The 133697-nt window shown below is 36.0% G+C and overlaps 10 protein-coding genes, 3 long non-coding RNA genes and 1 other non-coding gene across 17 annotated transcripts; 6 read left to right on the top strand and 8 right to left on the bottom strand.

The window, feature by feature from the left end:
* Nucleotides 1-14945: 14945 nt before the first annotated feature.
* LOC106081253 (sodium-dependent serotonin transporter) lies at nt 14946-58959 on the bottom strand. 3 transcript variants are annotated; one of them, XM_013243093.2, is made up of 9 exons: nt 58648-58959; nt 37712-38608; nt 35186-35462; nt 26268-26478; nt 25592-25865; nt 22534-22712; nt 20244-20538; nt 15253-15453; nt 14946-15192 (listed from the first exon to the last, which is right to left on the bottom strand). In XM_013243093.2, the coding sequence occupies exons 2-9, from the start codon at nt 37937-37939 to the stop codon at nt 14947-14949; spliced, it is 1911 nt and encodes a 636-aa protein (XP_013098547.1). In that variant the 5' UTR covers nt 37940-38608; nt 58648-58959; the 3' UTR covers nt 14946. The 3 variants fall into 3 exon arrangements, with proteins under 3 accessions (XP_013098547.1, XP_059225030.1, XP_013098546.1); XM_059369047.1 differs by having other exon boundaries at nt 58877-58952; XM_013243092.2 differs by lacking the exon at nt 58648-58959 and adding an exon at nt 55031-55117.
* Nucleotides 58960-68416: 9457 nt separating this feature from the next.
* On the top strand, nt 68417-68752 carry LOC106081226 (cytochrome c oxidase assembly factor 4 homolog, mitochondrial). Its single transcript, XM_013243043.2, has one exon. The coding sequence runs from the start codon at nt 68513-68515 to the stop codon at nt 68699-68701; it is 189 nt and encodes a 62-aa protein (XP_013098497.1). The 5' UTR covers nt 68417-68512; the 3' UTR covers nt 68702-68752.
* On the top strand, nt 68744-69214 carry LOC106081225 (peptidyl-tRNA hydrolase 2, mitochondrial). Its single transcript, XM_013243042.2, has one exon. The coding sequence runs from the start codon at nt 68744-68746 to the stop codon at nt 69161-69163; it is 420 nt and encodes a 139-aa protein (XP_013098496.1). The 3' UTR covers nt 69164-69214.
* Nucleotides 69215-69971: 757 nt separating this feature from the next.
* Nucleotides 69972-71466, bottom strand: LOC106081224 (GTPase Era, mitochondrial). Its single transcript, XM_013243041.2, has 4 exons — nt 71138-71466; nt 70525-71079; nt 70277-70454; nt 69972-70213 (listed from the first exon to the last, which is right to left on the bottom strand). Exons 1-4 carry the CDS (start codon nt 71387-71389, stop codon nt 70023-70025), a joined length of 1176 nt encoding a protein of 391 aa, XP_013098495.1. The 5' UTR covers nt 71390-71466; the 3' UTR covers nt 69972-70022.
* Nucleotides 71467-73363: 1897 nt separating this feature from the next.
* On the bottom strand, nt 73364-75624 carry LOC106081223 (tubulin-specific chaperone E). Its single transcript, XM_013243040.2, has 5 exons — nt 75257-75624; nt 74718-75190; nt 74427-74648; nt 73887-74368; nt 73364-73818 (listed from the first exon to the last, which is right to left on the bottom strand). The coding sequence occupies exons 1-5, from the start codon at nt 75353-75355 to the stop codon at nt 73499-73501; spliced, it is 1596 nt and encodes a 531-aa protein (XP_013098494.1). The 5' UTR covers nt 75356-75624; the 3' UTR covers nt 73364-73498.
* Nucleotides 75625-76064: 440 nt separating this feature from the next.
* Nucleotides 76065-81652, top strand: LOC106081241 (E3 ubiquitin-protein ligase SH3RF1). The gene is made up of 8 exons (XM_013243071.2): nt 76065-76145; nt 76339-76645; nt 76715-76823; nt 77274-77725; nt 77790-79501; nt 79566-79748; nt 79824-80177; nt 80241-81652. The coding sequence occupies exons 2-8, from the start codon at nt 76532-76534 to the stop codon at nt 80413-80415; spliced, it is 3099 nt and encodes a 1032-aa protein (XP_013098525.1). The 5' UTR covers nt 76065-76145; nt 76339-76531; the 3' UTR covers nt 80416-81652.
* A 24038-nt stretch (nt 81653-105690) lies between these two features.
* On the bottom strand, nt 105691-107224 carry LOC106081243 (uncharacterized). Its single transcript, XR_009398351.1, has 2 exons — nt 106953-107224; nt 105691-106860 (listed from the first exon to the last, which is right to left on the bottom strand). It is a non-coding gene; the product is annotated as an uncharacterized LOC106081243 (transcript).
* Nucleotides 107225-108295: 1071 nt separating this feature from the next.
* LOC131993980 (uncharacterized) lies at nt 108296-108643 on the bottom strand (the record flags this gene model as incomplete). The annotated part of the gene is made up of 2 exons (XM_013243075.2): nt 108296-108483; nt 108539-108643. Coding segments are annotated over 2 exons (192 nt in total), but the record flags the coding sequence as incomplete, so codon positions are not given.
* A 371-nt stretch (nt 108644-109014) lies between these two features.
* Nucleotides 109015-109547, top strand: LOC106081245 (uncharacterized). The gene is made up of 2 exons (XM_059369049.1): nt 109015-109158; nt 109328-109547. The coding sequence occupies exons 1-2, from the start codon at nt 109112-109114 to the stop codon at nt 109446-109448; spliced, it is 168 nt and encodes a 55-aa protein (XP_059225032.1). The 5' UTR covers nt 109015-109111; the 3' UTR covers nt 109449-109547.
* Nucleotides 109548-111723: 2176 nt separating this feature from the next.
* LOC131997709 (uncharacterized) lies at nt 111724-112455 on the bottom strand. The gene is made up of 2 exons (XR_009398348.1): nt 111918-112455; nt 111724-111854 (listed from the first exon to the last, which is right to left on the bottom strand). It is a non-coding gene; the product is annotated as an uncharacterized LOC131997709 (long non-coding RNA).
* Nucleotides 112456-115485: 3030 nt separating this feature from the next.
* LOC131997710 (uncharacterized) lies at nt 115486-117543 on the bottom strand. 2 transcript variants are annotated; one of them, XR_009398350.1, is made up of 4 exons: nt 116889-117543; nt 116365-116811; nt 115979-116271; nt 115486-115912 (listed from the first exon to the last, which is right to left on the bottom strand). It is a non-coding gene; the product is annotated as an uncharacterized LOC131997710 (long non-coding RNA). The 2 variants fall into 2 exon arrangements; XR_009398349.1 differs by having other exon boundaries at nt 116365-117543.
* Nucleotides 117544-120650: 3107 nt separating this feature from the next.
* On the bottom strand, nt 120651-121381 carry LOC131997708 (uncharacterized). The gene is made up of 2 exons (XR_009398347.1): nt 120845-121381; nt 120651-120781 (listed from the first exon to the last, which is right to left on the bottom strand). It is a non-coding gene; the product is annotated as an uncharacterized LOC131997708 (long non-coding RNA).
* A 2199-nt stretch (nt 121382-123580) lies between these two features.
* LOC106081244 (ras-related protein Rab-4B) lies at nt 123581-125564 on the top strand. The gene is made up of 4 exons (XM_013243076.2): nt 123581-123769; nt 123852-123932; nt 124487-124819; nt 124888-125564. The coding sequence occupies exons 1-4, from the start codon at nt 123754-123756 to the stop codon at nt 125100-125102; spliced, it is 645 nt and encodes a 214-aa protein (XP_013098530.1). The 5' UTR covers nt 123581-123753; the 3' UTR covers nt 125103-125564.
* Nucleotides 125565-127851: 2287 nt separating this feature from the next.
* On the top strand, nt 127852-129163 carry LOC106081242 (enoyl-[acyl-carrier-protein] reductase, mitochondrial). Its single transcript, XM_013243073.2, has 2 exons — nt 127852-128156; nt 128218-129163. Exons 1-2 carry the CDS (start codon nt 127937-127939, stop codon nt 129075-129077), a joined length of 1080 nt encoding a protein of 359 aa, XP_013098527.2. The 5' UTR covers nt 127852-127936; the 3' UTR covers nt 129078-129163.
* Nucleotides 129164-133697: the final 4534 nt, after the last annotated feature.

Here is a 133697-nt window from a genome sequence, read left to right on the forward strand (position 1 = left end):
AGGCTGAATTGAAGTTTTCCTATGGAAAAACTTATTCAGCCAGGCTGAATTGAAGTTTTCCTATGGAAAAACTTATTCAGCCAGGCTGAATTGAAGTTTTCCTATGGAAAAACTTATTCAGCCAGGCTGAATTGAAGTTTTCCCATGGAAAAACTTATTCAGCCAGGCTGAATTGAAGTTTTCCTATGGAAAAACTTATTCAGCCAGGCTGAATTGAAGTTTTCCTATGGAAAAACTTATTCAGCCAGGCTGAATTGAAGTTTTCCTATGGAAAAACTTATTCAGCCAGGCTGAATTGAAGTTTTCCTATGGAAAAACTTATTCAGCCAGGCTGAATTGAAGTTTTCCTATGGAAAAACTTATTCAGCCAGGCTGAATTGAAGTTTTCCTATGGAAAAACTTATTCAGCCAGGCTGAATTGAAGTTTTCCTATGGAAAAACTTATTCAGCCAGGCTGAATTGAAGTTTTCCTATGGAAAAACTTATTCAGCCAGGCTGAATTGAAGTTTTCCCATGGAAAAACTTATTCAGCCAGGCTGAATTGAAGTTTTCCTATGGAAAAACTTATTCAGCCAGGCTGAATTGAAGTTTTCCTATGGAAAAACTTATTCAGCCAGGCTGAATTGAAGTTTTCCTATGGAAAAACTTATTCAGCCAGGCTGAATTGAAGTTTTCCTATGGAAAAACTTATTCAGCCAGGCTGAATTGAAGTTTTCCTATGGAAAAACTTATTCAGCCAGGCTGAATTGAAGTTTTCCTATGGAAAAACTTATTCAGCCAGGCTGAATTGAAGTTTTCCTATGGAAAAACTTATTCAGCCAGGCTGAATTGAAGTTTTCCTATGGAAAAACTTATTCAGCCAGGCTGAATTGAAGTTTTCCTATGGAAAAACTTATTCAGCCAGGCTGAATTGAAGTTTTCCTATGGAAAAACTTATTCAGCCAGGCTGAATTGAAGTTTTCCTATGGAAAAACTTATTCAGCCAGGCTGAATTGAAGTTTTCCTATGGAAAAACTTATTCAGCCAGGCTGAATTGAAGTTTTCCTATGGAAAAACTTATTCAGCCAGGCTGAATTGAAGTTTTCCTATGGAAAAACTTATTCAGCCAGGCTGAATTGAAGTTTTCCTATGAAAAAACTTATTCAGCCAGGCTGAATTGAAGTTTTCCTATGGAAAAACTTATTCAGCCAGGCTGAATTGAAGTTTTCCTATGGAAAAACTTATTCAGCCAGGCTGAATTGAAGTTTTCCTATGGAAAAACTTATTCAGCCAGGCTGAATTGAAGTTTTCCTATGGAAAAACTTATTCAGCCAGGCTGAATTGAAGTTTTCCTATGGAAAAACTTATTCAGCCAGGCTGAATTGAAGTTTTCCTATGGAAAAACTTATTCAGCCAGGCTGAATTGAAGTTTTCCTATGGAAAAACTTATTCAGCCAGGCTGAATTGAAGTTTTCCTATGGAAAAACTTATTCAGCCAGGCTGAATTGAAGTTTTCCTATGGAAAAACTTATTCAGCCAGGCTGAATTGAAGTTTTCCTATGGAAAAACTTATTCAGCCAGGCTGAATTGAAGTTTTCCTATGGAAAAACTTATTCAGCCAGGCTGAATTGAAGTTTTCCTATGGAAAAACTTATTCAGCCAGGCTGAATTGAAGTTTTCCTATGGAAAAACTTATTCAGCCAGGCTGAATTGAAGTTTTCCTATGGAAAAACTTATTCAGCCAGGCTGAATTGAAGTTTTCCTATGGAAAAACTTATTCCCCCAAGTTTTCCCAACCCTAATTCCTGTCATTGGCCTTGGATAGGAAACGAAAGTTCAAGTGCCACATATATGCCATATATAGATGCTGATCGTTTTGTGTAAGAAACGTTGGTTTTGATGCAGACCTAACCTATTTTCTTGTTGCTTCTAAGTTATTTGGGCTCTCCTCAATTTTTCTTAAGTAGGTCATTGTATTTTTTGGGTCATTGTATCCTTAAGAGTATATGTTTGAATACATAAGCCACATGTTCTAAAAACCAAGTAACCTACTTTACTAACCCCCATAAGAGGTGGCAGCATTTATTGTTGCCACCCTAACAAAAAGAAGTAGCAAGAATATACACGCTTCTTTTGGACCATATAACCTAATAAAATCCCGCCGTATTCAACCCACTACTGCAGAGATATTTAAATTACAAAACGAACGATTGTGTCATACCAAACGAATGTCTGCCTTTGTTGCTTCACCAATGGCGGCTGATGTAGTTGCCATAGCCATAGTCATCCATCCAACCAACCAACTAAAGCTCCTATTACACGATCAGACATGTCATATGTAATTTCAAAAATAGCAACTCTGATAGTTGCGAACATCGTGTGATACGTACGAAAAATTTAATATGACAAATGGATTTTGGAGTAAAATGCAACTTTTTCAATTAAATCGAGCTTCTTATTCATCGAGCGTACTCGTAGATGCATGTCTTTAAAAAGAAAGTATAATACATATGAGAATACATGCCGACTAAAGCGCGCTCTCTTGTATTTGACGTACATAAGACAAGTCTTACGAATACAGGAAGCGACAGCTCATATGATATGTCTGATCGTGTAATTGCGGCTTAACCATCCGTTTATCAGCATATCGTTGTTGTAGCGCTGTGTTCGAAAGCATCGTCTAATGCTTTCACTTGGAAGCCCTTATGGCACATATACTAGTCGCACACTCTTAACACACTTTCAAATGATGTCGGTCGGTAAGAATGGCTCGGTGGGATATGCATTCCAGCAGCCAACTGTCTTTGTAACCATTGTCTGCAGATAGACGATATACGATGATGACGATGACTATGTTTGTACAAACTCCAATTAACCAATAACCACCCACCGAAGTATGCAGACATGACTGACATTTGTTCTTGCCTCCATATATTGGCCTTTGCCTCGAGTAGGCTACAAGCACGCCAGCCACTTGTTGGTTTACTGGTGGTGCTCATTGGCTAATTGTTTGACACCACTATTGCCTTGATAAATGACCAGAAGCACAATTGTGTAAAAGGATGTTTTTAACAAGCGAAAGTAAAAGGCTGCGACAAGTGCCCCCGGGAACAGAAGCTGAAAGGTTGGGGTCTTGTGTTTCATGATGCCAACGACCAATTTAATTTGTAAGGTGGGCGATAAAGGTAACAAGTAAAAGCGTGCTAAGTTCGGCCGGGTCGAATCTTAGGAACCCACTACCATTAATTGTGCTAAAATTTGGGAGCTATATCTAGTTATAGACCCAATTGGACCGTACTTGGCGCAGTTGTTGGGAGTCGTAACAGAACACTATATGCAAAATTTCAGCCAAATCGGAAAAAATTGCGGCTTTTAAGGGCTCAAGAAGTCAAATGGGGAGGTCGGTTTATACGGGAGCTATATCATGTTCTTGACTTATATGAACCGTACTTAGCACAGTTGTTGGGAGTCATAACAGAATACCACGTACAAAATTTCAGCACAATCGGAAAAAAACACGACTTGTAAGGTCTCAAGAAGTCAATTCGGGAGATCGGTTTATATGGGATGTATATCAGGTTATACACAGAATTAAACCGTACTTGGCACTGATGCTGGAAGTCAAAATAGAATACTATGCGCAAAATTTTTGACAAATCGGCCAAAAATTGCGGCTTCCAGGGGCTCAGGAAGTCAAATCGGGAGATCGTTTTATATGGGAGCTATATTAGGTTATAAACCGATATAGATCGTACTTGGCTACATTATTGGAAGTCATAATAGAATACTTTGTCCAAAAATTTCAGCCAAATCGGATGATAATTGAGGTTTCCAGAAGTTAACTGGGGAGATCGGTTTAAATGGGGCCAACTCACGTTCTTGACCGATTTGGACCGTACTTGGCTCCGTTATTGGAGGTCATAATAGAATACTTTGTCCAAAACTTCAGCCAAATGGGATGCAAATTAAGGCTTCCCGGGACTCAAGAAGTCAACTGGGGAGATCGGTTTATAAGGGGGGCTATTTCAGGTTCTTAACCTTGGCGCAGTTGTTGTAAGTCATAACAGAACACTATGTGCAAAATTTCACCTAAATCGGACAAAAATTGTGGCTTCCATGGGCTCAAGAAGTCAAATCGGAAGATCGGTTTATATGGGACCTATATCCAAATCTGAACCGATTTGGGCCATTTGCAATCCCCAACGACCTACATACATACGAAGTATCTGTGCAAAATTTTAAGCGTCTAGCTCTACACGTTCGATCGCTATCATGATTTCGACAGACAGACGGACGGAAATATATATTCTTTATGGGATCCTAGATCAATATTTCGAGGTGTTACAAACGGAATGAATATAAGTATACCCCCATCTTATGGTGGCGGGTATAAAAAAGGAGAATTCTTTGGAAACAAAATTTTATGCGTAATGCCTTTGTAACTCTTAATTGAAACCTTGGTATGCTAGTTTTAGTACCATAAGAAAGGGTACCTTAGGTACCCTACCCTTAAGAAAAGATATTTTAACTACCCGTTATCCTTTTCCTTTAAAAAGCGTATTTTTAGTACCCTTTTCCTAAATAGTAGTTTTAGAACTTTTCCTTAATAAAGGGTAGTTTTAGTACCATTTTCTTATATAAAGGGTTGGTTTAGTACCCTTTTCCTAAATCAAGGGTAGTTTGCGTACCCGTTCCCTTAAGAAAGGGTAGTTATAGTACCCTTTTCCGAAATAAAGGGTAGTTTAAGTACCCTTTTCCTTATTAAAGGGTAGATTTAGTACCCTTTTCCTAAACAAAGGGTAGTTTTAGTACCTTTTTCCTAAAAAAAATGTAGTTTTAGTACCGTGTTCCTTAAAAAAGGGTAGTTATAGTACCCTTTTCCTAAATAAAGGGTAGTTTTAGTACTCTTTTCCTAAACAAAGGATATTTTTAGTAACTTTTTCCTAAATAAAGGGTAGTTTTAGTAGCGTAAGCCTCATTTCGCCGAAGAAAGTGTAGGTTTAGTACGATAATTTTCTTTTCCCCAAAGATTTCTCCGAAGAAAGTGTAGGTTTAGTACGATAATTTTCTTTTCCCCAAAGAAAGGGTAGCTTTAGTACTATTAATCGCCTTTAAGTAAAGTTAGCTCAAATACCTTTTCTTCAATGAAGGGTATTTTTAGTAACCTTTTCCTTATGAAATGGCAGATTAAGTATGATTTCCTTATAGAAAGCTAGTTTAAGAACATTTCTCCCTAATGATAATCCTTTTCTAAAGAAAGGTAAGTTTGGGTATATTTTCTTTGGGAGAGGATGGCTTAAAGCCTTTTCTTTGAAAATGTTAGTTTTAGTACCCTTTTCTTTGCCGAAGGGTGGTTTTGCAAGCTTTCCTTGGGAAAAAGGTGCATTTTTGGTTCCTTTACTTTGGATAAGGTTAGTTTTAGTACCTATTCCCTTATAATAACAATGCAATCCTTACCATTTGTATGTAAGGCAAGATCTTCAGTCCAGACAAAACTGTTAGAAATTTGCAGGACTTGAGAGTCATAAGTGATCCCCGGAAATCATTAAGCCAGCATGATACCAATCGTTACTTCCACTGTAGCGTGTCCGCATGAAGTAGTATATTCTTTCAATTTTCTATTAAACTTGTAATTGCTATGAAGAGTTTGATGTTTTTTTTTCAAAAATGTTAATATTCTGGGTTTAAAAAAATTTGTAATTTTTATATCCCAGTTTTAAGAGATTGCATTTTTTATGGATATTTTCATCCCTTTTATGATATGTTGAAATTAGTATCAAAGGCTTTAAAGCTGTGATTTTAAAAGATAAAATAGAAATGTAACGGTTGCAAATGCATTATAAACACCATTTTGCTTTGGGGCAAACTTCTTTCAATCGTATCATACTTTCAGGGTGCAGGATTAAAATGAAACAATGAACCCTTCTCGTTTACAACCTCAAAGTACATAAAATGCATTATTTGGATATTATATGTATGTATGTGTGAGTTACTGCTACTACGAATTTATATTCAAAGGTGTGCAGCGAACCCTCTACGAAGGGACATTGCCTCCCCTGATGGTTGATGCTTCCTGTGCCTTATGAACGAACCGAACTTATCTAAAAATGTACGCAGATTTGTAAGGCAGGGAGTAGAAATGGGCAAACACATATCCTTATTTTACCAACCGAAGGGAGAAATTCATCGACACACGCACACAAACATACCGACAAAATAAAATAACACTTATACAACAGCAATATGCAAGTGTCCTTAGACAAAGTGAAATCTTTAGTATGGGTGTATGGGTAAGGGATGCTTGCTATTGAGTATTTGTGGGGATAAAGGAATGTCATATAGAAAACACTGAAGTCATTATCTTTTAAGGATATGTACCATTAAATGAATTTGGTTTTCCTTAGGCAAAGGACAGTTTTAGCTCCATATCCCTTTTCTTGTCCAAAGGTGGTTTAAGTATCCTTCAGTATGGATAATTTAAGTAACCTTTCTCTCGAGAAAGAGTAGGTTTTGTAAGTTTTTCGCGTGAAAAGTTTGGTTTCAGTACCTTTTCCCTTGAGAAAGGGTAGTTTTAGTCATAATTTTCTTGATAAAGGTTATTTTTAGCACCCTTTTCCTTGAGAGAGGGTAGTTTTAGTATCTTTTTCCCTAAGAAAGGGTAGTTTTAGTACTCTTTACCTGGAGAAAGGGTAGTTTTAGTACCCTTTCCCTTGAGAAAGTGTAGTTTTAGTACCCTTTCCCATGAGAAGGGTACTTTTTACCTTTTTGTCTGAAGAAAGTTTAGTTTAAGTACCCTTTCCCTTGAGAAAGGGTATTTCTAGTACCATTTTTTTTAAGAAAGGGTAGTTTAAGTACCCTTATGAAACTCTTTCCCTTGAGAAAGGGTATTTTTAGTAGCCTTTTCCTTTAAAAAGGTAGTTTTAGTACATTTTCCCATAAGAAAGGGTAGTTTTAGTACCCTTTCCTTTAAGGGAGGATAGTATTAGTACCCGTTCCCTTAAGAAAGGGTAGTTTTAATACCCTTTCCCTTGAGAAAGGGTAGATTTAGTACACTTTCCCTTGAGAAAGGGTAGTTGTAGTACACTTTCCCCTGAGAAAGGGTGGTTGTCGTACACTTTTCCTTGAGAAAGGATAGCTATGCAACCCTTTCCCTTAAGAAAGGGTAGTTTTAGTACCATTTTATTTAAGAAAGGGTAGTTTTAGTACCCTTTTCCTTAAGAAAGGTTAGTTTTAATACTTTTTTCCTTGAGAACGTGTAGGTTGAGTACACCTTCCCCTAAATAAGGGTAGGTTTAGTAGCCTTTACCTTAAGGAAGGGTAGTTTTTGTGTACCCTTCCCCTTAAGAAAGGGTAGTTTTAGTACACTTTCCCTTGAGAAAGCGTAGTTTTAGTACACTTCTCCTTGAGAAAAGGTGGTTTTAGTACATTTTCCCTTATGGAAGGGTAGTTCTACTACCTTTTCTCTTAAGGAAGGGTAGTTTTTGTACCCTCTCCCATTATAAATGGTAGTTTTAGTATGCTTTCCCTTAAGAAAGAGTAGTTTTAGGACCCTTTCCCTTGAGAAAGAGTAGTTTGGAGCGATGTATTGCTTTTACTTTATTTGAGTATAAAAAATATGGTTATATCTGCTACAGAGTAAATTCAGAGACAAGGAATACAAGGAATAATTTATCTATGGTACATTTGTCTAAACGTTATTCACAATTTTTCATTTAATAGTTGGTTTGTGAATTGAATTGCTTAACATTCACAATTTCCGTCGAATAACAATAAGGGTTTTGAGTCAGACTAAAGTAAATTATATTGTGAATGATTATATATTAATGTGATTTAAAAAATCGTTAATTGAGAGTTGCCACTTGAGAATGAAAACCAATCAGATATGCGTTGGTTTATCGAAATCGATAATTCGATTTTTTGTGTAAAAAATCGAAAATACGAAGTCGACTTTTATACTCGCCATAAACATTTGAAGGATGGTGTGTTTTTTTTTTCAAGTTCGCATATTTAAAATGTATACGATGTACAGTGGGATCAATAGTAAGATATAATAAAACATTGGGAAGAAATTAAAAGGCTGTTTGTTTTTGGTCAATTCTTTCTTTTTTGAAATTAGTCGTTTTCGCTCGCTGATTTTATAATTGGAAGTAGTCCGATTTTATAATGGGAAAGAAGATGTTTGAGTGAGTGAATTCATTCATTCGAGTGGTATAAAATTAGAAAACACTCTTTGTAGCTGATAATATAGCTAAAGGCTATAAGTTGTAGGTTGCCGGGGATTGCAAATGGGCCATATCGGTTCAGATTTGGATATAGCTCCCATATAAACCGATCACCCGATTTGACTTCTTGAGCCCCTAGAAGCCTAAATTTTTATTCGATTTGGCTGAAATTTTGAACATGGTGTTCTGTTATGACTCCCAACAACGGAGCCAAGCGCGGACCAAATCGGTCAAGAACATGTTATAGCTCCCTAAATACCGATCTCCCGATTTGACTTCATGAGCCCCTGGAAGCCACAATTTTTGTCCGATTTTGCTGAAATTTTGCACATAGTGCTCTCTATTTTAACTTCCAATAGCTGTGCCATGTATGGTTTAAATCTGTGTTTAACCTGATATAGATTCCATATAAACCGATCTTCTGATTTGACTTCTTGAGCCCCTGGAAGCCGCAATTTTCATCCGATTTGGCTGAAATTTTGTACATGGTTTTCTGTTATGTCTGCTTACAACTGTACAAAGTACGTTTCAGATAGGTCAAGAACATGATGTAGCTCCCATATAAGCCGATTTCCCGATTTTACTTCTTGAGCCCTTCCAAGCCGCGATTTTTATCCGATTTGGCTGAAATTTTGCATATTCGGTCTATAACTAGATATAGCTTGAATATTTTAGCAGAATCCATGGTGGTGGGTTCCCAAGATTCGGCCCGGCCGAACTAAGGACGCTTTTACCTGTTATATACCAAACAGAATATTGTTTTATTTTCCCCCTCATAGTCCCAATGAAACACTTTCTTTATTTTATTTTTTTACAAAATAATGTACAAATTATTGCTTTAATAAAATCCTCTAAAAACGCATACATTGAATTTAAAAATAAACTGGACTTGTATAAATCTTCTGCAAATGGCTGTTTTGCAAAAGATTTAATTCATAATAATAAGATTGTTATAAATGTAGAAAAAATAACAATCTCATCGCAAAGATCAAAATAAACTCCAGTGACGTTTCCAAATGGCAAATATTGCAAAAGGAAAATCTAAAAAAATAGCTTACATATCAGTTTGGCAGGCTTGGCCAATACTGGTACCCTTTGCACGAAAAGATCTTTGTATCTAGAATTCATTATACAAATCTTGTTTGTGTGTGTTGAAAAAGTTTTAGGTTTTGTAAGTCATCTTATAGCAACATGATGGATTCTAAAATCTCTGCCATAGGATTTTTGATTATTGTAGAAATGAGACAACCTTATTATTGTTTCAGGTTTCACACAATTTTTTTAGTTTTCGGCACTACTTGGCAATAAGGACGCCATCTCCTATTTGATGACATTTTCAATCAGCAGATTTGACATAATGATGTTCATGGGGGCTATCAATGTTTTCGCAAGTGACCTAACCTTCTATTAGTGAATCCTGTTATTGTTTCATGGCAAGTCACAATAGAAGCTTAGGGTTCCTTTACACTTTAGCAACAATGTAAGTCCACACAAAATCTATATTATAAATATTTTTGCTTTTTGACAATTAAATTAAAAAAAATGTTGAATTATTTGCTAAATGAATATATACGTTGTCTTTGTTAAAAAAGGGAATATAAGTAAATTTTACATGCATCAAAAAAAAAAAAATAATATTCGAAATTGTTTTGAATATGAATAATGGATCCATAAAGATTTATGAAAGTTTTGTGAAAAGTTGTCCATATACAGAAATATTAACGAATAAGGGGTTTTTTATACGTAAATATGTAATGAAACATACATATTTTTTAAATATAAAACTTATAGCTATTGTACAGGGTATGAAAAAAAGTACAATCGGGTTCCCATAGTCAATTTTTGTGTTAATTGCCTTGTAATTACAAGATGATTCCCAATAAAATGGTTCACAATAAAATGATTCAAAATAAAATTATTCACCATAAAATGATTCACAACAAAATGACTCACATTAAAATAAACGAAAAGTAAATTTTATAAAATATAGTTTTGAGTTAGTTTTTTATATAAATAAACATTTATAATATATAAAGAACTACAATATAGTTTGTAACATTTTGAATAGAAGTAATTATATATGTTAAATGCTTTATAATTTTATTTTAAACAATTTTTGTTTCTTAAAAATAAAATGTTTTCTTGAAACATTTTTTAGAGTATTTTTTGAGTATTTTATACAAAATAACTGCAACAGCATTATACTTAAAACTACAAAAATGTAGGCCTATTTTACTTATAGTACAGGGTAATATAGGTAGTTTCTAAAGTTTATGCTAATTTTTTTTCTTTATTCTGTTATAGAAAAACATTTATAAAAAAACAGTATTTTAGCTTACATTTAATTTGTTTAACAATTATGGCAAAACTTTACATATATTTTTTGCCTATTTTTCCCATTTTTCATTAAAGCTGGATTATGTTATAAATATATATAGCTATTAATAGTTATAAAGCTCAAATTACACGATCAGATATGTCATATGAGTTGTCACTTTCTGTATTCATAAGACTTTTCTTATGTATGTATGTTATATACGAATTAAGCACGCTTTAATCGGCATGTATTATAATATGTATTGTACTTTTTTATAGACATGCGCGATTTAGTACATATTTATTCCAATATTCATTTGTCATATTAAGTTTTTCGTAAGTATTATACGGTAGTACAACTTTCAGAGTTGGCATTCTTGAAATAACATATGGCATATCTGATGGTGAAATGGCAGCTTAATATAAGATTATTCTTTATGGAATTATGGTTATTATTTCTAGTTAAGAATAATCTTTTTCAATGAACTATAAAAATTTATAATAATATTTAAATATTTTTTGTTATTCGATACACAATAAATTTTAATAGGACAGAAAAAGGATCTCATCTGTTTATTATTTTATCAACTGCAAAATAGTACAAAAATTATTTTGGTTTCCTAGAATATAAATTTTTATTTTGTTTTGTAATGTTTCTTTTTTTATATTTACTGTATATAAATATATTTATATTTTTAAATGTGTTAACAATTGAAATGCCTAAACATTTTAACTAATAAACAGCTTAAGAAGTTATAATTATGTGAAAGCGAGTTAAGGTATAATTTCCCTGTTTTTAAAAATAATAATTTATTTTAATAATTAAAAATTTTCCAAATGTGTATAAGATTTTCAAACATTTAAACAAAAAAAACCAACTATGCCAATATACAAAACACTTTTAAGTTTAAAAAATCTTAATTTTATAAATGGCTAGTAGGGATGTAGATGAGGATGGGTCGTAGTAATCTACCATAAATTCTTAAAAGATTTCCCAAGAACGTCAAAATTAAAAATGATAAATTGATCGCACTAAACCTCCTTGGAATTATGTATTATCCCTTTATAATTGCTTGATGAAAGCACTCCTTGTCCCGATGATATAAATTCGCAATGACTTTGTAGAATTTAAACATGGTTTTAAAAAGTAAATTTCGTTTTCTTACTCTACTTGACACGTTTTAGAAATAATCAATAATTTTGGCTAACAATTATTGAATACATTGTTAGTATCGGTAGGAAAAATATCAATCCATATTCAAACAAAAAATAAAATAGTCCAAACGCCTTGCAAGAGTGCGACACTTCTTTGGGGAGAACCTTTAACATGTCATTGTAACTCACAAATGACGTCAGCATTAAAAGGTATTTCGTTTCTAGCCATCCTTTTATCGCCGCAAAATAATAAAAACAATTCTGGCAAATAAATTGTAAGAGAAAAATATTTAACACAATCACAATCCATTTTCGTATTAACATTTCTATCACTTAGGAGAGAATTGTCGATAAATATGGCTGGAAATTATCGAAAATCTTTCCATATATAGAAGACCGAAAAGTTCTAAGAGACATATTGAGCATTTAAGTGGAAAAAAATATAATTTTTTAATGTATATTAAAAAAAATAAATTTTAAATGATATATTATTAAAAACCAAATTCGATCTTGCCTGCACTTGTGATTTTCCGATTATCGTTGTAAATGGATGTTTGAAATAACCAACCCTCTTCATTACTGATTAAAATAGATGTTCAGATATGATTTAAAGATATCCACATGTTTGAAATAATAAATTTTTGGGTTTAGATAAATTCTACAAATTTTGTCTAATAATCATTAAAATTATCTATTTTTATTTTAAGGCCGGTACTATGTACGTTTTTCGATAATAGATTTTGAAGCAAGAAAGTTGATGATTTGATTCAGAAGGATATTCTCTCATTACTTATGAAAAATATGGTAATATAGGTATTATTTTATAGAGATTTTTGTAGTGTTTCAAAAAAGTAATTGCGAAAAACATCTGTCGTCAACTGTGAAAAACGAACGTAGTACCGGTTTTAAAATGTGAATTAATACCAATCTTGTGTGAAAAGTCCCGAGTGTTTAAGCTACCAGAATTATTCCACATTTACTTTAAAAATGGCGTGAACATCAGTCCCCTTCTTTAGGTGTTAGATATTGCAACGCTTGTAACTGATAGTTCTTCAGTCACTTTCACTAGAAGCTTTACTTTGAATTATTGTACAATAATTTATTTTGTAATTTTTTTGTTAATTTCTAATAAATATGAATATAACAAGGAACAAAAAATTCAAAATTTTAAACACAAATAAAAAAAAAACAAAAATCTATTTTAACTCTTTCGATTATTCTTACACTTGTAAAGTTCCCTTTATATTAAAGCTCCAAAGAATTTTAAAAAATTTACTTTTTTGATGTAGATAATTTCAATAATTTTGGCTACTAATTATTAAAAATATCTAATATATCATGTTGTCCTAAAATTCTGAAAGTTTTTAATTTAACTTTGATCAATGGCATTCTACAGGGAAAGAAAAATTGATATGAAAATCATATGATATACATTTGTCATTCGGTGTAGTAAAAAAATCCCAAGTGCATAAGCTACCATCACTTAAACTACAGCATGAACCACGCTTATGATTCAGCTGTTGTTGGTACTAATAAAACACTATTGTGAATTATTGATTGACAACCGCTAGGGAAGTATCTATGTAGGTTTTGCAAATCTTGTGCATCAAATGTTGTATCATTATGACTAGAAGCTTTAACGTAAATTTCCCATTGCAATTTCGTTGAAGAGAAATTAAGTAAGGCCATTTATTTTTGACATACTGACTTTTTTGCTTTTAAATAAATTCAATACTTTTTTTAAATAGCTAATAACATATTTGATGTTATAAATTTGTATTAAAATCGTTAATTAATGTAATTCTAGTGAAGAAATCGCAAGTGTTAAAACAACCATCACTTACACCGCAGCATAAGCCACTATGTATGTTTTAGCGGTGGTTGGCAATATAAATAAAAACTCTACTGTGAATTATTGCTTGTTGACCGTTAGGGTGAAAGGTATTGCAACTGTTATGATTCAGCTGTTGAATCACTTTGCTATAAGCTTTACTGTGAATTATTGCTCTATAAGAGATGTGGTGGTAGTGGTAACTATTAAAGCTGTTTAAACTAATCATCTACCGATCAAAGATTGAATATCATTTTTGGAACAAAATACAATTGTTGTTCATTATTTAAATATTTTAAAGATTTTAAATTATAGGAAAATAATGAATAACATATTCATTTAAACAAAAGAATAAATAATGAATATCAATTTATGCTTGAACATCTCTTTAAAAAGTAAGGGGCAAATGTCTCTCTCACACCAACGAGTGCTGCCAGATTCAAGTTCAGTTTAATAATAAGAAATGTTTGGTAAATGGCAACCCTTAAGAGAACAAATACTCACAAATGTTGTTAGCATGTATCAGGGCGTAAACACCGCCCTGATACATGCTGATCTATTAATTTATAAAAAATTTTCAAAATTGTAATTAACTTTAAATAGCTTTCAATAAAAATGGCTGTCTATTATTGAAAACTCCCTTAAAATTAATAAAAAAAAAAACTTCAAACAAAACTTATTGGCATTTTTCGTTGGAATAAAACAAATTTTAAGAAAATGTATACCTTAAACTAACCACTCACTGGCAAAAGAAAACTTAAGCGGTTTACAACTTCTGCTGAGTATCATTGTGTATTTATTGTCCTCAGCAGTATTACGAATAGGAACTGCAACTGCACTACTCCTCACTATCGATTCGTATGCCGATGCACAGGTGATGTTGTCATCATACAAATGAGGTGTTTGTAATTTACAAAAATGTCTATTGATTAAACGACTACAATTGCTACAATTAACTAAATGCCTATAATTACCGACACCATTGACCCTTGTTAGACTATCGCAGCTGCAATACGAGCCCCGATCTTCATTATCCTCAGCATCAGGGGCAAAGCAACTACTGTTGCCTGACTTATGAACTGCAGTTGCCATGGTCTTGGGGCTAAGTGGCTGGGTGTTATTAAAGCTAATATCATATGCTGGATACTGCAGCTCCTCCTTTTCATTCTTCTTTATTCTAGCCAGAAGTTGTTGATTGTAATGGAGTTGTTGATTATATTCATGGCTATAGTTTAGGTTATTCGCATAGTAAGTATAATAGTAGGAATTTAAATTATTTAGATTACCACTTAATTTGCTACAAAAATTTCCATTAAGTTTTGTTATTGTTGTTGGTGAATATTGCTGTTGTTGTTTTTGGTGCTGTTGTTGGTGACAACCATTGTTGTTGGCCTTAGCAAACTGACACTCACTTTTCTTTGATTTCATTGTCTGACCTCCATGTCACACATTGGTGCCCTGCTGACCAGGTAGGGCAGACGCAGAGTTTGTGGGTGCTTTAAATGATTCCTCATAGCGTTCCCGACAATTGCCCTTGGAGGCAAAGAAGAATTTATATATCATATACATAGGTATACACATGACAGAGGAACAGGTCACCGCCCAACCGACTTTTATGCTCCACTCAGGATATTTATATTCAGTGCCCAACATTTCTTCATAGCCCAAAAATGAGAAAATAAATATGGCCTAAAATAGATAAAGTGGGTTGAAATAAAATTTAACTCAAGAATTTTTGTAAACTTATACCAATAAAAACACCGGACTGATGTAAGTCCAACAGATTCGCCAAAACAATCCTGGTCTTTTGCCCAACATCATTTCCACATCGGCCGAAAAGCGATCAACGCCATAGAACCAAAAGACACCAGCCGCCTCAACAAACACTACAAATAGAATAGCCAAGCCGGGTCCATAGACATTCAGGAAATTCACCAAGAAGACACCACCCTGAAAATTAGAGACAAAATTTTTAAAATCTGAGTTAGGCAGAGTATTCTGTTCAGGTTTCGGAATTGTAGCGCAAAAAGTTTACCAAAATATCATAATTTTTTAAACGTAATTACATGAATTTTTTTGTACTAACTCCATCTTATAGTAGGATTAATTTGAGCGCGTTGCAGAGATGCGTTGAAAAATGCAACTCTGCAAAAAAAATTTCAAAAAGCATTTCGCAAAATATAAACAATTTTTAACTATGACGACCAAAAACACTACTTCACGTGTGGTAACACAGAATGACGGTCGCTTTCAAGCGTAAAAGTTGAAACTTGTTTAACTTTTCCACGTTGTCTTTGGTGGAATTTATGTGTACATAGTTGCATTTTTGCAACGCGACGCTCAAAACCAAAACTTAAGATGTTTGAACCAGTACTGCGGAGTCTAGCCCTCGACTTCGACCCGGGTCGGAGCTGGAGAGCAGTTCGGAGTTGAGTACATTAGCCCCCACTCCGAACCGCTCTTCGGCTCCGTCTTAATACTCCGACTTCGGCCACAAAAATTCGACTCTGCAGCCCTCGTTTGAATATGGCAGGATGCCTCGCAAATGTAGCCAGCATTAGTAAGGGGATAACCACCGCTGACACTTTTTCTGGTGTTCAAGTCTGGATTTGAACCCAGGCGTCCAGTGTCATAGGCGGACATGCTAAGCTCTGCGCCACGATGGCCTCCTTGTAACCACACTACAATATTTAAAAATAGAGATATTGAGCGGAACCTTTGCACAAATTCTGTTTGGTCCATAGGCGGGTTAAGTTCGAAGATGGGACAAGTCGGTCTATGTATTGAAAAAGGTCCAATAAAGACAGATCTACCGATTTAGGTACTTAAAAGCCGCAAGCAATAAGCCTGACTTCGCCCAAATTTGACACAATGAGTTGTGTTTATATCCCTAACATTTGTGCCCAGTATGATCTAGATTGGACCATATCTTATATAGCTCCCATATGACCGATCTCCCGACTTAGGATCTTAGGCCAATTGCCCGATTTCCCTGAAAATTGGCTCAATGAGTTGTGTTAAGATCATCGACATTCTTGTCGCGTATGCACAAATTCTGTTTTGTCCAAAGGCGACAAGTCGCACTATGTATTGAAAAAGGCCCAATATAGATAGATCTACCGACTTAAGGTCTAAGGTACATAAAAGCCGCAGGCTTTTGGCCCATAAATGTCACATTGCCCGATTTTCCTGAAATTTGGCTCAATGAGTTGTGTCAAGATCATCAACATTCTTGTCGCGTATGGTCTAGATAGGTTCATATTTGCAAAGGATATGCAAATGCAAATTTGTGCATGAACATTTCATTAAGGAGCAAGGGCATACTTATCACATATCGCAGTGCGACATCTCTTTCAAGGTCCAGCATTAGGAGTGGATAACCACCGCTTAAAATTATTTTCTGATGTTCTTGCCAGCATTCGAACCCAGGCGTTTAGCGTCATAGGCGGACTTGCTAACCTTTGCGCTACGGTGGCCACCCAATATACTTGGATATAGCTGCCATAAATACCGATCACCCGATTTAAGGTCTTGGGTCCAGGCCTGTTTTTACACGATTTCCAAGAAACTTTACACACCCTTCGACTTCCACGCCGAGTGTTTTTGAAATCGGACTCTCTTTGTGTGTAAACTTAACCGATCTTCCACGTAACCGATATTGTGGTTGAAAGACTTGCATCCATACGGGATTTAGCCATGTCCGACCGCCATTATGTCAGTCGAAAGCATGCTTTCTTTCGAAGGAGTAAAGCTCGGCGTTTGGAATGTTGAATATAAATGAATCGTATTGGTCCACGTATTGATATAGCTGCCTTATAAACCGATCTTGGATCGTGACTTCTTGAGCCTCTAGAGGGCACAGCTCATATCCGCTTTCGTTTTGTTTTGACTTCTAACCACTGTGACAAGTATGGTCCGAAACCTGATATAGCTGCCATATAAACCCATGTTCAGATTTGACATTTTGTGCCTCTAGAAGACGCAATGTCACCCGATTTGAATGAAATTTTGTGCATAAAGTTTTGCAATGGTACATAACCTGATATAGCTGCATTTAAACCGATCACCCGATTTGACTTCTTAAGTTCTAGTTCTGGGCGGAATTATTATCCGATTTGGCTTAAATTTAAAACGTGGTATTTTTTATACCCACCACAACACACCATTCGCACCTCATCGAAATATCCATTTCCGAACCTATAAAGTATATATATTCTCGATCAGCGTAAAAATCTAAGACGATCTAGCCACGTCCATCCGTCTGTCTGTTGAAATCACAGTTTTTAAAAATAGAGGTAATGAGCTGAAACTTTGCACAGATTCTTTTTTTTATCCATAAGCAGGTTCGTCTTTATCGGACTATATCTTGATGTAGTCCCCATATAGACCGATCCGCCGATTTAGGATCGTAGGCCCATAAAAACCACATTTATCATCCGATTTTGCTGAAATTTGAAACAGTGGGTTGTGTTTTGTGCCCTTGGGAAAACCAACGTTGAAAAATTTTTTCTGATGGTCTCAGAACCCAGGTTGAACCCAGGCGATCAGCTTCATAGGCGGACGTGCTAACCTCTGCGCTACGGTGGCCTCCCTTGCGCCCATAAAAGGCGCTTTTAGGCCCTTCGACAGCCCTCTTCAATTTGGCTTAGATCGCTCCAGATTTGGATATAGCTGTCATATAGACCGATCTCTCGATTTAAGGTTTTGGGGCCATAAAAGGCGCATTTATTGTCCGATGTCGCCGAAATTTGGCACAGTGAGTTGTGTTGGGCCCTTCGACATTATTCTTCAATTTGGCTCCGATCGATTCAGATTTGGATATAGCTGCCATATAGACCGATATCTCAATTTAAAGTCTTGGTTGATAAAAGGCGCATTTATAATCTGATTTCATTGACACTTGACACAGTGACTTATGTTAGACTTTTCGACATTCGCGTCGTATATGGTTCAGATCGGTTAATTTTTAGATAAAGCTATAAAAAAGATCAATATTTTGTTATACACAATTGAACAATTACTTGTACTTATTAGTATTTGGTCCATATCGGAACATATTTCGATATAGCTGCTATGGGGCATAAGGTATACATTTTTCACCGGATTTTGGCGAAAGGTGGTTTCCGTATATACCCGAGGTGGTGGGTATTCAAAGTTCGGCCCGGAAGAACTTAACGCCTTTTTACTTGTTTATGACTTCTAAAGTCACGAGAAGTTCAGTCCATTTCGATCCATAGCTTGATGTATCTCTTAAGTATTTGAAAAGTCATTCAAAGAATTAGTCAAACACGATCCATAAAATTCGGCCCGGCCCTGAACTTAGCACCCTTTTACTTGTTTTTATTTTTGTACCTTTATTTTATTGGCACCGCATTGCAATCATATCTCGGCAGGCATAAATAATTCTTAACAGGCTTTTAGCCACAATCAACTCTTAGGCTATCAATGGGATACTTCCACGAATGACCATCGGTTTGCAATGAATGAATTGGCCAACATCAAATTATAATTTCAAATGTAATCAAGTCAAGTGATAACAGGCATTAGTTATCCACAAGTGAATGTGGTGGAATAAGGGATAACGGTAAGATAGATGTATGTTGTGGTGATGAGTCGAGGAGAGAAGAGAAATATGGTAAGCAGTTCGCAAATATTCACATGAGCATGTGAGCACTCCCAAGGTCTGTAAAACTTAAGTGGAGCAATTCAAGGTTGAATGGAATAAATCACTTGTGACAGGTGGTAAAAGGAATTGTAAAACCCAGTGTTAAGTTATCTTGTTTATGGTGGAATGGGGCAAAGAATCGGAAATATAAACGAATTGTTGACCGGCATAATTAAGCTAAATGGCTGTATAATTTACTTAAGAAAATGTAATATGTATCTTAGGAAGCAGAATTCACTAATAGAAGGTTAAGTCACTTACTTAAACAAAAAGTGGATAGGCCCCATGAACATCATTAAGATTGTCAAAATCTGTCTATTGTGAATGTTAACAAATGTCAGTAAAATTTTTTTTCTCTTACAAAATTTAGCATATTGCACATCCGTGCATTATTTTTATGCCTTCCAACATGGGGGTCCATAACCTAATATAGCTGTCATATAAACCGATCTGGGATCTTGACTTCTTGAGCATCTAGAGGTCGCAATTCTTATCCGATTTGGTTGAAATTTTGTACAACGACTTCTCTAATGAACTTCAACATACGTGTCAATTATGGTCTGAATCGGTCCATAGCCTGATACAGCTCCCATATAAACCGATCTCCCTATTTTACTTCTTGAGCAATTTTTATTCGAATTGGCTGAAATTTTACACAACGACTTCTGCTATGGTCTCCAACATTCAGTTTAATTATGGTCCGATCGGACGATAACTTAATACAATAGCTCCAATATCATAGCAATTTTTTCCTTTTATCATATGTTTGCCTAAAAAGAGATACCGGGAAAAGAACTCCACAAATGCGATCCATGGTGGACATATATATAAGACATGGTGACAGTGTCGGTTTTTTGGTGGCCGGATCAATGCCTTTCTTTCTTGTCTGTTGCACATCTACGCAAAACAACTTTGACAAGCTTAATGACAAAAATTCAAAAAATTGTTAATCAGCTGATTGCTTTTCTTAACCTTGTTTAGTGCATCCTGTTACCTGCTATTGCATGCCCTCGAAGTTTGTTTTTTTTTCTCAAAAAAATATATATTGTGCTGTTTCTTTTTCACTTATACTTACGTAAGTCATTGTGGGCAATGCACATAAATATATTCCAGCCAAAAGTAACAATACAAATAATTCTCTCCTCCTGCCTATGGAACGAGGATATTCATCGCAAAGGGCGGTTATCATGGCCTCTAAACCGCCAAATGTTGAATCCAGACCCAAGGTTATTAACATCAAAAAGAAGATGATGGACCAAAAGACAGAACCGCTCATTGTCGCTATGGCTTCGGGATAAACAATGAACACCAAGCCAGGACCTTCAAGACCCACACGGTCTATGGTGGTCTTTTGTACATGAGCCATGTAACTGGAAAAATGGAAAAAAGACATTTTAAAACTAGAAAACTTTTTTTTTGTGGCTTAAAGAATTTGATTTAATTAAACATGCCGATCTGAAAAATTCTTATCTAGATTAACAGTTTTTGTTTAAAATTTATGTACGTGGACTGTAAACACTCATAGCAGGTATGCGGGGTAATGTAAGCCTAATATTTTGATTTTTTTTTTGTCAACCTGTTTTTTGTTTACATTCATTGTTTACTATTGTCTCAGGATTCTCTTATAGAAGATTGCGTCACTTGCAGAAAACCGAAAGTGGAAAGGCCTCATAATCATTAAGGATGTCAAATAAATAAATTGAAAATTGACAACCACATTGACGAGAACTGTCAAAAATTCAAAAAAGAATGTCAATAATTTATCGTTTACGTCTTTTCCATGGCTTAGCAGTTGAAGCGGGACTCACTAGATAAGTTTGCGAAAAGTGATCAGTCGGCATAATTTTTTTTTTGCATTTTTGACAGTACTTGCCATTAAGGATGTCAACTTGTTCTCTTTTGACATTTAATCATTATTTACACCGATTTGTGACATTCTTGATATTCTCAATGTTCATGTTTTTGCCACAAGGCGTAAACTTATATAACACAGACATGGAATAGAAGGCTGCGGCACTTGCAGAAAACCCAAAGTTGATAGTCCTCATGAACATTTATGGCCGAATTCACAAAACTTAATGAAGCTTTAAAAGAGTGTTATTTGACATTTCTATAAAGGAAATCTGTCTAATAAACCAATTTCAAAGCTACATTAAGTTTTGTAAATACCGATGTATTAATGTCAAAATGTGGCGATTAAAAATTTTATAAATAAGAGGAAACGTAAACAAAAAACAATGTAAACAAATGGAAAATTTATGATCTCAATGAAGGGAATTGTCAAAAAATTGGATGTGGGCTATTTATTTTCCGTAAACTTATTTAGTGAGTTCTTAAATTTCTCCTAAAGCAGGGTATTCTTTTTAGCTTTTCAAGCGGAATGCTTTCAAACTACATATAAAAAACGTCGGCGAAGCGTTGGATAAAAATAAGATAACTGTTTATAGTGAGAAAAATGGCAAAAAAATCAAAGTGGAAACACTTTTACACACCACATACGTATGTACATGTTTTTTTTTGGTTTCATTGGTTCGTTTTTCCTTTTTTATTTGCAAAAAAATCAATTTCATAGAGAAAACAATAATTGCACATCAATAACTCGTTTTGGGATGTAAACAAAAACACTTAATTGCTATTAAATTGCGCTCGGGGAACAATGAAAAATTTCCGCGACTATTCTGAAAACAGAATAGAATAAAAACCCTAACCTATTTATGACATTTTCTATCGGCAAACTATGACATGCATAATGTTCATGGGGTCTTTCCACTTTAAGGGACTGAAGTTCTATAAGTAAACCCAAGGCGGATTTAAAAAGGTATTAACAGCCGGCCAGGTTTGACGGTATTAAGACGACAGATTTTTGTCTGCATTCTCTTTTTTTGTTATCTTCTTTCTCGCATATTCTCTGCTCATGTACGCAAATGTATACACACACGCACACAAACTTCTTTGTGAGTTTTGGCAAAACGTCGATCAGCTTAATGACAACATGGCGGATTGCATCATATGATTTATGGTTGTTGAACAAATGAGACCACCTTTAATTGTTTCGCCATGAGTAAACCCTGGAAAAGCCACCAAAACCACTGAAATGTTTGCAGTTGTTTTTTACATTTGTTAAAAAAAAATCAGCTGATATCTATCAATTGGAGAACAAAAGGAGTGGGAATACGTTAGTGGTTTTGAAAATTTGGGCCGTAGCGGAAGCCCAAGAGGGAGAGGAGAACATCAGAAAAAATTTTCAACGTTGGTAATCCCCTCATTATCCCTAGAGGTTTTAATAATATGTTTAAAGAGTAGATTTTCTCTACCTTCTGTTAGTAAATCTCGTTGGTGTATTCTGTTACCTGAGGCTTACTTACCCTAATACTGAGAATATAACAAAACCTGCCAGGAAACTGGTTAAACAATTAATGCTGCTGGTAATCAAAGCATCTCGATAGCAATTATTTCGAAATTTATTATAGCTGGACAATGCTAGCAGAGTACCAAAACCGGGTCCCAGAGAAAAGAAAATTTGTGAGGCTGCATCTATCCAAACCTGTAGAAGAAAAAAAAATTATAGGAACGTACACACTTAAGGATACATTTTTAAAATCAAAGTTGTATTGTTATACCCACCACCATAGGATGGAGGTATACTTATCTAGTCATTCCGTTTGTAACACCTGGAAATATTGAACTGCGACCCCATAAAGAACTAGCTATGTCCGTCCGTCCGTTTGTCGAAATCACGATAGCGGCCGAAAGCGTAAAGCTATCAGCTTGAAATTTTGCACTAATGTTTCTTATTGATATTGGTCGTTGGATATTACAAATCGGCCATATCGGTTCAAATTTGAATATAGTCCCCATATAAAGCGATCCCCCGATTTGACTTCTTGAGCCCCTAGAAGCCTCGATTTTCATCCGATTTGGCTAAAATTTGGAACCAAGACTTGTGTTATGACTTCCAACATCCATGCTCAGTATGCCCCAAATCAGTCTATAAACAGATTTAGGCCCATATAAACCGATCCCCGGATTTGACTTTTTGAGCCTTGAAAGCCTCGGTTTCATCGGATTTGGATGCAATTTGGAACAAAGACTTGAATTATGATTTCAAATGTCCATGCCAAGTATGATCCGAATTGGTCTATAAACAGATATAGCCCCCAAATAAATCGATCTCCGGATTCGACTTCTTCAGCCTTAAGAAGCCTAAATTTTCATCCCACCCCTATGAATGCAGTGCAGTGCATTGCATTGGCGAAAGGAAATTAGGAATTGGAGGGGGGAAAGGATGTAATGTCTATTGACATTTGTCTTAAATCTCTGGATGTGGGTGGGAATAACATTAGCCGGAAGTTGATTTCACATAAGAACGGTTCGGGCGAAATAAGAATTCACTATAATGCATTGTGCCGTCCTCTGGCCAATCAACTACAAACGGGTGTGAGTTCCTGGAATGTCTAGTATCGCTGACAAACATCCTTACATCAGGAATAAGAAGACGAATATCAGACGAACACACACCATGAAAGTACCGATTGAACAGCACCAAACAACCCACATTGCGACGATGTTCAAGGGAGGCAATAGAGTTGCATACCCTACTGTCCGCAATCAACGCCATCGCTCTCCTCTGTACGCGGTCCAGTAGCCCCAGAAATGATTTTGAAGCTCCGGCCCATACATGTGAGCTGTACTCCATCTTCGGCCTTATGACAGTGATGTAGATGTTAAGATCAGACGGAATGAAGTAAGTCTTACACCGTTTAAGGAAGCCTAAACACTTGAAAGCTTCTTTCGACACTTCAAATACATGTTTAGCCCAACGGACATCACTTTGTATTTTCATGCCCAGAACATCAAGGGCTTCTGATTGCTCAACATCTATACCGTTAATAGACAAAGATGATCGCAATGGGCCAGCGAATCGTTTGCGTCTTCCGTGCATTAAAATCTACTCGATTCATTCGACCCCACTCATAAATGGACAGCAAATCCTGGCAGAACGTATCATCCATAACCCGCCTCTTGTCCTCAATCTCTCGAAGACTCGGCCTATGGTCGAATGAGTACGAATGACAGAGATTACTGTCACCCGCAAATAAGAAGATCAGATTCGATGTCTTGATAAAAATTTATTAAAGCCAAACGCTTGCAAATTCAGAATAAATTTATTCTTATTGATGAAGATCGGTTGGTATTGTAAATAGGGCAAATCGGTTCATGTTTAGATACAGCTCCCAAATAAACCGATCTCCCGATAATACTCTTTGAGCTTCTAGGGAGCGCATTTTATATCCGAATTGTCTGAAAATTTTAGGGGTAACTTCTCCTTTGACCTCCAACAGATACAACAAATATGGTCCGAATCGTTCTATAACCTGATATGTATCCCCAAAGACTTACAATATGTAAAGATACAGTATTTCAATTGTGCCTTTGGATGCCAGATGTCGTTAGTAAAAATTGGTTAATTTTTCAGTTTTATATTAGTTACAAGTAGTGGTCAATAGATGTCGGTGGTCAAAATGGACCCAACTTTTTTTAGGGATTTTTCTAAAATTGCATATTTAAGGTATAATTTTGCATCAGTTTGCCCCTAAACAAATGTATTTAGCGATTAAATGAATCATCAGATGCTCTGTGCTAATACATATATATAAAGTATGTTACAGTGGTCCTATGCCAATGAATACAATGCCATCTATGCGTTCAAAATTATCCCTAATAGACTTTTGCAAATGCCGTATCTTATTGCATCCTAGATCTTTGGTATCCCATATCAACCGATCTCTTGATTTTATTCCTTAACCTCCAGAGGGCGCAATTATTATCCGATTTGGCTGAAATTTTGCAAGTGATGTTTTGTTTTTGTTTGGTTGATCAGGGCGCCCTGGTAGCCGAATTGGTTGCGTGCTTGGATTACCAGTGAAGGGGTAGCGAATTCGATTCCCGCCAGAATCCTTGGTCTGCCGCTGCTGTGGTATCACTATGGACTTAAAATTGTCTAAGTGAGTGTGTAAAGGACTGCCACTCTTATCTAACCTAACTTTTGTTGCGACTTTCCACATGCATGTAGGTCTAGCGTGTACATGGGAACACAAATCTCCCGATTTGACTTCTAGAGCCTTCGTAAGATCCAATCATAATCCAATTTGGCTAAAACTTTGCTAAGCATGACTCAAAACAAATCTCCTAATTTGTCTTGATGACTTCTTACAGCCATCACAAACAAGTACAACCAGCTCCTATATAAACCGATCACTTTTTTTTAGAAAGTCAATCAATGAACTTGTCAAATGCGATCCATGATCCATGATCGAGGGTATAAAAGATTCGTCCCCTTTGAACTTAAAAATTCCACCATCTTTTTTTCCATACCCACCCAAAGCTGTTTGTGTATATTAGCCCTATTCTTGCCATACTTACCCTGGAGTTTTTCAATTTATGCCATTCCGGTGTTAAATAGTATTTAATACCCTCATCGGCGCCAGGCAATGAAACGCCACGTATCAGCAAGATGATGAGCACAACATAAGGTGCCAAAGCGGTAACCCAAACCACTTTGCCAGCGGAACGAACACCCTTCCACAAGGAGAAATAAACCAAAACAAATACACCGAAAACGCATAAAGCCAATGTAGGTTTAACTGGCCCCATTAAGTCCAGGCCATCTGATTTGTACTGTTCCAATACTTTGCGCCTATACAGGAACGAAGGAGAGAGAGAATTGGTGATGGGTGAGAATAAATCAAATAACAAATAAACATTTTATTATAAATAACAATGAGCACAAAAAGCAACAAGGACTTCTAAAGGAGCTTCACTTTCCTAGCATAACACCATTTCCCCTCTGATAGAAAACGTATGACCACATCTCAACCATGCAGATAAATACATTTTATATTGAGTGGCTAAGTGGTTACCTCTTCTTTAGTGTTTTTTGGTTTCGTTAGGTTTTTTTTTATATTTTCCAAATGCCACTTTTGTTTAGTCAATCAAATTGCCCCATAGAATATGGACAGACATTTTGATGGGCTACACTAGAATGATGTGTGAGTGGTTGGGGAAAGGAGCATGCCTCAAGTTGTTGCTGAATACTTACTCGAAAAACTCTTTGGCCGGTGTTGTTTGATTGGCGTTGAAGTTGGCATTTGTTACTGGCATACATGCCTCCGTATTCCATGGATTATCACACGACGTCCAAGGCAATTTGGATGTAAACGATGCAAACAGATAGTAAACAGCCCATCCAATAATTGTATTATAGTACATGCCCATATAAATGTCTATTAAGCAGATTGCATAGCCCACACCTGTTGAGGATGTGTTTTTTTTTTTATTTTTATACAATTTTTTGGGAGGAAAAAAAACCAGAAATCACATAAAGTTTTTCAATTAATATTTTGCAATATGAAGAAACTGAAAGAAAGGACAAATTGTATTAAAAGTTTTACGCCCAATAAATGCAATAAGGAAGAGAGGTGATGATAAGAATGATAAGCGAGAGTGGCAATGAAAATTCCAGATGTTCTTGAGTTCTACTTTAAATGGTTTATAAAAAAAATAATAATTTCCAATCAAAATTTCTAAGACCATTTTGCAATGTCCGTCCATCCGTCTGTCGAAAGAACGCTGACTTTCAAAGGAGTAAAGCTAGGTGCTTGAAATTTTGCACTAATACTTCCTATTAGTATAGGTCGGCTGGGATTATAAATAGGCCAAATCGGTCCATATTTGGATTTCTTGATCCTTCGGAGGGCCCAACTCCACATTGTCCAAATTGGTTCATAACCTGATATGCAAATTGCAATTTTGCCCATTAACATTCCACTAAGGAACAGGGGCAAACTTCTCACATATCAATGAGTGCAGTCCGATTCAAATTTAAGCTCAATGGTAAGGGGCCTCCTTCTTATAGCCGAGTCCGAACGGCGTGCCGCAGTGCGACACCTCTTTGGAGAGAAGTTTTATATGGCATAGTACCTCACAAATGTTGCCATCATTAGGAGGGGAAAACCAACGCCGAAAAATTTTTTCTGATGGTTTCGCCAGTATTCGAACTCAGCGTCGTAGCGGACATGCGAACCTCTGCGCTACGGAGGCCTCCTCATAACATGATATTGCTCCCATAACAACCGATCTCTCTATTTGATTTCTTGAGTCGCTAGAGGGCGCAATTCCTGTCCGATGTGGCTGAAATTTTGCATGTGGTGTGTTTTGATCCAAATTGGTTTATAACCTGATATAGCTCCCATATAAACCGATTTCCCGATTTGATTTCTTGAGATTCTAAAGGGTGCAATTCTTACACAATTTGACTAAAATTTTACACAATGATTTTTGCTGTGACCAATTTACATGCCAAGTGTTGACCGAATCGTTCTATTACCTGAAATAGCTTCCATAAAAATCTATGACTCGATTTGACGCCTTGAGTTCGAATCCTAGCAAAACCATCGGACAGAAAATTTTTAGCGGTGGTTTTCCCCTCCTGATGCTGGCAACATTTGTGAGGTACTATGCCATGTTAAACTGCTCTCCCAAGAGGTGTCGCACAGCGGCACGCCCTTCGGACTCGGCTCTAAGAGGAGCCCCCTTATTATTGAGCTTTAACTTGAATCGGACTGCACTCATTGATATGCGAGAAGTTTGCCCCTGTTCCTTAGTGGAATGTTCATTAGCAAAATTTTCAATTTGCATCTCACGAATAAATGCTTCAATGTTGTTTTCCAATGCGTCAATTCAAGCAGGCTTGTCTGTATAGACATGAGCTTGAACAAAGCCCCATAAAAAATAGTCAAAAGGCGTTAAATCCCAAGATCTAGGCGGCCAATTGACCGGTCCCGAACGTGGAATAAAATGTTCATCGAACTCGACTCTCAATAAGTCCATTGCTACGCGTGCTGTGTGGCATGTGGCACCGTCTTGTTGAAACAACATATCATACAATTAAATCTCTTGCATTTTGGAAAAAAAAAGTTGGTTATCATCTGACGGTAGCGCTCACCAAACTGTGACTTTTTCTGGATGCATTGGTAGCTCTTGCAATGTTTCTGGCTGATCTTCACACCAAAATCGAAAAATTCGCTGCTGAACAAGAAGAAGCGCGCGATGAACTTTCTTAGCACAGCACGCATTTTGATAATAAAATTCATTAATTTGCAAGCGTTGTTCATATGTAAGACGATTCATGGTGAAATTATAGACCAAACTCAAAATGTTTGGCAGTGAAACAAAACACGAAACGTGCGTGAGCTGTTTAAAGCAGTGTTGCCAAACAGATAATAGCTAATAAATAACCCTTTATTTGAAAAAGTCATTCAAAGAAAGGTGTTGGATATCTTCGGCCCGGCCTAAGTTAAAGTCTTTTAACTTGTTTTTTGTATATTCTTTCCCTAAAATTTTCGAATCAATTTTGTTTTTTAAAAAATTATAAAATGCTCGCATTTATTTAAATCCACTCAAGTACACTTGCAGTATTGAAGTGATGGTGTGTCGTTTTCTGCATCCTCCATCTTTCGAAGATTCAATAGTAAAAATATTAAAGTCATATAGTAGCATTTATGACTCTTATGCTACCGCTTTATTCTCGTTTTCTTTTTAGTTTTTTTTTTTTTGTATTTCTTGGACAGTAGTCAAGTAAATAACTTCACTTGGTAAATAACACAAGGATATTGAAGATGAGCAAACATATGAAATAAAATGCACTGGTATACTTCTTTGAGAGCTACATATGTGAAGGATATGTTCTGCTCATGCATAAATAATATACTCATCACCATCATCAGAGTCTGACATATTAATATTCGTATGACATCAAGGATGTCTTTAAATACTTAAAAGTAAACATATCCTTCTTGATGCTTGTATGCAAAAGTTAACTTGTTGATTATTGTCCCCCTTTTTCCTGTGTCGTCTTGTTGGTGCTGCCCGTATTGTCATCAATTATTAGATTTGTTTGTTTGCCTTTGTTGTTTATGAGTTTGTTCAATTTGTCATTGCCGTTTATGGAAATCATGTTTCTTATTCATAAAATGATAATTTAATTACTTTGTCCGTCTGTCTGTCTCATATTTGTTTGAATGTGTTTTGTCAAACAGTTCATTCATTCGTTATTCAAGCAAAAGACGACAATGTTGTCGTCGTTGGCAACGATGGCATATAACGGCATTGACAATGATCTTCTGTGCCTCTTTTTGTTTCTCAACTTTTGATTTACATTTCCCCTGTCAACATTGGTTGGTCGACTTGACAGTGAGTACAGGGCTTGTTAACGAAAATAACGGTATTAGAAGAAAAGGTGAGAACAAAATGAAAAATCTTAGAGAATGTAATAATGTGCCAACAATTTAGAAATATGTACAAAACAGGTTGCTAAAAACTAAAGATTTTTCCCATGATCGTGGGATTTTGGTAATTCTTTTCTAAACCACAGTATCTCAAACATAAATATGCAAGCATACACCTACTGTATGCTTAAAGCTCACACAGCTACATACACACCACTTGAAGTCAGGCATGCCCAAAGGCAAGCAACATGCCGGCTTTTCAACAATTATGAAATAACAAGTAAGCAACAAGTTTATCTTCACTTTGCCTAGATTTTTTGTGCAAATCTGATTATTTCATTTTGCAGCAGTAACAAACGACGACAGAACGAACAAATGAATGTATGAATGGTGGCGTATGATGGTAAATGGTCATGTCCTTTGTCAACGAAGAAATATAAAAAAAAAACACCAAGTCGGAGAGCAGTATCACAGCAATCATGCATGCATGCGTTGTGTATGGAAGTGACATATTTGGTGTAATCTTAAATCTATTTATCATTTCCCAACTGCTTGATGTCGAGGGGAAGGGAGCATTTTTCGTTAAATCAAATTTAATAGAAACAAAAAGTTTAATTTCAAGATAATTGAATATATTTGAATAGAATGTCAACTGGGCGCCGGATGAAAGGATGTGGTATTGGGATCCATATCAAGTGGCCTTGTTTTTTTTGCTTATTCAACAAAAATGAAATGCAATTTCTAAAACCTACACAATAGCAATTCTAACTTCTATGCACTATGCTTAGAAGATGTTTTATTGCGTTTACTGAATTTTAGAGTACAAACGTTTCTCAAATGAAAACGCTGTTTTTTTTAAACCTATTATAAAACCAGTAAGGAAAGGGAAAAGTCGGGTGGTGCCCTACACCACTGAGTCAACATTCATACTAGTTTCCATACATGAAACCTATGTTGAAATCTAGTCAGACTTTAATTTCGCATACCTATTGAAAATCTGAATAGAAAATTTTTTCCGATAGGACTTAAATGGTCGCTACCACAGACTTAAAGACCTTATTGGAGATATATCTAAATCTAGCCCTACTTTAATGCAATTTAGTACACGTACTAGGATGTTAAATAAAACATCTGACGCTAAATTTTATAAAAGTCGTACCAAAACTGCAGCCAAAAAGGTCATATCGGATGAAATATATATATGGAAGCTTCATCTAATCTGAACCGAATTTCGAATAAAATTTTTCACATGTATTAAGACGTCCAATAAAACCTTTCATGCAAAATTATGTAAAGATCGGACCAAAATTGTGGCTACTACAGCCTTAAAAGGCCACATCAGCCGAAAGATATATATGAAAGCTATATCTAAATCTGATCCGATTTCAATGGAATTTTGATTACGTATTGGATTGATTTTGTAAGGATCGGACCAAAATTGTGGCTTCTACAGCCTTAACAGCTCAAATCGGATGAAAGATATATATGAGAGCAATATCTAAATCTGATCCGATTCCGATGATATATTACGCACATATTGGGACGTTACAAAAAGCACTATATGCCAAATTTGGTAAATATCGGACCAAAGTTGTGGCTTCTTCAGCCGTAATAGGTCAAATCGGATGAAAGATATATATGGGAGCTATATCTAAATCTGAACCGATTTCTATGAAATTTTGCACACGTATTAGGACGTTACACGAAACATTTCGTGCTAAATTTTGTAAGGATCGGACCAAAATTATGGATACTAAAGCCTTTAAAGATCACATCGGATGAAAGATATATATAGGAGCTGTATCTAAATCTAACCCGATTTTGTTGAAATGTTCACACATATTGGTATCTTAAAAAAAAGCACTTAATGCCAAATTTGGTAAAGATCAGACCAAAATTATGGCTTCTACGGCTTTAAAAGGGCATATCGGATGAAAGATATATATGGGAGCTGTATCTTAATCTGGACCGATTTTTTTCAAAATCTATAGCATTCTTCCTTGGACCACGAAAAGGGAAATATGCAAAATTTCATGACAATCGGACAATAAATGCGATCTGTACCTTGATCACAAAAATACATGGACAGACAGACGGATTAGAATTACTTCCTACATTGAATCAGAAAGTGAATCTGGGTCGATCGGTATTCTTATCGATGGATCTAGCTCTTCTCCTTCTAAGCGTTTGCAAACAAATGCACAAATTTATAAAACCCTCTACTACAGTGGTGGTGTAATATTTTTATACCCACCACCATAGGATGGGGGTATACTACTCTAGTCATTCTGTTTATAACACCTCGAAATATTGATCTGCGACCCCATAAAGTATATATTGGGTTGGCCAAAAAGTAATTGCGGATTTTTCTAAAGCAAGCTAGAAGTAACAGCTGATAACTGACAGAAGAAAGAATGCAATTACAGAGTTACAAGCTGTGAAAAAATTTGTCAACGCCGACTATATGAAAAATCCACAATTACTTTTTGGGCAACCCAATATATTCTGGATCGTCGACATTCATATCCGTCCGCCCGTCTTTCGAAATCACGATAGCCATCGAACGCGTAAAGCTAGCCGCTTGAAATTCGACACAGACACTTCCTCTTGGTGTAGGTCGTTGGGGATTGCAAATGGCCCATATCGGTTCAGATTTGGGTATAGCCCCATATAAGTCAATCCCCGGTTGAACTTCTTGAGCCCCTGTAACCACAATTTTCATCCGATTTGGCTGACATTTAGAACAAAGACTTGTGTCATGACTTTCAACATCCATGCCAAGTATGATCCCAATCGGTCTATAAACAGATATAGACCCCATATAAACAGCTTCCCGGATTTGACTTCTTGAGCCCTTATAAGCCTAAATTTTCATCCGATTTGGTTGAAATTTGGAAGAAAAACTTGTGTTATGACTTCCAACATCCATGACAAGACCGATGCGAATCGGTCTATAAACAGATATAGCCCCCATATAAATCGATTCCCGGATTTGACTTCTTTAGCCCTAAGAAGACTACATTTTCAACTGATTTGAATGAAATTTGACCCAAAAATCTCTCTTATGACTTACAACATCCATGCCATGCCAGTCAAAATCGATCATTATAGTGATATAGGCCCCCCTAAGTCCCTATATGACTTCTTGAGACCAAAATAATTCAAATACAAACTCGGTCAATAAGGGTCAATTTTTTAAGGAATCCATGGCGGTGGGTACCTAAGATTCGGCCTGGCTGAACTTACAACGAGTTCTACCCCGATAGGTTCATAAATAGATATAGGCGCCTTCAAAAAGGATACCCCAATATGACTTCTTGTTTCAAAATAATTCCAATACAAACTGAATTAACAAGGGTTAATTTTTAGCAGAAAACATAGCGGTCGGTTCCTAAGATTCGGCCAGGCCGAACTTAGGACATCTTAGCAGTCTCACTTGTTGTTTTTTGTTATACCCTCCCCCATAGGAAGGGGGCATTCTAACTTCGACACTCCGTTTGTGACACATCGAAATATTGATCTGAGACCCAACAAAGTGTATTCTTGATCGTCCTGAAATTCTAAGTCCATTTAGTCATGTCCGTCCGTCGAAGGAGTGAAGGTATTTGAAGGTATTTGAATACTTTCACAAATACTTTCTACTAGAGAAGGTTGGCCCATGTTTTGATATAGCTTTCATTTAACCCAATCCCCCGATTTGACTTCTCCAGCCTCTAGAGGGCGCATATCTTATCCGACTTGGGTAAACTTTTGCGCGTGGTGTTTTGTAATGACTTCGAAGGACAACGAATGATAGATGGTCACAAAGAGTGGCTGTGAGCATTCCAAAACTATGTGGCCTAATCTAGACTTGAAGGGGTCTACAGCATCCGTCACTATCTAATCGGAAAACATGCTGACAGACTGAAGGTTGCCAGCAACGTCTTTTGTAGAAGCTGTGAGAACATCGAAGAAGAAGAGACTATAGGTTCTCATTTCATTGAGAACCCGTCTGATTTGGCGGATGTGAACATTCGCAAGTTTTTAGGCTTTTTAAAGCGATCTGGATGGTTCAACGGTAGGAACTAGAAGGCATCTTCCTTCTTCTGTTCCTGTGGTATTACAATGGACGAAAACGTCAAAGTGAGTCTGATGGCAGACTGTCACTTAAACCTAACCCAACTTTTGTTATGACTTTCAACAACTGTGCCAGATATGGTCCAAATTGGTACATAACCTGATATAGCTACCATATAAACCGATCTCCCGATTTAACTTCCTAAATCTCTAGAGGGCGCAATTCTTATCTGACTTGGCTGAAATTGTGCACATGACGTTTTGTTACGAGTTCCAACCACTGTGCCAGATATGGTGAAAATTAGTCCATAGCCTGATATAGCTGCCATATAAACCGGTCTCTCGATTTTATAGTGGGCTTAACGGCGAAAAATATCGGAAATTGGTTCCAAGTCCAAAACTTTTTATTTGTTGATGTGAGCGGTGCAAAATAATCTAGACATTTGTTAAAGGCACATAGACTTTCAGGAGAATTGTTGTTGTTGGTCTATATCTTCAACACAGGGTTTCAAAGTTGACTGCTTTGCACTTCTCCAACTATCATGGGGCTATAAATTTTAATCTACTGAACTGATTTGCTTTAAAGGATTTTAACGAGACCTAAAGAAAACATACTTCTAAGCCATCGTTCACAATGCCACTGTGTATGGGGCTTTGGACAAAGTCTGGCTTCTGGATCAATGAAAACATTTTTGTTTTACATTGATATTCACATTTTCACATCCCAACCTCTAAACTTTTGAAAGATTCTGCATCATCAGAGCTGAGTTGAAGTCTTACAAATTGCTTTAAAAGTTTTGCGTTTAAATTATGCGTATTTTTAACAAAATAGCTCTAGTTTGAAAATGCAAAAAAAAACTGTATAAACTACTTTACTACCTAAATTGTTTACCTAGACCACTCGGGCATGCCTAAAACGACAATTCCTTTTTTTTTGCAATTTTAACTTGACTTTCAAATACTACTTCTTAATGTGTGTTTGTATGTATTTGTTTAACTCAAGTGGGTACCAACAAACTAAGGAAAAGAGAAAATTCTTTAACTTTTCTACTTAAATCAAAATAAAGGATAGACAAAGCGTAAGGCCAGAGAGCAAATAGTAACAACTTATACTCTCTCATACACGCACATACATCAAATGCAATGGGAAAAAATGAAACTGCTAGAGTCAACATTTTTTGTGTTTCCCACAAAGTAAGTGGGGAGGGACTGAGGCAAAAGACAAAAGGCCGACAAATGTGCCGCAACATTTAACAAAAGGTAGTAAGCAGAGGTACATAACAACTGAACGTTTGACAAGACAACTTAGGTGCTGGCACCAAGTAAATGCTGCCTCGAGCACTAAGGTATCTTATTAGCATCATAAGCTATAAATCAGGTGGAATGATGGTAGTCAATGAAAGCCAAGCCACCAATCAATGGATAACATAAGGCAGATGAATGTGGAGCAAGAAAAAAAGTCACTAGGCCTTTGATTAAAAATCAATGCCATAAAGGTTAGCAGTTTCTCCTCCTCCTCCATATCAAGGATCTCATGGGCAAATAATAAACAACAGTTGCTTGCTGCTATTATTCATTACTCACATACGCCTCTCTTACCTTAAACAGCTTTCCTTAGCCCATCTCTCGTTTTGAATTTAATTTTAAACTTGTTTTTTCCCACTTGCTTACTTACCTTTTAAAGCTGGGCATATTCTCTTCCAAATGCTTAAGCATCCGCAACGATGAAACTGTCCCAATGCCAATTCCATATAGAAGAGAGGTAATCCACCAAATATCAACATTATGCAATAAGGTATCAGAAAAGCTCCACCACCATTCTGATAACAGATGTAGGGAAATCGCCACACATTGCCCAAATCGACGGCAAAACCAATAACGGCCAATAAAAATTCGGCTTTTTGACCCCATGTTTCGCGTCGTCTTTCTGTTACCGACACAACTAAGACACGCTGTAAAAAGAAAGAAAAAAAAAATTACGGAACAAATGAGATATTAAAGTACATAGTAACATTTTTTTCTTTGTTTAAATTAAATTAAACCGGAAAAGGAAATTGAAAGAAGTTTGTTCTTTACAACTACATAGGAAAAAATCGATGGCAAGAAAAGAAGAAAATTTTCAATATTTTTGATAAGGCAACATCTTTTCTGTTGAAAAAAGTAGAACAAATAGTGTTCGAACATAGCGAAACAAAGATTTAGACCACTTTGTAAGAAGGCCATGAAAAGAAAATGATTGATTAGACTATTTTTGTTTGCCAAGACAACGGAGAGAATTCTGAGGCTCTTGCAGAGAAAGCATTTTTTATAGAGTACAGCGGAGTTCATAGAGAAACTGGAACTTAGGAACAATGAGTTTGAAGGCCACCGTAGCGCAGAGGTTAGCATGTCCGCCTATGACGCTGAACTCCTGGGTTCGAATCCTGGCAAGACCATCAGAAAAAATTTTCTGCGGTGGTTTTCCCCTCCTTATGCTGGCATCATTTGTGAGGTACTATGCCATGTAAAACTTCTCTCCAAAGAGGTGTAGCACTACGGCACGCCATTCGGACTCGGCTGTAGAAAGGAGGCCCCTTATCACTGAGCTTAAAACTTGAATCGGACTGCACTCATTGATATGTGAGAAGTTTGCCCCTGTTCCTTATTGGAATGTTCATGGGCAAAATTTGCAATTTGCAAAGGAAGCCCCAGAGACGGAGTTATCTAACTATGGATTTACGGAACTCTGCACTGAAAAAATGTTTGTCCGTATTGGTCTTTTAACAGTTATAGCTCCCATGTAAACGGATACCCGGATTTGTCTTCTTGAGACCTTAGAAGCCTCAATTTGCATTCGATTTAGCTGAAATTTGGAATAAAGACTTGAGTAATGTCTTCTAACATGCATGCCAAGAATGTTCCGCATCGGTCTATAAACAGATATAGCCTCCATATAAACCGATCATCCGATTTGACTTCTTGAGCTCTTAAAAGCCTCAATTTTCACCCGCTTCGGCTGAAATTTGGAAAAAAGACTTGGGTTATGACTTCCAACACCCATTTCAAGTAAGATCCAAATCGGTCTATAAACAGATATAGCCTCCATATAAACCGATCCCTGGATTTGATTTTTTGAGCCTTTAGAAGCCCGAATTTCCACTTGAATTGGCTGAAATTCGGAACAAAGACTTGAGTTATGACTTCCAACATCCATGCCAAGTAGGGTCCGAATCGGTTTACAAACAGACATAGCCCCCATATAAACGATCCCCCGATTTGACTTCTTGAGCCCCTAGTAGCCTAAATTTTCATCCGCTTTGGCTGAAATTTGGAAGAAAGACTTTAATTATTTAATTATATCCATATATGTTCCGATTTGGACCAAATTCGTCACGAACATTGAGTACAAGACACTGTTCAATTTTGGCTCAATATGGGTCTTTTTGGCAGCTTTATCCAAATATAGACCGATCTGAACCATATAGGACACGAATGTCAAAAAGTCTAACATAAGTCACAATGTCAAATTTCAGCAAAATCAGATAACAAACGCACCTTTTATGGAGCCAAGACCTTAAATCAAGAAATCGGCCTATATGACAGCTATATCCAAATCTGGACAGACCTTAGCCATCTTCAAGAAGGATATCGAGGGGCCAAACTCAACTCACTGTCCTAAATTTCAGCGAAAACGGACAAAAAATGCGCCTTTTATAGGCCTAAGACCTTAAATCGAGAGATCGGACTATATGGCAGCTATATCCAAGTCTGAGCCGATCTGGGCCAAATTGAAGAATGATGTCGATGGGCCTAACAAAACTCACTGTCCCAAATTTCGGCGAACTCGGACAATAAATGCGCCTTTTATAGGCCCAAAACCTTAAATCGAGAGATCCGTCTATATGGCAGCTATATCCAAATCTGAACTGATCTGGGCCAAATTGAAGATGGATGTCGATGGGCCTAACAAAACTCAATGTCCCAAATTTCAGCGAAATCGGACAATAAATGCGCCAGTCTTTAAAAATTTGTGACTAGATCGTCGTTCAAGATTATATATACTTTATAGGGTCGGAAACGGATATTTCAATGTGTTGCAAACGGAATGAGAAAATGAATATACCTTCGGTGATGGGTCTTATTATATTTGTTCTTTTCTTGTTTTTTCATTAAAATAAAACGTTTTAAAAAATTACAATGCTTTTCATTGCTTATGATTTACCTCATTGTTGGTTAATTTTGGCGCCAGGGGATCTGTGACTTTGGCCGGTGTTGCATTATCTGTATCATCTTCATTGGAATCATCTTCGTTTGGAGGTGATTCTTTGTTATTACTCCAAGGAGTTGTTGTGGTGGTATTATTTGTGGCTGTGGTTGTCGTTGATGCATTTGTGGCTAAATTATTTGCGAATTCACAACTGCTGCTGTTGTTCTTCTTTGAACGTTCCATGGTATGTATGTAAGCGAGGTATTATTCCCCTGTGTAGTGCTATGTATTTACTATAGTTGTGGTTATTGTTATTCTAACTGTGGTTCTTGTTGTTATTGCTACAGCCTGTCTGATGAATTATGGTTGGCAATAGTAGTTGTCAACAGGTTAGTTTTTAGCGGATTTACTAGGGCAGTTGTGAATTATTGTTGCGGTTTTTTCGTGTGATTGATTGATTGATAGGTTTGGGCTTTACTTTGGTCGGTTGTTTGAGTGCATGAATGAATGGATGGATGGATGTTTATTGTGTTATTATTTTAATATGGTTTAATACACGTTTAATGTCACTCGCATTAAATTGAAATGTTTTGTCATGCCAAGCCGCTCTCTTTCTATTTCGCTCACTCTCTCTCTCTCTCTCTATCTATCTATCTAGCTGTCTGTCTACCTGCCAGGCTAAAGCTTCTCCCAACAAGTGTTTGTGTGTGTGTGTGGCGTTGTTTGTTGTTATTTCTCTTGAGTGTGTTAAATATCAAATTTTGTCAGTTAAAGTTCAGCATTGTCATTTCATGAAAGCCACAACCGCCGTCACATGTTCAATAGGTTATTGTTTTTAATATTTGAAATTATTACATTTTAAAAATTGGCATTTTCTACCCATTCCGGATATCATGTGACTGACCAAAGCAACTGTAATGAGATAATAAGATAAGAGTGTTTAGGAATTATAGAAATGAATCAGAAATAAAGTGGATTATAAAAATATACAATGTTTCTCTTCACCCATGTTCAAGCATGAATGAATGTCCGTTTTTGTTTTTATGGCCTTCACAACGCTTGCATAATGAATCTTTTTAACAATGTATGCATTTCATAGATTCCCTAAGGAATATTTTCCAAAATTGTAAAATGGAGGCTATTCGACAAGGCCAAAGGTAAACACATGGGTACATGCAACATGCAATAAGCAACGATTACTAATTAAAATATCCATAGCAACATTAGGCCGTAACGGCCTTATTCACAAGACTTAATAAAGCCTTAAAATAGGGTTATTTGACAGTACTATAAAGGAAATCTGTAAAATAAACCAATTTCTAATCTACATTAAGTTTTGAATAACACCGTTATGTTTTTATTTCAAATATCGCTTAAGACCGTACTATCTGCTGCCACGCTTGATGGTGAGATGGAGCTTGATTCGTCAGCAAACCTCATGGCATGAGCCTTCTTGAGTAGTTATGGGAAAACTTTTTTTCGTCGTTTGGGTAAAAGATATTGGTGCGACTATTGGACGCGTATACGAAAGCTTCTCGACCCAGGCAGCCAATTGCTTGTCAATAAAGAGGGAATTTGGGGTTAGGCGTTTTTACTTTGGCGGCCTTCTTGAACATATTAGACACGTATATTAGAGATCTTCTCAATACATTTCGCAAGAATTCGCAAGCAGCTAATATCATGACCGGACGGTTTACGGTGCTATTTACATAGAGGTGAATTGTGGAATAGCCGACTTCACTTTGACAGTTTTTTTGGCCATCCCCGTAAAGTGGGTTAAAGGCAGAGATTTACAGCGAGTATCGTATTTGCGGGGGAAGGGTAGTTTTATTTCCTTTTCCCCAGGAGAAGGATAGTTTTATTACCCTTTCCCTAGGGGAAAAGTAGTTTTATTACCCTTTTCCCAGAGGAAGGGTAGTTTTATTACCGTTTCCCAAGGGGAAGGGTAGTTTTATTACCCTTTCCCCAGGGAAAGGAAACAAGCTTCCGATTACGAAGCAAACGAGCGACGCTTGAGTTAAAATTACCACCGTAAATACAAATGCCCATGAATCTCTTGTATATGCGGTGGTATGATGAGTGTTGCTAAAAACAACGTAAACATCGCTGTTGGATACCCACCACCTCGGGTATATATGTAAATCACTTTTCGCCATAATCCGGTGAAAAATGCATAATTTATGGCCCCATATTGGTCTTTTTGGTAGCTATTTCCGAATATTTACTGATCTGAACCATATACGACACGGATGTCGAAACGCCTAACACAACTCACTATCCCAAAATTTGGCGAAATCGCACAATAAATGCGCCTTTTATGGGTTAAAAACCATACATCGAGTGATCGGTCTATATGGCAGCTATATCCAAATCTGAACTGATCTGGGCCAAATTGCAAAAATGTATCAAAAATCCTAGCAAAGCTCACTGTGCCAAATTTCGAAGAAATCGGACAATAAATGAGGCTTTTATGGTCCCAAAACCTTAAATCGAGAGATCGGTCTATATGGCAGCTTTATCCAAATCTGGACCGATCTGGGCCAAATTGAAGGGGGATATCGTAGGGCCTAACATTGTCCCAAATTTCAGCAAAATCGAATAATAAATGTGGTTCTTGAGGTCCTAAAACCTTAAATCGGCGGATCGGTCTATATGGGGGCTATATCAAGATATAGTCCGATATAGCCCATCTTCGAACTTAACCTGCTTATGGACAAATAAGAATCTGTGCAAAGTTTCAGCTCAATATCTCAATTTTTAAAGACTGTAGCGTGATTTCAACAGACAGACGGACGGAAAGGCTAGATCGTCTTAGATTCTTACGACGATCAAGAATAGGCTCGGAAATGGATATTTCGATGTGTTGCAAAGAGAATGACAAAATGAATATACCCCCATCCTTCGGTGGTTGGTATAAATAGTTTGAAAAAAATTATGAACATTTTTATTCAGGAACGAAATTTGATATTAGGAGTATTAAAATATTTTTTTCTTAAAACCAGTGGACATTCTCATCGTTCAAAAAGCAATACCGCAAATATGATTCGAGTCAAAGTGTTTTGTTGATGCGGTGTTTTTATTCTTGTCTTACTTCACTTCATAACGAAGCCATGGACAAAGACGATGTTGAGAACCGTGGTAGACGAAGCATGAAAAAAAGTACGAGTATTCATACGATTACCACTCATATCAGTGTGCTAAGCATAACACCGCATCAATTGCGGTGGCGATAGATACTAACACCGCATTTTTATGAGTATACCGCAAATCAGAAAATTACCACCGCTTGCAGTTCACTGGTTAATGCGATGCTAAAGACCTGGAACGCTACAAATAAAGCTTTATTAATTTCCCCCAAGAGACCTTGGTCTATCGCTACTGTTGTATTACAAAAGACAAAATCTTTCTGTTCGTACTGCCACTATAACCTAACCTAACTCTATCGATAGTATTCTCTGCCTTTTTCAGAAAACCGATACAATTTTAAGCTCAATGATACGGGACCACCTTTTGATTGCCGAGCCCGGAGGCAATCTCTCTCTCTCTCTAAGTTGTTTTTAAGATTTTCCTATTATTTTTGAAAAATTGATTTTAAAGCCTGCCTAATTTCTTAAAAATGTTATAAACATTCGAATGTGACTGTGTGTGTGAGTTTTTTAATATCGCACTATTAACCTATTGGTAATTGTTTGAACCAGTTTTAATTAATGCCCATGCGTAAAATTACTTTCATGTTATCCTTTTTTTTGAAGGGGGTAGACATTTTGACCATGACCATGGCCCATGGTAGGCAATATTATTGCTGGCTGCAGCAGCAGCCTCTATAGCTATTCGCCTACACCTCCAATGTCTAGGTCATTGAGTAAATAATGGCCAATAGCGGCTTTGCATTTTAAAATAAATATCCACAACACTGAATGTGCAACTGACCTTTAAAAGTCGCCCATACAAATGGGCAATTCATGTACCACATAGGCACAAACACAGTGCTTGGCGGATGTTATCCTGATTAACCCTTAGCCTCAAACATGATGTCGTCATGTAATTAAAATCAAAAACTACGACGTAGATCGTAAAAATTTCTCCCGCTCGGCCAGCTTTATGTTTAAAAACTTAAATATTTTTAATACGCTAACGTTGAACTGTGATAAAATCAATGGAAAAGAAACACACACACACACAGACACAATTTGCAATTTATGTGTTACAAAAAAATTAATAATCCTTTTGTTGTCGAATAAATGGCGACTTGTATTGTTTTGTTAATAAATTTGCCATAAATAATTCAAAACAATTAAAAAAATATTTTACCAATTGCGCGCGTGTTTTTTGGTTTTTGCCGCCAATGCCAAAATTTGCTGCCACTGGCGCCAAATGACAAATTGAAAGCATTAATCTTTTGTATGTATGGTGACAGATTTAAATCACCCATAACCAGTTTCAAGTAAAACTCCTCTATTGTCAGCTTAAGAGGCGATTAGATCTCAAATGGATTTTTAATTGTATTTTCAAGATTTGTGTTTGTTTGTCTGCATTTTGGAGTGGTAGGTAGCAAAAAAACGCTAAAATCTCATTGTGTGTTAGTGTTTTTGAAAATACAAACAGTAGGGTAACATGAGAGGCCTTACAGAAAACAAATATTTTTGTATTAAAAATGTCACGCTGCCAGTGTTGCCACTCAAGAAAATTATTTCCCCCCAAACCTGACCAAAACCTACTAAATGTGCTACAGACTAACAAGTAAAAAGGCGTTAAGTTCGGCCGGACCAAACTTTGCATACCCACCACCTCGGGTATATATGTACACCACGTTTCGCCATAATCCGGTGAAAAATGCTTAATTTATGCCCACATAGCAGCTTTATCGAAATATGGTCCGATTTGGGCCAAATTCGACACGGATATTGACTGCTGTAATAAGTACAAGTCACATTGTTCAATTTTGTAGAGCAAAATATTGATCTTTTTGGTAGCCATATCCAATTATAGACCGATCTGAACCATATACGACACGGATGTTGAAAAGCCTAACAAAAGCGACTGTGTCAAATATGAGCGAAATCAGATTGAAAATATGCATTTTATGGGGCCAAGACTTTAAATTGAGAAATCGATATATATGGCAGCTATATCCAAATCTGAACCGATTTCTGCCAAATTGAAGAGGGCTGTTTAGCGTCGAAGCTCATTTTTGGCTCAATGGGTACGTAAATAAGCAGAATTGTCGATTTTGGAGTGAAGATCAGCCAGAAGCATTGCAAAAGCCACCAATGCATCCAGCAAAATTCACAGTTTGGTGCGGTTTATGGGCTGGCGGCATCATTGGACCGTACATCTTCAAAGACGATGCGAATCGTAACGTAACTGTGAATGGTGAGCGCTATCCGCTATTGCTTCTTACCTTACCCTACAAGGCGCAATTCTTATTCGAATGGACTGAAATATTTCACAATGACTTCTTCAATGTTCAGCATTCAATCGGACTACAACTTGATATAGCTCCTATAGCATATCAGTTCTTATTCATTATTCTTTGTTTGCCTAAAAAGAGATACCGCGCAAAGGACTCTACAAATGCTATCCACGGTGGAGGGTATATAAAATTCGATCGATCTAAGAGCGTGCTATCTCTTAGTTGTTTTACCTAACAAGAACCGCAACACTGCATACTGCTTCTTTTCAAAGACAGAGAGAGACCATTTTGTCTCCCTTCCGATAGAATATCTTTGCTAATGTAAACACTATTAAATCAATCAAATGACAAAAACAATACATTCTCCCATCTCAACAAGGTTATTGCTGTTATGTTATGTTTGGGGAGAGGAGAGACAATTTCTCTGATTAAAAAAGTCATGCCTGATTACAGTTCTGGCCAACGGATTAGGTGGAAACGAAGTCTTTGCTGAACTCGACGTTTTATTTGAAAAATGTTTTCTCAATTTTTACTGACCTCTGGCGTTTAAGTTATGTTATGGGTTTTATGATCTACTGGGGCCTTATTTCTTCAAATAAGGGCCTTATCAGCGGCCAGCTTTCACCCTCGCTGAATATTTGTGATAATTTAAACATGTTCTTCAAAATTAAAATAATTTTTAAGTAATTTCAAGGAGTCTTATAAATAAAAAACAAGTATTTGGCATCAACGTATGCTTAATATGTTTGCAAGTAAGGCAATCCTAGGTGTATGGAATGAGATACAGCAATTCAGCAACCTATTTCGAATTCTGGCTAAGACGTTTTTAATGGCATAAAATTACGGATTCCCTGGGGCAAAAAATATGGTAGCCGCTTTAGATTTCGCAACCTTGACAAGGCCATGTAGCTGGCATAAGATCAATCAATGAGAAACGAAAAACAAATTATATTGACACACAATAGCTGTGTTTTTTTAAGTACTATATAGGGGAGAGCTATGACATTTGTATGAAAATGGCATATATTCGGAAAAGAAGTTCTGGATAAATAGCTAGTGCATGTAGAACATCTGTCGTCAGGACTGCCATGATATGTTCCTTACAAATATTCGTATATAGATCAAGAACGAAAGGTATTGTCAGGATAAAAAAAAAACTTTATATTTAACCACAACATCTGGCAATAATTTATCGCAAAAACATGTACTTTCATTGTAAACAAAGTCCAATGTTTTTCGCAAAAGAAATTTACTTGTCGAAAATTTACTTTATGTGAAACGAATATTTTTTGAGTGTATACAAAATTTCTATTTCTATAGAAAGTTTTGTTCAAATTTTGTCAAAATTTTATTTCTTTGGAATTTTTGTCAAAATTTTATTTCTTTGGAATTTTTGTCTAAATTTTATTTCTATAGAAATTTCGTGAAAAGTTTATTTTTAATTTTATTATTAACGAGCCGAACGGCGCCCGCTCCGCAGCCCTTCTTTAAGTGGTGGTTAACCTCTCCTTATGTTGGCGACATTTCTGAGGTACTATGCCATGCATGGAAGTCATGTAAAAAGGAGGTCCTTTATCATTGAGCTTAAAGTTGAACCGGAAAGGACCCATTGATATGTGATATGTTCTTTAATGAAATATTTATGGTCAATTTTTGGTATATTCCCTTATAACTTTCATTGGACTCCTATGGGTAAAAAATATGTTCGATTTGGGGTGTATTTTGGGAGTAAGGTGTCCACCCAGACACTTGGCCCTTAAAGTTCTTTACTCCCAAAAACCTTTCATTTGAGTCGAATAAAGCAATGATCGGCTAATATGGCCATTTGGGGGTGGGAACATCTCACATTACATGGACTTTTTTTAACATCAGTCAGTTTGGGAGAGTTTTGGGGCTGGGGCGGCCCTCTAGGTACTTAGATTCAATTTTTAATACCATATTCGTATTCTACTCTCCAATACCCTTCATCCCATATTCATACTCATATTGTTCCGATCGGCTCACTTTTTATTTTAGGCGCTGTTTTTGGGGTAAGGGGGGAGGATGCGCCCCTCTTCCGATGTCGAAAAATTATATGGCCTATGTTTCCTTCCAGACCAACCTAGACAATCTGAAAACTTCGGGAAAATCGGTTCTGCTCTTTTTGAGTCTATACGGAACAAACAAACAAATCGTGTCCCATATATGTAGTTGTGATTGGCTAATATGCCCATTGAGGGCTTTTTTTGGAGGGTGGGGTGACCTCCTATACTTCGACCTGATTTTGTGTGCCAGATTCGTAATATACTTCCGAATACCTTTCGTTTGAGCCCTATATTGATAGGAACGTTCAATTTGTCTGCTTGTAGTAATTTTGGGGTTAGGGCGACTTCCAGGGAACTACTTTTGATACCCATATTGTCCTCATTGGTCCACCCGAACGCCTTTCATTTGAGTCCCATATTGTCATGATCTCCAATAAAATTATTTTAGGGGTTTGGGGTTGGGGCAGCCCTTACTTGGACCCAATTTTTATACCCTCCACCATAAGATGGGGGTATACTAATTTCGTCATTCTGTTTGTAACTCCTCGAAATATTCGTCTAAGACCCCATAAGAATATATATTCTTGATCGACATGACATTTTATGGCGATCTAGGCATGTACGTTTGTCTGTTGAAAGCACGCTAACTTTCGAAGGAGTAAGCTAGCCTCTTGAAATTTTGCACAAATACTTCTTATTAGTGTAGGTCGGTTGGGATTGTAAATGGGCTATATCGGTCCATGTTTTGATATAGCTACCATATAAACCGGTATTGGATCTTGACTCCTTGAGCCTCTATTTGGCTGAAATTTGTTATGACTTCCAACAACTGTGCTAAGTATGGTGGAAATCGGTTCACAACCTGATATAGCTGTCATACAAACCGATCTGGGGTCTTGATTTCTTGAGCCTCTAGAGGGATCAAATACTATTCCATTTGGCTGAAATTTTGCATGAGGTGTATTGTTATGACTTCTAACAACTGTGCAAAGTATGGTTTAAATCGGTTCATAATCTGATATAGCTGTCATATAAACCGATCTGGGATCTTGACTTGTTGAGCCTCTAGAAGGCGTAATTATTTCCAATTTGGCTGAAATGAACAACGGCTTCTCCCATAACCTCCGACGTACGTGTCAATTGCATTCCGAATCGGTCTATAGCCCGATACAGCTTCCATTTAAATCGATCTCCCAAGTTTACATATTGAGCCTCTAGAGGGCGCAATTCCTATCCGATTTGGCTGAAAATTGGCATGACATCTTTTGTTATGACTTCCAACAACTGTATATAGCTGTCATATAAACCGATCTGGGATCTTGACTTCTTGAGCCTATAGAGGGCGCAATTATTATCCGATTTGGCTGAAATTTTGTGCAACGGTTTCTTCATTCCTTCAACATACGTGTCAAATATGGTCTGAATCGGTCTATAGTCTGAAACAGCACAACACGGATACCGGGAAAAGAACTCGACAAATTTATTCATGGTGGAGGGTATATAAGATTCAGCCCGGCCGAACTTAGCACGCTGTTACTTGTTAATATGAAATTCGTACTCTACTCCTGATTGCCTTTCATTTGAGACCCATATTGTCCCCATCGGTCCACTTTTATTTTTGGCTAGTACTTTTGGGGTAAGGGGGAGGGCCCGCCCCCTCCCAATATCAAAAAATTAAATAACTTATGTTTCCTTCCAGACTAACCTACACAATCTGTGAAAATTTCAAGGTAATTGGCCTAGCCTTGATAAAAATTTTGACGAAATATTAAAAAATAATTAAGGAAACATCAATTATTTGTTTTAACGGACCAATTGTCGAAACAATAAAATATATTAAAAAACTTTTATTTCCATACAAAATTTTTTTCAAAATTTTATCAAAATTTTACTTCTATATTAAATTTAGTTTCTATAAAAAATTATATCAAAATGTCATTTCACTGTTAGTTCGCTGCAGTAGATGGCGCCAGTAGGAATAGTTATCGATTTTTTTTCATTGCTTGCCCACTCATTCAGTTAATTAAATAATTAACATGAGGCACGAGCCTGTACAAGCACAATCGCAACCATCAAACAAAATGCGTTAACTGCAAATGAGTTATTTAGCCTCCGCGGCTAAATAACTCATCTGATTCAAAAAACATGATAATCAAAATTTTTGTTTTTCCCCGGCATGTCTTTGCAAAGACGCAATTCACTCGATCGATTTTTTTGCAGACATTTAATAGATTTTGGTTTTCTTTTTTCACGCTGGCCAAAACGTGCGAATATTATTAGATAGTTAATTGATAGAAACAATAATACTCAATTTTCAAAGCGATTAATCTTTCTTCCAAGAGTTCCATTCTACTGGCTGGGAATGTGAAAGAAATCTTAAATAAAAAATCTACAGAGCTGGTATATGATTTGTGTACTTTTTCCTTTGGTTTTGGAAAATTAAACAATAATAACAAATTATATGGCAAGTGCCAAGATCGGGCACACACACACACACACTTTTATGTTTGTTTATAAGGTTTTATTGTTGATATTTGAAAATAAATGTTTGGGAATTTTAATTGCATTCTTGTACTTTTGTACAATTAATTGTTGAGGGGGTTTTTTAGGTCACTCACATTAGCAAATAAATCGGTCAGATTTGAAAACTCTAGTAACATAGATAAGGGAAATTCATCAATTAATCAACAAACTTTTCTATGGGAAATAGATTTTAAGACATTTTTTATAGAAATAAACTTTTGACAATTAAAAAAATTTCATAAAATAAGATCTTGACAACATCTTATATATAAAATTCAATTTGTGTTTGTTTGTTTGTTCCGAATAGACTCATGAAATTTTCACAGATTGTGTGTTGATATCGGGAGGGGGCGGACCCTCCCCCTTACCCCAAAAGTACTACCCAAAAATAAAAGTGGGCCGATCGGGACAATATGGGATTCAAATGAAAGGTATTCAAGAGTAGATAACGAATAATACAATAAAAGTTGGGTCCAAGTACCTGGGGGCTGCCCCAGCCTCAAAACCCCTTAAAATAGGTTTATTTGTCGATCATGACAATGAAAGGTATTCGGGACTCAAATGAAAGGCATTCGGGAGTAGAATACGAATATGGCCAGGAAGCAGGAATAGGCTTTATACTTTATTGATAACGGATGTGAGCGGACCCTCCACCGTTACCCCAAAAACACCACCCAAAATCCAAAGTGGACCGATAAGGACAATATGGGTATCAAATGAAAAGTATGCGGGAGTAGATAAAGAATCTGGCATACAAATTCATGTCGATGTATAGGAGGTCACCCCACCCCCACAAAAACGCCCAAAATGTGCACATTAGCCAATCACGGATGTATGGGACTCGGTTTGTTTGTTCCGTATAGACTGACAAACGGTGTGGTGTGTAAGTTGGTTTGGAAGCAAACATAGGCTATATAATTTTTCGGTATCGTAAGGGGAGCGGACCCTCCCCCTTATGCTGAAAACACAACCCAAAATCAAAAGTGAACCGATCGGGACAATATAGGTATCAAATGAAAGGTAATGGAGAGTAGAATACGAATATGGTATTACAATTTGAGCCTAAATACCAATCGGGCCGCCCAACCCCAAAACTCCCCCAAACAGACATATAGGACGTTCATGTCAAGGTATTCGGGAGTAGATTTCGATTCTGGCATACAAAATCAGATCGAAGTATAGGGGTCACGCCACCCCTCGAAAACGCCATTAGATCCTTTATGACTATATGATACTTGGCTGAACCGATTTTCTTAAAATGTTCATAGATTGTGTAAGTTTGTCTGGAAGGAAACAAAAGCTATATAATATTTAGATATCAGGTGGAGGCGGACCCTCACCCTTATCCCAAAAATGCCCCCCATATCCGAAAGTGGTCCGATGGGCACAATAAGGGTATCAAATGATAGATATTGGAGACCAGAAAACGAATATTGTATTAAAATTTGAGTTTAAGTACCCAGCGGGCCGCCCCTACCTCAAAACTCCCCCAAACGAACATATTGAACTTTCATATCAATATGGGACTCCAATGAAAGGAATTCGGGAGTGGATTACGAATATCGCGAAAAAGTTAAATCCATGTAATGGGTGGTTTCCCCACCCCAAAATGGGTGGTAAGGTATCTAGGTGGCGCTTAACCTCCATAAATCACCTCAAATAGGTGGCCCATCATGACAATTTGGGACTCAAATGAAAGGCATTTGAGAGTAGAAAAATAATACAGTTTTGGGGCCAAGTGTTTGTGTGTAAATCCTAAAGCACCCCTTTAACTGAACTTATTTCCCAAACATATCAATATGGGGCCTAAATGAAAGGTTTTTGGGAGTAAAGAACGCATTAAATACCTATTTTTAGGGCAAAGTAGCGGAGTGCCAGCCCCAAAAACCCCTTCAACCCGTACATATTAATCGACCATGGCAATTTTGGGCTTAAATAAGGTATTTGGGAGTAGAGCACGATTGTAAAAAAATGCCTGAGTGAAATGTCTGAGATACCATCCCTACGTCAAAAAGAACCTCCCGTAAATGGATATATAGACCAATCACGACAATATAGGGCTCAAATGAAACAGGATTTATGTACCGACAATGACCATATGGGGCTATTTAAAAAGTTTTTGAGAGAATAGCACAAAGCTTATATTTACTTTAAGAGCCAAGTATCTGGGTGGATTGCTCACTCTCAAAATATTGGGTTGCCCAAAAAGTAATTGGGGATTTTTTAAATGAAAGTAAATGCATTTTTAATAAAACTTAGAATGAACTTTAATCAAATATACTTTTTTTACACTTTTTTTCTAAAGCAAGCTAAAAGTAGCAGCTGACAACTGAAAAAATTTGTCAACGCCGACTATATGAAAAATCCGCAATTACTTTTTGGGCAACCCAATACACCCCAAACCCGACATATTCAGCCACTTCAATATAGGAGTCCAAAGAAAAGTAGAAGGGAGTAGAACAGATCTTCAATGACACGAATTCGATATTGACATTCTCAATGAAATAAAATTTTGACAAAAATTTCTATAGAAATAAAATGTTGACAAAATTTTCCATAGAAATAAAATTTTGACAAAATTTTCCATAGAAATGAAATTTTGACAAAATTTCACATAACAATAAAATCATTTTTCAAGTTTTTTGCCTGTTAGGGCGAGATCATTAAATTTTACAATACAACAATAAAATTTTGACAAAATTTTCTATGGAAAAAAATTGTGACAAAATTTTCTATGGAAATAAAATTTTGTCAAATTTTTCCATAGAAATAAAATTTTGACTAAAATTTCTACAGAAATAAAACCTAAATCGAATCAGGTAGTGATCCAAAGCCGATCGATATACTTATCGAAGGGTCCAGCTCTTCTCCTTCTTAGCGTTGCAAACAAATGCACAAAGTTATAATACCCTGTACCACAGAGATGGTGAAATAGTTGCGCAAAACGGGTCAACCGATTTTCATGAAATTTTCACAGATGGTAGACTTTGGTCTCGAGTTTTTACACCTCGAAGGGGGCGGACCCCTTCCCTAACCACAATTTTCAAAACGTCAGATCTCAAAGATGGGTGCAATGCTTTAAACGAAATTTTGCAAGCCTCTTTATGGTTATTTAAAAACACAAAATTGGTATAAAACCTTGGGGTAAAATAAGCGTGGGACGAAATTGGTATAAAACTTTGGGGTCGACGTGAGACGTCCTACTCCAAAATCCACCCAAACAAACATGTCCACCGATTAGAACGATATGGGTATCAAACAAAAGGTATTTAAGAGTACAGTACGAACGTGATACATGCAGCAATTCGACCTCATTTTTCTGGAGGCCCGCACCACCCTGAAAACTGACAAAAAAATGCATGTTTACCGATTGTGAAATATGGGTGTCTAATGAAAGTTTATTGGAAGTATAACACGAGACTTATACAAAAATTTGGGGTCAAGTTATGCCCCAATCCAAAAATCAACCCCAAACGGCCTTGTAGGTCGATCTTACTTGATTCATAAATGTTGTGGTCTATTCCCAGGCGGGTCGCTTCAACCCAAATGGATATGTTCAACGAACGGGACAATATGGGACTCAAACGAAAGGTATTTGAGAGTAGAATACGAAACTTTTATAAAAAACAAGTAAGAAAAGGCAAAATTCGGACAATACCGACTATATAATACCCTACACCTACACTTTAAGTGGAAATTGGGAGCTTCATTTTATTCTGAACCGAATTTAATGGACTTCGGTGGAACTTTTCAGATGGGTTATAAGATAATCCATATCAAATTTGGGGCAAATATATTCAAAATTGTAATAACTACGGCTCTATATGTGCATATGGGGCGATATATATGTATTTGCAAATTGCAAAAATTGCAAATTTTGCCCATGAACATTCCACTAAGGAACAGGGGTATGTATACCGAAAGTATATCTAAACCTGAACCGATTTCTATCAAAAAAAAAAAAAAAAAAAAAAAAACTGAACAGATTCCTATGAAATTCACAAATGATCACATTATTGCAATATTAGTCCAAATCGGACGAACATATATATGGAAGCTACATCTAAATCTGAACCAATTTTTTCCAGTTTCTATAGGCTTCGTGTCTGGATTAAAAAAAATGCCTATACTTTGTTCACTAATTAATATGGACAAACAGAGAGACGGGCAGACAGACAAGACCGAATCAGAAAGCGATTCTGAGTCGATTGGTATACTTATCAATGGGTCTAACACTCCTTCTGAGTGTTACAAATAAATGCACTAATTTATAATACCCAATACCACAGAGTATAATTAGGGAGTATCGGGGATCTCCCACCACAAAATTGTGCACCAAATGGACATGTATACCAAACGGAATAATATGGGATTCTAGTGAAAGGTATTTGGAGTTGAATACGAATATAATTTATTTAAAAATTTGGACCATGTTAAAAGGGGCCACAAACAATTAAGGGAGTAGCGATTCACAGCGGGCCAGCTAGTCTATTAACCAGTAAAAAGGCATTAAGCTCGATCGAGCCGAACTTTGGATACCCACCACCTTAGGTATATATTCATATATGTATGTTAACCACTTTAAGTCATAATCCGTTAAAAAATGGATCATTTTTGAACCCACAGCTTCTATATCGAAATATTGGGTTGCCCAAAAAGTAAATGCATTTTTAATAAAACTTAGAATTAACTTTAATCAAATATACTTTTTTTACACTTTTTTTCTAAAGCAAGCTAAAAGTAACAGCTGATAACTGACAGAAGAAAGAATGCAATTACAGAGTCACAAGCTGCGAAAAAATTTGTCAACGCCGACAATATGAAAAATCCCCAATTACTTTTTGGGCAACCCAAAAAGTAATTGTTTCGATATTTTTATGGGCCCAAGACCTTAAATCGTGAGATTGGTCTATTTGGCAGTTATATTTAAATATAGACCAATGGAGGCCATACTAAACGCGGATGTCGAAGGGCCCAGCACTCCTTAGTGCGTCAAATTTCAGCAAACTCGGATAGTAGATGCAGCTTTTATGGACCCAAAACCTTAAATCGGGATATCGGTCTATATGGCAGTTATTTCGAAATATGGAAAGATTGGGGCCATATCGAACAAGGATATCGAAGAGCCGAACACAGCTCACTGTGCCAAATTTCAGCGGAATCAGTTTGTAAATGCTCCTTTTATGGGCCCAAGACATTAAATCAGGAGTTCGTTATATATGGCAGCTATTTCGAAATATGGAAAAATTGGGGTCAAATTTTCTATATAAATAGTTGAATAAAAATTGCTCAATTCGAATAAAAATTTCGACCTTAAGGGGCTCAAGAAGTAAAATAGGGCGATCGATTTATATGGCAGCTGTATTAGGCTATAGTCGTTGTACAAAATTTCAGCCAAATTGGATATGATAATTGCGACCTCTAGAGGCTGATATATCAGGTTATGAACCAATTAAAACCATATTTGGCACAATTGTTGGAAGTCATAACAGAACACTTCTTGAAAAATTTCAGCCAAATCGTATATGAATTGCGCTCTCTAGTGGCTCAAGAAGTCAAGATCTAAGATCGGCTTATATAGCAGCTATATCAGGTTATGAACCGATTTGAACCATACATAGTAAGTTGTTGGAAGTCATAACAAAACACCTCATGCAAAATTTCAGCCAAATCAGATAGGAATCGCGCTCTCTAGAAGATCAAGAAGTCAAGACCCTAGATCGGTTTTTGTGACAGCTATATCAGGTAATGAACCGATTTGAACCACACTTAACACAGATGTTGCAAATCATAACAAAACACCTCATGCAAAATTTCAGCCAAATCAGAAAAGAATTGCGCCCTCTAGTGACTCAAGAAGTCAAGATGCAAGATTGGTTCATATGGGAGCTTTATGAAAACATGGACCGATATGGCCCATTTAGAATCCCAAACCAACCTACACTAATAAGAAGTATTCGTGAAAAATTTCAAGTGGCTAGCTTTACTGCTTCGAAAGTTGGCGTGCTTTCGAAAGACAGACGGCCGGTCGGACAGACGGACGGATATGGCTAGGTTGACTTAAAATAACATGACGATCAAGAATATATACTTTATGGGGTCTGAGAGGAATATTTCGAGGAGTTATAAACAGAATGACGAAAATTGTATACCCCGTCCTATGGTGGAGGGTATAAAAAATATTTTTATCAAATTTTCCAAAAAATTAATTTTATCATTTTTAATGAGATAAAACTTTGACATTTTCCATAAAAATTTTCTAGGAAATAAAATTTTGTCAAATTTCTATAGAAATAAAATGTTGACTATTTTAAAGGAAACATTTTGAGAAGAATTAAAATAGAAATTAAATTTTAACAAAATTTTTCTGACGAAAAAATTGGTTATAGAAATTAAAAAAATGTATTGTTTTTTTGAGAAAAATTATTTTTGCCATATTTTCAAAAAAAAATATTTTTTTAGAAATTTTCTAACAAAAAAAAATTGTTACCAAATTTTCTAAAAAAAAAATATTTTTCCCAAATTTTCTAAAAAAAAATATTTTTCCCAAATTTTTCAAGAATTAAAAAATTTTCAAAAAAAATATTTTTGCCATATTTTCTATGAAATATTAATTTTGTCTATCTCTAAAAAATGCTAATAAAATTTAATATTTTTGAGAAAAATTATTTTTACCAAATTTTCTTAAAAAAAATATTTTTTTACAAATTTTCTAACAAAAAACAATTGTAACCAAATTTTCTAAAAAAAAATATTTTTACCAAATTTTTCAAAATTTTCTATGAAATTCTCTAAAAAATGCTTAGAAAATTTTCTATAAAATTTTTAGAGAGAAAATTTTGATAAAATATTCTAGGAATTCTCGCACTACGTCTAAATCTACCAAAATTTTCAAAAAGGGCTAAAAATGGGAGTTTCGAGTAAATGGGGAAAAATTGACCAAGCCTCCAAAAAGGGGGAGATTTTTTGCACAATGATAAAGATGGTGGCTATGTCATTGACAATCCACCGATATCTCGTTTTCGATAAAACTAGACCACGACATCAGTTCGTAACCAAATGGATTAACAAACCAACTCAATAATTTTATTTTAATGAATATTTCATGTAGCATCCATTAACTCTCTTATTTTAGTTTTATAGGCAATTTTTTCAAAAAAACATATTTTGCAATAATTTACCAGAATAATTTTCAATACTAGACCACATCAGAAATTAAACTTTTAACTTTTCCAATTTTTAGTTTACCCTTTGCGAAATTTTTTCTAGTATGCCTAAGTAGTTTTCTTATAAAGTACTTTTTAGGTTTTTGTATAGTCTATCTCTTTTTTTAATATTTTTTTTTTTGTGTTTAAAGAAATTTACATAACTTACTATTTAATTGATTGTCTTGTTCTAAAAATTATTTTAATTTTTCTATTGCTTATATTTAAAGCAGGACAATTTTTAATATATATATAAACTTTAACACTTTTCTTTCATTTCACTTTCTTTCTATATTTTTTTTTTTTAATATTTACACAGTTTTTATTGTTTTTTATTAAAAGTTTTCATTTTGTTATTATTTTTGTTCCGAAACAAAATTCAAAACTAAAATACGTTACAAAATCCCGTAACGCACACAGCGGACTGACGAACAGCATTCGCAACTGTGGCCTTTTTATACTCTTCTCGAGCCAGCATAAAAGAGCCAACCAGCCAGAGCTACCAAACAACAACAACAAACAAACGAAAAGCCAGCCGATGTTGGGGACAGGCAACAGGCAGCAGGATATGGACACGAAGTGAAGTGCTAAATGGTAGATGCGCGCACATTTGTTAACTTAGCTGCTTGGCGTAAGGTGGTAGTGGTAGTGGCATCCTTTTTTTTTTGTGACTACGGCTAACTTTGATAACTGTTACAAATGCGTATATGATAATGAGAACTCATACTCATTCAATACTCAACCTAGCGATGTGGTTGTAGTATGTTGTTGTCGGGGGTGCTGGGGAGGTGCGGCAGCAAGAATATATATGAAATAGTATGGGTATGGGGTTGGGGTTGACACTAGGTTCAAGTACTGTTTGATTCCATAGATGCTTGATATGTTTGTCAGGGGATTGGTGTTTCATGGTCCATTGTATAGGGATAAATATTCATAGGTTTTTGGTTGGAGGAGGAGCAAGCTGCTTGGTTTGGCATGCTTTCTCTACTGTAATGCAACTAACTGTTGCTTCTTGCTTTAGATTTGTTGTATTTGATTTTTTTTATTGTTGCTTGTGCTCGCAACAAATCACGGTATGTGAAATGTGATGATGTTGGATTTTGCATGATTTTGCTACTTTGCCTTGATGTCCTTCTTATGTAGTGGCTTTTAATGTAACGACTACGTGCATGAATTTAGAAAAAAAAACAATATCCATCTTAAAAAAATTTGAGGCTTTAAAATTATTTATTTTTGAGTAATAACCACACACCAGAGAAAGCTAGAAAGGAATATGGGAAGGCACGTGTTGTGCACCCAGCATTTTATGGCGCTTGATGAAACCAACCCATGTTAGTTATACCCTACACCACTACTGTGGTACAGGGTAATGTAACTTAGTGTATTTGTTTGAAACACCCATAAGGAAGAGAGATAGACCCATTGATAAGTATACCGATCGACTCAGAATCACTTTCCGATTCTATTTAGCTATGGCCGTCTGTCCATGTTAATTTGTGTACAAACTACAGGTCGCAGTTTTCATGCGATAGTCTTCAAATTTGGTACAGCCATGTTTTTTGGCCTAGTGACGAAGCCTATTGACATTGGAAAAAATCGGTTCAGATTTAGATATAGCTTCCCTATATATGTTCGTCCGATTTTGAGAAATATTGCCATAACGTGCTCATTTGTTAACCGATTCTCTCGAAATTTGGCAGGAAAGATTTTCTAATGACTCTCGCCATTACTGGTGCATTTCATGGAAATCGGTTCATATTTAGATATAGCTGCCTTATATATACATCGCCCGATTTTCACTCCTAGAGCCACTGCAAGCGCAGATATTGACCAATCTTTCCAAAATTTTGTATAACGCTTTCCTCGACGACTTCCACAGTATCTACAAAATTTAGTCGAAATCGGTTCAGATTTAGATATAGCTCCCATATATATGCTCGTCCGATTTGCATTAATAATGTAATAAAATGGTCATTTGTAAACGGATTTTCTCGAAATTTGGCAGGAAAGATTTTCTAATGACTCTCGAAATTACTGATGAATATCAAGGAAATCGGTTCAGATTTAGATATAGCTGCCATATTTATATATATCGCCTGATTCTCCCTTTCCATGATCACTACAAGCGCAGATATTGACCAATCTTTCCAAAATTTTCTACAACACTTTCCCCGACGAATACCACAATATCTAAGAACTTTGCTAGAAATTGGTTCAGATTTAGATATGGCTCCTATATATATATGTTCGTCAGATGTGGACTAATATTGCAATGAAGTGTTCATTTGTTAACCGATTCTCTTAAAATTTGGCTCGAGAGAGATTTTCTTATGTCTTTCGCCCGATTTTCACTTCTATGGTCACTGCAAGCGCATTATTGGCTAATATTATCAAAATTATACAGAACTCTTTCCTCGAAGCCTAACACAATATTTAAGAAATTTGGTCAAAATAGATTCAGATTTAGATGTAGCTCCCATATATATGCTCGTCAGGTTTTGCCTACTTTGCTACTTTTATTAAAGATGGAACATATTTGCCCGAAATTTGATATGGATTGTTTAATAACCCATCTGAAAATATCCACCGAGGTCTATCAAAATTTGTTCAAAATTAGATATAGCTCCCACTTTGTACCTATAGTATATGTGTAGGGTTTTATAACGTCGGTACCGCCCGACTTTTGCCGTTCCTTACTGGTTTTTGTTTATAGTAAATTGCAAATTTGTTCATGAACATCCCCAGTAGAGAACCTGGAACGGCAGGACGGACACCTCTGTGAAAAGATTTCTAACATGACTGAAGAAGGCCCTATGTGAAGGCATTAATTAAGGAATAACCCAATTATTATAACTAAAAATTTCCTTAATTGTTTTCCATACCACTCCCCTAAGTGGGTTAATGTCTAAGTTGATCCTAAGTACCGGTGTCTGTTAGCCGGGCAATGACATAGAAAATGATCCAACGTCTCATCATCTTCCCCACATACCATCACTTCTCTCACCGATTTTACATAAGTGAGCTCCTATGTGTCCCGTTATGATACCAATAGCTATACAGACCTCCTTCTTGCTTCCTTTCAGTAATAGCCTCGTCTTCTCACGATCTGGATCCCCCCATAGGATTTTCGCCATCCTACAGACCATTTCGCTGTTCCACAATGTTTAATGCGCATTCGTCGTCCACTCCCTTAACTCCCGACCCGAAAGGCTTCGGGTTAACCAAGTTTATTGACGGCAGTTCTCTGGCCTTCACCGCCAAATCGTCTGCCCTTTCATTTCCCCTTACTCCGTTATGGCCCGGCACCCAAACGATACGGATTTTGCCATCCTCAGAGAAGGCGTTAATCTCCTTCTTAAACTGCAAGACTGTTCGTGACCTTACCGTCCTGGTTGTTATTGCCCTTATGGCAATTTTACAGTCGGTAAAGATGTTCACACTCGACGTCCTTGCGTTAGCACCACACCACTTCACGCATTCCGTGCTCGCCCGGATCTCCGCCTGCAGGACCGTATTATGGTCAGGCAGTCTAAAACCAAAACTCAATCCCTAGGTTCTCAATGTACCATCTCCTACACGGATGGATCAAAGCTAGAGGATGGATCAAAGCTTGGATTTATTTGTATGCAAAAAGATATTAATAGAATGTATCCTCAATGAGGAGTCCCATTTTCGTTATATCAAAAGTCTTGAAACCTTGAAAGAGTTATCACCAAGGTTCTTAAACATTTCGTATTGATAAGAAGTTCTCCTTATTTTAACATTTCGGTTTTTTCTTGTACTAACCTTAACTTTTGTAACTTAACACATTTTTAAAGTATTTTTTTTTGTAACACTGGTCTGCAAGACGTAAATAACTAACTTGTATGCTTTACTTAATTTCCTTAATCACTCAAATTTAAATTTTTGTAACATCTTTTTTACTAACATTTGTATTGCTCTAAGATTTTTAAAATATTTTGCCACTTTGTTGCAGTTGACATGCAATAGCACTGTTATTTTTTAAATTACATACACTTTGTAAACACGATCGCGCCAAAATGTCTTATAAATCAAAACAAATCGACAACTCGAATTGTATTTCGCCGCACAAGACAACGTTCATCAGAAACCGCTGTCAAATTTATGAAAGATAAAATGCAAAGCTGGCAAAATCTAAGTGTTTGTGCTTTGACTTGATTTGGTTTTGTTTTGTTGTTTTCTTTGGTGCTATCACATATCGCTGTTGTTTACTGCTCACTCTCTCTCTCTCACTCTCTCATCGTGTGGAGATTTGGCTATGCGGTTTTCAATGAGAGCTTGCTTGCGAGATGGAGAGAGAGAGGGGAAGAGAGCTTAATAGGCAGAAATGAATACTTGTGTTTGTTTGATTGTTGCTGGTTTAAAAACTTAATCATACGCCACGGTGTCCACGGAGTCTGCGAATTGTCAATGAAATGTTTGTATTAAGAGGCTAAATGTAACAAAAGAAATCAAAATAGCCGTGAAAAACCAGCTCTATTGTAACTCTTATTTTCTCAGAGATGGAATGTATGAGACGATAATGTAGGTGAACAGTTTGATCGGAATGAACAAACAATCCTCGTATGTTCTTTATAATTTTTCTAATACATCTCTATTCTGCTACTTTTACGTGGGATGATCTTGGTGAACTGTTATACCAAAAAAAAGGAACTGTATATTGTGCCGTTATCATCAATCTACTACTTCTACTTACTATGTAGACTCAGCTAACAAAATTTTCCAATTTCGGTCTCACAATCGGATGAATCTTTCGATATTGGATCCCAAGTCTTAGCGACATTGTAACTTAAAACGAGAGAAGTGTTTGTCATGTTGTCGGAAAGACACGGCCGAGGGAAATACGATATATTTACCGCCATATCGTACCGATATCGGAGCAAAATTCCAGGGAAATGCGAATGGGAAATTTTACTTCGTACCGAATTAGGGCCGAATTCGTAGACGATTTCCGACCGATTTCTTGATGAATGTCTTACAAAATGATCACGATTTTGCCAACGAATCAGTCCGATTTCAGACCGACGAATGTCTTACAACTTATCAAACAAAACAAAAATTCCAAGGCAACAGTTAACGGCACCACCACACAAAAATGAAATATTCTCCCACCACCACTTGTGTACATTCCACACAAGTGGTAACGAAATAAATAAAAATTAACCAAACAAAACATTCCTCCGAAACGCCGTACAGAAATCGTTACAATTTTTTTCTTAAATGTCGGAACAGAAACAAGTAAAAATGCATTAAGTTCGACCTGGCCGAACTTTGGATACCCACCCCCTTTCGTCACAATCCGGTGAAAATAAGATAACTTATGAGCTTCAGACCTTTAACCGGCATATCGGTCTATATGACAACTATATATAAATACAGTCCGATCTGAACCATATTTGAGTCGGACTTTGGAAAGCGTAAAACTACTCACTGTTTCAAATTTCAGCGAAATCGGCTAAAAAATAAAGGTTTTATGGGCTTCAGACCCTTAACGGGAGATCGGTCTGTATGGCAGCTATATCTAAATATGATCCGATCCGAACCATATTTAGGTCAGATATCGGTAGGCTTAAGATATTCCACTGTTGTAAATTTCAGCGAAATCGGGTAATAAATAAAGCTTTTATGGGCTTCAGACCCTTAATCGGGAGATCAATCTATTGGGTTGCCCAAAAAGTAATTGCGGATTTTTCATATAGTCGGCGTTGACAAATTTTTTCACAGCTTGTGACTCTGTAATTGCATTCTTTCTTCTGTCAATTATCAGCTGTTACTTTTAGCTTGCTTTAGAAAAAAAGTGTAAAAAAGTATATTTGATTAAAGTTCATTCTAAGATTTATTATAAATGCATTTACTTTCTTTTAAAAAATCCGCAATTACTTTTTGGGCAACCCAATATATGGCAGCTATATCTAAATATAATCCGATCTAAACCATATTTGGGCCCTATGTTGGGAGGTGTAAAGCTACTCACTGTTTCAAATTTCAGCGAAATCGGTTAAAAAATAAAGCTTTTATGGGCTCCAGACTCGTTATCAGCAGATCGGTCTATATGACAGTTATATCTAAATATAGTCCGATCTGAACTATATTTGTGTCCTATGTTGGGAAGTGTAAAACTACTCACACTTTCGAATTTCAGCAAAATCGGATAATAAATAAAGCTCTTATGGGATTCAGACCCTTTATCGGCAGATCCGTCTATATGACAGCTATATCCAAATATAGTCCGATCTGAACCACAATTGGGCACTATGTTGGTAGGCGTAAAGCTACTCACTGTTTAAAATTCCAGCGAAATAAAATAAATAAGCATTTGGGGCATTAGACTCTTTACCGGCAGATCGGTCTATATAGCAGCTACATCCAAATATGGTCCAATTTGGCCCGTTCAAGAACTTAACCAGCGTGCATCAAAATGACGTATCTGTGCCAAATTTCAGCTCAATATCTCAATTTTTGAAGGCTGTAGAGTGATTATAACAGACGGAAGGACAGACCCACGGACATCGTTAAATCGTCTTAGAATTTTACGACGATTCGAAATATATATACTTTGTAGGGTCGGAAATTGATGTTTCGATGTATTGCAAACGGAATGACTAAATGAATATATTCCCATCCTTCGATGGTGGTGGGTATAAAAATGAATTCCCTCAGACTTGTCAAACTGATCTCTTTCCGGATTTGGTAAAAATTGTCGTAAGTTTCGTCCGACTATGCGCAGACATGTCGGATGATAGACAAAATCGCATCATATTGATAGCTGGGGAGTTGAAAATACTCACACTCTGTTGCACATTATTAAAGGTGTGTTCGGCTACTTTCCCAGTACAAAAATGTCAGTAAAAAATTGCAGGAGAGTTAGATTGAACTTTACTTTTTTTTTATTCAAATAAAATAGTTGATTTTCTTAAAACATCTTTTCGAAGATTCTGCCGAAGAAAAAGCCTCCAGCAGAAATTTGCAACCCCTCAGTTACCAAACTCTTTAAATTTTACTCGCACTCTCTTCTACAGGATAATGAAGTATCTGAACTGCTTCCGGTAAAAATTTGTGCCATGTTGCACAAATTGTTGAGTTAGCAAACCCGCATAAGTAAGTCGACAAGATCATATGGCCATAGGCTTGGAATAATTTACATATGCATTTGTGTGCCCATCATAGCCTTCAATGCTCTTTTCGTCCTACTAAACAGAGTTAGCAAGAATGCAAGGAACATTTTGTTATAATTGCCGTGTTGTTAATTAAAAGATTGAATGATTACAAATATCGCGTATTGGCAACGCATTCATTATAGATTTCCTTGTCTACAGATAATCTACTACACTGTGTCAGCATAACAGTTTCCTCTTCTGACCTATTGATATTCTAATAATATTAATAGCAATGTGTTAAATTACCAAAATCTACGTCATTCATCGACCACAACTTATTTATCAAAAGCTAAACAGACATTTGTATTATGAGTGACACATCAATCCTAAGCCATATGCAATAATGTCTAACATTTAAAATGCAAATGCAAATTTGCCCCTGAACATTCCATTAAGGGACAGGGGCAAACTAAAAATTTTAGTGTTTTTTTTAAATGTCCGAAAAATGGTATGAAAATTTTCCGGACATCGGAAATTTTAAGTGTGTTTAAGGATTTTCGTAAGATACTCGACTTCTAGTAAATCTTAACGGGGACTAGTGACATGTACAATTTCGTGTTACGGATGACGTTTGTAACTTCGTCTATAGTTGTATGGGTAGCCACTCAACTTCAGTTGGAGACCTGTCTGGTCCATTGCGTCCGCAGTAAATTGTAAGCATTGATCAAGGGCTCGGACACTACGAATAACGAAACATAAAGCTCTCCTTCTCACGCTGTTTCTTTAGAAACTCAAAAGTAATTGTGGAGGGTTGAATATAGCCTTGATTTCGATAACTCTTGCTGCTCGAATATTGTCTGCAAAATATACTCGTCCATTCACAATAGATGTATTTTCCTGTGGTCACACTAATTTTAAAGGACCTACCTACAATACTAGGGATATATGTACGTACATACAATTTTTACCATGGGTCAATAAATAAATTATCTCATTTGTGCAACAATCAAAAATCATATGGTGGAGTCCGCTATTTTACCACCAAGATAATATACAACAATAAAATTGTTGTCAATACACTCAAAAAAATTTTGCCCTTGTGTATGTTTCCAGGTAATAAGCGAGAAAGGAGTAAACAAAGAGAAAATATGGTAAACAAAAATCTTGCATCTAAATCTCTCAAGCTGGCCAGTTGTTAACAGCTGTTCGCATAAGACAGTCCTATTATTGAGCCAATAACCTTCACTGAAAAATTTGTACAGGTATGTTGCAAAAAAAAACTGATCTATACATGACATAATTATCAGGTAGTGTACCATAAACAGCTGAGTAAAATTTTTTCTTGCGAAGTGCACCATCTGTGAACAAGTTTCGGTTATCTGTGTGTGTATCATAGTAAAGAACCATAACACACACACAAACAACGAAAACTGGCGCGAACTAGCAACATACTCAAAATCTGAGTTGCACTAATAATTGATTTTGACAGATAGTGCACTCAATATTTTGTTGTTGGGCAACTGCCACTACCTGTAAATGAATATATCTTGATCTATACTATTGAATTTTCTAAAACAAATTTTCGCAATATAAATTTTGCCAATTTAATTTTGCCAATTTAATTTTGCCATAAATATAATTTTCGATATTCCCTTACTTTTCATTCAAATTTCTTTCAATTGTCATTGTAAACTACATACCTACATTGGCATTCTTAAATCCAACTCTTATGTACCCTCCACCATGGATCGCATTTGTCAAGTTCTTTGAATGATTATTCAATATAGAAATGAGCTACATCAGTTATTGATCGGTATGGAAAGTACTTGTCATGGCTGTTAGAAGTCATAGGAAAATACCACCTCCAAAATTTCAGGTAAATCGAGTAAAAATTGCGCCCTCTAGTGGCTAAGAGTGTCAAATTGGGAGATCGGTTTATTTGGAAGCTATATCAGGTTATTAACCGATTTAGACCATACTTGGCACAGTTGGTGGAAGTCATACCAAAACGACATATGTAAAATTTCAACCAAATTGGATAAGAATTGCGCCCTCTGGAAGCTCAAAAAAATCTAATCGAGAGATCGGTTTATATTTCCGCTATATCAGGTTGTGGACTGATTTATGCCATACTTGACACAATTGTTTATTTATGCTATACTTGGCATAATTGTTGATTTTTTGCCTTTCTTGGCACAATTGTTGGAAAATTTCAGCCAATTCGGATAATAATTGCGCCTTCTAGAAGCTCAAGAAGTTTAATTGGGAGATCAGTTCATATGGCTGCTATATCAGGTTTCTATTTGAACCATACTTAACGCAGTTGTTGGAATTGATACCACCACGTGCAAAATTTCAGCCAAATCGGTTAAGAACTGCGCCCTCTAGAGGCTCAAGAATTCAAGACCCAAGATCAATTTATATGGCAGCTATATCAAAACAAGGACCGATGTGGCTCATTTACAATCCCAACCGATCTATACTAATAAGAAGTGTTTGTGCATAATTTCAATCGCCTCGCTTTACTCTTTCAAATGTTATCGCGCTTTCGACCGACCGACAGACGGACGGACATGGCTAGATCGACTTTAAATGTCATAACGATCCAGATTATATTTACTTTATGGGGTCTTAGATGCATATTTCGAAGTGTTACCAACGAAATAACGATATTAGTATACCCCCATCCTAAGGTGGAGGGTATAAAAAGTCGCAATGTCTTCGCACGCAGCAAACGGGCAGCAGCAACCGAAAATAATTAGTGCATATCGTTTAAGAAAATTAATTAGTCACAACGACATTGTGTCTACTTTAAATGGCAAGTCACATTCTGGTGTAGTTCTATTCTCATTATTATTTTTATTTAAGTCTAACTCACAGATATAATTTAATTTGTATGATAGTGATTGTCAGTAGAAAAAGCAATTTTTTTCCAGATAAGTACGACGTACTTTAAGTAGGCCATTTAAATTTCATTATATTTTCATGTACAATAGTGCAAATAAAAACCAGTCACCTCCTTAGGTTTGCGTATGTTCATTATCTTAAAGTTTAAACTTTAAGATAAGGTTACAAATTCGTTAATTATTAACAAGTATGTGACATTATTGTAGAATGTAAATTTGCCCATGAACATTCCATTGCATATTACATATTCGCGAATTTCTCTGTTCCTTGGGTTAAAGCATATTTCGGAAAATTTGAAATGTAACGACGAATCGAATTTTCTTCGCCTTGTTTACAAATTTTGACCCGCCAAGTTCCAAAAAATATGCTTTGTTGTAGCAATTTGCCGATGCGGCCACCTTATAATAAATAATATAAGACAATATAAGATTTTACAAAAAAAAATGTTATTATAAAAGTTATCTAAACGTATACGTTATACCTGTCCCATAACAATCATACGCACGGTGGTCAAATGGGTTGAAACGTATGTTAAAATAAAGGCACTACAACAAAAAACATAAGGTAAATTACCAATATGGTGGATAATTCACCTCTGAGTGCAATACCTCTTTTTACAGCACCTCTTATAGGTGCTTCATTCATTATATATGAAAAAGCGTAAACCATTGGTATGCCAGATATGCCGAGGAAATGGGAAGGGAAGAATAAAATAAAACGAGTATGGCAACGTAAAAATTTTCTTGGGTTTTTACAGTATTTAGACTGTAAGAGTTTAATAATATGATGTAAAATTGCACCCGAGAAATGTGTCATTGCACTGTCTCCTCTACTTTGGAATATAGCCATTAACAAAACATTATGGTCTCTCTAAGAAAAAGGTGTAAAAGTGGGCGCGTATGTTGATGACGTGCAATACATCAGAAAGCTCTACATGCAACAGCAAAGTGGGCTACCGAAATTGTGATGGGTATAAATCCTTGCAAGACAGAAGTAGTTCTTTTCAGCAGGAGATAAAAGTTAGCTACAGTGGAATCTGTCTCCTTGGGTGGAGAGAATGTTCCATTTACAGAAAGCGCAAAATACCTGGGTGTTTTGCTGGACAGGAAATTGAACTTCAAATCCAACATTTTGGAAAGGGCACTCTTGCCCTATACACCTGCAAGAGAGCCCTTGGCAAAAGTTGGGGGGTTTAGACCGCGTTTCATGCATTGGGTATATACTGTAGTTGTTAGACCTATAATGCTACATGGTATTGTGGTCTGGTGGACGGCGCTTCAAAAGTCCACCTTCTGCTCAATACATAACCAGATCCAAAGGATGGCTTGTTTGTGCATCACAGCCGCACTGAGGACGACACCATCCGATGCACTGAATGCTACATCTTATGCCACTGGACATTGTGGCTACCCAAATTGCAGCGACCACTGCCGTGAGGTTAAGGGAGCTTTCTCATTGGTCATGTGGAGGCTACGGACACTGTGTCATCCTTGATACAATATCCGATGTTCCAGTCGGTGTGGATCACACCCTACCTTAGCCGTTTTTTATAAAAATTACTCTACAACTATTCCTGTTAGAACCGATTGGAACTACGATATCCCTGGTAACAGAAGTTACATAGACTTCTATACGGATGGTTCCAAACTAAACGACCAGGTGGGCTTTGGAGAGTATTCTAAACATCCAGTACTGGTCATATCGAAAAGGTTACCCGACCACTGCAGAGTGTATCAACCAAGAATCCTTGCAATTAAGGAAGTGGTGGAATGGCTAAGATATAATGTCCTTGCGACGATTGGCATAAATATCATCTCAGACAGCCTGGCAGCTATTAAATCCCTGGAGAACGTATTTCTGAACCCAAAAACCGCCCTCGACTGTCACAGAGCTCTCAACGAGATAGCTGAACAGTTCAAAATTCTGTTCTGGGTGCCGGGCCGCAGATCTATCCCAGGGAATTGTAAAGCGGATGACCTTGCGAGACTATGAACTACCCTACACATTCCAGGGATACTAAAATATGTGGGTATGCCTCTAGCGACATGTTAGCTAAGTTTTCAGGACCAGGCCCGAAGGACAACGAATGATAGATGGTCACAAAGTGGGTCTGTGAGCTTTCCAAAACTATGTGGCCTAATCTAGACTTGAAGAGTTATACTGCTTTGCTGTCATTGGCTAGAACAGACGTCTCAGTCTTTATGTCCGTCATGACAGGTCACAGCCTAATCGGAAAACATGCTGACAGACTGAAGGTTGCCAGCAACGACTTTTGCGGAAGCTGTGATGACATCGAAGAAGAAGGGACTATAGAACACCTTCTGTGTGTGTGTTCCGCACTAGCAGTTAGAAGGAGTTCCACTTTAGGTTCTCATTTCTTTGAGAACCTGTCTGATTTAGCGGATGTGGATTCGCAAGTTATTGGGCTTTTTAAAGCGATCTGGGTGGTTCCTTCCTCTGTTCCTGTAGTATCACACTGGACGAAAATGTCTAAGTGAGTCTGATGGCAGAATGCCACTTAAATCTAACCTAAAGTGTCATTCCAAAAAACGGCATTTTACTACTTTGGAATCATTAAGCCCAAAAAATAGGTCTCGGAAAATCGTTGAAATAAAAATATTCCAAAAACGTTCATGGGGATTCGGGTTAATGTCTAGACCTTACTAAGGCCTACTACGAATGAAAAAACTGAACGAACTGATGCCTTATAAACGAAACACATTGGCATTAAATGCGCCTGAATTCGGTGATCACCTTCCTCATTTCGATGCTGGGAATAAGCTATAAGCGAACACACGCACACAATTGGACATACTTGTGTGGGTAGGCAGGAACATAGGCCCGCGTGCTTAAAAATAATATCTATATGCCTTCCCATTTGGATCATCGCTTGTCTAAATACATACACACAAAATCTCTAACTGTTTTGCATGCTACGCTCTAAATTAGTTGTTGTCTGGTATTGTTTACTAATTGCCCTTACTAAATCGACTTGAATGTCAAGACGATCAGGAATAAATGTACATAGGTCTGTTCGCGTACTTGTCCAGTAAAAATTTGCAGGATAATAAGAGCCATTTTACTCTATTTAAAAAATTTGGAAGCAAAGTACGAGAACGAGATCCAGTGAAAATTTGCAGAAAAACAGCTGATTTTTGTTTTACTTTGTTTTTTATTTGCTTGCTTGGAAAACAATTTTTTTTAATAAAAAATGCTGGCGATACTTATGAGGTATTTTCCTCAGATAAACGTCAATTTATTGACCCGAGAGTGCAAAGGCTAGAAGGGTAGCCATTTGTATATCCGTGTTCTCAGTGCCGCTGAACAGCCATCACAAAATACCGTGCAATCCCATGGCAGCCCTATCTGAACACTATTATAGTACCCGATGTTTGTAAGATGGGCAGTATGATCCCGCTACTGAAACCTGACGGTGACGCAATATTGTATACCATTTGACGTATTTCCCGAGCACCACGTCTACGTTACGTTATAATCACTATTTAATATTAGTTTCGGGCTACCAGCTGTTCGCTGTTTGCAACTTCATTTGGAAACGGTTCGTTCTTTTAGGTTTGCTCGTTATGCAAACTGGTTATTATCAATTAAAACCGTAACCCAAAATAATGTCAGACCAGGATCCAGTTGAATTGATGCTTAAGAAAACCGGCTGTATTGAATTACATTACAAGGTTCAAGAGTGTATTGCAGAGACAGGAGACTGGAGAAGTTGTCAGGAGAAAGTAAAAGAGTTTAAAGCTTGTATGAAGGACTATGTAGATGCACAAAGTCGCAAGTACGCACACATTAAATAAAAACTTAGCTACAACTGTATTTTTAAAAATTACAACTCAAAAATGACCAAATTCATGCGAACTCTTTATGATGTGACAAAATCCTTATCAACTCCTCCTACCAAACTTGCGTTGATTGTAAGAACAGATTTGAAAATGTCTAAAGGTAAAACTGCCGCCCAGTGTGCCCATGCAGCTGTTCTATGTTTCCAAGAGGCTCAATGCAGCTCAAATCGGAAAACACAAGAACTCTTAAACTCTTGGTTTGTAAAGGGCCAACCAAAAATTGTTCTAAAAGTGGAGGGCGGTTATGAGGATCTGATAAAGCTTAAAAGTGAGGCCTTGCAACAAGGTGTTGTAGCAGCCCTGGTCCAAGATGCTGGGAAAACACAACTAGCTGCTGGCACGGCTACAGTTTTAGGCATAGGTCCTGACACGGTGGAGAATATCGATAAATTGGTGGGGCATTTAAAACTATTGTAATTTTGTTTCTATATTTAAAATTAATAATAATAAGTTAAGAAAAGAAATTAATGTCTGAATTGGGGTTTGAAATACGGGGGGTAATAAGTATATAGAAGGAGGTATTATATGGAGCCCTAAACCGCCCAAAAAAGTAAGTGACAAATGGTGGAATTACTGTTTGATTGAAACCGATAATATTTGTGAGGTACCGTTGTTGTAACCACATGTCTTATGTATGTGGAAGTGGCGATCCACGTCTAGCTCTTATAGGAGAGCAAGGTCGTTCCGGTCCAAAGTACCGATCGCCGCGGATACATGATGGCCTTGACATATTGAGCATCATAGGCACTCAGTATTTACGCAAGAGCCGGTGCCACCCGGCCTCTCACTAAGACTCTGCGCTCGATATCGCTGATTATCCACGACAGCAATTGCAGTGTAAATGTAAATGTAAAAAACGTCTCCCCAAAGGGATATCGGACTCGGCTATAAAAAGGAGGCTCCTACATCATTGAGCTTAAACTTTAATCGGACATTGATATGCGAGAAGTTTACCCCTGTTCCTTAATGGAATGTTCATGGGCAAATTTGCAAACATTTTATATTGCATGCAATTTTAAAATTTCCACTATTTTAAGTTGAATTAATTAAGAATCAAACTATAGAGTTTTCTCCACATCTGTGTGGTGGCAATGGGAAGATGGAAATATCAAAGGTGTTATTCTGCCATCGACTTTTGCCATACAAATGCGACATGCATACAATATATCTGTTTGACGTCATCATTAAAAATTTAACTGCCTATTCTTCATTTAAACTACAATAATAGCAATAACGTTGTTTATATATTATAACAAATCCTTTAATACATAATAATTTAGTCTTCTTCCTTAGACTTTTCCTTTGGTCTGGTTGAGATGGTAAACGAAATTGGTTTGCCAAAGGTTTCCACCAAATCCGATGTAACTCGCTCAGTTATTTGTCTAAGTCTACCATTCGATTCGCCGCATATCAAACGCTCAATACGTTTTGTGGGACATACAACTTCAACTGAAGCATAAATTGTATCTGCAAGAAAGTGTTTAGTGTTTAGACAACTTGGCAATGTTAGAAAACCAGTTGTCAGCTTACTTCTGTCCACATTATAATATTCAATTGCCGGTTCTAATGTGTAGGGTATCTCTTGGGGCAAATAATCCAAAAGTCTAGCTTTCACACTGTCCACAATCAAATCTTCGGGAGCTTCATCGGTAAATGTGTCACTGGAATACTTCCAACTGCATGGTTTTGCTTTTTCTATAAAATAGTCCTGAAAGGGAAATTATTACATATACGATTTGTATTATTATTACATATACTATAATAGCCCAACAACTTACATGCACTTTGTTAAGACCATTGCCCGTTATTGATGAAACCAAGAAAACATCGCTGAAATTACTCCAATTACTTTCACTGTTGTGTAAATCTTCGAATTCAAAATGCGATTTATCTTCTAACGACTCTTCCTCTTTCTTTGACTCATCCAAGCGTAATTTTTTGTTTATTTTATTATGTTTTCTACCACTCAAGGTATTATTGGTTAGTATTCTTATTAGCTCCAAAGTGATGCGCTTTGATTTTATGGCATCTATTTTGTTTAATATCAAGACACTCGGCAGTTGAGGATATGCTTTTAAACTATCAATTACAGTAGGATGTAATTGTTTTCTGGTCCATGAATTGGAAACGTCATGTAAAACTGCTATCATGTCAGCATGTTGTATAGCATGACGATATGAGCTCTTAAATGACTTTTCCAATTTGTGTTTATTGATTTCTTTTTGAGTTACCAAACCGGGAGTATCATAAAAAACCAACTGCGTTTGTCCAGTGGTATAAATGGCTTTGTTGGATTTGCGAGTAGTATGTACTTTGGAAGATGTAGGACATACCTATAAAAAATTGATGGATTTAGAAGAAAAAAATTGAGGGGTTTATTCTACTACTTACTCTATGGTTTATTAAGTTATTTATGAAAGTACTTTTGCCGGCATTGGGAACTCCTATTACCGCAATACTCAGGGATTTTTGTTCATTCAACTTTTCCACCACCTCATCTTTAAGTGGCAAAGGGCTCTCACCCGCATTTTTAGCGAAATTCGTTGATGCATAGAAACGGCTTTGCATGCAGCATATTAAAAATTTATTAGTACTGACAGATGCTTTGTAGACATTCGTTATATTAGTTAATAGAAACGTCATTTTCAATTGAAAAATTCCCAAACTTATATCAGCAGCAAACAATTTTAACAAATCGAACCAATTTACAGATCTAAAAGTCGATTTTCGACTAATCGCTAAATCGAATCAGTTCCTTCGATGTAAATCAGCTGATTAGCTTTAGTTAGCACAACCTAAACTAAAAGCGTGTTACAAATTGCATTTCCCAAAATTTGAGTTCATGAAATGTATGCAAGTAATAAAATACCGACAGTAGAGTACTTGGCATCAAGTGTCGGTGCAGAATTGTACACATATAAGTGGAATATGAAATATGGAAGCAATACATAACGAGTAAAAACGTGCTAAGTTCGGATAGGCCGAATGTTGGGAACCAACTAACATGGATTCTGCTAAAAATTTACACAGGTACCATTTTTAGAATCTTTTTTTGCACATTTCTAATCTACTGGTTAATACCATTTGTTCGATTTGCATATTGTCTAGGTAAGAGCATTCCTCATTGAGGGGGATTTATTCGCCCCTAGGTCCACTGGCCTTTGCCACAAACAAGGACTTCAGATTCTCGTGTTACTGGGGCCAACCCACGTCTACATACCAAATTTAAGCGAAATCGGAGGTGCGCCCTACAAAGTGCAGTTTTGCAAGACTATATCTTAATTATTAACGGTAAATAAGAAGTATCAGTGCAGAATTGTGAGCGGCTAGCTTTACGCTTGCTGTTGTAGTCACATTGCATGTGCGGGTAGCGATCTTCGCCAAGTTCCTGTAGGTGAGCAAGTCCAAAAGGACCGATCGCTGCGGCAACAGGGTGGCTATTCGTTATTTAAAGGCGCCATTAACTCGCCTTGTCATATCGAGGATCATAGTCACAAAGGAAAGAGCCGGTGCCTCCCAACCTCTCACTGAGACTCTCCGCTCCATACCGCTGATTGCCCGCGACTGCCGTTGCAGCTACTCCGTATGACGCGTTCCACTATCCAAGCCCGGTAGCTCGCAGCTAAGCTTCTCGTGACAGCAATGAACATCACACAGATCGGACCTTAATATTCCAGCCTGTGTAGTGCATAAAAAATTAGGCCCCTTACCATTGAGCTTAAACTTTAATCGGACTGCACTTACATGGGAAATTTAGTAGATTAGTATAAAAATTCGGTATTAGTAGTTGGTATAAAAATTCAGTCATGCGAAGGACTCAAAAATGTTGGTCCTTCATATGTGGTACATAAACAAGAGATATTTGAGAATAGATTCCCGCTATAAAACACATATTTTAGAAAGTCATGCCGATAGAATCCTGATGTTCAAAGAAAACTTCCAAAACAGCCGAGTGAAATCATAAACGTATTAAGGCAATATGAAAATTTTGACTACACACTATATTGCAAATTTTGCCCATGAACATTCCATAAAGGAACAGAAGCAAACTTCTCACATTTCACTGAGGGCGGACCGATTCAAGTTTTAAGCTTAATGATAAAGTCCTCCTGCCGCAGTGCGACACCTCTTAGGCGAGAAGTTTTAGATGTCATAGTACCTCACAAATGTTGCCAGCATTAGGAGGAAAAAACCACCGCTGATAATTTTTCTGATGGTCTCGGCAGGATTCGATTCAATCGTTCAGCGTCATAGGCGAACATGCTAACCTCTGTGAAGAACCCTTTGAACCTGTGAATTTTTGACATTTAAGTTGTATCAGACTCAAGTGTAATTTACAATTACGTCAAATAAATGAATTAAACAGGATCGGGAAGCGCTCCTAATCATAAGTCTTCAAACTTCACGCCGAAATCAAACATGTTTGCCCAAAGCCAACCAGAGCGAAGGTGCTTTAACATAATATGGAGTTGAGAAATTATTTGACACCCAATTAAATATGTAAACATGTTTATATATTTATTTGCATAAAACGTATTCTCACAATAGTAGATATATATTTGCAACTCAGAGAAGTCATTAGAATAATAACATAATATAAAAAAATTGTAAAAAAAGTAAATTTAAAAAATATGTCATTATTAGGATTTAGAAAAACATCACACACATAATACAATTTGCAAATTTTGGTTGTAAACAAGGTGCAAGATTATTTGAATTGACAAAAATGTAAATAAAATTATAAACCATAGTCTAATCCAACCTAGTATTTTGCCATTTCACCAATACGGTATCGCCTTCTTGCAATGAATAGAAATCTAATGTCTTAGACAAATTATCCAGGGGTACTACTAAATCCGGATACTTTTGATCGACATAACATAATTGTGGAGCTGTATCACTGTCCATATTGAAGCGTTTCACTATGAGACCCAGCAAAGTTTGTACTGTTATCATGCGAGGGAATTTCTTCTCCCACATATCACCTGTTTCCGAATGTAGTATACGTATTTTGATTAGATTAGATTTCTTTATATTAGTTCGCGGTATAAAATCAGCTGGTGAACCATATTCTAGAAATATTTTAGAATAAAAAGATTATTAAGCAAGAAAATAGTAATTATATATGCAAAACTATTACTTTTCAAAATCAATTCATATGTACGGTGCTTTTTGTAGAAGTCTTTCAATGTGTCTGCTTTTAAAGATGCCTGCATCCAATCTGTTGCATATTTCTTCCAGATATCATATTCGGCTCCTCGCCTTTCTTCGGGAGTTATTTGTGCTTTGTTCATCACTTGTAAATTGGAGATCATCGCAACGGCATTGGCAAACATTTCATTGAAGTCTGATTTCAAATGAGGAGTCTTATTCAAACGTTTTAACTTAGGCAGCTTATCCAGCTCATTAAAGGCATCTATCTCATTCCAAATGGGATTATGGAACAAATTTAAATGTTCCAATGAGGCAAATACATCCAATTTTGCATCGGGTTCACAATCAGGTAGCTTAATTTCTTCTATTCCATTTTCCATGAGATTCAAAAATGTCAATGTTTTTATATTTCCCAATTTGTTAACTTGGTCGAAATCAAATAATTTGGTACGATGTAAATCAAGCTCCCTGTATAAAACATTACGATTAAATATAACAAATATAAATCATACAAACATGTTCTTACTTCAAGTTCTTAAAAATCTCTTTAGTATCAACTATAGCAAGTTCACTGATAGGATTTTCCTGCAAACCAATGGATTCAATATACGGCCAAAGTCGAGCCGTCTGCATAACATCTGACCAATCGGAAAATCCACAATCACGTAAATTGATAAATTGCAAATTGTTAAAGGCTGAAGAAAGCTCTGCCACTTTCAAGTCAGAGGGTACAACCAAACGGTTACAACTAAAAATCGCACGGGTTAATTAATAACTCATTGTATATATATTTTTTCAGCGAAAGTATTTAATGTACCTCAAATTCAAGTTTTTCAATGATGGTATTTGGCCACATATATCGGCCACAATTTCCCAATTCCATACCAAAGTATGGCTTAAGTTCAACGTGGTCAATATGGTGAATTCCTTTAGATAACCAGCAGAACTCACGGGGCAATTATCGACACTGACATCAGTAAGTTGCTCAAATTTGCTTTGCTTCCTAGCCAGCTTATCCATACCGACTACTTCGAATAGTGAAGCCTGCAATGACTCCTGGGCTTCTCTCATTAGTTGCTGATCCAAAGCATTTTCGGTATATCCCAAATATCGATCACGGGCAGCTTCTTCCAATGACTCAAAGGGGCCAACCTTGCCCGGACGTATGAAACTTCCAGCAGTGGGATGCATAGTATAAAAATAATGTCTGCCCTCAATAGTTCCATTATGTTTACCCCTCTTGGGATCATCCCATTCAATGCCCAACCAGGTACCTTGATAAGCAGCGACCTGACAAATGTGGAAAATGTAACTATATCGCATATTTGATTACTTTGGAATATTATTTCCCCTTACCTCTCCCACATAACGCACTGTGCCATAATTATCCCCAATTTTTATGCGTGTTCCGAAAGGATAGCGCAAGCAGGTGTCATCATCCATTATACCAACCATTTTTCCCCTGTTTGTCACCTGAAAACTACAGACTAGTTTTTTTTCGTCTTGCGTTGGTGGGTGTAGTTTAAGCCTTTGTCTATCCCTTTAGGTGACTCACCGCAAAAGTGCTCACTTGAGATTTATTTTTATTTATTGATTTTTTTCCAGTTCATACAGTTTTGTTTTTTTTTATTTTTTATTGATTTCTATGGATGTTTCTGCTCTTATTTTTTCACAGCAAAATTTAATTACACTTTGTTTTTGTTATCTCTTAACTTGTAAACAGTCAATGTAGTAGCGTCGTAAGGTATATAATAGCACTAACGTAAACCAACGTGTTGCGATGTGATTTGAAGTTGTCAAAAAGTGAAAGGCAATTTTATATAAAGATATAACCCATGATTTTCGAGAATTAACAATATATTTTATAAAATTACTAGGTAACAGTGGCATTCCTTTACAGACTCACTTAGACAATTTTAAGTCCATTGTGATACCACAGTAGCGACAGACCAAAGCTTCTAGCGGGAATCGAACCCACGTCCCCTGCACTGGTAATCCAAGCACGCTACCAACGCGCTATTTTTTCTGATTGCTGCTTATCCTCAGAGATTTGTCGTTCATTTTGTCTTTATTCAACACCTTGCCTAAATCACTTCAAATCACACAACGAATCACCATTAATGAAGTAACGTCGTTGTTTTAAACATTTTTCTTGACTCTGTAGTTTGCCTTCAACCATACATCCGAGGTCCATAGCTCACTTGCTAAACATTCCAACATTTCCTTTAACTATAAAATTAATTGGGTAAATTAGTGTACTCGGGTGTAAATAGTTTCCTATTTTTGTTAAAAAATTAAAAATGAGTAAAATTGTGCAAATATTTATGGTGTTTTAACTCGACATTGAAGTCATTCAAGTTTTTGAAACTGACAGCAGCAAAAAGTCGTGTGCAAGTGCATTTTGTGTGATAGTATTGGTGTTAAATTTGTATACTCAGGCAGGTTCATGGATGAAGGGGGCACACACGGATCTACTGAAAGGGAGGTCACGTTATGTATGTGAAAAGAACAGAAGACGAAGACTTGATTGAATGGAATGTTGTTTCGATGAATCGTTACACAAAAAAGTGAATAGTAATATGTAAATTAGTTAAAATAATAAAAAAGTGACAAATTCAATTCACGGAAAAAATGGATGAACACACATTAAATGATTTATTGGAATGTTCGGTGTGTTTGGACCGTTTGAATACCTCCTCCAAAGTACTGCCGTGTCAACATACTTTTTGTCGAAAATGCCTTGAGGTAAGGAAGAAGCATGATGAAATTCCTTGATTCGAAATAGATAGTCTAAAAATGATTTTTCATTTGCAGGTTATCTATGAGAGCCGCCAAGAATTGAGGTGTCCGGAATGTCGTATACTAGTGGACACAAAAATAGAGGATTTGCCACCGAATGTATTGTTAATGAGAATTTTAGAAGGTACGTTACGTGTAATACGAAGCAATCAGCAAACAACCCACACAGTTCAGTGTTTGTTGTAATTTTTCTGTAAGCGGTTTTTTTCATCTAATATGCATATTGTTGCTAAGTCGGTTGGTTGGGTTTAAAAAATGCCACATTTAATATTTTGCATTTAAAAATAGAAAAAAATGTATTGCCAGGCTTCTATCCTAAACTCCCTATAACGGTTGTTTCTTATATCCACAAGATATTTGTTTGTTTTACCTTTTTACCGTTATTAGATCAGATCGAGTTTGTTTTCCAAATCTTTTATTTTTTTAGTTGTTTATAGCTAGCAAATCATGCGTATGCTATAGCAATAGATAAGCTTATCATTTGTTTGGACCACCGATACCATATGCTGTTACTTACGGCGCATTTTTATATTATTTCCTATTTACATACTATTTTACTTTAAACATCCCTTAGGAATGAAAAATGCAGCTACAAAACAGCAAACAACGACACAAGCACAACAAAGTGAATCAAGTGGAAAGAATGAAACACAAAAACAAACATTGAACCCTACAAATCCTAGCACCATTAATAATGAGAATGCACAACATCGGCAACAGCATCTTAGACAAAATACCGCCAACGTTTCACCACATATCCAGCAACAGCAATATTCTCAACAAATGCCAACTGTTGCACTAACGCCACCACAGCAGCAGCAGCAACAACAGCGGCATCCAGTTAACCAACAAAGACGTTGCATTGTTCCTCATGCTTATGCTCTTTATGACTTCGATTCAAATGAGCCCACCGATTTAAAATTCAAAAAAGGTGACCTTATACTGTTGAGACGCAAAATAGACAGCAATTGGTATGTGGGCCAATTGAAAGGAATTGAGGGAAATTTTCCAATAAATTATGTACAGGTGAGTTGATAAATTTTGAATTTCCTCTAAATATCGGTTGTTATGAAAATACCTTGTCCCTTAGGTTGTTGTTCCAGTTCCCTCATCTCAATGTGTTGCGTTATATGATTTCAAAATGGGCCCCAACGAAGAGGAAGGTTGTTTGACCTTCAAGAAAGGTACAGTAATTCAAGTTTTGCGACGCGTTGATCAAAACTGGGCTGAGGGTAGAATAGGTGCTTCAATAGGCATATTTCCCATAGCTTTTGTTGAATTAAATCACATGGCAAAACAGCTGTTGGAGAACTTTGCCTCTGTCCAGCAGCATTCCACACAGAATATTAACCAACAAATGAGCGAAGTTCGCGATTTACCCCCTATACCAGTGGCAGACCCTTCGGTTTTGGCTCCCAACGAATCCGCCATGGCCGCTTCATCAATTACTGGTTCATCATCCACCACAACTGCTCAACTTTCGTGTTCATCATCATCAAATTCTTCTGCCACTACAAGCCCAACGTCCACCACTGCGAATCCTTCGACATCATGTTCTACTACTACTTCATCCTCCAACACTATTTTCCACTCAATGCCGAATAGCCCACAATCATCAATGCCTACAACTCCACAACATTCCGCTCAAATATCCAATGCCTCAAATTCCGTTCGAATGCGTAACGATTTGAAGCATAAAAGACATTCACTTAATGCTTTATTGAATAATGGCAGTGCCTTGAGCATTATGCAAAGCTCAAACAGACATTCGGCGGAAATTCTAAGTGTTCCCAATGACTTTGAACCAGATTTGTTGGCAAGTTCAACTTCCACAGCTACAGGTCAAACCACTGCTGCCCGGGAGCAGCAACATCATTTATCATCAACCAACATTAGTCAGAAGCCTCAAGGTTTACCAAATCAAACGCAGCAGGCTTCAAACGCAACACAGAGCTCTATTGTAACATCGTCTACAACGCCGCGTCATAATGTTTTGTGTGTGCAACAGAATGTACCACCTTCACTGCCCTGGGGCTATTTGGCATTGTACCCTTACAAGCCTCGCAAGAATGACGAATTAGAATTAAAGAAAGGTTGTGTTTATATGGTAACCGAGCGCTGTCTGGATGGATGGTTTAAAGGCAAAAACTGGAAGGATATCAGTGGTGTTTTTCCTGGCAACTATGTGACCCCCTTAAGAGCTAGGGACCAACAGCAATTAATGCATAGTTGGAAATTAATACCACCCTCAAATTGCGCCACTATAACCACAACTTCCCAGATGGGTAATCAAGCAGTTAGTGGTCAACAAGCTGCACAACAGCTATCAAACTATTCACCCTCAATGCGCAATGATTTGGAAAATATAAATGCACGTTTGACTTTGGCTAATTTAACGCCCCATCAGGCAATGCCACCTGATTTGCCACCAAGACAATTAGCCATAAGTCCGCCTAATGTTAGTGCAATGCAACCACAAAGTGTACAACAACAAGTGAGTGTGACATCAAAGGAAACTCGCGACAAGGAGGCGCTAAAAGAGAAACCTACAAGCACAGGTTGCATACCAACATCCTCCTCCTCATCATCGTCATCGTCCTCAACTGCAACATCATCAGCCTCGGCTGGTTTGAAGAAGTTCTTAACGCATATAAAATCAAGATCTAAGTCACCAGGCGCTGCAATTGTGGCTGCGTCAGCATTGGCTACGGCACAGTTGCAATTTAATGATGCAACAGGCAGTAGCAAACAGACGCAAGTTTCTGGCTTAAGTGGAGGTACACTTACGCCAGTGCATGTTAGGTAAGCCCCAGTACCACTAATTGTGTAACAGATTTTAAATAAATCTTTAATGGAAATCTTACAGGTCCGGATCCTGTCCCAGCCAGATATTGCAAAGTATTCCCAATGATCGTTCACGTACTCATAATGAAAATAAGGATGAATCGCCTATAGCTATGCACCAGCAACAGCATTCGCCTCAAACGGGTGGAGCTGGTTATGGCTCTCAACGCATTAAGGCTACAAAAGAAAGGGCCTCATTGGAGAAGTATGTAGATATATATGAATATAAATACATACTAATAGTGTAATAATATAAACATTTGTTTGTTTTCTTTTTCAGTTCAAGGCCCACTATCGACTCGACTTTACGCAGCCTCTATGCAAATCACATACAACAACAGTCCAATCTAATGCCTAAAAAATGTGCCCAGCAACATCAGCAAACAATGCCACAATCTTCGAATATCAATTTCAACAGTCCCCCCACAACCACGGTAATACACCGTAAATCGCATTCGTTGGATGCTTCGAATATATTACAATCATCGCCGGGACCCACAAGTAGTGCCCTAGCTGGTGTGGCTTTGAGTGGAAATGTCATTAAGTCCTCCATTCCTCAGTGTAATATAAATGCCGCTGCTATACATGCTAGTGCTACTACTAATAACAGTCCACAAAATGCTATGACAGAAAGGTAAGAAATATATATAACGGAATAAATGCATTGCATAGATATTTATTTGTATTCTTTTTGTAGCCGTTTTCGCTGTGTTGTTCCTTATCCCCCAAACAGCGATGTGGAATTGGAACTTCAAGTTGGTGATATTATATATGTCTATCGTAAACAAAAAAATGGTTGGTATAAAGGTACCAATTCTCGAACTTATAAGACTGGTTTATTTCCTGCTTCATTTGTTGAACCCGATTTATAAAAAAATAAAAGACTTTAATTATAAGTTTATGTTCAACATATTGCAAATGACACAATCATATAACATTGTTAAAATTAAAATTTATATTTACACTTGTTTTTCTTATAAACAAAAAAAAAACAAAAATAACATATCGCGCAGCACAAAACAACATGCAAACACTCACAGTCTTATGTTATTTTAAGCTCACATTCAAGTATTTTCATATGCTCTTCTCAAACTGCCATGTTTAGTTAAGTGTTTTTTGATTTAAATAATATTTTTTGAAACGCTGGTCGCTTTGAAATCTTCTTTCGCAAATCTTCCTTACTGTTTTAGTATGATTTAAGCAAGGTATCATAATAATTGTTAATAACTTCACTAATGAAATCGAATTCAATTTTTTTTTATTAAATATTAGGTATGAACGTTAGTTATTGTAAAAAATCGTCGATATTAGTTAAGAGCTTATTACATATATTTTTATGTAGTTTTTATTTGTAATTGTTCGTTAATCGAAATGCTTCCTTAATTGTATACTTAATATTTTCAATAATTTTTTTCTTAGTTTAAAACTTTCTGTTATAAACATATGTATGTTATATTTACATATGCGACCTCCCCCCCATATTGATGCTTTATACGCTATGCTATATATATATTGGTTTTTGTGTAAAGTATTCTACACCCCGTACACAGATCCACAGTATGTTGTCTCATTTTTTTCTATGAAACCCAAAAAAACAAAACATTTTTATACTTAACAAGGGAAAATTATTTACTAACTTGAATTTAAATGCCGACCATCACTAAAACATTTAAATTTGTTTTAAAATAAAAATTTGAAAACCTTATTAACAAGAAACAAAAAGAATATTGACTTTATTTTGTCTTACATTCACTTGCCTCCTATAAGCTGTTCTTGATATGATGCCAGACGACTGCCTAATCTCAAATTGTTTCTAGAGCGAAGGGCAAAGTGTAGTAATGAAACTTACTTCACTTCAGTTGAGCAAAGACAATTACATCAGTTTTGCCCTCTGTATAATACAGATAATGAACGGCCAGCCTCATTTACACCCTCGCTATGAACTCGGCCATCGAGACGCATGGAAGCAGGGTTACTTATAACAAAATAAAAATCAAATAGAGACACAATGTTATGAAATCAGCACCATGTTAATATTTTGGAATTTCAAAAATCCAAAAGCATTCCGCGATTCGAAATTCGAAGTAAATCTTAAACACAGAATTTTTTAAAATGTTTATTTTTCTCATAAGAATTGTAATTTTTGATGGTAAAAAATTTTTCGCATTTAAAATAATAAAGTCGTTTTCAAGGCTTAAAACTCTATAACTACTTCATTATTTCGACTTTCGAAATGTTTTTCTCATTCCGCAGTTCGAAATTTGAAGACGATTCGTAATGTAAACAGTATTACTTAAAATTTCACATTTATTTTTTTTTGTATTTTCTTTAGAAATTTTTCAATTTTCGATGGAAAAAAATTTTTCAAGTTGAGTATACAGCATTGAAGATTATGGCAAAAAATTCGGATTAGTGCAACTCCTATGTTTTTTCAACAAAAAACAAGCTCAAAACCGCATAATTCACATCCGAAGAATGTTAAGAAAATCAAGGAGAGTTTCAAGTTGCTGTAACATCTTAAGAACTTTAAAACTCTGAGGACACCGTTGGATTTGTGAAGAAAATACCTTTCCGCAGAGGTGCTGGATGATGCAACACTGTAAAGTTTTCTATGAAAAACATCGCAAAAACCAAATATTTTTGAGCGTAAAAACTCAAAGTCGTTTTCAACGCCTAAAACGCTGTAACTTCTTCACTTTTTCGAATTTCGAACAATGTGAAGCATTCCGCAGTTCGAAATTCGAGGACGATTCGAAAAATAAACAGAATTACTTAAAATTTCACATTTAATTTTTTTTGCATTTTTTAGCAAAGGCTACCCCCTTATGAAATTTTTCAATTTTCGATGGAAAAAACATTTTCGAGTTGAGTATACAGCATTGAAGATTATGGCAAAAAATTCGGATTAGTGCAACTCCTATGTTTTTTCAACAAAAAACAAGCTCAAAACCGCATAATTCACATCCGAAGAATGTTAAGAAAATCAAGGAGAGTTTCAAGTTGCTGTAACATCTTAAGTTTTGCGAACTTCAAAACTCTGAGGACACCATTGGATTTGTGAATAAAATACCTTTCCGGTGCTGGATGATGCAACACTGTAAAGTTTTCTATGAAAACTTTACTTTACAAAGTCGTTTTCAACGCCTAAAACGCTGTAACTTCTTCACTTTTTCGAGTTGCTGTAACATCTTAAGTTTTGCGAACTTCAAAACTCTGAGGACACCGTTGGATTTGTGAAGAAAATACCTTTCCGCAGAGGTGCTGGATGATGCAACACTGTAAAGTTTTCTATGAAAAACATCGCAAAAACCAAATATTTTTGAGCGTAAAAACTCAAAGTCGTTTTCAACGCCTAAAACGCTGTAACTTCTTCACTTTTTCGAGTTGCTGTAACATCTTAAGTTTTGCGAACTTCAAAACTCTGAGGACACCGTTGGATTTGTGAATAAAATACCTTTCCGCAGAGGTGCTGGATGATGCAACACTGTAAAGTTTTCTATGAAAAACATCGCAAAAACCAAATATTTTTGAGCGTAAAACCTCAAAGTCGTTTTCAACGCCTAAAACGCTGTAACTTCTTCACTTTTTCGAATTTCGAACAATGTCAAGCATTCCGCAGTTCGAAATTCGAGGACGATACGAAAAATAAACAGAATTACTTAAAATTTCACATTTAATTTTTTTTTGCATTTTTTTAGCAAAGGCTACCTACCCCCTTATGAAATTTTTCAATTTTCGATGGAAAAAAAATTTTCGAGTTGAGTATACAGCATTGAAGATTATGGCAAAAAATTCGGATTAGTGCAACTCCTATGTTTTTTCAACAAAAAACAAGCTCAAAACCGCATAATTCACATCCGAAGAATGTTAAGAAAATCAAGGAGAGTTTCAAGTTGCTGTAACATCTTAAGTTTTGGGAACTTCAAAACTCTGAGGACACCGTTGGATTTGTGAATAAAATACCTTTCCGCAGAGGTGCTGGATGATGCAACACTGTAAAGTTTTCTATGAAAAACATCGCAAAAACCAAATATTTTTGAGCGTAAAAACTCAAAGTCGTTTTCAACGCCTAAAACGCTGTAACTTCTTCACTTTTTCGAATTTCGAACAATGTCAAGCATTCCGCAGTTCGAAATTCGAGGACGATTCGAAAAATAAACAGAATTACTTAAAATTTCACATTTAATTTTTTTTGCATTTTTTTAGCAAAGGCTACCCCCTTATGAAATTTTTCAATTTTCGATGGAAAAAAAATTTTCGAGTTGAGTATACAGCATTGAAGATTATGGCAAAAAATTCGGATTAGTGCAACTCCTATGTTTTTTCAACAAAAAACAAGCTCAAAACCGCATAATTCACATCCGAAGAATGTTAAGAAAATCAAGGAGAGTTTCAAGTTGCTGTAACATCTTAAGTTTTGCGAACTTCAAAACTCTGAGGACACCGTTGGAATTGTGAATAAAATACCTTTCCGCAGAGGTGCTGGATGATGCAACACTGTAAAGTTTTCAATGAAAAACATCGCAAAAACCAAATATTTTTGAGCGTAAAAACTCAAAGTCGTTTTCAACGCCTAAAACGCTGTAACTTCTTCACTTTTTCGAATTTCGAACAATGTGAAGCATTCCGCAGTTCGAAATTCGAGGACGATTCGAAAAATAAACAGAATTACTTAAAATTTCACATTTAATTTTTTTTTGCATTTTTTTAGCAAACGATTCGAAAAATAAACAGAATTACTTAAAATTTCACATTTAATTTTTTTTGCATTTTTTTAGCAAAGGCTACCCCCTTATGAAATTTTTCAATTTTCGATGGAAAAAACATTTTCGAGTTGAGTATACAGCATTGAAGATTATGGCAAAAAATTCGGATTAGTGCAACTCCTATGTTTTTTCAACAAAAAACAAGCTCAAAACCGCATAATTCACATCCGAAGAATGTTAAGAAAATCAAGGAGAGTTTCAAGTTGCTGTAACATCTTAAGTTTTGCGAACTTCAAAACTCTGAGGACACCGTTGGATTTGTGAATAAAATACCTTTCCGCAGAGGTGCTGGATGATGCAACACTGTAAAGTTTTCTATGAAAAACATCGCAAAAACCAAATATTTTTGAGCGTAAAAACTCAAAGTCGTTTTCAACGACTAAAACGCTGTAACTTCTTCACTTTTTCGAATTTCGAACAATGTCAAGCATTCCGCAGTTCGAAATTCGAGGACGATTCGAAAAATAAACAGAATTACTTAAAATTTCACATTTAATTTTTTTTGCATTTTTTTAGCAAAGGCTACCTTCGAGTTGAGTATACAGCATTGAAGATTATGGCAAAAAATTCGGATTAGTGCAACTCCTATGTTTTTTCAACAAAAAACAAGCTCAAAACCGCATAATTCACATCCGAAGAATGTTAAGAAAATCAAGGAGAGTTTCAAGTTGCTGTAACATCTTAAGTTTTGCGAACTTCAAAACTCTGAGCAAACCGTTGGATTTGTGAAGAAAATACCTTTCCGCAGAGGTGCTGGATGATGCAACACTGTAAAATTTTCTATGAAAAACATCGCAAAAACCAAATATTTTTGAGCGTAAAAACTCAAAGTCGTTTTCAACGCCTGAAACGCTGTAACTTCTTCACTTTTTCGAATTTCGAACAATGTGAAGCATTCCGCAGTTCGAAATTCGAGGACGATTCGAAAAATAAACAGAATTACTTAAAATTTCACATTTAATTTTTTTTGCATTTTTTTAGCAAAGGCTACCCCCTTATGAAATTTTTCAATTTTCGATGGAAAAAAATTTTCGAGTTGAGTATACAGCATTGAAGATTATGGCAAAAAATTCGGATAAGTGCAACTCCTATGTTTTTTCAACAAAAAACAAGCTCAAAACCGCATAATTCACATCCGAAGAATGTTAAGAAAATCAAGGAGAGTTTCAAGTTGCTGTAACATCTTAAGTTTTGCGAACTTCAAAACTCTGAGGACACCGTTGGATTTGTGAAGAAAATACCTTTCCGCAGAGGTGCTGGATGATGCAACACTGTAAAATTTTCTATGAAAAACATCGCAAAAACCAAATATTTTTGAGCGTAAAAACTCAAAGTCGTTTTCAACGCCTAAAACGCTGTAACTTCTTCACTTTTTCGAATTTCGAACAATGTGAAGCATTCCGCAGTTCGAAATTCGAGGACGATTCGAAAAATAAACAGAATTACTTAAAATTTCACATTTAATTTTTTTTTGCATTTTTTTAGCAAAGGCTACCCCCTTATGAAATTTTTAAATTTTCGATGGAAAAAAAATTTTCGAGTTGAGTATACAGCATTGAAGATTATGGCAAAAAATTCGGATTTGTGCAACTCCTATGTTTTTTCAACAAAAAACAAGCTCAAAACCGCATAATTCACATCCGAAGAATGTTAAGAAAATCAAGGAGAGTTTCAAGTTGCTGTAACATCTTAAGTTTTGCGAACTTCAAAACTCTGAGGACACCGTTGGATTTGTGAAGAAAATACCTTTCCGTAGAGGTGCTGGATGATGCAACACTGTAAAGTTTTCTATGAAAAACATCGCAAAAACCAAATATTTTTGAGCGTAAAAACTCAAAGTCGTTTTCAACGCCTAAAACGCTGTAACTTCTTCACTTTTTCGAATTTCGAACAATGTCAAGCATTCCGCAGTTCGAAATTCGAGGACGATTCGAAAAATAAACAGAATTACTTAAAATTTCACATTTAATTTTTTTTGCATTTTTTTAAGCAAACGATTCGAAAAATAAACAGAATTACTTAAAATTTCACATTTAATTTTTTTTGCATTTTTTTAGCAAAGGCTACCCCCTTATGAAATTTTTCAATTTTCGATGGAAAAATTTTTTTTTCCGATGGCATTGAAGATTATGGCAAAAAATTCGGATTAGTGCAACTCCTATGTTTTTTCAACAAAAAACAAGCTCAAAACCGCATAATTCACATCCGAAGAATGTTAAGAAAATCAAGGAGAGTTTCAAGTTGCTGTAACATCTTAAGTTTTGCGAACTTCAAAACTCTGAGGACACCGTTGGATTTGTGAATAAAATACCTTTCCGCAGAGGTGCTGGATGATGCAACACTGTAAAGTTTTCTATGAAAAACATCGCAAAAACCAAATATTTTTGAGCGTAAAAACTCAAAGTCGTTTTCAACGCCTAAAACGCTGTAACTTCTTCTCTTTTTCGAATTTCGAACAATGTCAAGCATTCCGCAGTTCGAAATTCGAGGACGATTCGAAAAATAAACAGAATTACTTAAAATTTCACATTTAATTTTTTTTGCATTTTTTTAGCAAAGGCTACCCCCTTATGAAATTTTTCAATTTTCGATGGAAAAAAAATTTTCGAGTTGAGTATACAGCATTGAAGATTATGGCAAAAAATTCGGATTAGTGCAACTCCTATGTTTTTTCAACAAAAAACAAGCTCAAAACCGCATAATTCACATCCGAAGAATGTTAAGAAAATCAAGGAGAGTTTCAAGTTGCTGTAACATCTTAAGTTTTGCGAACTTCAAAACTCTGAGGACACCGTTGGAATTGTGAATAAAATACCTTTCCGCAGAGGTGATGGATGATGCAACACTGTAAAGTTTTCAATGAAAAACATCGCAAAAACCAAATATTTTTGAGCGTAAAAACTCAAAGTCGTTTTCAACGCCTAAAACGCTGTAACTTCTTCACTTTTTCGAATTTCGAACAATGTCAAGCATTCCGCAGTTCGAAATTCGAGGACGATTCGAAAAATAAACAGAATTACTTAAAATTTCACATTTAATTTTTTTTTGCATTTATTTAGCAAACGATTCGAAAAATAAACAGAATTACTTAAAATTTCACATTTAATTTTTTTTTGCATTTTTTTAGCAAAGGCTACCCCCTTATGAAATTTTTCAATTTTCGATGGAAAAAACATTTTCGAGTTGAGTATACAGCATTGAAGATTATGGCAAAAAATTCGGATTAGTGCAACTCCTATGTTTTTTCAACAAAAAACAAGCTCAAAACCGCATAATTCACATCCGAAGAATGTTAAGAAAATCAAGGAGAGTTTCAAGTTGCTGTAACATCTTAAGTTTTGCGAACTTCAAAACTCTGAGGACACCGTTGGATTTGTGAATAAAATACCTTTCCGCAGAGGTGCTGGATGATGCAACACTGTAAAGTTTTCTATGAAAAACATCGCAAAAACCAAATATTTTTGAGCGTAAAAACTCAAAGTCGTTTTCAACGACTAAAACGCTGTAACTTCTTCACTTTTTCGAATTTCGAACAATGTCAAGCATTCCGCAGTTCGAAATTCGAGGACGATTCGAAAAATAAACAGAATTACTTAAAATTTCACATTTAATTTTTTTTGCATTTTTTTAGCAAAGGCTACCTTCGAGTTGAGTATACAGCATTGAAGATTATGGCAAAAAATTCGGATTAGTGCAACTCCTATGTTTTTTCAACAAAAAACAAGCTCAAAACCGCATAATTCACATCCGAAGAATGTTAAGAAAATCAAGGAGAGTTTCAAGTTGCTGTAACATCTTAAGTTTTGCGAACTTCAAAACTCTGAGGACACCGTTGGATTTGTGAATAAAATACCTTTCCGCAGAGGTGCTGGATGATGCAACACTGTAAAGTTTCTATGAAAAACATCGCAAAAACCAAATATTTTTGAGCGTAAAAACTCAAAGAAGTTTTCAACGCCTAAAACGCTGTAACTTCTTCACTTTTTCGAATTTCGAACAATGTCAAGCATTCCGCAGTTCGAAATTCGAGGACGATTCGAAAAATAAACAGAATTACTTAAAATTTCACATTTAATTTTTTTTTGCATTTTTTTAGCAAAGGCTACCTTCGAGTTGAGTATACAGCATTGAAGATTATGGCAAAAAATTCGGATTAGTGCAACTCCTATGTTTTTTCAACAAAAAACAAGCTCAAAACCGCATAATTCACATCCGAAGAATGTTAAGAAAATCAAGGAGAGTTTCAAGTTGCTGTAACATCTTAAGTTTTGCGAACTTCAAAACTCTGAGGACACCGTTGGAATTGTGAATAAAATACCTTTCCGCAGAGGTGCTGGATGATGCAACACTGTAAAGTTTTCTATGAAAAACATCGCAAAAACCAAATATTTTTGAGCGTAAAAACTCAAAGTCGTTTTCAACGCCTAAAACGCTGTAACTTCTTCACTTTTTCGAATTTCGAACAATGTGAAGCATTCCGCAGTTCGAAATTCGAGGACGATTCGAAAAATAAACAGAATTACTTAAAATTTCACATTTAATTTTTTTTGCATTTTTTTAGCAAAGGCTACCCCCTTATGAAATTTTTCAATTTTCGATGGAAAAAAATTTTCGAGTTGAGTATACAGCATTGAAGATTATGGCAAAAAATTCGGATAAGTGCAACTCCTATGTTTTTTCAACAAAAAACAAGCTCAAAACCGCATAATTCACATCCGAAGAATGTTAAGATAATCAAGGAGAGTTTCAAGTTGCTGTAACATCTTAAGTTTTGCGAACTTCAAAACTCTGAGGACACCGTTGGAATTGTTAATAAAATACCTTTCCGCAGAGGTGCTGGATGATGCAACACTGTAAAGTTTTCTATGAAAAACATCGCAAAAACCAAATATTTTTGAGCGTAAAAACTCAAAGTCGTTTTCAACGCCTAAAACGCTGTAACTTCTTCACTTTTTCGAATTTCCAACAATGTGAAGCATTCCGCAGTTCGAAATTCGAGGACGATTCGAAAAACAAACAGAATTACTTAAAATTTCACATTTAATTTTTTTTGCATTTTTTTAGCAAAGGCTACCCCCTTATGAAATTTTTCAATTTTCGATGGAAAAAACATTTTCGAGTTGAGTATACAGCATTGAAGATTATGGCAAAAAATTCGGATTAGTGCAACTCCTATGTTTTTTCAAGAAAAAACAAGCTCAAAACCGCATAATTCACATCCGAAGAATGTTAAGAAAATCAAGGAGAGTTTCAAGTTGCTGTAACATCTTAAGTTTTGCGAACTTCAAAACTCTGAGGACACCGTTGGAATTGTTAATAAAATACCTTTCCGCAGAGGTGCTGGATGATGCAACACTGTAAAGTTTTCTATGAAAAACATCGCAAAAACCAAATATTTTTGAGCGTAAAAACTCAAAGTCGTTTTCAACGCCTAAAACGCTGTAACTTCTTCACTTTTTCGAATTTCGAACAATGTGAAGCATTCCGCAGTTCGAAATTCGAGGACGATTCGAAAAATAAACAGAATTACTTAAAATTTCACATTTAATTTTTTTTGCATTTTTTTAGCAAAGGCTACCCCCTTATGAAATTTTTCAATTTTCGATGGAAAAAAATTTTCGAGTTGAGTATACAGCATTGAAGATTATGGCAAAAAATTCGGATAAGTGCAACTCCTATGTTTTTTCAACAATAAACAAGCTCAAAACCGCATAATTCACATCCGAAGAATGTTAAGAAAATCAAGGAGAGGTTCAAGTTGCTGTAACATCTTAAGTTTTGCGAACTTCAAAACTCTGAGGACACCGTTGGAATTGTGAATAAAATACCTTTCCGCAGAGGTGCTGGATGATGCAACACTGTAAAGTTTTCTATGAAAAACATCGCAAAAACCAAATATTTTTGAGCGTAAAAACTCAAAGTCGTTTTCAACGCCTAAAACGCTGTAACTTCTTCACTTTTTCGAATTTCCAACAATGTGAAGCATTCCGCAGTTCGAAATTCGAGGACGATTCGAAAAACAAACAGAATTACTTAAAATTTCACATTTAATTTTTTTTGCATTTTTTTAGCAAAGGCTACCCCCTTATGAAATTTTTCAATTTTCGATGGAAAAAAATTTTCGAGTTGAGTATACAGCATTGAAGATTATGGCAAAAAATTCGGATAAGTGCAACTCCTATGTTTTTTCAACAAAAAACAAGCTCAAAACCGCATAATTCACATCCGAAGAATGTTAAGATAATCAAGGAGAGTTTCAAGTTGCTGTAACATCTTAAGTTTTGCGAACTTCAAAACTCTGAGGACACCGTTGGAATTGTTAATAAAATACCTTTCCGCAGAGGTGCTGGATGATGCAACACTGTAAAGTTTTCTATGAAAAACATCGCAAAAACCAAATATTTTTGAGCGTAAAAACTCAAAGTCGTTTTCAACGCCTAAAACGCTGTAACTTCTTCACTTTTTCGAATTTCCAACAATGTGAAGCATTCCGCAGTTCGAAATTCGAGGACGATTCGAAAAACAAACAGAATTACTTAAAATTTCACATTTAATTTTTTTTGCATTTTTTTAGCAAAGGCTACCCCCTTATGAAATTTTTCAATTTTCGATGGAAAAAACATTTTCGAGTTGAGTATACAGCATTGAAGATTATGGCAAAAAATTCGGATTAGTGCAACTCCTATGTTTTTTCAAGAAAAAACAAGCTGAAAACCGCATAATTCACATCCGAAGAATGTTAAGAAAATCAAGGAGAGTTTCAAGTTGCTGTAACATCTTAAGTTTTGCGAACTTCAAAACTCTGAGGACACCGTTGGATTTGTGAAGAAAATACCTTTCCGCAGAGGTGCTGGATGATGCAACACTGTAAAGTTTTCTATGAAAAACATCGCAAAAACCAAATATTTTTGAGCGTAAAAACTCAAAGTCGTTTTCAACGCCTAAAACGCTGTAACTTCTTCACTTTTTCGAATTTCGAACAATGTCAAGCATTCCGCAGTTCGAAATTCGAGGACGATTCGAAAAATAAACAGAATTACTTAAAATTTCACATTTAATTTTTTTTTGCATTTTTTTAGCAAAGGCTACCCCCTTATGAAATTTTTCAATTTTCGATGGAAAAAAAATTTTCGAGTTGAGTATACAGCATTGAAGATTATGGCAAAAAATTCGGATTAGTGCAACTCCTATGTTTTTTCAAGAAAAAACAAGCTCAAAACCGCATAATTCACATCCGAAGAATGTTAAGAAAATCAAGGAGAGTTTCAAGTTGCTGTAACATCTTAAGTTTTGCGAACTTCAAAACTCTGAGGACACCGTTGGAATTGTTAATAAAATACCTTTCCGCAGAGGTGCTGGATGATGCAACACTGTAAAGTTTTCTATGAAAAACATCGCAAAAACCAAATATTTTTGAGCGTAAAAACTCAAAGTCGTTTTCAACGCCTAAAACGCTGTAACTTCTTCACTTTTTCGAATTTCGAACAATGTGAAGCATTCCGCAGTTCGAAATTCGAGGACGATTCGAAAAATAAACAGAATTACTTAAAATTTCACATTTAATTTTTTTTGCATTTTTTTAGCAAAGGCTACCCCCTTATGAAATTTTTCAATTTTCGATGGAAAAAAATTTTCGAGTTGAGTATACAGCATTGAAGATTATGGCAAAAAATTCGGATAAGTGCAACTCCTATGTTTTTTCAACAATAAACAAGCTCAAAACCGCATAATTCACATCCGAAGAATGTTAAGAAAATCAAGGAGAGGTTCAAGTTGCTGTAACATCTTAAGTTTTGCGAACTTCAAAACTCTGAGGACACCGTTGGAATTGTGAATAAAATACCTTTCCGCAGAGGTGCTGGATGATGCAACACTGTAAAGTTTTCTATGAAAAACATCGCAAAAACCAAATATTTTTGAGCGTAAAAACTCAAAGTCGTTTTCAACGCCTAAAACGCTGTAACTTCTTCACTTTTTCGAATTTCGAACAATGTGAAGCATTCCGCAGTTCGAAATTCGAGGACGATTCGAAAAATAAACAGAATTACTTAAAATTTCACATTTAATTTTTTTTGCATTTTTTTAGCAAAGGCTACCCCCTTATGAAATTTTTCAATTTTCGATGGAAAAAAAATTTTCGAGTTGACTATACAGCATTGAAGATTATGGCAAAAAATTCGGATTAGTGCAACTCCTATGTTTTTTCAAGAAAAAACAAGCTCAAAACCGCATAATTCACATCCGAAGAATGTTAAGAAAATCAAGGAGAGTTTCAAGTTGCTGTAACATCTTAAGTTTTGCGAACTTCAAAACTCTGAGGACACCGTTGGAATTGTTAATAAAATACCTTTCCGCAGAGGTGCTGGATGATGCAACACTGTAAAGTTTTCTATGAAAAACATCGCAAAAACCAAATATTTTTGAGCGTAAAAACTCAAAGTCGTTTTCAACGCCTAAAACGCTGTAACTTCTTCACTTTTTCGAATTTCGAACAATGTGAAGCATTCCGCAGTTCGAAATTCGAGGACGATTCGAAAAATAAACAGAATTACTTAAAATTTCACATTTAATTTTTTTTGCATTTTTTTAGCAAAGGCTACCCCCTTATGAAATTTTTCAATTTTCGATGGAAAAAAAATTTTCGAGTTGAGTATACAGCAGTGAAGATTATGGCAAAAAATTCGGATTAGTGCAACTCCTATGTTTTTTCAACAAAAAACAAGCTCAAAACCGCATAATTCACATCCGAAGAATGTTAAGAAAATCAAGGAGAGTTTCAAGTTGCTGTAACATCTTAAGTTTTGCGAACTTCAAAACTCTGAGGACACCGTTGGATTTGTGAATAAAATACCTTTCCGCAGAGGTGCTGGATGATGCAACACTGTAAAGTTTTCTATGAAAAACATCGCAAAAACCAAATATTTTTGAGCGTAAAAACTCAAAGTCGTTTTCAACGCCTAAAACGCTGTAACTTCTTCACTTTTTCGAATTTCGAACAATGTGAAGCATTCCGCAGTTCGAAATTCGAGGACGATTCGAAAAATAAACAGAATTACTTAAAATTTCACATTTAATTTTTTTTGCATTTTTTTAGCAAAGGCTACCCCCTTATGAAATTTTTCAATTTTCGATGGAAAAAACATTTTCGAGTTGAGTATACAGCATTGAAGATTATGGCAAAAAATTCGGATTAGTGCAACTCCTATGTTTTTTCAAGAAAAAACAAGCCCAAAACCGCATAATTCACATCCGAAGAATGTTAAGAAAATCAAGGAGCGTTTCAAGTTGCTGTAACATCTTAAGTTTTGCGAACTTCAAAACTCTGAGGACACCATTGGATTTGTGAATAAAATACCTTTCCGCAGAGGTGCTGGATGATGCAACACTGTAAAGTTTTCTATGAAAAACATCGCAAAAACCAAATATTTTTGAGCGTAAAAACTCAAAGTCGTTTTCAACGCCTAAAACGCTGTAACTTCTTCACTTTTTCGAATTTCCAACAATGTGAAGCATTCCGCAGTTCGAAATTCGAGGACGATTCGAAAAACAAACAGAATTACTTAAAATTTCACATTTAATTTTTTTTGCATTTTTTTAGCAAAGGCTACCCCCTTATGAAATTTTTAAATTTTCGATGGAAAAAAAATTTTCGAGTTGAGTATACAGCATTGAAGATTATGGCAAAAAATTCGAATTAGTGCAACTCCTATGTTTTTTCAACAAAAAACAAGCTCAAAACCGCATAATTCACATCCGAAGAATGTTAAGAAAATCAAGGAGAGTTTCAAGTTGCTGTAACATCTTAAGTTTTGCGAACTTCAAAACTCTGAGGATACCTCTGGATTTGTGAATAAAATACCTTTCCGCAGAGGTGCTGGATGATGCAACACTGTAAAGTTTTCTATGAAAAACATCGCAAAAACCAAATATTTTTGAGCGTAAAAACTCAAAGTCGTTTTCAACGCCTAAAACGCTGTAACTTCTTCACTTTTTCGAATTTCGAACAATGTCAAGCATTCCGCAGTTCGAAATTCGAGGACGATTCGAAAAATAAACAGAATTACTTAAAATTTCACATTTAATTTTTTTTTGCATTTTTTTAGCAAAGGCTACCCCCTTATGAAATTTTTCAATTTTCGATGGAAAAAAAATTTTCGAGTTGAGTATACAGCATTGAAGATTATGGCAAAAAATTCGGATTAGTGCAACTCCTATGTTTTTTCAAGAAAAAACAAGCTCAAAACCGCATAATTCACATCCGAAGAATGTTAAGAAAATCAAGGAGAGTTTCAAGTTGCTGTAACATCTTAAGTTTTGCGAACTTCAAAACTCTGAGGACACCGTTGGAATTGTTAATAAAATACCTTTCCGCAGAGGTGCTGGATGATGCAACACTGTAAAGTTTTCTATGAAAAACATCGCAAAAACCAAATATTTTTGAGCGTAAAAACTCAAAGTCGTTTTCAACGCCTAAAACGCTGTAACTTCTTCACTTTTTCGAATTTCCAACAATGTGAAGCATTCCGCAGTTCGAAATTCGAGGACGATTCGAAAAACAAACAGAATTACTTAAAATTTCACATTTAATTTTTTTTGCATTTTTTTAGCAAAGGCTACCCCCTTATGAAATTTTTCAATTTTCGATGGAAAAAACATTTTCGAGTTGAGTATACAGCATTGAAGATTATGGCAAAAAATTCGGATTAGTGCAACTCCTATGTTTTTTCAAGAAAAAACAAGCTGAAAACCGCATAATTCACATCCGAAGAATGTTAAGAAAATCAAGGAGAGTTTCAAGTTGCTGTAACATCTTAAGTTTTGCGAACTTCAAAACTCTGAGGACACCGTTGGATTTGTGAAGAAAATACCTTTCCGCAGAGGTGCTGGATGATGCAACACTGTAAAGTTTTCTATGAAAAACATCGCAAAAACCAAATATTTTTGAGCGTAAAAACTCAAAGTCGTTTTCAACGCCTAAAACGCTGTAACTTCTTCACTTTTTCGAATTTCGAACAATGTCAAGCATTCCGCAGTTCGAAATTCGAGGACGATTCGAAAAATAAACAGAATTACTTAAAATTTCACATTTAATTTTTTTTTGCATTTTTTTAGCAAAGGCTACCCCCTTATGAAATTTTTCAATTTTCGATGGAAAAAAAATTTTCGAGTTGAGTATACAGCATTGAAGATTATGGCAAAAAATTCGGATTAGTGCAACTCCTATGTTTTTTCAAGAAAAAACAAGCTCAAAACCGCATAATTCACATCCGAAGAATGTTAAGAAAATCAAGGAGAGTTTCAAGTTGCTGTAACATCTTAAGTTTTGCGAACTTCAAAACTCTGAGGACACCGTTGGAATTGTTAATAAAATACCTTTCCGCAGAGGTGCTGGATGATGCAACACTGTAAAGTTTTCTATGAAAAACATCGCAAAAACCAAATATTTTTGAGCGTAAAAACTCAAAGTCGTTTTCAACGCCTAAAACGCTGTAACTTCTTCACTTTTTCGAATTTCGAACAATGTGAAGCATTCCGCAGTTCGAAATTCGAGGACGATTCGAAAAATAAACAGAATTACTTAAAATTTCACATTTAATTTTTTTTGCATTTTTTTAGCAAAGGCTACCCCCTTATGAAATTTTTCAATTTTCGATGGAAAAAAAATTTTCGAGTTGAGTATACAGCAGTGAAGATTATGGCAAAAAATTCGGATTAGTGCAACTCCTATGTTTTTTCAACAAAAAACAAGCTCAAAACCGCATAATTCACATCCGAAGAATGTTAAGAAAATCAAGGAGAGTTTCAAGTTGCTGTAACATCTTAAGTTTTGCGAACTTCAAAACTCTGAGGACACCGTTGGATTTGTGAAGAAAATACCTTTCCGCAGAGGTGCTGGATGATGCAACACTGTAAAGTTTTCTATGAAAAACATCGCAAAAACCAAATATTTTTGAGCGTAAAAACTCAAAGTCGTTTTCAACGCCTAAAACGCTGTAACTTCTTCACTTTTTCGAATTTCCAACAATGTGAAGCATTCCGCAGTTCGAAATTCGAGGACGATTCGAAAAACAAACAGAATTACTTAAAATTTCACATTTAATTTTTTTTGCATTTTTTTAGCAAAGGCTACCCCCTTATGAAATTTTTCAATTTTCGATGGAAAAAACATTTTCGAGTTGAGTATACAGCATTGAAGATTATGGCAAAAAATTCGGATTAGTGCAACTCCTATGTTTTTTCAAGAAAAAACAAGCTGAAAACCGCATAATTCACATCCGAAGAATGTTAAGAAAATCAAGGAGAGTTTCAAGTTGCTGTAACATCTTAAGTTTTGCGAACTTCAAAACTCTGAGGACACCGTTGGATTTGTGAAGAAAATACCTTTCCGCAGAGGTGCTGGATGATGCAACACTGTAAAGTTTTCTATGAAAAACATCGCAAAAACCAAATATTTTTGAGCGTAAAAACTCAAAGTCGTTTTCAACGCCTAAAACGCTGTAACTTCTTCACTTTTTCGAATTTCGAACAATGTCAAGCATTCCGCAGTTCGAAATTCGAGGACGATTCGAAAAATAAACAGAATTACTTAAAATTTCACATTTAATTTTTTTTTGCATTTTTTTAGCAAAGGCTACCCCCTTATGAAATTTTTCAATTTTCGATGGAAAAAAAATTTTCGAGTTGAGTATACAGCATTGAAGATTATGGCAAAAAATTCGGATTAGTGCAACTCCTATGTTTTTTCAAGAAAAAACAAGCTCAAAACCGCATAATTCACATCCGAAGAATGTTAAGAAAATCAAGGAGAGTTTCAAGTTGCTGTAACATCTTAAGTTTTGCGAACTTCAAAACTCTGAGGACACCGTTGGAATTGTTAATAAAATACCTTTCCGCAGAGGTGCTGGATGATGCAACACTGTAAAGTTTTCTATGAAAAACATCGCAAAAACCAAATATTTTTGAGCGTAAAAACTCAAAGTCGTTTTCAACGCCTAAAACGCTGTAACTTCTTCACTTTTTCGAATTTCGAACAATGTGAAGCATTCCGCAGTTCGAAATTCGAGGACGATTCGAAAAATAAACAGAATTACTTAAAATTTCACATTTAATTTTTTTTGCATTTTTTTAGCAAAGGCTACCCCCTTATGAAATTTTTCAATTTTCGATGGAAAAAAATTTTCGAGTTGAGTATACAGCATTGAAGATTATGGCAAAAAATTCGGATAAGTGCAACTCCTATGTTTTTTCAACAATAAACAAGCTCAAAACCGCATAATTCACATCCGAAGAATGTTAAGAAAATCAAGGAGAGGTTCAAGTTGCTGTAACATCTTAAGTTTTGCGAACTTCAAAACTCTGAGGACACCGTTGGAATTGTGAATAAAATACCTTTCCGCAGAGGTGCTGGATGATGCAACACTGTAAAGTTTTCTATGAAAAACATCGCAAAAACCAAATATTTTTGAGCGTAAAAACTCAAAGTCGTTTTCAACGCCTAAAACGCTGTAACTTCTTCACTTTTTCGAATTTCGAACAATGTGAAGCATTCCGCAGTTCGAAATTCGAGGACGATTCGAAAAATAAACAGAATTACTTAAAATTTCACATTTAATTTTTTTTGCATTTTTTTAGCAAAGGCTACCCCCTTATGAAATTTTTCAATTTTCGATGGAAAAAAAATTTTCGAGTTGACTATACAGCATTGAAGATTATGGCAAAAAATTCGGATTAGTGCAACTCCTATGTTTTTTCAAGAAAAAACAAGCTCAAAACCGCATAATTCACATCCGAAGAATGTTAAGAAAATCAAGGAGAGTTTCAAGTTGCTGTAACATCTTAAGTTTTGCGAACTTCAAAACTCTGAGGACACCGTTGGAATTGTTAATAAAATACCTTTCCGCAGAGGTGCTGGATGATGCAACACTGTAAAGTTTTCTATGAAAAACATCGCAAAAACCAAATATTTTTGAGCGTAAAAACTCAAAGTCGTTTTCAACGCCTAAAACGCTGTAACTTCTTCACTTTTTCGAATTTCGAACAATGTGAAGCATTCCGCAGTTCGAAATTCGAGGACGATTCGAAAAATAAACAGAATTACTTAAAATTTCACATTTAATTTTTTTTGCATTTTTTTAGCAAAGGCTACCCCCTTATGAAATTTTTCAATTTTCGATGGAAAAAAAATTTTCGAGTTGAGTATACAGCAGTGAAGATTATGGCAAAAAATTCGGATTAGTGCAACTCCTATGTTTTTTCAACAAAAAACAAGCTCAAAACCGCATAATTCACATCCGAAGAATGTTAAGAAAATCAAGGAGAGTTTCAAGTTGCTGTAACATCTTAAGTTTTGCGAACTTCAAAACTCTGAGGACACCGTTGGATTTGTGAATAAAATACCTTTCCGCAGAGGTGCTGGATGATGCAACACTGTAAAGTTTTCTATGAAAAACATCGCAAAAACCAAATATTTTTGAGCGTAAAAACTCAAAGTCGTTTTCAACGCCTAAAACGCTGTAACTTCTTCACTTTTTCGAATTTCGAACAATGTGAAGCATTCCGCAGTTCGAAATTCGAGGACGATTCGAAAAATAAACAGAATTACTTAAAATTTCACATTTAATTTTTTTTGCATTTTTTTAGCAAAGGCTACCCCCTTATGAAATTTTTCAATTTTCGATGGAAAAAACATTTTCGAGTTGAGTATACAGCATTGAAGATTATGGCAAAAAATTCGGATTAGTGCAACTCCTATGTTTTTTCAAGAAAAAACAAGCCCAAAACCGCATAATTCACATCCGAAGAATGTTAAGAAAATCAAGGAGCGTTTCAAGTTGCTGTAACATCTTAAGTTTTGCGAACTTCAAAACTCTGAGGACACCATTGGATTTGTGAATAAAATACCTTTCCGCAGAGGTGCTGGATGATGCAACACTGTAAAGTTTTCTATGAAAAACATCGCAAAAACCAAATATTTTTGAGCGTAAAAACTCAAAGTCGTTTTCAACGCCTAAAACGCTGTAACTTCTTCACTTTTTCGAATTTCCAACAATGTGAAGCATTCCGCAGTTCGAAATTCGAGGACGATTCGAAAAACAAACAGAATTACTTAAAATTTCACATTTAATTTTTTTTGCATTTTTTTAGCAAAGGCTACCCCCTTATGAAATTTTTAAATTTTCGATGGAAAAAAAATTTTCGAGTTGAGTATACAGCATTGAAGATTATGGCAAAAAATTCGAATTAGTGCAACTCCTATGTTTTTTCAACAAAAAACAAGCTCAAAACCGCATAATTCACATCCGAAGAATGTTAAGAAAATCAAGGAGAGTTTCAAGTTGCTGTAACATCTTAAGTTTTGCGAACTTCAAAACTCTGAGGATACCTCTGGATTTGTGAATAAAATACCTTTCCGCAGAGGTGCTGGATGATGCAACACTGTAAAGTTTTCTATGAAAAACATCGCAAAAACCAAATATTTTTGAGCGTAAAAACTCAAAGTCGTTTTCAACGCCTAAAACGCTGTAACTTCTTCACTTTTTCGAATTTCGAACAATGTCAAGCATTCCGCAGTTCGAAATTCGAGGACGATTCGAAAAATAAACAGAATTACTTAAAATTTCACATTTAATTTTTTTTTGCATTTTTTTAGCAAAGGCTACCCCCTTATGAAATTTTTCAATTTTCGATGGAAAAAAATTTTTCGAGTTGAGTATACAGCATTGAAGATTATGGCAAAAAATTCGGATTAGTGCAACTCCTATGTTTTTTCAACAAAAAACAAGCTCAAAACCGCATAATTCACATCCGAAGAATGTTAAGAAAATCAAGGAGAGTTTCAAGTTGCTGTAACATCTTAAGTTTTGCGAACTTCAAAACTCTGAGGACACCGTTGGATTTGTGAATAAAATACCTTTCCGCAGAGGTGCTGGATGATGCAACACTGTAAAGTTTTCTATGAAAAACATCGCAAAAACCAAATATTTTTGAGCGTAAAAACTCAAAGTCGTTTTCAACGCCTAAAACGCTGTAACTTCTTCACTTTTTCGAATTTCGAACAATGTGAAGCATTCCGCAGTTCGAAATTCGAGGACGATTCGAAAAATAAACAGAATTACTTAAAATTTCACATTTAATTTTTTTGCATTTTTTTAGCAAAGGCTACCCCCTTATGAAATTTTTCAATTTTCGATGGAAAAAAAATTTTCGAGTTGAGTATACAGCATTGAAGATTATGGCAAAAAATTCGGATTAGTGCAACTCCTATGTTTTTTCAAGAAAAAACAAGCTCAAAACCGCATAATTCACATCCGAAGAATGTTAAGAAAATCAAGGAGAGTTTCAAGTTGCTGTAACATCTTAAGTTTTGCGAACTTCAAAACTCTGAGGACACCGTTGGAATTGTTAATAAAATACCTTTCCGCAGAGGTGCTGGATGATGCAACACTGTAAAGTTTTCTATGAAAAACATCGCAAAAACCAAATATTTTTGAGCGTAAAAACTCAAAGTCGTTTTCAACGCCTAAAACGCTGTAACTTCTTCACTTTTTCGAATTTCGAACAATGTGAAGCATTCCGCAGTTCGAAATTCGAGGACGATTCGAAAAATAAACAGAATTACTTAAAATTTCACATTTAATTTTTTTTGCATTTTTTTAGCAAAGGCTACCCCCTTATGAAATTTTTCAATTTTCGATGGAAAAAAATTTTTCGAGTTGAGTATACAGCATTGAAGATTATGGCAAAAAATTCGAATTAGTGCAACTCCTATGTTTTTTCAACAAAAAACAAGCTCAAAACCGCATAATTCACATCCGAAGAATGTTAAGAAAATCAAGGAGAGTTTCAAGTTGCTGTAACATCTTAAGTTTTGCGAACTTCAAAACTCTGAGGACACCGTTGGATTTGTGAATAAAATACCTTTCCGCAGAGGTGCTGGATGATGCAACACTGTAAAGTTTTCTATGAAAAACATCGCAAAAACCAAATATTTTTGAGCGTAAAAACTCAAAGTCGTTTTCAACGCCTAAAACGCTGTAACTTCTTCACTTTTTCGAATTTCGAACAATGTCAAGCATTCCGCAGTTCGAAATTCGAGGACGATTCGAAAAATAAACAGAATTACTTAAAATTTCACATTTAATTTTTTTTTGCATTTTTTTAGAAATTTTTCAATTTTCGATGGAAAAAAAATTTTCGAGTTGAGTATACAGCATTGAAGATTATGGCAAAAAATTCGGATTAGTGCAACTCCTATGTTTTTTCAAGAAAAAACAAGCTCAAAACCGCATAATTCACATCCGAAGAATGTTAAGAAAATCAAGGAGAGTTTCAAGTTGCTGTAACATCTTAAGTTTTGCGAACTTCAAAACTCTGAGGACACCGTTGGAATTGTTAATAAAATACCTTTCCGCAGAGGTGCTGGATGATGCAACACTGTAAAGTTTTCTATGAAAAACATCGCAAAAACCAAATATTTTTGAGCGTAAAAACTCAAAGTCGTTTTCAACGCCTAAAACGCTGTAACTTCTTCACTTTTTCGAATTTCGAACAATGTGAAGCATTCCGCAGTTCGAAATTCGAGGACGATTCGAAAAATAAACAGAATTACTTAAAATTTCACATTTAATTTTTTTGCATTTTTTTAGCAAAGGCTACCCCCTTATGAAATTTTTCAATTTTCGATGGAAAAAAAATTTTCGAGTTGAGTATACAGCATTGAAGATTATGGCAAAAAATTCGGATTAGTGCAACTCCTATGTTTTTTCAAGAAAAAACAAGCTCAAAACCGCATAATTCACATCCGAAGAATGTTAAGAAAATCAAGGAGAGTTTCAAGTTGCTGTAACATCTTAAGTTTTGCGAACTTCAAAACTCTGAGGACACCGTTGGAATTGTTAATAAAATACCTTTCCGCAGAGGTGCTGGATGATGCAACACTGTAAAGTTTTCTATGAAAAACATCGCAAAAACCAAATATTTTTGAGCGTAAAAACTCAAAGTCGTTTTCAACGCCTAAAACGCTGTAACTTCTTCACTTTTTCGAATTTCGAACAATGTGAAGCATTCCGCAGTTCGAAATTCGAGGACGATTCGAAAAATAAACAGAATTACTTAAAATTTCACATTTAATTTTTTTGCATTTTTTTAGCAAAGGCTACCCCCTTATGAAATTTTTCAATTTTCGATGGAAAAAACATTTTCGAGTTGAGTATACAGCATTGAAGATTATGGCAAAAAATTCGGATTAGTGCAACTCCTATGTTTTTTCAAGAAAAAACAAGCTCAAAACCGCATAATTCACATCCGAAGAATGTTAAGAAAATCAAGGAGAGTTTCAAGTTGCTGTAACATCTTAAGTTTTGCGAACTTCAAAACTCTGAGGACACCGTTGGAATTGTTAATAAAATACCTTTCCGCAGAGGTGCTGGATGATGCAACACTGTAAAGTTTTCTATGAAAAACATCGCAAAAACCAAATATTTTTGAGCGTAAAAACTCAAAGTCGTTTTCAACGCCTAAAACGCTGTAACTTCTTCACTTTTTCGAATTTCGAACAATGTGAAGCATTCCGCAGTTCGAAATTCGAGGACGATTCGAAAAATAAACAGAATTACTTAAAATTTCACATTTAATTTTTTTTGCATTTTTTTAGCAAAGGCTACCCCCTTATGAAATTTTTCAATTTTCGATGGAAAAAACATTTTCGAGTTGAGTATACAGCATTGAAGATTATGGCAAAAAATTCGGATTAGTGCAACTCCTATGTTTTTTCAAGAAAAAACAAGCCCAAAACCGCATAATTCACATCCGAAGAATGTTAAGAAAATCAAGGAGCGTTTCAAGTTGCTGTAACATCTTAAGTTTTGCGAACTTCAAAACTCTGAGGACACCATTGGATTTGTGAATAAAATACCTTTCCGCAGAGGTGCTGGATGATGCAACACTGTAAAGTTTTCTATGAAAAACATCGCAAAAACCAAATATTTTTGAGCGTAAAAACTCAAAGTCGTTTTCAACGCCTAAAACGCTGTAACTTCTTCACTTTTTCGAATTTCGAACAATGTGAAGCATTCCGCAGTTCGAAATTCGAGGACGATTCGAAAAATAAACAGAATTACTTAAAATTTCACATTTAATTTTTTTTTGCATTTTTTTAGCAAAGGCTACCCCCTTATGAAATTTTTCAATTTTCGATGGAAAAAAATTTTTCGAGTTGAGTATACAGCATTGAAGATTATGGCAAAAAATTCGGATTAGTGCAACTCCTATGTTTTTTCAACAAAAAACAAGCTCAAAACCGCATAATTCACATCCGAAGAATGTTAAGAAAATCAAGGAGAGTTTCAAGTTGCTGTAACATCTTAAGTTTTGCGAACTTCAAAACTCTGAGGACACCGTTGGATTTGTGAATAAAATACCTTTCCGCAGAGGTGCTGGATGATGCAACACTGTAAAGTTTTCTATGAAAAACATCGCAAAAACCAAATATTTTTGAGCGTAAAAACTCAAAGTCGTTTTCAACGCCTAAAACGCTGTAACTTCTTCACTTTTTCGAATTTCGAACAATGTCAAGCATTCCGCAGTTCGAAATTCGAGGACGATTCGAAAAATAAACAGAATTACTTAAAATTTCACATTTAATTTTTTTTGCATTTTTTTAGCAAAGGCTACCCCCTTATGAAATTTTTCAATTTTCGATGGAAAAAACATTTTCGAGTTGAGTATACAGCATTGAAGATTATGGCAAAAAATTCGGATTAGTGCAACTCCTATGTTTTTTCAAGAAAAAACAAGCCCAAAACCGCATAATTCACATCCGAAGAATGTTAAGAAAATCAAGGAGCGTTTCAAGTTGCTGTAACATCTTAAGTTTTGCGAACTTCAAAACTCTGAGGACACCATTGGATTTGTGAATAAAATACCTTTCCGCAGAGGTGCTGGATGATGCAACACTGTAAAGTTTTCTATGAAAAACATCGCAAAAACCAAATATTTTTGAGCGTAAAAACTCAAAGTCGTTTTCAACGCCTAAAACGCTGTAACTTCTTCACTTTTTCGAATTTCGAACAATGTGAAGCATTCCGCAGTTCGAAATTCGAGGACGATTCGAAAAATAAACAGAATTACTTAAAATTTCACATTTAATTTTTTTTGCATTTTTTTAGCAAAGGCTACCCCCTTATGAAATTTTTAAATTTTCGATGGAAAAAAAATTTTCGAGTTGAGCATACAGCATTGAAGATTATGGCAAAAAATTCGGATTAGTGCAACTCCTATGTTTTTTCAACAAAAAACAAGCTCAAAACCGCATAATTCACATCCGAAGAATGTTAAGAAAATCAAGGAGAGTTTCAAGTTGCTGTAACATCTTAAGTTTTGCGAACTTCAAAACTCTGAGGACACCTCTGGATTTGTGAATAAAATACCTTTCCGCAGAGGTGCTGGATGATGCAACACTGTAAAGTTTTCTATGAAAAACATCGCAAAAACCAAATATTTTTGAGCGTAAAAACTCAAAGTCGTTTTCAACGCCTAAAACGCTGTAACTTCTTCACTTTTTCGAATTTCGAACAATGTGAAGCATTCCGCAGTTCGAAATTCGAGGACGATTCGAAAAATAAACAGAATTACTTAAAATTTCACATTTATTTTTTTTTGCATTTTTTTAGCAAAGGCTACCCCCTTATGAAATTTTTCAATTTTCGATGGAAAAAAATTTTTCGAGTTGAGTATACAGCATTGAAGATTATGGCAAAAAATTCGAATTAGTGCAACTCCTATGTTTTTTCAACAAAAAACAAGCTCAAAACCGCATAATTCACATCCGAAGAATGTTAAGAAAATCAAGGAGAGTTTCAAGTTGCTGTAACATCTTAAGTTTTGCGAACTTCAAAACTCTGAGGACACCGTTGGATTTGTGAAGAAAATACCTTTCCGCAGAGGTGCTGGATGATGCAACACTGTAAAGTTTTCTATGAAAAACATCGCAAAAACCAAATATTTTTGAGCGTAAAAACTCAAAGTCGTTTTCAACGCCTAAAACGCTGTAACTTCTTCACTTTTTCGAATTTCGAACAATGTGAAGCATTCCGCAGTTCGAAATTCGAGGACGATTCGAAAAATAAACAGAATTACTTAAAATTTGACATTTAATTTTTTTTTGCATTTTTTTAGCAAAGGCTACCCCCTTATGAAATTTTTCAATTTTCGATGGAAAAAAATGTTTTGAGTTGTGTATACAGCATTGGAGATTAAACAATATATGCTTCTAAAATGCCCGGAGCTCCAAGTTCCAGCCTTTTTTTCTCTGAAACACACATTTTTTTTTCCAATTTTTTCACGATTATTTTTTTTAAATAAATGATTTTGAAGAAAAAAAAAACTTGCTGATTTCATTCATTGACAAAAAATGTTTACATTGACTGAGGAGTTACATTCGATGTTCTGCTTTTCGTCTCACTATCGGTTGTCAACTGACTCTCAACATATATCTTGTAATTTATTTTCTCGTCAGGAGAAATGCCAATAATGTGCAGCATCTCAAGAGTGAATCTGCAATTGTAATGATTCTCCTGAGTGAGAATCTTTAGGTCTTTGAAGTTCGGTTTTTGGCCAGTTTGGGCACAGCAGGGGCGGTTTTCTGCCCTAGCGGTTTATTTACAGCTTTTTGATCTTGGACTTGTGTGAAGAGGGTCCAGTTTTCAATTATGTCATATTTTGGTCTTGTCCCAATTGCATTTAATTTTATACAATATATTCGATTTGTCCCCTTTTTCGATTTTGAACTTGGTCATGCTGAATAGCTGATTGACGGTCCAGCTTGTCTTCCAGACTAACTGATACTTCTCCTTATCGTAGATATTGGACTTGCTAAGTCTCTCCGAGAAGCCTTCTACATATGATACCGTTTTGTATATTTTTCCTTCTGAATCTTTAGGCCTTTTCGAATCGTCTCCATAGCTTTGTTTGGCTTTGCATATCAATTGTCTTATGGTGTGACTGGGAAAATCATTGGCTTTTAAAATGGCTTTTATTCTTCCCTCGTTTCTCTTGATAAAATTTGTCGTGGTATTAGTTTTTATTCGTCTGTGGTGTTTAGATTGAAAATTGATAAGTCATCCCGAAGCGGTCGATTTTTTGTACCAATCAACTTTCAGTACGTTATTTCGTCTATGTACCATACAGTCAAGGTATGGTAGTTTATTTTCTAGTTCCTCCTCTTTAGAGTGAACTGTATTTGTCGGTGGTAAGCATTTAGAGCTTCTAAAGTATGGTCGACATCCGATTTCCTTACGACTGCGAAGATATCATCCACATATATTGTTATTATCTTTGGTTTGCTATTCTCTCTGCTACGTTGTCAGGTAGGTCTTCCATAATAATATCGGCGATCATGGGTGATGCTGGGGAACCCATAGGCATGTTCTTAAGCTGCTCGTAAAATTCATCCTCATATTTGAAGTATCTTGTCTCCTTGATACAAAATTATATTATTTCCTTAAAAATGTTGCATGGTATACGTGTTTGTTTTTCAATTTCTCCCCATTTTCTCTGAAATGTTTACAAAACTTGTAGGAAATAGAAGTATCATATTTAGAAAATTTTAAAAAAAGTAGTTTTTACAAACTTTTTGAATTGTATACTTTTTGTATTTAGGCAAGTGCCGGTGCCGACCGTCCTTTCACTGAGACTCTCCCCCGATTTTCCGAAGTCGCTGCACCTGTTTCTTGTGTTAACTGTGAACCCCATACAGATCGGGGCTCAAGGTTCCTGCCTGTGTGGGACTCAGAGCTATGCCGTTACATCTGTTTCGGCTGGCAAGCAGGAGCTTGGCGAGGATTGCTGCGTCTTCAGGCAAATGTGGCTACAACAACAAAAATAGATGTAGCTAAACGTGATATTAATTCATATTAACCAGCTTTATATAAATTTCTTATGGAAATCATTTTGGTAGCCATCCAAGGTTTGTTTTACAAAAACATTTAACGCTCGTTTTTCAACTAGTATAAAAATCTTATTAAACATTTATTACAAGAAGAAAAAAGGAAAAAGGTTGTTACAAAAATATTAGATTTATATAATCACTTAGCTCAGTAAATTTGTCGAAGTTGAACTCTTTTGGGCTATCTATGGAGTTCATTGTGAAAAATAAAGTAAACAATACATCTTGTAGAACATAGCGTTGGCTAATGGCAGCACATGGATTTTCTAGGGTTTTGTGAAGTTTCAAATTACCCACAAAGACCTCAAAGAATTTACAGATACTATGACGAAAGAATTTGTTTTTCAAACAATGCTGGTATAGGGCCTTTCCTTTAGAGGAACTTGAAACACATTTAAATATGGAATTCATAAAGCATGATAAACCCAATGTATGCTGATCATTTCGCATCAACTTACAGATTAAGTCCTCTACAATTACACATTTCTCATAATAAATGCTATGCTGATTTTCACAAAATATATAACCTAAAGTATCAAAACCTATTGTTTGGAGTATTCTTTCCAAAGCTATATCGGTTTTCGTAACAGGTAAGGAGAAATAATGTCTTAAGATTAAGTAGAGACTTTTCCTTCGAGGGGAAACATTCATTATTGGCTTTTGTGATATGTTAGCCATGTTTAGTTGTTGAGGCAAATGTTTGTTAACAAAACTCACTATGTGGTCTACAATGACAGCATTAGAAATTGATTCGGGAAGCTTTGCCACATGTTTCATGAAAGCCGGAATTAATACAGATTCTGCCATGTAATGCAAACGCTTTTTTATATCATCGCCGCAATTAGGATTGTTAGCTTCCAAAGATATATTTTCATAAACGTATATGACGTTTTTAAAACAAGTTTCAATGTCCTTCCATTCGCATGTGGTTTGGGTTGTTATGAAGTGTATAGCACTGGAGCATAGTTCTAGCAGCTCTGTATCCGATGGTTTGGTATCAAGTCGCAAGGAGTTCATTTTTTGGTTAATAGAAAACTTCAACAATCATGGAATTATGTGGTAATTATTTTGTATCTTAATCAATTAAGCATTTTTTTTAACAAAAACTCAGACTATATCGATAATGCGTCATATTAATTATTGACTTAATTTGATTTCTTGTAATTCTGATAACAATTAACCGGGTCTGTTGCGGTAAAATTAGTGCAGGCCACTTTACTGGCTTTAAAATTCTAAAAAGACAATTTATTATGTATTATTAGTCAGCTTTAATGAGTGTGTCCTTACCTTAAAATCTCCAATAATAAGATACCAAAGGAATATAAAGACCAAGGGCATTAAATTGAAAGCAATGAATAACTCAAATAAACCAAACAACTCCATTCTTAATTTTTTTTTTAGCAACAATCAGGTGGGGTTCTGTGAAATGACATTCAACTGCTGTGTATGACGGTATAAAATGTCAAATTACATTCTTGCGAGCTGTACTAAATTAAAGCGTCTACAATATAAAAGGCTCCTAGACTTGGTGACACAAGTTTAAATAAAAAACAATTGAATGCTTTATAATGCCTTCAGCTTCTTTTTATTTAAATTTAATAACTACATTCGTTTTTTGCCAGAATTTGAAGATAATTACAAAAAGGCACTAATAATAGTAAGTGGTGTAAGTACGTTGACGTCTCATTCGTACGCCGCCATTTTGTATGGCTATGCCTTGTTACAATCATATGGCAACACCATGGCAAATCGCAAGCACAGAGTTGACTTAAATTGGCCAGCTGTCAGTTCTTGTAAATTGCACGAAAAAGGTCTAGTAGCCTAAACCATTTAGAATTTCCCAAAGAATATACCACCAAAATGAAGGTACCTTTTGGAAAGAAACACGCTGAAATTGCCACCTCCTTGTAAGTAAATGCAAATATACCAAGTATACGTTGCATATGCATATATTGCAAACAAACAAAATCACTTTTCATAAAGGATGACTTCGCATTGCATAACAACGTAGCATTTGGTGGACGAATACACAAAAAGAAAATATTTTTTGGCTAATCAAAAATCATCTCTTTGCAGTATTGGCTCCGCTGTTGGCTATGGTGGTGCTGCTACCTTGGGTTTGTTATATTTCACCGACTGGAAATTGGTGCTTCAATACATGCCATTCTATGGTTCTAAATTCGCAAAATCCGAATAAATGTGTTCGTATATTTCAAAGTTTTGGATAAGACTAGTATGTGTAGTTAAATTTTAAGAATATTTGAATTAATAAATTTAAGATTTGGCGACACATCAAGTGAGTTTGGTTTCTTGCAACTATATGAAACCAATTGGGAAGAATTTTTACAGATAAGCTATTAAAGTTGCAGGGTATAAGATGCTGAATGCGCTAACACATGTTCTTATTTTGTTGGCGCATTCAATATCGCGGTATAATCTTCCCCAACGTGATATTAAAGTGATCACAAGTAAAGCGGTTTCCTTGTCTGTATGGTCCCGAGAGGTTCTTTCCTATTCATAATGAAGAGCGTGTATCAGCAGGCGACATGCTTCAAAGTTGTGAGAAATATCAAACTCAGATATGCCTGGACTTCTCAGGATTTGGCCCAGTGTGGAAATTTGATGGAGGATTTACAATGGTAAAGCCGCATTCATAGTAACAAATTATTTCATTTTCACTTTTAATTTTTCACACAGTACTCTTGAGTGTATTTTGTATACGATGGGAAGGAGACTTATAAATTTATTGTTGTTGTTGTAGCCACATTTTCATTTAGATGCGGCGATCCTCTTCAATCTCCTTTTAATGAGCAAGCTCGTTTCGATCCAAAGGATCAATTGCTGCGGTAGTAACTTCGTTGTAGTTGTAGCAATGTGTTATACATTGAGGCGGCAGCCTTTGCCGATGCAGAATTTCATCGGGCCAATCTAGTATGTACAACCGGATGCCATGGGATTGAGTAACTTTGTAGTTAGCGCTTGCTTACTCACATACAAATACAAATTTGTCCATGAACATTTCACTAAGGAACAGGGGCAAAACTCTAACATATCAATGAGTGCTGCCCGATTCAAGATAAGGGGCTTCCTTTTTACAGCTGAGTCGGAACGGCGTGCCGCAGTGTGACACCTCTTTGGGGAGAAGTTTTTACATGACAGCCAACCATTTTTTTAATAATGGCATAGTTGCTCACAAGATGCCAGCATTAGGAGTGACCATCGCTGAAAAATTTTTCTGATGTTTTGGCCAGAATTCGAACACAGGCTTTCTGCGCCATAGAGTGACATGCTAACCCCTGCGCTAAGGTAGCCTTCGGGTCATAGTGTGCTAAAAATCTATTCATCGGTTATGCGTTCTTTTAGCCAGGCAGCGCAGATTAACTGACGCAACCACCCAATCAGCCTTAGCCTCTGGTCTAATATAGTCCAGCTGCCAAACCATCGGATCCTACAGCCATGTTATTTTAAACTAGACGGCATACATTCTTTACCATCATCAGGGATTAGTTCTGCGGAATTCTCGTCGTAGCCACTATCGGTTACTAGCAGCTGGTTAAATGTTCTTCCTTTACCCTTATCCCACTATTTGTATTTGTTATCAGATTCCTTCGTTGTCGCTGCAGGAGTATGTGTATATCCCAAAGCTATGGGTAAAGCACCTGGCGCGTACTACAGGGTCATTCCTTTTGCCGCATTATTGGCTTCAGTAACATTTAAGCGCTGCCGATCGTACCCCAGTAAGGATTTCGCGGCATTTCCCTTAGAGTGGGCGGTTTTCCACTGTCCTGCTATATCGCTCTTTGTTTGTCTGTTTGCTATATTCTTGGCTTTAACAGCATTTTGGCACTACTGATCGTATGATGATTTTCTTGAGGGAAGTTTTAGGTACTCTCGAACGGATTTCGTGGCATTTCCTTTGGAGTGGGCTATGGTTTTCCATTGTCCAGCTATATCATTGGGACAAGGACTGCTTTTTAATGCAAAATTATACGGGTATTCACAAAACTTAACGTAGCTTTAAAATAGCTTTACTTGACAGTTTACCTTTACGGAACTTTCAAGTTTCCATACTGTTACATTTTAAGGCTTCATTCAAGGCGAATTTAAAAAGGTGATCTCACGCGAACAGCTATTAACAGCCGGCCAGGTTTGATGGTATTAAGATGTTAGATTGTTGTTTACATTCTCTTTGTTGTTGTGTTCTTTCTTGCATATTCTCTGCTCATATACGCACACGTATACACACATTCACACAAATTTCTTTGTGTGTTTGGCAAAACGTGGCGATCAGCTTGATGACAACATGGCGGATTAAACCATATGATTTGTGGTTGTTGTACAAATGAGACCACCTTTAATTGTTTCGCCATGATTTTTGTCTATTTTGGGTTAAAGAAAATGTTTCAGTCATTTTTGATAAAGGTTGTTGCGGAGGCCACTGAGCCATCGACCCAAATAAACGATTCATGATCTAAAATTTTATGATGATATTTATTGGCATCATATACAAAATGGTTTGCTGGGTTATGGCGATGTCGGTCATTGGGTGTGTAAAGATTTAATTGGCTCCTGGTCATCTTTATTCGAATCGTATCGACACTCACTGTGAAAATAGAAATTTAGAACATAGGACTCCTATTGTGGGTAATGAAATGGGGTGACAAACCTGGGAAGAAACGTGCAGTGTAGACCCACATTAATGTACATATATTCGGTGCGACAGTTTTTCTTTGAACGATGTTTTTCTTTATACGCCAGACAGAGCGAGAGTTCGCAAGAATTGACAAATATTCGGCCGGCTATATATATATATATATATCACATTGTATATGTGTCTGTGATCGTGTTTGGTGCCGTAACCTGGGCTTCATGAATGTAATCATGGTGTGGAACTGCTGCTGGGAGTTTATGTTCATTGATTAATTGTGGATATTTAGCCCACACCGTGCGCATACGTTTGACAAAAATTTGCCAAATGCGGTGGTTTTTGCTGTATACGCACGGGTGGAATGTGTGGACGTATGTGTGTAAACTTTTTCTTTGGTTTTTGTGGCCATGTTTTATCGCCTGTGACTCCTATTTTAATGTTTTCTTGGGCCAAATTATTGGTTGCATGGGACGGAATATTATTTATGCCCTGTTTTATGGTGCCGGCAGAATTATTTGCGAATTTATGAGGAAATATAATTTTTGGCTTGTGGTCGGTGGCATGGTTGGTGGCGAATGACATTTTCTCGTAGTTGGCCATATGTTAGGAAGTGACCGGAATTGTGTATTAGTACAAGTACAGGGTTGGTTACAAGTAGGGATTCATTCATAAAATCCCGCGAAACATGGGGAATGCATACTATGCGATGTTTAAGACCGGAAAATAGAATTTAATAAAAATTTTGATTAAAAAGAAATTTAAACCTGGTTTTTGAAGAAAAAGGACAGATATTGTCAAAAATGGCGTGAAGAAGCCTACTTTGTGATAAAATGAGGGTATAAATAGAGCAATGAATCGAGAAAGAGGCCATTTTTTAAAAAAAGTGTCTATCGAGTTTATTGAACAGGCGGATGGAAATTTGTTAAAACGAGCGGCAAAATTGAATTTTAAAATTCATATTAGAAGTATCTGTGTTGTGTCGGCAATAGTCTTGATTTTTTTGTTCTTTTGGTTTTTTGTGACGTCGTATAAGTCAAAGGCGAAGTGAGTGTAACTATGATGGACAATTTAGAGCAGCAATTAATTATTTATTCCGATAGGTCCGGGATAGTGTCCTGTGGATTCAGGAGGCATCCATTTTTTGGTCATACACCCGTTTTTGCAACAAGTAGCCTGCACCAGAATAATAAATCGCTCGGATCTGGAAGTGGGACACCTTATATATATTAACCTTTTTTTCCATACAAACAAAGTTCAACGGAATAAGGACAAAATATCAACATTAAACAGCAACAAGTTTGTACACCTTTTGTTTTGGAGATTGCCAGGTATGAGAATGTGTGTGCTTGTGCGGTTGATTTAACATACAACAAATACCCGCCAAGAAAGTCATTAAGGAGCCTCCCATATAAAATATCGTTTCGGGAAAAATTTGCAAAATTTTAAAAAGGTAAAGAAATCCGTCCTAAGTTATTTGTCGGTGTAAAGACGACTTGCTAGGCATTAATACCAGAGAATTCCAGAAATTGGGCAATGCTCTTGTGAAGAGGCGCGATTGCCAAGCATATTTTATATGACCATAAAAAAAAAAAAAAAAAAGATCTCATGAGAGAAAATTAAGTTGCCCGGAAATAGAAAATAGCAACCTTGAGGAAAAAAAAAATATATGATGTTAACTAATTAAATCGTCTTAAAAATCTAAACCAACATTTCTTTGAATAGTTTAAGTATTTATTTTATTACAATTATTTATTATTTTTATTATTCTTATTTTTTTTACTTTTTTTATTTTTTTTTATATCGAAACGACTTTCAGACTATAAAAACCTTTTGTGTTAAGGGCAAAACAAAGTACAAAGTTTTTACCTTTTTTTTTTGCGTGCCAGGGGTTTTAGACATAGTTATCCCTTGTATTCTGCTTAACTGAGCTCACTTAGGTAGGAAGTAAAGTCCAGTAGATTCCTAATTGGGAAGTAAAAACGCTTAGAACTTTGTGGGTCCTACATTTTTAGTTTTTTTTTGACTGTGTTATTATGATCAGCAAAATTTGGACGAGATTGTGTTTTTTTTTGTAATGCTTTAGTGTTAGTATGAAAACAAAATATGTTTAATAAATATGTCTTATTGTAATTGTGAGAAAAAAATCATGTTTTGATATTTCAACATCTTTGAGAGGCAATATGTAAGGTAAACGGAGTGATGTGAAGTAAGGGGGTGTCAATGGGGTTCACAAACATGTTGATGAGGATCTGTGAACCATGGAAGGGCGGGCAGAGTGTGAGGTTTCCAAGACCAATAACCTCTGTTCAATGCAAATGTCCCTTGGTGTTAGTGTAATGGTAAATTGTTTTAATTCCCTTCATTTTTTTTGTGTTATACCTCGGGCTAGGTATTGGTGGGTTGAGGACCATCCTGAGAGTGGTTGAGTTGCCGGGGGACCAAGCCTAGTGCCAATATGGGGACATAACAGAAATGGCGCCCAATCGAAACTAAGGACTTCTAGTATTAAGAAATGTCTGTGATATTAGAAGTAGATATAGATAAGGTACATGACCAGCGAAGTACCAAGCAATAGAACACTAGTTTTTATGAAATAGCCCGAATGAACTCTAGTCAAAACTGGAAACATCTAGTTGTTATTGCAGCCGGACTTATGTGATAAGTTATTGATGTGCAATATTAAATTTAGGAGTTTTTTGATTTTAGGCTAGATTTTAGAAAATGGCGGGTCCAGTGCAATATCTTGTTAGTCAGTGTAACAATGAATGTTTTGTGATCGACCTGTACATATTCATATTTTGTTTTTGTTTTTTTTATGTATGCAATTTAAAGGTTGAGAAAATTTCTAAATAGAAATCGTTAGTAGCCGTTGTGAATATGAATCCACAAGTCAGATGTATTAGCGAGGACTTATTATTCTCGGAACTGTTTTCGTGTACCAGAAAACTGCCAGAATAGTAGATTTTTTTTTCAAAGACCATAATTTGTTGTTTTAATGTATGTCTAGGACGTTTTTGCATTGAATGCTCATTTGAGAACACTCTTTTTTTTGTTTGTGCATGTGTCAATTTTTTTTTGAGTTAACCAGACCGTTTAGTGATTTGTCCATAAATTGGAAGGTGTTTAACTTGAGACATGCAATACACCCTGTATGTTCGCTCCTGAGAATACCTTTACATATTCCTCTCGTTTATAAAAAAATAATAGCAAATTCACAAAATTTTGATTTTGCAATTCCCCTTTTTATTTTATTTATTATTTATCTATTTATTTATTTGTATGTGTCGTATTGAAAATCTTGACAATTCTTTCAGATTCAAACATTGTTTTTTTTAAATCGTTTATAAAACCTACTACTATTTTTAGCTTTTTACAATCTTTTTATTCAAACTAATTGCAATTTGCGGTCTTGACAACTGAGTCTTGTTTGCTTATTTTTTTTTACACACATCGTGTTATGAATACAAGGTCACGTTCAAGATCTAAAAGAAATAGGACAGAGTCAGATCTGAACAATACTATAACGAATATAGACCCTAAAAGAACGAAAATGATTAATTCAGAGAATCCAACGGATATAGGCAACGGTCAGATTCGGGATTTGTCTGGCAGTATTATATCTCGACCCGGTCCATCAAACGGTGTCCCTGTCCCACCTTCCACTAGTGAGGCAATGCAACAGGGGCCAAATAATACTTCAAACGCTGAAGCAGCAGGTTTAATGCCAGCAAATCGGTCTTTCGAGGAAACTATGAAGGCTATGATAGGCAATGAGTTGCGTGATGTCAGGAGGACCGTGGAGTCACTAGCCAGAACAGTGAGGGACTTGTCCAACATGGTGATTCAAGATAGGGCCCCGGCTATGGCGTTACAGAGGACCGAAGCCAATGACAATTCATCTGTCGGTGGTAATACTGGAGTTGACACACGAAATGACGCGTCCAGTACCTCGTCCACTAATAGGCCTAGATTTACGATGCCTTCCGCCAATAGTAACAATTCTTTTCCGAATTCTATAAATAACGAACAAATAAAGATTAGGGTTGATAAATTTGGTATTAATTTTGATGGCAACTTACAACGATTGACTGTTGAGGAATTTATCTTCCGGTTAGAATGTTTGCAGACCCAGTATGGTATACCTTGGGAGGAAGTTCTACGGGATTTTAGATTGTTAGTTTCCGGTCCAGCTTTGGAGTGGTTTTGGTATGCTCAGAGGCTGAAGAATTTTTCCAGCTGGTCCCATTTAAGAGAGGCATTAATGTGTCAATATAGGACAACTAAATCCACTTTCGAAGCAATGAGAGAGTTAGTCGACAGGAAGCAGGTGGTAAATGAGCCAATAGACGTTTATTTTCATAATATGGCCCAGCTTCGCGCCCGATTAGTTCAGCCAATAAGTGATTTAGATATGGTGAATATATTGAAAGTTAATGTAAAGGAAAATATAAAAGTTATAGTTTACCCCATGTCTATTTCTACGGTCGAGATGCTTCGAACAGAGTGTAAGGAGGCAGAACGTAACTTTCCACGTAGAGAACAAAGGCCAATCCAAATGAATTCGCGCCCCGCTAGACACGTAAATGAAATGTATGTTGGCGAATATGGTAGATTGGAGACAGATTTTCAGCCGGATGTAGAAGAAGTGGCTGCTATTCGCTTTAACCAGCAACAACAAACCAGGCAGTTAGTATGCTGGAATTGCCGTGAGGGAGGTCATGTTTTTATGGATTGCCCGTCTTCTGAGAGGGCATTATTTTGTTACAGGTGTGGTAAGCCCAACACGATCACTCCGAAATGTCCGAATTGTCAGCAGGGAAACCACAGAAGGGGCGTGGAGAAGATCGGGGAACCGCGTCCCTCGGAGAATCCAGGCAAATAGACCATATGACTATATTACCCCGCAAAGTATCTGAAGATGGAAGTGATAAGGGGAAACAAGATTTAGATGTCGATGGCAAACAATTTTTCCCCCAAAAGAGACATTACCTTCCCATAGAAATAAGACGGCACAATTATGCGCAGGTGCGAGCCAGAATTTTTGGTTCAGAATCCAGCCCCAAACCATTATCAAAAAGAATTTTAAAGTTACGTCAGAAATCAGCCGAAAAGCGCAAAAATAAACGCTTTTTGGTGGAGTCTGTTCACAGGGCGATAAGTAAAGTAGGCGACCCAAGGGTTTACGCCGAAGTAGAAATAGGAGACAAAGCTTTAAAAGGATTATTAGATACTGGTGCATCTGTTAGTATTATGGGGAAGAGATGCAGAGAATTCGTTGAAGATTCACAGATAGAGTTAATGCCAATCTTTAATAACGTTTCTACCGCCAGCGGCGACAATTATAGAATAATAGGAAAGATTTTATGTCAAGTGAAGTATAATGATTGCGTGAAGGAAATGATTTTGTATATGTGCCCCGATTTGGAGCAAGAACTCTACTTGGGAATAGACTTCTGGCGAAACTTTGGACTTGCCCCTAATATATTAGGTGTGGCCGAACTAAATGTGGAGAAAATTGTTAAAGACTTAGCCGAAACTAATATAGAGTATAAATTGAAGCCCCATGATTTGTCAGAGAAACAAAAGGCCAAGCTTAAGGAAGCCATTGGTGAATTTGACACTTTTGAGGAAAAGGGTCTAGGCCGTACGAAACTTGAGAAACATACCATCAAACTTATAGAGAGCGCAGAGCCTGTTAAAGATAGGTATTACCCGATATCACCGGCCGTACAGAAAATAACCTATGATGAAATTGATAATATGCTCAGATTAAACGTGATTGAAATAAGCGAAAGTCCGTGGAGTAACCGGACCACTGTAGTCAGAAAACCTGGTAAAAACCGTTTTTGTCTTGATGCTAGGAAATTAAACAAACTTACAGAAAAAGACGCCTATCCACTCCAAAACATCGACGGTATTTTGAGTCGTATAGATGAGACGTACTACATAAGTAGCGTCGATCTAAAATTTGCGTTCTGGCAAATCGAGCTAGACGAAGAGAGTAAGAAGTATACAGCCTTTACGGTAGCGGGTCGACCTTTATATCAGTTTCGAGTAATGCCCTTCGGGCTTTGTAATGCCGCACAGAGACTGTGCAGATTAATGGACAAGGTCGTCCCGAGTAGGCTGAAGGAGAATGTCTTCGTCTATCTTGACGATTTGCTCGTGATTTCTTCCGATTTCGATGAACATGTCAAGCTCTTAAAAGAAGTGGCTCAATGTTTGAAGACCGCCGGCTTGACGATAGGATTGAAGAAATCACAATTTTGTTTCCGGGAGCTGAAGTACCTCGGTTTTATCATCGGTGACGGGATGTTGAGGACAGACCCTGACAAATTGGAGGCGATAAGGAAGATACCGGTTCCCAAGAGCCCTCGAGAGGTTCGAAGTTTTCTCGGTACTGCAGGGTGGTACCGCCGATTCATACGGGACTTCGCAACAATATCGGCACCACTGACCGACACCCTCAAGAAGAGCAAAAAGTTCACGATGACTCCCGAAGCGTTAGGGGCATTTGAGGAGTTAAAAAAGGCCCTTACTTCAGCACCCGTGTTGCGACACGCTGATTTTACGAAACGCTTCTACATTCAATGTGATGCGTCTGAATACGGCATCGGAGCGGTACTCTTCCAACTGAATGAACAAGGGGACGAGCATCCGATTGCGTTTTACTCGCAGAAGTTAAATCAGTGCCAGAAAAATTACAGCGTAACGGAAAAGGAATGCCTTGCCGCCGTAATGGCAGTGAGAAAGTTCCGTCCTTACGTGGAGTTGATGGATTTCACTGTCATTACGGACCACGCTAGCCTGCAATGGCTAATGAACTTGAAGGATTTGAGTGGGAGGCTCGCCCGGTGGTCGTTGCAGTTGCAAGGATACCGCTTTGAAATACAACACCGCAAAGGCAAAGACAACGTTGTTGCTGACATGTTGTCGAGATTACCAGCCGTAGACGAAATTGATATGGGTCAGGTCTTGGACTTCGAGACCAATGAATTTGAATGCGATGAGTACAAAGATCTCATAAAGACTATAGAGGAGAATCGTGAGAGACTTCCGGATTTGAAAGTTACTGGAAACCTGGTTTTTAAAAGAGTGAGAGACGGCCGTGACGATGGGCTCCAAGAATATGATTGGAGACTGTGGATTCCTGAGGGCCTAACCCACTTATTAATTCAGAAGGCACATGATGAGCCAACCGCAGCTCATGGCGGGATGTCAAAGACCCTAAATCGGCTCCAAGAGAAATACTATTGGCCAAAGATGACATCACAAGTGAGGCAATACGTATCTAATTGTGTTACGTGTAAAGAGACGAAGCCAGTAAATTGCCGAACACAACCCACTATTGGCAATGAAGTCCAGACTGAAAGACCCTTCCAGAAACTTTATGTGGACTTCTTAGGTAAATACCCTCGGTCTAAAAGCGGAAATGCCTACATATTCATTGTAGTAGATCATTTCTCAAAGTTCACATTTTTAAAAGCGATGAGAGATGCCACTGCCACAAATGTTGTCAAGTTTCTGGTGGAGGACGTCTTTCGAAAATTCGGAGTACCAGAAACAATCCATAGTGATAATGGGGTACAATTTGTTTCAAATCACTTCAAGGAAATGATAAAATCTTTTGGTATAAATCATTTACAAACTGCACCATATTCACCGCAGTCCAATGCCTCTGAGAGGGTTAACCAGTCAGTACTCGCAGCAATCAGGGCATATTTGGAAAGCGACCACAGGGACTGGGACCTCTACCTTTCCGAAATTGAGTGTGCACTTCGTTCATCCGTTCACAGTGCGATTGGTGTTACACCCTTTTTCGCCCTTTTTGGGTATCATATGTACTCTAATGGAACGGATTATAATCTGGCTAGAAAATTGAAGTCGTTAACTGAGCACGAGATCCTGAATTTGGATAGATCAGACCGCATGACACTAGTTCGCGAGAAGATTAGAGCGAATATGCACAAAGCATTTGAAGTCAGCTCAAAGCGCTATAATCAGAGAGCTCGAATAGTGAAATTTGTGCCTGGGCAAGAGATTTATAAGCGGAATTATGTGCTCAGTGATTTTGGCAAGAATTTCAATTCAAAATTTGCCCGGAAGTTTACGAAGTGTCGAGTGTCGAAAATGGTTGGCAATAACATGTATGAATTGGAGGACCTACAAGGTAGACCCCTAGGTGTAGCCCATGCGAAGGATCTCAAGATGTGATGCTTTACAGTGAGTGCAATAAACTTTTTTTTTCACTGATTTCGAAAATAACGACTATGGCCGGCTGAGTGTCATATTATGAATGTGCAATAGATCTGTGATTCTAAAGCTAACTACGTGCAATATAGGATTAGGTAAATGTTACTGTCAACGTCCTGCATGTTAGTGATTGTCTTTAGATTATAAAGTGCAGAAATGTATTGAATGATTTACCCAATGTGAAATCCAGCGTATTGTATGGAGTGAAGCGCTCAAATGTAATCGTGAAGTGCCCTGCAAGGAGGAAGAGAATATATCAGAAAGTAACTTCATTATCGACAGACTAATATTTATGCTTCCCTAATACCACAGGAAATTTTCATAGCCCGGCTGATGAGACTTCAGGGTGTGGGAGTTCCCCACGTTGGGACGCGAACCTTCAAATAATTCGATGAGTCTAGCCTCTCGCACACCGTTTATTCAATCGTCGACTCAGAATCCCCGGTGTTTTGTTGCGGAGGCCACTGAGCCATCGACCCAAATAAACGATTCATGATCTAAAATTTTATGATGATATTTATTGGCATCATATACAAAATGGTTTGCTGGGTTATGGCGATGTCGGTCATTGGGTGTGTAAAGATTTAATTGGCTCCTGGTCATCTTTATTCGAATCGTATCGACACTCACTGTGAAAATAGAAATTTAGAACATAGGACTCCTATTGTGGGTAATGAAATGGGGTGACAAACCTGGGAAGAAACGTGCAGTGTAGACCCACATTAATGTACATATATTCGGTGCGACAGTTTTTCTTTGAACGATGTTTTTCTTTATACGCCAGACAGAGCGAGAGTTCGCAAGAATTGACAAATATTCGGCCGGCTATATATATATATATATATCACATTGTATATGTGTCTGTGATCGTGTTTGGTGCCGTAACCTGGGCTTCATGAATGTAATCATGGTGTGGAACTGCTGCTGGGAGTTTATGTTCATTGATTAATTGTGGATATTTAGCCCACACCGTGCGCATACGTTTGACAAAAATTTGCCAAATGCGGTGGTTTTTGCTGTATACGCACGGGTGGAATGTGTGGACGTATGTGTGTAAACTTTTTCTTTGGTTTTTGTGGCCATGTTTTATCGCCTGTGACTCCTATTTTAATGTTTTCTTGGGCCAAATTATTGGTTGCATGGGACGGAATATTATTTATGCCCTGTTTTATGGTGCCGGCAGAATTATTTGCGAATTTATGAGGAAATATAATTTTTGGCTTGTGGTCGGTGGCATGGTTGGTGGCGAATGACATTTTCTCGTAGTTGGCCATATGTTAGGAAGTGACCGGAATTGTGTATTAGTACAAGTACAGGGTTGGTTACAAGTAGGGATTCATTCATAAAATCCCGCGAAACATGGGGAATGCATACTATGCGATGTTTAAGACCGGAAAATAGAATTTAATAAAAATTTTGATTAAAAAGAAATTTAAACCTGGTTTTTGAAGAAAAAGGACAGATATTGTCAAAAATGGCGTGAAGAAGCCTACTTTGTGATAAAATGAGGGTATAAATAGAGCAATGAATCGAGAAAGAGGCCATTTTTTAAAAAAAGTGTCTATCGAGTTTATTGAACAGGCGGATGGAAATTTGTTAAAACGAGCGGCAAAATTGAATTTTAAAATTCATATTAGAAGTATCTGTGTTGTGTCGGCAATAGTCTTGATTTTTTTGTTCTTTTGGTTTTTTGTGACGTCGTATAAGTCAAAGGCGAAGTGAGTGTAACTATGATGGACAATTTAGAGCAGCAATTAATTATTTATTCCGATAGGTCCGGGATAGTGTCCTGTGGATTCAGGAGGCATCCATTTTTTGGTCATACACCCGTTTTTGCAACAAGTAGCCTGCACCAGAATAATAAATCGCTCGGATCTGGAAGTGGGACACCTTATATATATTAACCTTTTTTTCCATACAAACAAAGTTCAACGGAATAAGGACAAAATATCAACATTAAACAGCAACAAGTTTGTACACCTTTTGTTTTGGAGATTGCCAGGTATGAGAATGTGTGTGCTTGTGCGGTTGATTTAACATACAACAAATACCCGCCAAGAAAGTCATTAAGGAGCCTCCCATATAAAATATCGTTTCGGGAAAAATTTGCAAAATTTTAAAAAGGTAAAGAAATCCGTCCTAAGTTATTTGTCGGTGTAAAGACGACTTGCTAGGCATTAATACCAGAGAATTCCAGAAATTGGGCAATGCTCTTGTGAAGAGGCGCGATTGCCAAGCATATTTTATATGACCATAAAAAAAAAAAAAAAAAAGATCTCATGAGAGAAAATTAAGTTGCCCGGAAATAGAAAATAGCAACCTTGAGGAAAAAAAAAATATATGATGTTAACTAATTAAATCGTCTTAAAAATCTAAACCAACATTTCTTTGAATAGTTTAAGTATTTATTTTATTACAATTATTTATTATTTTTATTATTCTTATTTTTTTTACTTTTTTTATTTTTTTTTATATCGAAACGACTTTCAGACTATAAAAACCTTTTGTGTTAAGGGCAAAACAAAGTACAAAGTTTTTACCTTTTTTTTTGCGTGCCAGGGGTTTTAGACATAGTTATCCCTTGTATTCTGCTTAACTGAGCTCACTTAGGTAGGAAGTAAAGTCCAGTAGATTCCTAATTGGGAAGTAAAAACGCTTAGAACTTTGTGGGTCCTACATTTTTAGTTTTTTTTTGACTGTGTTATTATGATCAGCAAAATTTGGACGAGATTGTGTTTTTTTTTGTAATGCTTTAGTGTTAGTATGAAAACAAAATATGTTTAATAAATATGTCTTATTGTAATTGTGAGAAAAAAATCATGTTTTGATATTTCAACATCTTTGAGAGGCAATATGTAAGGTAAACGGAGTGATGTGAAGTAAGGGGGTGTCAATGGGGTTCACAAACATGTTGATGAGGATCTGTGAACCATGGAAGGGCGGGCAGAGTGTGAGGTTTCCAAGACCAATAACCTCTGTTCAATGCAAATGTCCCTTGGTGTTAGTGTAATGGTAAATTGTTTTAATTCCCTTCATTTTTTTTGTGTTATACCTCGGGCTAGGTATTGGTGGGTTGAGGACCATCCTGAGAGTGGTTGAGTTGCCGGGGGACCAAGCCTAGTGCCAATATGGGGACATAACAAGGTTTGCTTTCATTTTCTTCCCAAACAACTTAATGCTCAACTAGTGATAATAAATTTCTGCTTAAACCATACTGTGAGTGACATCATATATCGGGAAAATCAAAATATTGATTTTAAGTCAAGATTAATGATTTTGCTTTTGTGAGGCGATACACTATCATTTTTCTCAAAAATGATGTATAGTGTAAACGGTTCAAATGTATTTATGACGTTAACGTTATACAAACGTGACAATTCCCTACGTTTTTATTTAGGTACTTCTGCAAAATGAAATTTACATCGAAACAATAACAATACTTTTAGTCATATATGAGAGTGTGAAAATAAAACAAATTGAAAATTGTAAAACTACAGATGTAAAATAAATGTAAATTTAAAAAAAAGTCTGTGGAAAACTTTTAACTGTAACGAAAAATCGATTATTTATTATCTAGCAAGCTTTTGGAACTCAACAAAACATGTCTGAATCTTATGGTAATTGCTACAATGTCTTGTCGATTTACTTGTTTTTCCACTAATTAGTTGTTGTTTTTTTCCTACACCATCTTTTCCACAGATTATTTATTTAAATTTTTAATTATTGGATCTGCTGGCAGTGGAAAGAGCTGCATTTTGCACCATTTCATCGAAAATAAATGTAAGTTCGAAGAAAAAAGAAAGAAGCTACCTGTGTTTGTGTTATTTCACACCACCATTGCACCACTGGGGAAATAAAATTGCGTGTTCAATTTTATTATTTTTTTGTGGAGATGTAAATAAGGGAGAAGTGTAGATGGATGTAACAAGTTCGTAAACGGGGGTGTACACGAGGACCCTAACACCTTGTGCAAATATTCATTGCTGACCTCTCAGCAATTTTTAGATCATTTTTTATATTATGCTATGAATGGAATGATAGTGGCTTCTTTTAGGGCACTACACTACCTCTTTAAAAACTTGGAGAAAATGTAAGAATTGGAATGCGATTCGATGTAATTGTAGATTTCATTTATATAATATTATGTTTGCATACTCAAGAAGAAGCGCAAAGCCTAGGGCTGCTTTGAAGCCCTTCTTAGGTCGTCTAAAGAGTTTAAGCAGTCTGCAAACACTATATAAGTAGATGTTTGTGTACAGCTTTGTTTACGAATACGCTTTTAGGTCTTTTATAAAGAATATTTTTTAACTGTATAAAACTTTCCTTTTCTTCAGTTAAAGACGACAGTTCCCATACCATTGGTGTAGAATTTGGTTCACGTATTGTTAATGTGGGTGGAAAATCGGTAAAATTACAAATATGGGATACTGCTGGCCAGGAACGTTTTCGCTCAGTAACTCGATCCTATTATCGAGGTGCTGCAGGAGCTCTACTTGTGTATGACACAACATCGCGTGATTCGTTTAATGCCCTTACCAATTGGCTAAACGATGCACGTACTTTGGCCAGTCCCAACATTGTAATATTACTGGTGGGCAATAAAAAGGATTTGGAGGAGGCCAGAGAAATCACATTTTTGGAGGCAAGCACTTTTGCCCAAGAAAATGGTAAGATAACTAATACTTCAAATGCTTTTTTTTGACAAAACAAATAACTTTTTTTGTTCCTTTCACAGAGCTGATATTTCTTGAAACCAGCGCCAAAACTGGAGAAAATGTGGAAGAGGCCTTCTTAAAGTGTTCGAAAACCATATTAGCCAAAATAGAAACCGGCGAACTGGATCCCGAGCGCATTGGCAGTGGCATTCAATATGGAGGTGCTGCCTTGAAAAATCTTCAACAGACACGGCAACGAAGCATTAATAAGCCTGATTGCGGATGTCGCGTATAAATATAGTAGCAGCAGCAGCAAAACGTTTGTTGTTTATCGTCTATTTGTGTTTTATATAAAACGAATTATTTATATGCATATATATTCAAAAATTTTTATTAATACTTAACCCATTACATAACACTTTTGTGTGAATCTCGTTTCAAACTTAAGTCGGTCGATTTTTCTGTATAATTCATTCCATCTGTTTTGTCCCTTTTTCATTTTTTTTGTAGTACCTTGCCCTACTTTTTTCCTATGCTAAAAGGTTGTTTTTTTAGTATTTTTAAAATTTTTGTTGATGTTTTTAATTTAGTATTTTTTTTTTAAGTTTACCCAAATGGTCGGCGTTATGATGAACAAAAATTTTATCTACAATATGTTGAAAATCTTATTCTTATTTTTTAAGCATTTCTATTTGTATATAAGACCAATGAGAAATAAAGTAGAACATAAATTATTTACAATAGTAGCTAAGGCAAATATATAAGATTTTTATAAAAAAAATGCGAAAGGGAGTAGGTACAACAAATTTGGAAACTTTAAAACCCATGGTACGACCAAGAGTGTCGAAAGGGCATACAAACGAACTCTGCAAGCAGTAGCAGAGTCAGGTGAAAGAGGCATCTGCAGAAAAGTTGAGAGGAGAAAAGTCCATTCCGCAGAAATCAAAGGGAAATTTAAAGACATGAGTCTGAACGAGTCGATACAGGAGACAAAATGAAGTCAAGGAATTTTAATCAAGAATTAAAAACCAAATCGAAGATTTTGGTACAAGCAAAACCTCCTGCAGATACATAGAAGGAGATGTGGTCAGAGAACGTAAGTCCGATAGCGATTACAATATCACAGAACTAATCTCTGATAAAGATATAGAATGTATGCTATCTATACTATCCGAATGAGGTTCAAAAAGCCCTACTGAAAAACAACAAAGCAGCAGCAAACGATGGGTTGCCCGTTGAACTATTTATGATCGCAGGCGACACGTTGATATGGGGTATGCATTAGCTCGTCTGCACGATTTGGCAAGAATCATACATATGCGATGATTGGAACCTCACCATACAATGTCCCATACAGAAGAAAGGAAACAAGGCAGTATGTGCCAACTACAGAGGAAAAATTGTCGAGCGTACTGTGTGAAATTTTAAAATCTAAAGTCAATCATATAATTGAGGCTTTAGACCTCATTCTGTTTTGGCCTTTAGAATAGCCTTCCAAGCGCCTCCATCTTCTGCGCTATTTCTATAATCTATGAAACCAAGTTTCGAGGTGTCTCTCACCACTTGATATCTCCATGGGTCATTTGGCCGTCCCGGAATGCGTGTTCCATCGCGACCGCTTTCAAAAGACTTGTTTGCTGGAGCTTCTTTATTCATTCTGACAACATGACCAGCCAACGAAGTATGCGAACGGCTTCCAGTAACAATTTGTGCAAATGTGTACAAATATTTGAGTACACCATGGCGAAACAATAAAGGTGGTCTCATTTGTACAACAAACACAAATCATATCGTGCAATCCGCCAGCTTGCCATCAAGCTGATCGACGTTTTGCCAACACATACAAAAAAATTTGTGTGCGCTTGTGTATACGTGTGCGTAAATGAGCATAGAATATGTGAGAAAGAAGATAACAACAAAGAGAATGCAAACAAAAATCTCACATCTTGATACCGTCAAACATGGCCGTCTGTTAACAGCAGTTCGACTGAGACCATCTTATTAAATCCGCCTTGTGAGTGCACGAACACACTTAGTATGTAGTAGTATACGCCAACGATGTTTTGCAACACGTTTTTCATTTAGGTTGCCATTGTTCACGACCAGCGTTGCCGTTTTGGACTTTTTCTACCAAATTTGGTAGAATTTACTTTAAATTTTAAGGGTTTAGTCGATTTTGATAGATTTTTAGAGAATTTGTACTTTGACACCCACTTCCATAAGATGGGGGTATATTGACTAAGTCATTCCGTTTGCAACACATTAAAATAGCCATTTTCGACCCTACAAAATATATACATTCTAGATCGTCGTAAAATTCTAAGGCGATTTAACGGTGTCCGCGTTTTTTCCGTCCGATGCTGTTGTTATCACGCTACAGCCATCAAAAACTGAGATATATAGCTACATTTTGGGACAGATCCACATTTTTTCAGGAAAATAGCCCCCCCCCATATTGATATTCGGACAGAATATGGTCAACATCGGACTATATTTAAATATCGGCGGTCATGTAAATCATTTGATTTGAGGTTATGAGCCCGTATAAGTCTATTTCTTGCCCAATTTTGCTGGAATTTGATAGAGTTAGCAACATTAGGCCCCTTGACACCAGTGCCGAGTATGGTCAATATGGAATAATAGGTAATAAACATATATAGTGTGTTGTGTCAGACCCTAAGGTTTATATTAAACTCTTATAAGGCCATGAGCTCAAAATAGTCTCCATTGTTTCCCGAAACTGACTAAATTAAGATAAGTGCGTATATTTGCTCCCCTAAAAATGTTATACTCAAAAAAGACCAATATCTGAAAAAAACTTCTTTTGTTCACAAATGTAAAAAAAAAAAAAAATGGGTATCTAAAGTTCGGCATGACCGAACTTAATGCATTTTTAAATAAATAATTACTATTAAAAGAAAATTCCGTGTATTTTGATTTAATTTACAATATTGGTCGGCTGAGAGGGAATTTGGGGAAAAATTTTGGTCGGAGGTTTTTTTTGCAGTGGCAACGCTGCTCATGACTCATATCAGCTGCCGGTATGTTGACAAATGTAAATAAAAGACAGCTGCTAGAATTCTTTGTTTTGCACAATTGGAATTTTAATTCAAGGCAAGATAATTAAATATGTTAAAGTTAACTAGGATTTATGCACACAGCATTAAAATACAGGCTTTTTACCGCCATATGGCGGTGTGTGCAAAAACTTTGAAATTCTCTCAATATGGAGAACCAACAGAAGTTTTGCAGCTGGTGGAGGAAAAGCTAGACAGTCCCAAGGACAAACAGGTTTTGGTGAAAATTTTGGCCTCTCCCATTAATCCCGCTGATATAAATACTATACAAGGTACATATAACTAAATTATACAATATTTAAGCGTTTAAAATTTTTCTTTTTTTTTCATTAGGAAAGTATCCGGTAAAACCAAAATTCCCTGCTACCGGTGGCAATGAATGTGTGGGCGAAATATTAGAAATTGGAGAAAATGTAAATAAATTGGAAAAAGGGCAATATGTTGTGCCTTTTGCCACGGGATTGGGTACTTGGACTACCCATGCCCTGTTCAATGAAGATCAACTAATGTCAGTTTCGAAAAATATTGGTCTGGCAGAGGCTGCCACTATTACCGTAAACCCCTGCACCGCATATCGCATGCTTAAGGATTTTATTAAATTATCTCCCGGTGATTGTATTATACAAAATGGAGCCAACAGTGGGGTGGGTCAGGCAGTGCATCAACTTTGTAAATCTTGGGATCTCAAATCTGTGGGCATCGTAAGAGACCGTCCCGACATAGCAGCTCTTAAGGATTATTTAAAAAAATTGGGTGCTACTGAAGTGCTAACCGAAGAAGAGTTGCGCACCACTACGCTTTTCAAAGGTGGCAATCTGCCTAAGCCTCGTTTGGCTCTCAATTGTGTTGGAGGTAAAAGTGCCACGGAGATAGCACGCCAGCTGGCCGATAAGGGTGCTTTGGTGACCTATGGTGGCATGTCGAGGGAACCTGTCATTGCGGCCACTGCTGCCTTAATCTTTAAGGATATATCCTTCCATGGTTTCTGGATGACTAGATGGACAAAGGAAAATGCAAACTCCCAAGAACGTCTGAAGATGTATAGTGAACTATGCGATTTGATGATGCATACGAAATTTGTGGCACCAGTACATGAATTGGTGCCCTTGCAGAAATTCAAGGAGGCAACAGCGGCTGCTTTAAATTTTAAAGGTTTTACGGGAAAAAAATACATTTTGGATATGAGAAATTAATGTCTGAAAAAAATGTTTGTGGTTGGTTTGGAAATGTAAAAGCTTTAATAAAAATTAGAAGCAGTCACTTGCAATATGAATGAAAAAAAAAATACCTTTTTTAATTTTTTTTGTAAGTTTTCATTGTTTAAAGCAATTGTTGTATATATTTAATGGAATTTTAAGACATAACTACTCAATTATATGGTTGTGTGCCTAAAATCCTAAACTGAAATTTATTTTGTGGAGTTTGTTCTCATTCACTAATTAACAATGGGGACAAGAGTATTTCTTTTTATTCAAGTCTTGAATTACCCTTATGTAGGCAAATCGTCAGAGACATACATTAATTTATACCTTAGCCTGCCTAAGGCCTTGTCGTTCTGAGCACTAGTTATCCTTGCAAAAATGCGGCAGTCAGTGCGACATTCTGCAAACAAAGCAAATATTTCCAGCAAGATCTTTAATAGGCAAACATTTGACGTCAGAGTTAGCTACCTATACATACATACGAGAAAAAAAAAATTATTATAAACTCCGGTTATAACTAGCTAAACCTGTACATGCAAACAACTAGAAGTAAATGTTGAAATGCTGTGTTTTTTTTTAGATTTATTGCCAACAACTTGTATGAGTTTTATCCTAGACTCTTACTTGTTTTCTGCTAAAGCTTATACTAAGTATGAAAGGTTTTTCACTAGAAATCAAATCAACTATTTGCTAGCATTTCTAGACATATTTTAGGATTTTACGTCTTTTATTAAAGAACTAGGAAAAAAGCCCACATTCGCACTTTCAAACAGCAAGCAATAGAAGCCAAAGTATTCACGTGCTACCAAAAATACACATTAAATCGATAAAGAACTGTATATATGTAAATACATACATCTAAATGTGTGTGAATATATACAATTATGTATGTATGGGTGTTATATCTAGCCAATAATTACAAGAAGAGTAACAAAACCAAAACGCTATTAGAACTTCAATGAAACACAGTACTGCAACTTTGTAGAAACAAATGGAAGTGATTTCTTCAGGGCGCAGAGTGAGAGAGAGATTTACAGAGAAAGATGGAGAGATGCCCACAAAGAAGTTGTCGACGACCATCACACACCGTGCATATAATTTAGAGACACGGTACCAAAGAACTCAACAGAGTTCCATTGACAAGTTTACCTATCGACTCCGAATCACTTTCTGATTCGATTTAGCTATGTCCGTCCATCTGTCTGTCCGTCTGTCCATGTTAATTTATGTACAAAGTACAGGTCGCAGTTTTCATCCCCCAAAATTGGGTTCAGATTTGGATATAGCTCCCATATATATGTTCGTCCGATTTTCAGTAATAATGCAAAAAAATGGTCATTTGTTAACCGATTCTTTCGAAATATTGCAGGAAGTATTTTTTTTATGACTCTCGGCATTACTGGTGAATTTCATCGGAAATCGGCTCAGATTTAGATTTAGCTCTCACATATATATATATAGATATCGCCCGATTTTCACTCCAAGAGCCACTGCAAGCGCATTTATTAACGAATCTTCCAAAAATGTTGTACAATGCTGTCCTCGACGACTTTCATAATATCTATTAAGTTTGGTCGAAATCGGGCCAGATTTAGGTATAGCTCCCATATATATGTTCTTCCGATTTTGAGAAATATTGCCGATTCTCTCGAAATTTGGCAGAAAGGATATTCTTATGACTCTTAATATTACAGCTGAATTCCATAGCAACTGGTTCAGATGAAGATATAGCTGTCATATATGTATATCGCCCGATTTTCACTTCTAAAGCCACCGCAAGCGCATTTATTGACCAAAATTGTGCACAACGCTTTCCTCGATGACTACCACAATATCTAAGAAGTTTGGTCAAAATCGATTCAGATTTAGATGTAGCTCCCATATATATGTTCGTCAGATTTTGGGTAATTTGTTGTCCTTTGCAACCATAGTCATTACATCTTGAACATATTGGCTTTGCTCGAAATATGATACGGGAATTTTAATAACACATTGGAAAACATCCGCCGAGGTCCATCAAAATTGGTTCAGAATTATATATAGTTCCCATATGTAATTATAGGGTATAGGTATAGTCGGCACCGCCGACTTTTGCCTTTCCTTACTGGTTAGTTCTCATTTTCGTTTGAAGTATAGGAGAAGGGAAAATAACGATAGTATCGATATTTATTACAAATTTATAAAACTATCGAAAATATTGAAAGTTGCGATTATCGATAGCTTGCCAGCTCTATCGGTTTCACCAAAGCATCTTTGTTGCCAATCGATTTAATGATTGTAAATAAACCAACTGTTATTTAATTATCTTATCGTTATCGAAATGCCGTTTCGTTTCGATAACAACAAATATGTATACAAAAAAATCACTTGATCACATATAAGGCAATTAGGCTGAGTTCTTTCACCTTTTGCCAAGTTAAAATTGAAGCCCAGTGTAGTCTAGCGAAACTACAACTATACGCCTCCATACATAACTAATACAAGTTTGTATAATTCGACAATTTTTGACTGGTATAGACGGCCAAGGATATGGCAAATATCATATAGGTACAAAAAAAAAAAAACAAATATGTGATAATGTTTATATGATGTACTTTGGTTTGTTTGCTTGTCCTCTGCATGTAGTGGTGTAGGGTATACAAAGTAGCTAATTTGGTAAAACAGCATGTTTGCGTATTATATTAGTGTTATTTATTTTTATCCAACTGCGGGGGTCATTGCTTGACAAATATGTAAATTGTTTGATTTATTATAGAAACGTTGTTGTTTAAATACCACTGCCATCTACATACTCGTACAAATGTTCATATATGGCAATGCCGAAAGGTAAATAGTGTGGCAAGGATTTTCAGGTTTCTTGGTAAGTGATTTTTTATAAACACATACGTGGTTATATCTTAAAAGTATGAAATTAATAAAAAAAAAACAAAATTACTTTAATCTCAAGATGAATTGTAGCTAACAAAGCCAAGCCAAATCTGGGGAATGCAACATTTTATAACTCGGCGCCGTCGTAACCGAAACGAATGACACCTGGTTTGAAATAAAGCGAAGATTAATACTGGCAAACAGATGCTACTTTGGATTAAGCAAGCAGTTTAGACACAAGGCCAACTCTCGACAGAAGAAGTTTACACAATGCAAAACACTGATACTACCCCTGTTATTATATGGTTTCGAGGCATGGGTACTTGTTAAAGCAGATGAGGCAGTGCTTGGAGTGTTTGAGAGAAAGATTCTTCGTAAAATTTATGAACCAGTTTGCATTGATGGAGAGTGTTGGCGTCGCATAAACCATGAACTGTTTGACGACGCACTGTGGCGCTGACAGAGGAAACAGGTGGAAAAATCAAAGCTTTCATGTGCTTCTAAGAAATTTTGAGAGAACCTATGGTATGTAAAACATTCTAATGATTTCAAAAATGCTACCCACAAAAATTTTAATTTTTAATTTAGGATATAGGGCCGTTCAAAGGTGACCTTTTTTCGGTTTTCAAAAAAAAAAAACACACACACACACAATTTTTATATATTTTTGGTCCGATTTTAAGTGTTATATCTCGAAAACAAGTTAAGGGATTGTCATTTTATATTTTGTCTATGGAAGGATATACTTAATAAGTGTAGAATTATCAAAAAAAAAAAATAATAATGAATTTTTTGAGCTTCTCTAGGTTTCATCACGATTTGAAAAAATAACCCTCGCCATAAATTCAAAAATATTTTATTTTATTTTATTTAATATTTCTTTTATATTAACTTTATCCCAACAATGTTTTTTTCAATCCAAGTTATCCACTGTGGCGTATTAGTGTTACAAAATATATCCACATGCATCATACGCAACATTGAACATAGAGAATGTGATGGATTGATTGTACAGCAGTTATTGGATGATAATGAACGCTTCCTGTTATTACTTAAAAACATATGTATCTCGAATAATGACAATGTTCTATTTTGTTATTTTTATTTTTTTATAATAATTATATTTTTTAGCCTTTGTTGTTAATATAGTTATTTTTTTATAATTCATCATGACTGTAACTAAATCAAAATAAATAAAAGTTATTTATTAGCAAAAAAATCAGTTTAGTGCAATCTCAGAGGTTTTTCTTCAAAAAATTATCTCAAAATCGCATAACTGAATTCAAAAATATCTAAGCAATATATGGGCGAATCCTGCGTGACGAAGGCTACATATATACGCAATTTTCAATTGAAAAGTATGATTTTTTTGTGATGTGAAAAACATATCTTTAATCTACTTGTAGTGAATTCAAAAGATTTGAAAATACTTTCAAATGAAAAAATTTTTTTTCTCCCATATATGGTAACAGCAGGTTACAATGTTGTGTGAAGCACCCTACAAAAAATGGAAATGTTAGTCGGGGTTAGTGTATATTTTGGCAATTTCAAGCGATTTTTGCGCAGTTAACCCCAAGAATGTTATTTTATGATTTAAAGATGAACAAACGACTATTTCACACTCAACCAATTTTGCTACTTAAAATAGCAAAATGTTTGCTAAAACAGCAGTTTTTATCTGCTGAAATGGGAAAGCCGACATTACTTCTGTCTCGGCAAGCATAGTGCTGCTTTATTAGCAAA

The sequence above is a fragment of the Stomoxys calcitrans genome, chromosome 5 (genome assembly GCF_963082655.1).
Source record: "Stomoxys calcitrans chromosome 5, idStoCalc2.1, whole genome shotgun sequence".
Classification (NCBI taxonomy): Eukaryota; Metazoa; Arthropoda; class Insecta; order Diptera; family Muscidae; genus Stomoxys; species Stomoxys calcitrans.

Coding starts and splice junctions, on each gene's coding strand:
- LOC106081253 (XM_013243093.2), bottom strand. CDS start 37,939: ATGGAACGTTCAAAGAAGAACAACAGCAGCAGTTGTGAATTCGCAAAT. Junction 26,479..35,185: donor AATATGCCCAGCTTTAAAAG/GTAAGTAAGCAA, acceptor CATCCTCAACAG/GTGTGGGCTATGCAATCTGC. Junction 15,193..15,252: donor TCAGTCCGGTGTTTTTATTG/GTATAAGTTTAC, acceptor TATCTATTTTAG/GCCATATTTATTTTCTCATT.
- LOC106081245 (XM_059369049.1), top strand. CDS start 109,112: ATGAAGGTACCTTTTGGAAAGAAACACGCTGAAATTGCCACCTCCTT. Junction 109,159..109,327: donor GCTGAAATTGCCACCTCCTT/GTAAGTAAATGC, acceptor ATCTCTTTGCAG/TATTGGCTCCGCTGTTGGCT.
- LOC106081226 (XM_013243043.2), top strand. CDS start 68,513: ATGTCAGACCAGGATCCAGTTGAATTGATGCTTAAGAAAACCGGCTGT.
- LOC106081224 (XM_013243041.2), bottom strand. CDS start 71,389: ATGACGTTTCTATTAACTAATATAACGAATGTCTACAAAGCATCTGTC. Junction 70,455..70,524: donor ATGGTCTTAACAAAGTGCAT/GTAAGTTGTTGG, acceptor TTTCCCTTTCAG/GACTATTTTATAGAAAAAGC. Junction 70,214..70,276: donor ATATTATAATGTGGACAGAA/GTAAGCTGACAA, acceptor ACTTTCTTGCAG/ATACAATTTATGCTTCAGTT.
- LOC106081225 (XM_013243042.2), top strand. CDS start 68,744: ATGACCAAATTCATGCGAACTCTTTATGATGTGACAAAATCCTTATCA.
- LOC106081242 (XM_013243073.2), top strand. CDS start 127,937: ATGTTAAAGTTAACTAGGATTTATGCACACAGCATTAAAATACAGGCT. Junction 128,157..128,217: donor TGATATAAATACTATACAAG/GTACATATAACT, acceptor TTTTTTCATTAG/GAAAGTATCCGGTAAAACCA.
- LOC106081244 (XM_013243076.2), top strand. Junction 123,933..124,486: donor CCATTTCATCGAAAATAAAT/GTAAGTTCGAAG, acceptor CCTTTTCTTCAG/TTAAAGACGACAGTTCCCAT. Junction 124,820..124,887: donor CACTTTTGCCCAAGAAAATG/GTAAGATAACTA, acceptor TTCCTTTCACAG/AGCTGATATTTCTTGAAACC.
- LOC106081241 (XM_013243071.2), top strand. CDS start 76,532: ATGGATGAACACACATTAAATGATTTATTGGAATGTTCGGTGTGTTTG. Junction 76,824..77,273: donor GTTAATGAGAATTTTAGAAG/GTACGTTACGTG, acceptor AACATCCCTTAG/GAATGAAAAATGCAGCTACA. Junction 79,502..79,565: donor CTTACGCCAGTGCATGTTAG/GTAAGCCCCAGT, acceptor GAAATCTTACAG/GTCCGGATCCTGTCCCAGCC.
- LOC106081223 (XM_013243040.2), bottom strand. CDS start 75,355: ATGGTTGGTATAATGGATGATGACACCTGCTTGCGCTATCCTTTCGGA. Junction 74,649..74,717: donor TTGAAAAACTTGAATTTGAG/GTACATTAAATA, acceptor TGCGATTTTTAG/TTGTAACCGTTTGGTTGTAC. Junction 73,819..73,886: donor ATATGAATTGATTTTGAAAA/GTAATAGTTTTG, acceptor AAATATTTCTAG/AATATGGTTCACCAGCTGAT.